The sequence below is a fragment of the Ranitomeya imitator genome, chromosome 1, assembly GCF_032444005.1.
Source record: "Ranitomeya imitator isolate aRanImi1 chromosome 1, aRanImi1.pri, whole genome shotgun sequence".
NCBI classification, from domain to species: Eukaryota; Metazoa; Chordata; class Amphibia; order Anura; family Dendrobatidae; genus Ranitomeya; species Ranitomeya imitator.
Window position 1 is genome coordinate 1,025,238,147 of NC_091282.1, and position 144,179 is coordinate 1,025,382,325.

Genomic DNA, 144,179 nt, shown 5'->3' on the forward strand with positions numbered 1-144,179 from the left:
TGCCATGTAAACGAACCACATGCTGGAAGAACAATGGCACCAAATCAGAGGAGGAAGGCAATTTAGGCAAGGGTACCAAATGGACCATCTTAGAGAAGCGATCACACACTACCCAAATGACTGACATTTTTTGAGAGACGGGAAGATCTGAAATAAAATCCATCAAAATATGTGTCCAAGGCCTCTTCGGGACCGGCAAGGGCAAAAGCAACCCACTGGCACGAGAACAGCAGGGCTTAGCCCGAGCACAAATCCGACAGGACTGCACAAAAGAACGCACATCCCGCGACAGAGATGGCCACCAAAAGGATCTAGCCACTAACTCTCTGGTACCAAAGATTCCAGGATGACCAGCCAACACCGAACAATGAACCTCAGAGATAACTTTATTCGCCCACCTATCGGGGACAAACAGTTTCTCCGCGGGGCAACGCTCAGGTTTATTAGCCTGAAATTTTTGCAGCACCCGCCGCAAATCAGGGGAGATGGCAGACACAATTACTCCTTCTTTGAGAACACCCTCCGGCTCAGATAAACCCGGAGAGTCGGGCATAAAACTCCTAGACAGGGCATCCGCCTTCACATTTTTAGAGTCCGGAAGGTACGAAACCACAAAGTTAAAACGGGAGAAAAACAACGACCTACGAGCCTGTCTAGGATTCAATCAATGGCAGACTCGAGATAAGTCAAGTTCTTGTGATCAGTCAAGACCACGCGATGCTTAGCTCCTTCAAGCCAATGACGCCACTCCTCGAATGCCCACTTCATGGCCAGCAACTCTCGATTGCCAACATCATAATTTCGCTCAGCAGGTGAAAACTTCCTGGAAAAGAAGGCGCATGGTTTCATCACCGAGCAATCAGAACTTCTCTGCGACAAAACAGCCCCCGCTCCAATTTCAGAAGCATCAACCTCGACCTGGAATGGAAGCGAAACATCTGGTTGACACAACACAGGGGCAGAAGAAAAACGACGCTTCAACTCTTGAAAAGCTTCCACGGCAGCAGAAGACCAATTGACCACATCAGCACCCTTCTTGGTCAAATCGGTCAATGGTTTAGCAATACTAGAAAAATTGCAGATGAAGCGACGATAAAAATTAGCAAAGCCCAGGAACTTTTGCAGACTCTTCAAAGATGTCGGCTGAGTCCAATCATGGATGGCCTGAACCTTAACAGGGTCCATCTCGATAGTAGAAGGGGAAAAAATGAACCCCAAAAATGAAATCTTCTGAACACCAAAGAGACACTTTGATCCCTTCACAAACAAAGAATTAGCACGCAGGACCTTGAACACCATTCTGACCTGCTTCACATGAGACTCCCAATCATCCGAGAAGACCAAAATATCATCCAAGTATACAATCAGAAATTTATCCAGGTACTCTCGGAAGATGTCATACATAAAGGACTGAAACACTGATGGAGCATTGGCAAGTCCGAATGGCATTACTAGGTACTCAAAATGACCCTCGGACGTATTAAATGCAGTTTTCCATTCATCGCCTCGCTTAATACGCACAAGATTATACGCACCACGAAGATCTATCTTAGTGAACCAACTAGCCCCCTTAATCCGAGCAAACAAATCAGATAACAGCGGCAAGGGGTATTGAAATTTGACTGTGATCTTATTAAGAAGGCGGTAGTCTATACAAGGTCTCAGCGAACCATCCTTCTTGGCCACAAAAAAGAACCCCGCTCCTAATGGCGATGATGACGGGCGAATATGCCCCTTCTCCAAGGACTACTTCACGTAACTCCGCATAGCGGCGTGCTCAGGCACAGACAAATTAAACAGTCGACCCTTTGGAAATGTACTACCAGGAATCAACTCGATAGCACAATCACAATCCCTATGCGGAGGTAGGGCATTGGACTTGGGCTCATCAAATACATCCCGGTAATCAGACAAAAACTCTGGGACCTCAGAAGGGGTGGATGACGAAATAGGCAGGAATGGGACATTACCATGTACCCCCTGACAACCCCAGCTGGACACAGACATGGATTTCAAATCCAATACTCGATTATGGACTTGTAGCAACCCCAACACGACCACATCATGCAGATTATGCAACACCAGAAAGCGAATATCCTCCTGATGCGCAGGAGCCATGCACATGGTCAGCTGGGTCCAGTATTGAGGCTTATTCTTGGCCAAAGGCGTGGCATCAATTCCTCTCAATGGAATAGGACACTGCAAGGGCTCCAAGAAAAACCCACAACGTCTAGCATACTCCAAGTCCATCAAATTCAGGGCAGCGCCTGAATCCACAAATGCCATGACAGAGTAAGATGACAAAGAGCAGATCAAAGTAACGGACAAAAGAAATTTTGACTGTACAGTACCAATGATGGCAGACCTAGCGAACCGCTTAGTGCGCCTAGGACAATCAGAGATAGCATGAGTGGAATCACCACAGTAAAAACACAGCCCATTCTGACGTCTGTGTTCTTGCCGTTCAGCTCTGGTCAAGGTCCTATCGCACTGCATAGGCTCAGGTTTATGCTCAGATAATACCGCCAAATGGTGCACAGATTTACGCTCACGCAAGCGTCGACCGATCGGAATGGCCAAAAACATAGACTCATTCAGACCAGCAGGCATAGGAAATCCCACCATGACATATTTAAGGGCTTCAGAGAGACCTTTTCTGAAAATTGCTGCCAGCGCACCGTCATTCCATTGAGTGAGCACGGACCACTTTCTAAATTTCTGACAGTAAATCTCTATCTCATCCTGACCCTGACACAGAGCCAGCAAATTTTTCTCTGCCTGATCCACTGAATTAGGTTCATCATACAGCAATCCGAGTGCTTGAAAAAACGCATCAATATTACATAATGCAGGATCTTCTGGCGCCAGGGAAAATGCCCAGTCTTGAGGGTCGCCACGTAATAAAGAAATAATGATCTTTACTTGTTGTACTGGGTCACCAGAGGAGTGAGGTTTCAAAGCCAGAAACAGTTTGCAATTATTCTTGAAACTCAAAAACTTAGTTCTATCTCCAGAAAACAAATCAGGAATAGGAATTTTAGGTTCTAACATAGATTTCTGAACCACTAAATTTTGAATGTCTTGTACATTTAGAGCGAGATTATCCATCAAAGAGGACAGACCCTGAATGTCCATCACCACACCTGTGTCCTGAACCACCCAAATGTCTAGGGGGAAAAAAAGGCAGAACACAGTGCAAAGGAAGAAAAAAAAAATGGTCTCAGAACTTCTTCTTTCCCTCTATTGAGAAGCATTAGTACTTTGAGGCCTCAAGTACTGTCATGATCTGGTGATTCAGAATCACAATGAACATTGAAGTTCAGAGCACACACAGTGACCTGGCAATAACCCAAAAACATAGGACGAGCTCTGAGACGTGGGAACTCTGATGACCGCAATCCCTACTCCTATCGTACCACACTAAAGGCAGCCGTGGAGCGCTCCTATCCAAGGCCTAGGCGCCTCGAGCACGGCCTGAGAAACTAGCTAGCCTAAGAGAGGAAAATAAGCCTACCTTGCCTCAGAGAAATTCCCCAAAGGAAAAGGCAGCCCCCCACATATAATGACTGTGAGTGAGATGAAAAGACAAACGTAGAGATGAAATAGATTTAGCAAAGTGAGGCTCAACTTTCTGAACAGACCGAGTATAGGAAAGGTAACTTTGCAGTCAACACAAAACCCTACAAACAACCATGCAGAGGGGGCAAAAAGTCCCTCCGTACCGACTAATGGTACGGAGGTACACCCTCTGCGTCCCAGAGCTTCCAGCAAGCCACAAAAACCAATTAAGCAAGCTGGACAGGAAAAACAGCAAACAAAAAATAACAAAAGCCAAACTTAGCTTATGCAGAGCAGCAGGCCACAGGAACGATCCAGAAGGAAGCTAGACCCACACTAGAACATTGACTGGAGGCCAGGATCAGAGCACCAGGTGGAGTTAAATAGAACAGCACTTAATGACTTCACCACATCACCTGAGGAAGGAAACTCAGAAGCCGCAGTACCACTCTCCTCCACCAACGGAAGCTCACAGATAGAATCAGCCAAAGTACCACTTGTGAGCACAGGAGGGAGCCCTGCCACAGAATTCACAACAGGGGGCGTGGCCAAGGTCCGGATTCAGCGACGCTGGCGGTTTCTGCCGTAATGGACCTGGGCGGATCGCTGGAGTAAAGGGGGGCATGGTGGCGCCGACAACAAGGTCCCAGCCTGATCAGCGTGCTTTCCAGATGATGCATGCGCAGTACAGCTGGGACCTGCAATCACCAAAATCTGCAGCAGCTGGGCTCGGAAGGAGGGGACGTGTCAGATGTTTTGAAGCCAGGTGAGGCAGACTATTTAGACACGGACAGCTGACAGCACACTTGACCCCATAAACATGGAGGGTGCTAATCTAATCGTTCAGATGTCCAGTCCTCAAAGCTCGTCCCAGAACATGACAAGGAAGCGCCCAGGCATGTGGCGGCAGCAACTAAACGCAAGACTAATAGATGCCCTTTATGCGCAAGCAGACTCTCAGATGGACAACTTAAAAAAACTGTGTGACGGCTGTATGGTGGGACTACTTAAAGACCTTTTTTAGATAGCATCAAAGCTATGATCAAAGAGGAAGACTATGGTATCGTCTCTGATGCCGGCGGAATCCCCCCGTCCTAAAAAACCCAGGTGGGAGCAGGATATTAGCTCAGAAGGAGAGGTTTCGACTTACTCTATATCGGATTCTGCAGAAGCTGAATGTTCTTCAGCTTTGCTCCCAGAAGAGAGGAAGAGGTATCTATTCTCTTCTGAAAACACAGACATACTCCTACAGGCTGTCAGAAACACCATGAAGGTGGAGAAAGCCACAGAGCCTCTGACGGTTCAAGACAAAATGTTTGACGGGCTTAGAGCTCACAGGAACAGGGTGTTTCCAGTAAATCACCATATAACAGAAATTATTCTGGAAGAATGGGAGGACGTCGGAAGGAAACTCATAGTCCCAAAAGATTTTATACACCGACTCCCTTTTGATCCAGATGAAACCAAAGTATGAAAATCTGTGCCTCAGGTAGATATCCCAGTGGCTAAGGTCTCAAAAAAGACTGCCATACCCTTTGAAGATTCGTCTGCTCTCAAAGACCCTATGGACAAAAGATCAGAAGATCTCCTCAAGAAGGCCTGGGAGGCATCATCAGCCATCATGAAAGCTAACATTGCGGCAACCTCAGTGGCCAGATCAATGTCCTTATGGGTAGAAAAACTAGAAGACCAGATTAACATTAAGACTTCTAGAGAAGAGATCCTAAAATCATTACCATAGTTGAAGATGGCGATTGGATTTTTTGGCCGTCGCCTTGGCAGAATCAGTTCGTTTTGCAGCAAGAAACAATGCTTTATCCAACGTGACAAGACGGGCTCTTTGGCTTAGGTCATGGTCTGGGGATACACAATTGAAGAACAAAGTCTGTTCAATACCCTTCTCTGGCCTTCATGTATTCGGTCCAGTATTAGATGAGCTACATGAAAAAGCAGCAGACAAAAATGACTTTCCTGAAGAGAAACCAAAAAACACGCCTCCCTTTCATAGGACGCGTTACCATCCCAGACAGGACTATTGAGGGAAAGGTGGAAGGTGGAGCTTCCCAAAAGGTGGTAGAGCTACCTTCCACGATCAGAAATCAAGATCCAACAAACAATGACGCCAGAGCAGTGGGTGGAAGACTCCAATACTATTTTCAGGGCTGGCAAGAGATCACTCAGAATTTGTGGATCTTAAGTGCAATAAAACGGGTACAGAATAGAATTCAGCCACTTACCCCCCAAGAGATTTTGTCTAACTCAGACAGCTCACCAGAGACTTCTAAAGGATATACAGGACCTTCTCCAGTCAGAAGCCATTATCCCGGTACCCCACTCTCAAAGATTCAGGGGACACTATTCAAGCCTGTTCTCTATAAAGAAACCAGGTGGAGAATATCGTACGATCATAAACCTGAAACCACTAAACCAGTGGGTAAAATACAAACAGTTCAAGGTGGAGTCCCTCAAATCTGTAATACCTCTAATCAGGGAAAACTCAGTAATGAGCACACTAGACCTAAAAAGTGCTTACTACCAGGTCCCCATCTACGCCTCCCATCAACAATATCTCAGATTTGCTACAAAAAACCGAGATCACATACAACACTTCCAGTTCAGGTGTCTACCTTTCGGGCTCTCGTCCGCTCCCAGGATCTTCACCAAACTTATAGCAAAAGTGATGGCCTTTCTGAGAGAAAAATAAATACTCATCGTTCCTTATCTGGATGACATTCTGCTTATAGCAGACTCCTCGCAACAAATGGAAGATCATTTAATGACAACCGTGTAGTGTATATGGACTTTTCAAAAGCTTTTGATGCGGTGTCACACAAAAGGTTGATACATAAAATGAGAATAATGGGGATAGGGGAAAATATGTGTAAGTGGGTTGAGAGCTGGCTCAGGGATAGGAAACAAAGAGTGATTATTAATGGAGCACACTCGAACTGGGTAGCGGTTAGCAGTGGGGTACCACAGGGGTCAGTATTGGGCCCTTTTCTTTTTAACATATTTATTAATGACCTTGTAGGGGGCATTCAGATTAGAATTTCAATATTTGCAGATGACACTAACCTCTGCAAGGTAATCAATACAGGCGAGGACAATTTTATATTACAGGATGATTTATGTAAACTAGAAGCTTGGGCTGATAAATGGCAAATGAGCTTTAATGGGGATAAATGTAAGGTCATGCACTTGGGTAGAAGTAGAGTTGAGCGACCTTGAGCTTTTTAGAGTCGAGCCGGGTTTCGCGAAACCCGACTATCTCAAAAGTCGAGTCGAGTTGAATCGGCCGATTATCGCGAAAAGTCGGGGATCGACCGAAACACGAAACCCAATGCAAGTCAATGGGGGAGCATAGTCGGCAGTGTGTAGAGGCCAGGAAAACATGTACAGAGCCCATTGTATTGGCAAAAACATCCATTCTTGCAACTGAAGCTTGTCAATCTAAATTTACCTTATAATTATAGTAAGGCATTGGAAATTGGGGGTCATTTGGCTAAAGTTGTGGGGGGTAGGGCTGGTTCAAGTAATTAGTGGGCCCAGGAAATCTGGACCACGTCACGGCAGTGGAGCAGGGAGAGGTAGGTATTTCAACTTTGCAAGTGCTGTGATCCTGAGCAAGCAGGGGGGCCCACTCGTTGGCATTGGCACTGGCACAGGGCCCCTCAAAGTACAGCGGTGTGTTTGCATGGCGGGGGCGCCTCCCACCGGCAGCAACACTTTTGCGTACTATGAGGGGCCCTGTGCCAGTGACGTCGCCAACGAGTATTCCTCCCCCTACCTGATGAAGGAACCTGCATCTTCATCTGCACCTTCCTCTTTGTCCTCGTGTAAGGTGGTATGGTATGCGGGAAGGGGGACCTGACTTTCAGCAGGGTCACAATCTTGCAGTGTAGCGTGCACGGGGAATGTTGCGTTATGGGTCAATGTACCAGCAGACTCATCTATCACTGGCTGGGAAATGGGCAGGATGAGGGGGAAACAGATATGGGCACAAAGAATAAAGTGGCCTAAATGCAGTTCAAAATTGGTAACAGGACTAACCAGGGGGCATTGCTTTGTTCAGTGGAGGACAACTGGAATGAGAGGCTGACACAGAGAGTAGGGCCAAATCAGTAAGTATTCTAAATGCAGTTCCAAATTGGCAACAGTAGTAAACCGGTGGCACAGCTTTGTTCACTGTAGGAGAACAGCAAGGAGCGGCAGACACAGATAGAAGGCCCCAACCCAATTTGTAGGCCTAATGCAGTGTTGTTTTCAACAACTACTAAACGAGAGTCGGAAGATCGAAGCAATGGCGAGGAAACCTGGAGTGTAACACACCGTCTCTACACCCCATACCCAATTTGTAGGCCTAATGCAGTGTAGTTTTCAACAACTACTAAACGAGAGTCGGAAGATCGAAGCAATGGCGAGGAAACCTGGGGAACACCTTGGAGTTGAACACACCGTCTCTACACCCCAGACTCAACTAGTATGCCTAATGCAGTGTTGTTTCAACAACTACTAAACACGAGCATGAAGATTGAATCAATGGAGAGGAAACCTGGAGAACACCTTGGAGCGGCAGAGACCGTTAGTAGGCCCTACCGAAGTAGAAGCCCCAATGCAGTTTTCCAATTCCTAGAGGCTGAAAACCAGACTATTGAAGCTCAGATTTTTTCAAAGGAGGACAGCTGAATTGAGTGGCGCAGACAGATACAGTTATTAGGCTTTAACCCAAAAATGTGGCTCAATGCAGTTAAAAAAAGTTTACAGGGGTACACAGGCAGCATTGGTCTGTTCAGTGGAGGACTATTAAAATTATGGACCGTTGACAGACATTGTACGCCTACTATTAAAAAAAGGATGCTCTATGCAATTAAAAATAAGTTCCAGGGGTACACGGGCAGCAGTGGTCTGGTCAGTGGAGGCCTAGTGGAAGGAGTGACCGCAGACAGGCATCGAAGGCCTAACATAATAACAGATGGCTGTAGGCAATTTTAAATTGGTTCCAGGGGAACACGGGCAGCAGTGGCCTGGCCAGTGTAGTAGTAGTAGAAAGAACGGACCGCAGACAGGCTTCAAAAGGCCTAACATAAAAAAATTGGGCTGTAGGCACTTTAAAATTGGTTTCAGGGGTACACGGGCAGCAGTGGTCTGGTCAGTGGAGGACTGGTGGAAGGAGGGACCGCAGACAGGCTTCGAAGGCCTAACATAATAAATTTGGGCTGTAGGCAATGTAAAATTGGTTCCAGGGGTACACGGGCTGCAGTGGTCTGGTCAGTGGAGGACTGGTGGAAGGAGGGACCGCAGACAGGCTTCGAAGGCCTAACATAATAAAATTGGGCTGTAGGCAATTTTAAATTGGTTCCAGGGGTACACGGGCAGCAGTGCTCTGGTCAGCGGAGGGAAATTTGAATTAGGGACTGCAGACATACTTTGTAGGCTGTCCCCTGTGGACCATGCATCCAACACATTAACCCAGTTCGACGTAATGGACACGTAACTTTTTGTGGAAATGCCTACTGGTCCATGTGTCTCTTGTCAGGTGCACCTTTCTACTGTTTTATTGCCTGAGTGCTATGACAATGCAGACTTTTTGATGCCGGTGGAGGGCTGGGATGGCTTTTCTCGCAAAAGAAGTGTCGACTGGGTAGCTTGAACCGTGGTACAGAGTAGTTCATCTTTTTTTGATAAATATAAAACAAAGAAAAAAAGTAGGCTCCATGCACTTTTAGCTGGGTTCCAGGGGTACACGGCCAGCATTGGTCTGGTCAGTGGAGGCCTAGTGGAAGGAGGGACCGCAGACAGGCTTCGAAGGCCTAACATAAAAAAAATTGGGCTGTAGGAACTTTAAAATTGTTTCCAGGGGTACAAGGGCAGCAGTGGTCTGGTCAGTGGAGGCCTAGTGGAAGGAGGGACCGCAGACAGGCTTCGAAGGCCTAACATAATAAAATTGGGCTGTAGGCAATTATAAATTGGTTCCAGGGGTACACGGGCAGCAGTGGTCTGGTCAGTGGAGGCCTAGTGGAAGGAGTGACCGCAGACAGGCATCGAAGGCCTAACATAATAACAGATGGCTGTAGGCAATTTTAAATTGGTTCCAGGGGAACACGGGCAGCAGTGGCCTGGTCAGTGTAGTAGTAGTAGAAAGAACGGACCGCAGACAGGCTTCAAAGGCCTAACATAAAAAAATTGGGCTGTAGGAACTTTAAAATTGTTTCCAGGGGTACACGGGCAGCAGTGGCCTGGTCAGCGTAGGCTGATTGTAATGAGTGTCTGCCAGTTAGTAGTCCAAAACAATACATAAATGTGAATGTCTCACATTAAAATCCAGCGAAAACACTAAAGGGTGCAATCTTTAGGTACAGGGGTGGGATCCTCTGCGTTGTTTCTGACCTACTAATTTGGCGCCAAGTATTTACTTGGGTAAATAGAGGACACTGCCCCTGACTATGTTAAGTACCATTATACATGTAAACACAATGGTATTGTCAGTGGCAGGAATGGAAGGATGTCAGCGCATAGTCTAAACATTGGTGGAAGTGTGAGAGATAATTGTAGAAGTGGCAGAGCAATGTTTGACCTGGGGGTGGTTGAACTCTCTTGTGGACGGCGGTACAGGCCCAGGGCCCCTCATGTTACAACAGTGTGTCTGACGTTGGGTGCGCACCACCACCGCCAGAGACAGTTTATTGTACTATGAGGGACCCAGTGGCAGTGCTGTCGACCAAAAGCGGGCACACCCACCTCTTCAGACAAACAGCACTCTCACGGGTGCTTGCGCCAAATCGCGATACCACGGCCCCGTGTGGGGAGTTTGGCCATTTAGGGAGGTGTAAACATGTCGTATGCTGGACAATCAGCTGCTGCAAATTAAGACATTTGAAAAGTCATTCACAGTAGTCCACAGGCAAGAGCTTTTCATAGGAAAGCTAGGTGTCGCCCGGGCAAGGTGGGGCAAAAGAATTCGAAATCCAGTTGCGGTTCATTTTAATGAATGTTAGATCATCAACATTTTGTGTAGCCAGACGAGTCCTTTTTTCGGTTAATATTGAACCTGCAGCACTGAATACTCTTTCTGATAGGACACTAGCTGCCGGGCAAGCAAGCTCCTGCAATGCATATTCAGCCAATTCTGGCCAGGTGTCTAATTTGGATGCCCAGTAATCAAATGGGAATGACGGTTGAGGGAGAACATCAATAAGGGATGAAAAATAGTTTGTAACCATACTGGACAAATGTTGTCTCCTGTCACTTTGAATTGATGCAGCAGTACCTGTCCTGTCTGCGGTCATAGCAAAATCACTCCACAACCTGGTCAGAAAACCCCTCTGTCCAACGCCACTTCTGATGTGTGCACCCCTAACACTCCTGGTCTGCTGCCCCCTGGAGCTCGTGTGAGAACGATCACGGGCGCTGTGTGCTGGGAATGCCTGAAGCAAACGGTCAACAAGAGTTGATTGTTTTGTTGCTAATATTAGTTCCAAGTTCTCATGTGGCATAATATTTTGCAATTTGACTTTATAGCGAGGATCAAGGAGGCAGGCCAACCAGTAATCGTCATCATTCATCATTTTAGTAATGCGTGTGTCCCTTTTGAGGATACGCAAGGCATAATCCGCCATGTGGGCCAAAGTTCCAGTTGTCAAATCTGCGGTTGTGCTTGGTTGAGGGGCAGTTGCAGGCAAATCTACGTCACTTGTGTCCCTCAAAAAACCAGAACCCGGCCTTGCCACGCCACCAATTTCCAGTGCCCCCGGAAAAGCTTCCTCATTAAAAATATACTCATCCCCATCATCCTCCTCGTCCTCCACCTCCTCTTCGCCCGCTACCTCGTCCTGTACACTGCCCTGACCAGACAATGGCTGACTGTCATCAAGGCTTTCCTCTTCCTCTGGTGCAGACGCCTGATCCTTTATGTGCGTCAAACTTTGCATCAGCAGACGCATTAGGGGGATGCTCATGCTTATTATGGCGTTGTCTGCACTAACCAGCCGTGTGCATTCCTCAAAACACTGAAGGACTTGACACATGTCTTGTATCTTCGACCACTGCACACCCGACAACTCCATGTCTGCCATCCTACTGCCTGCCCGTGTATGTGTATCCTCCCACAAAAACATTACAGCCTGCCTCTGTTCGCACAGTCTCTGAAGCATGTGCAGTGTTGAGTTCCACCTTGTTGCAAAGTCTATGATTAGGCGATGCTGGGGAAGGTTCAAAGACCGCTGATAGGTCTGCATAAGGCTGGAGTGTACAGGCGAACGGCGGATATGTGAGCAAAGTCCACACACTTTGAGGAGCAGGTCGGAGAAACCAGGATAAGTTTTCAATAAGCACTGCACCACCAGGTTTAAGGTGTGAGCCAGGCAAGGAATGTGTTTCAGTTGGGAAAGGGAGATGGCAGCCATGAAATTCCTTCCATTATCACTCACTACCTTGCCTGCCTCAAGATCTACTGTGCCCAGCCACGACTGCGTTTCTTGCTGCAAGAACTCGGACAGAACTTCCGCGGTGTGTCTGTTGTCACCCAAACACTTCATAGCCAATACAGCCTGCTGACGCTTGCCAGTAGCTGCCCCATAATGGGACAACTGGTTTGCAACAGTGACAGCTGACGATGGAGTGGTTTGACGACTGCGGTCAGTGGAAGAGCTCTCGCTTCTGCAGGAGGACGAGGAGGAGGAGGAGGGGGTGCGAACGCCTACAGCCAACTGTTTCCTAGACCGTGGGCTAGGCACAACTGTCCCGAAATTGATGTCCCCTGTGGACCCTGCATCCACCACATTCACCCAGTGTGCCGTGATGGACACGTAACGTCCCTGGCCATGCCTACTGGTCCATGCATCTGTAGTCAGGTGCACCTTTGTACTCACAGATTGCCTGAGTGCATGGACGATGCGCTGTTTAACATGCTGGTGCAGGGCTGGGATGGCTTTTCTGGAAAAAAAGTGTCGACTGGGTAGCTCGTAGCGTGGTTCAGCGTACTCCATCAGGGCTTTGAAAGCTTCGCTTTCAACTAACCGGTAGGGCATCATCTCTAACGAGATTAGTCTAGCTATGTGGGCGTTCAAACCCTGTGTACGCGGAAGCGAGGATAAGTACTTCCTTTTTCTAACTAGAGTCTCATGTATGGTGAGCTGGACTGGAGAGCTGGAGATCGTGAAACTAGCGGGTGTGCCGGTGGACATGGCAGACTGAGAGACGGTTGGAGACGGTATTGTTTCCGCCGGTGCCCTAGATGCAGTATTTCCTCCAACGAAACTGGTGATTCCCTGACCCTGACTGCTTTGGGCTGGCAAAGAAACCTGCACAGATACTGCCGGTGGTGAAGAAAATGGTGGCCTTACAGTGACGGAAGAGATGTTGCGTTGCTGAGTAGCTTCATTGGCCGAGTGTGCTACAACCTTAAGGGACGTTTGGTAGTTAGTCCAGGCTTGCAAATGCATGGTGGTTAAATGTCTATGCATGCAACTTGTATTGAGACTTTTCAGATTCTGACCTCTGCTTAAGCTAGTTGAACATTTTTGACAGATGACTTTGCGCTGATCAATTGGATGTTGTTTAAAAAAATGCCAGACTGCACTCTTCCTAGCATCGGATCCCTTTTCAGGAATTGCAGACTGAGCTTTAACCGGATGGACACGCTGTCCTCCAACAGTTCTTTGCTTTGCCACGCGTTTTGGGCCAGATACGGGCCCGGCAGATGGAACCTGTTGCGATGTTGATGCCTGCTGCGGCCCCTCCTCCTCCGCTTCAGAACTACTGCCGCCTGCACCCTGTTCCCCCAATGGCTGCCAATCGGGGTCAACAACTGGGTCATCTATAACCTCCTCTTCTAGCTCGTGTGCAACTTCGTCTGTGTCACCGTGTAGTTCGGTGGTATAGCGTTCGTGACGGGGCAACATAGTCTCATCAGGGTCTGATTCTGGATCAGTACCCTGAGAGGGCAATGTTGTGGTCTGAGTCAAAGGACCAGCATAGTAGTCTGGCTGTGGCTGTGCATCAGTGCACTCCATGTCAGAATCTACTTGTAATGGGCATGGCCTGTTAACTGTTTCACTTTCTAAGCCAGGGATGGTATGTGTAAAGAGCTCCATGGAGTAACCCGTTGTGTCGCCTGCTGCATCCTTCTCTCTTGTTGTTGTTTTTGCTGAAGAGGACAAGGAAGCGACTTGTCCCTGACCGTGAACATCCACTAACGACGCGCTGCTTTTAGATTTGCCAGTTTCAGAAGAGGAGGCAAAAGAGCTAGAGGCTGAGTCAGCAAGGTAAGCCAAAACTTGCTGTTGCTGCTCCGGCTTTAAAAGCGGTTTTCCCACTCCCAGAAAAGGGAGCGTTCGAGGCCTTGTGTAGCCAGACGACGAACCTGGCTCCACAGCTCCAGACTTAGGTGGAATAATTTTTTTCCCACGACCACCTGATGCTCCACTACCACTACCATCATTACTAGCTGACAATGAACGCCCACGGCCACGACCTCTTCCACCAGACTTCCTCATTGTTTTAAAAACTTAACCAAAGTAACTTTATTTGTTGGTGTCAAACAACTTACACGGTGAGCTATAACTTCAGTATGGGCAGCACGGTGGCGAAGTGATTAACACTGCAGCCTTGCAGCGCTGGGGTCCTGGGTTCTAATCCCACCCACGACAACATCTGCAAAGAGTTTGTATGTTCTCTCCGTGTTTGCGTGGGTTTCCTCCGGGCACTCCGGTTTCCTCCCACATTCCGAAGACATACTGATAGGGATTCTAGATTGTGAGCCCCATCGGGGACAGCGATGATAATGTGTGTAAAGCGCTGCGGAATATGTTAGCGCTATATAAAAATAAAGATTAATTAATTAATTGATTTCGATATCCCTTTACAGGTTGCTGAAACCGCAAGGAAAATCAGGCACAATGTTACACACTCTGTTTTCTGTGGCACAAAATCAGAGAGATGCCACACACGCAGGACTGTCACTCAAGCACAAATGTCAATATTAATCTCCCACTGTTTTTTTTTTTTTTTTTTTTAAGGAAACTTTAGAAACAAAATTAAATAAAATGATTTTTTCAGGGAGAATTTAGAAACCCCCAAAAAAAGAAAATAGCCTTTCTATGGCCCAGTGCCCACTATTTGAGAGAGAGAGAGAGATGGCACACCCAGGAGTCAGGAGTGGCACACAAGCAAGAAAGGGCAATATTAATCTCCCACTGATTTTTTTTTTCAGGGAGACTTTAGAAACAAAATTAAATAAAATGATTTATTCAGGAAGAATTTAGAAACAAAATAAAATAAAATGATTTTTTCAGGGAGAATTTAGAAACCCCCCAAAAAAAGAAAATAGCCTTTCTACGGCCCAGTGCCCACTATTTGAGAGAGAGAGATGGCACACCCAGGAGTCACGAGTGGCACACAAGCAGAAAGGGCAATATTAAAGGGAACCTGTCACCTGAATTTGGCGGGACCAGTTTTGGGTCATATGGGCGGAGTTTTCAGGTGTTTGATTCACCCTTTCCTTACCCGCTGGCTGCATGCTGGCCGGAATATTGGATTGAAGTTCATTCTCTGTCCTCCGTAGTACACGCCTGCACAAGGCAAGATTACCTTGCACAGGCGTGTACTACGGAGGACAGAGAATGAACTTCAATCCAATATTGCAGCCAGCGGGTAAGGAAAGGGTGAATCAAACACCTGAAAACTCCGCCCATATGACCCAAAACTGGTCCCGCCAAATTCAGGTGACAGGTTCCCTTTAATCTCCCACTGACTTTTTTTTTTCAGGGAGACTTTAGAAACAAAATAAAATAAAATAAAATGATTTTTTCAGGTAGAATTTAGAAACCAAATCAACCAAAAAAATAAAATAGGCTTTCTATGGCCCACTGAGTGAGAGATGGCACACACAGGAGTCAGGAGTGGCACACAAGCCCAGAGGCCAATATTTATCTCCCACTGATTGATTTATTGATTTTTTCAGGTAGAATTTAGAAACCAAATCAACCAAAAAAATAAAATAGGCTTTCTATGGCCCACTGAGTGAGAGATGGCACACACAGGAGTCAGGAGTGGCACACAAGCCCAGAGGCCAATATTTATCTTCCACTGATTGATTTATTGATTTTTTCAGGTAGAATTTAGAAACCAAATCAACAAAAAAAAAATAGCCTTTCTATGGCCCAGTGACTGCCCACTAGTTGAGAGAGAGAGATGGCACACCCAGGAGTCAGGAGTGGCACACAAGCAGAAAGGGCAATATTAATCTCCCACTGATTTTTTTTATTTTTTCTGGGAGTATTTAGAAACCCAATAAAAAAAAATTAATAGGCTTTCTATGGCCCACTATTTGAGAGAGAGATGGCACACTCAGGACTGGCACACAAGCCCAAAGGCCAATATTAATCTCCCACTGTATTTTTTTTATCAGGCAGAATTTATAAACCCCACAAAAAAATACAGAAAAATGAAAAGGCTTTCTATGGCCCACTATGTGAGAGAGATGGCACACACAGGGATGGCACTCTAGCAGAAATGCCAAATTGCCAATCTTAATCTCCCACCAAAAAAAAAAAAAAAAAACAGGGACTGTCCTACAATTACTATCTCCCTGCCTGCAGTAATCTCAGCCAGGTATGGCAGGCAGCTACTATCTCCCTGCCTGCAGTAATCTCAGCCAGGTATGGCAGGCAGCAATAAGGAGTGGACTGATGCACAAATGAAATAAAAAGTGTGGACAAACAAAAGAGATAGCTGTGCAGAAAGGAAGGAACAAGAGGATTTGTGCTTTGAAAAAAGCAGTTGGTTTGCACAGCGGCGTACACACACCAATGCAGCTATCAGGGAGCCTTCTAGGGCAGCCCAATGAGCTACAGCGCTGAGAAAAAAAATGTAGCCTCCACTGTCCCTGCAAACCGAAGATGGTGTTAGACAGTGGAAATCGCTACAGCACAAGCGGTTTTGTGGTTAATGGACCCTGCCTAACGCTATCCCTGCTTCTGACGAAGCGGCAGCAACCTCTCCCTATGCTCAGATCAGCAGCAGTAAGATGGCGGTCGGCGGGAACGCCTCTTTATAGCCCCTGTGACGCCGCAGACAGCAAGCCAATCACTGCAATGCCCTTCTCTAAGATGGTGGGGACCAGTACCTATGTCTTCACGCTGCCCACACTCTGCGTTCACCTTCATTGGCTGAGAAATGGCGCTTTTCGCGTCATTGAAACGCGACTTTGGCGCAAAAGTCGCGTACCGCATGGCCGACCCCACACAGGGGTCGGGTGGGGTTTCATGAAACCCGACTTTGCCAAAAGTCGGCGACTTTTGAAAATGAACGACCCGTTTCGCTCAACCCTAGGTAGAAGTAATAAGATGTATAATTATGTGCTTAATTCTAAAACTCTGGGCAAAACAGTCAATGAAAAAGACCTGGGTGTATGGGTGGATCACAAACTCATATTCAGTGGCCAGTGTCAGGCAGATGCTACAAAGGCAAATAAAATAATGGGATGCATTAAAAGAGGCATAGATGCTCATGAGGAGAACATAATTTTACCTCTATACAAGTCACTAGTTCGACCACACTTAGAATACTGTGCACAGTTCTGGTCTCCGGTGTATAAGAAAGACATAGCTGAACTGGAGCGACATAGCTGAACCACAGCAACAATGGCCGCCACACAGCAGCAACACCAAAATGAAAGGAGCACTTAAACTCACCTTCCTCTAGCTCTTCAGTGAGAGCCAAAATGGGCTAGACCCCTAACTTTGCAGTCTCCTGCTAATTAAAATCACCTGAGCCAAATGGGAAGAGTGCTGGTCCAAGAAGAAGACTTTTTTTTTTTTTTTTTTTTCTTTTTTGCAAAGCATGTGCTAGTCTTCTTCTTGGACCAGCACTCCTCCCATTTGGCTCAGGTGATTTTGATTAGCAGGAGACTGCAAAGTAAGGGGTCTAGCCCATTTTGGCTCTCACTGAAGAGCTGGAGGAAGGTGAGTTTAAGTGCTCCTTTCATTTTGGTGTTGGTGCTGTGTGGCGGCCATTGTTGCTGTGGCTTTGTGCTGGTGGGGCGGCGCGGTCTGGGGTCGCGGGGACTCAGTCTTGCAGCATGGTGGTGTGGGGCAACAGGCCGTCCGCCCTGCTGGTGCATGGCCGCTGTGGCGGTGGGCGCCGCACGGCTCCGCTCCGTTAGGGCGTTAGGACCCACTACGAGGTTTGCCGTGACGGGGCAATGGGCTTCATACAGTCTGATCAGAATGTTAAACTGAAAACCTCATATTCAGTTATATTAATTTTTGCTTAGCGGCTTTAGATCAACGTATGATTTTGGGATGTGCGGTTCATGCTCTTTTTTTTTTTCTTTTTTGCAAAGCATGTGCTAGTCTTCTTCTTGGACCAGCACTCCTCCCATTTGGCTCAGGTGATTTTGATTAGCAGGAGACTGCAAAGTAAGGGGTCTAGCCCATTTTGGCTCTCACTGAAGAGCTGGAGGAAGGTGAGTTTAAGTGCTCCTTTCATTTTGGTGTTGGTGCTGTGTGGCGGCCATTGTTGCTGTGGCTTTGTGCTGGTGGGGCGGCGCGGTCTGGGGTCGCGGGGACTCAGTCTTGCAGCATGGTGGTGTGGGGCAACAGGCCGTCCGCCCTGCTGGTGCATGGCCGCTGTGGCGGTGGGCGCCGCACGGCTCCGCTCCGTTAGGGCGTTAGGACCCACTACGAGGTTTGCCGTGACGGGGCAGTGGGCTTCATACAGTCTGATCAGAATGTTAAACTGAAAACCTCATATTCAGTTATATTAATTTTTGCTTAGCGGCTTTAGATCAACGTATGATTTTGGGATGTGCGGTTCATGCTCTTTTTTTTTTTCTTTTTTGCAAAGCATTTATGGAGCAGTGTACGGGGCATATGCATGGGAGCAGCAAATTACAGAATGGTGGCGCAGGATGGGAGCACATGACAGAATGGGGGTGCAGGATGGGAGCAGCACATGACAGGATGGGGGCGCAGGATGGGTGCAGCACATGTCAGAATGGAGGCGCAGGATGGGTGCAGCACATGTCAGAATGGGGGCGCAGGATGGAGCAGCACATGACAGGATGGGGAGCAGGATGGGAGCAGCACATGACAGAATGGGGGCGCAGGATGGGTGCAGCACATGTCAGAATGGGGGCGCAGGATGGGAGCAGCGCATGTCAGAATGGAGGTGCAGGATGGCAGCAGCACATGACAGAACAGGGGTGCAGGATGGGAGCAGCACATGACAGAATGGGGGCGCAGGATGGCAGCAGCACATGACAGAACGGGGGTGCAGGATGAGAGCAGCACATGACAGGATGGGGGCGCAGGATGGAGCAGCACATGACAGGATGGAGACCATATACCAATATAAATGCTCGCCACCTGGGCGTAGAACGGGTTCAATAGCTAGTAGTATATAACACGGCCTCCCCCATAGAATATAATATACCTCCCATAGTATATATCAAAGCCCGCATATAATATAGCACAACTTGCATAGTATATAGCACAGCCCGTGTAGTAGTATACAGCACAGCGCGGGTAGTAGTATACACAACACAGCCCACACAGTGATATATACACAGCACAGCCCACACAGTGGTATATACACAGCACAGCCCACACAGTGGTATATACACAGCACAGCCCACACAGTGATATTTACATAGCACAGCCCACACAGTGATATTTACACAGCACAGCCCACACAGTGGTATATACACAGCACAGCCCACACAGTGGTATATACACAGCACAGCCCACACAGTGGTATATACACAGCACAGCCCACACAGTGGTATATACACAGCACAGCCTACACAGTGGTATATACACAGCCCACACAGTGGTATATACACAGCACAGCCCACACAGTGGTATATACACAGCACAGCCCACACAGTGGTATATACACAGCCCACACAGTGGTATATACACAGCACAGCCCACACAGTGGTATATACACAGCCCACACAGTGGTATATACAGCGCAACCCACATCTCATCCCCCCGATAATGGCTCCACACTCTCCTCACCTTTCCTCTTGCCCGCGCTGCTCCTGTCTCGGTGGCGGCAGTCTGCCCGGGACACAGCAGGTCTGTGATGATATGACGTCATCACGCACCCGCAGTGTCAGGGGCAGAGCGGGGAATGATGGGAGAGGGAGCGTCAGCAGACGCTCTCTCCTCCATCATTGCATTGAACTATGCCGGCGTCATAGACGCCGGTATAGTTGAATGCGGCGGCGGCACTGGCGGAAGGAGAGGGAAAGAGTGCAGCGGCCCACTACTGGCACCGGCCCTTCTGGCATTTGCCAGAAGTGCCCGATGGCCAGTCCGGCCCTGGTCACCACCCACACGCTTCCCTCCTCCTGAACTGCAGCGTTTCTTGGACCCACATCCGCAGCAAAACTGCAGATATTTTTTACATCTCAATGAAAGTCTAAGGCCGGAGTCACACTACAGCGAGATACAGCCGAGTCTCGCAGGTTAAATACAAGCTCTGGCACCGGCACTCCGGAGCGGAGCGTGCGGCTCCATGTATTGCTGTGCGGCTGCACGCTCCGCTCCAGAGTGCTGGTGCCAGAGCTTGGTTTTAACCTGTGAGACTCGGCCGTATCTCGCTGTGTGTGATCCCGGCCTAAGGGTGCAGAAACGATGCAGTTCGGCACAAAAGAAGTGACATGCTGCGGAGAAAAAAAAAAGCTGCGTTTCGGTGCGGCCTTTTACGCAGCATGTGCACAACAAGTCTGCGGCTCCCATAGACTTACATTGGTTGTGCACTACACTGTGGATTTGCTGCAATTCTGTGCGGCAAAAAACGCTGCGGATCTGCAATCAAATCCACAACGTGTGCACACAGTCTTAGCATTTAGTGAACCTAGCAAAAAGGCCAAGCAAAAAACAAGTGTAGGATTGCACTTTTTTTGCAATTTCATCGCACTTTGAATTTTTTTCACATTTTCTGTTACACGACGACATGGTAAAACCAATGGTGTCGTTCAAAAGTAGAACTTGTCTCGCAAAAGATAAGCCCTCACATGGCCATATTGACGGAAACATTATGGCTCTGGAAAGAAGGGGAGCGATAAACGAAAAAAGCTCCAGGGGTGAAGGGGTTTAGAAACATGGATATGGACATATCTATGGAAATATATAGATATATCTGTATGTATCTATCTATCCCATATCTATCTATCTATCTATCATCTATCTATCCCACATCTATCTATCTATCTATCTATCTATCTATCTATCTATCTATCTATCTGTTTATCTATCTATCTATCTGTTTATCTATCTATCTATCTATCTATCTATCTATCTATCTATCTATCTATCTATCTATCTATCTATCTATCTGTTTATCTATCTATCTATCTGTTTATCTATCTATCTATCTATCTATCTATCTATCTATCTATCTATCTATCTATCTATCCCATATATCTATCTATCTATCTATCTATCTATCTATCTATCTATCTATCTATCTATCTATCTATCTATCTATCTATCTATCTATCTATCTATCTCTATCTATCTATCTATCTATCTATCTAGTATCTATCTATCTAGTATCTATCTATCTATCCCATATATCTCTATCTATCTATCTATCTATCTATCTAGTATCTATCTATCTATCTAGTATCTATCTATCTATCTAGTATCTATCTATTTATCTATCTATGTGTAATGGAGTGTGGGTTGGTCAAATGTAAAAGAGGAGTTGGACAGAAATGACACCACAAATCTTTTTGAAGAGAGAGGAGGGAGAGGAGGGAGGGGTTTGGGTGTGTTTTTGGAGTGGGTGTGCTAGGTTCGGGCTTAGTGGCAGTGCAAAGCATCATGGAATTTGTAGTATTAGGGCACAATAAGGAAGTTGTCGATTAACCCCATGAGAGCTGAATCCAGCACTGAAGATGTGCTGCTACAGCATGATAACAGCTAATATTGCTAAAATAAACACAGTAGATGTTTTCAGTGGCACATAATAGCAAGATTTATGAAAAAAAAACAAAAAAACTTTATAGTGGTGGACAACTTCTTTAAACCCCCACTGTGGGAGGAAATAAACTATAAGCATCCCGGCCGTGTTTGGGTGTCATCATTCTGTATAGAGAGCAATGCCTGTAACAGCGACTGACAGCCGCTCAGCTTTGGGGTCGGCTGTCAGTCAGTCCCAGGGGTTAGGCTACCGCTGCTGCTATCTTTGCAAAATGAACCCGAATGCTGCAAGGAATAAAGGTGATTAGCTTCTTCGGGGCTAGGGTGGGGCTAGTTGCCAGCACGTACTCATAGCATATTTGCAGGTTAATGGTGTCTCTTCACATGACTGGTTACCTTTTTAAGAGGTTTGAAGGAGTCGGCTTCAGAGACCCAATCTCCTACACTCCTGTCCTCCAACCCCTTACCCCTGCAGTGTGATAGCTGGGTACTGATGGGTTGTCGTGGCAACCAGGAACCAACCGCCATTCACTGTAGACTACAATAATATAGAAAAAGCAATTAAGTGATTGCAGTTTACTTAAAAATAAAAAGTCTACCGGTAGACATGGAAATTTTGCCACCCTTTTCCCTCATTAAAAGTATTAAACGTATACATTTCATATTGAGGCATCCATAATTCTGTTCAAAATATAAAGGTATTAATGCTGACAGTAAACTGTAAAGCAGAGCATAGCCACAGAAATGCAGTTTTTGTTTTTTGGTCTCTGCACCTCCACAAATACAACAAAAAGTGCTCAAAACATTTCATTAGATGAATTCCGAACTGAATCAATAAAAATGTCAGTTCGCAAAACTGCAGTTGACAGAAAAATAATGTTGCGGAAGTCAATTGTTGTCATTTTATTTTATTCATTTTTTGCTTGTACTGCAGTTTTTGTGCGATGCGATCACAATTGGAATATTGTGGTGTCATTCACAACCATACCTGTTGCCCATGAATTGGGTAGCGCATATCCGCTGTCAGCTTCCCTTTAAAGCACCACTCCAGCAGTCGTGGGTTTTTTAATATTTCAGCACTGGAGTGTTTCTAATATTGGGTCACTCCCGTAATCTTATACTTGCCCACTGCAGTCTTCCCCTTCTGTCGATGCTGTTCCGGTCCTGCGGATCCTTCTTGTGACCGCAGCTACTTGCTGACCGGAAGTCAGAAGTAACAGTCACAAGCTTTCAATGCAAGCCAGAGTAAGAAGGAGGCTCTCATAGACTGACATTGAAAAGTGACTTCTGGCTCAGTCCAGCACCTCACAAACTGCTCAACACATTTCAGAGCGGGGGTGATAGGAGGTAAAGGTGGCTGTTGGTAATTATCAGACCAGGGGCAGGAAACTTGGAAGCAGCACTTCAGCACTGCAATAAAAATAACTTACTGAAGTGGTGCTAGAACTCTGTGCGTTAAAGGGGTTTTTCCACAAACAAAAGTTCATTTTAATCAATAGATATTGGAATAACGGATTCCACAACTGGATGTGTTTTAAATAAAATGTTCCCGTGCTGAGAATCTTATAAATGTGCCCCTGCTGAGCAGGTTCAGGAACAAGGTGTGGTCATACCACAGCTCCTGGGCTGTCTACAGACATTAGTATAGTGGATTGCAAATGATTCTTTATTTGAAGTCAAACATTGTTTAAAAACAGGCAAGGAAATGTTTTACCTCTCAGAATCCGCTGTGATCCCCTTCTGTAATGTCTGTATCCTCTTTTGCTTCCTCCCCTGCCCAGGAGTTGTGATCAGACCATGTTCCTGCACAACAGGGGCACATTTATAAGAAAAAAGAGAGGCGACACTAGTGCCACACACGGACGCTGTAATCAAATGAGGAGCAAATAATCAATTTTACCATACCAAGGGTATATATATACATATATGAGTAACATATATAAAAATAAGGTGGTTACTCTGCATACGAACAAATAGGAGGCTGTTATATCAATAAGTAGCTGGGCATAAGAGTAATCACACATGAAAAAAGCTCCCAGATAATGTACTGGTACAGGAAGGTTCTAAAATATAAATATAAATGCAATAAAGTGCCTAATGCAATCCATCCATAGCAAGGTACCCCATATAGCTTTACTAACAATAGTGCATAATCTCAAGTATCCTGGGAAATCCCATATGCGTACATAAGTTATAACTAAGCTGTACCTACATAATAGGAAATGAGAAGCAGATATGGAAGATGAAAGATGAACCAACCTGCTGCCGTGCGTGGAAGGAGGGGCCCCGACGCGCGTTTCGCAAGTGTTGCTTCCTCGGGGGGCGCTCTTCCTCCTTCCACGCACGGCAGCAGGTTGGTTCGTCTTTCATCTTCCCTATCTGCTTCTCATTTGCTATTATGTAGGTACAGCTTAGTTATAACTTATGTACACATATGGGATTTCCCAGGATACTTGAGATTATGCACTATTGTTAGTAAAGCTATATGGGGTACCTTGCTATGGATGGATTGCATTAGGCACTTTATTGCATTTATATTTATATTTTAGAACCTTCCTGTACCAGTACATTATCTGGGAGCTTTTTTCATGTGTGGTTACTCTTATGCCCAGCTTATTGATATAACAGCCTCCTATTTGTTCGTATGCAGAGTAACCACCTTATTTTTATATATGTTACTCATATATGTATATATATACCCTTGGTATGGTAAAATTGATTATTTGCTCCTCATTTGATTACAGCGTCCATGTGTGGCACTAGTGTCGCCTCTCTTCTTTCTTATTGTGTCTTTTTACCCTGGTTCTTACTTGTTGTACTCATGTATTTTTTATGTAGTCTTTTCAATAAAATTGTCTATTTTTAGCTCAAGTGTCCATCTTTTTTTGGTTTTCTATTATATATATTATGGCGGAGCATTTACCTTTGGTGCCCTCTTTATAGGTTTACCGCACATTTATAAGATTCTCAGCACGGGAACATTTTATTTAAACAAAATTGTGGAAATTATTATTTTAAGATGCATTTTTTTACAATGAACTTTTGTCTGTGGGAAAACCCCTTTAAGTGGATGAGAAAGGGCCATTTTTAAGCTCCGTTCTATCTAGAAAATCATGGAGGATCACATCTACTAATGACACACAGTAATATATCAAATGGTGAAAATTGAGTCAGGGGTAGTAACATTTAGTTAGATACAAACCAGTAGCTCACAAACTTTCCCTATATTACCTACTACTGTGTAATCCGCTAAAAAAAAAAAAAATATATATATATATATATATATATGTAATATTTATTTATATATTCTTCATATGTTAAACAGGAAGGCTGGTGGATCAAAATCTAAATAAGCTTGGGAAGGATGAAATGCTTCAGATGATCCGACATGGTGCTACCCACGTGTTTGCCTCAAAGGACAGTGAAATCACAGATGAAGATATTGATGCCATCCTAGAAAGGGGTGAAAGAAAGGTACGTGTGCCTTCACTGTGGACATTTCTTAAAAGTATTTTAATTTCTTTAGTGTTCTAATGCCTGTTTTTAATTTGAACATTCCCAACCTAGACTGCAGAGCTGAAGGAGAAGTTATCAAACATGGGTGAAAGCTCACTGAGAAATTTCAGTATGGACACAGATTCCAGTGTATACAACTTTGAAGGAGAAGATTACAGAGAGAAGCAGAAGGTGTTATTCTTTTTCTTATTTTGTGTATCTATGTGAACACTTAATTTTGTACACATTAAATGGTCTGGCAACTTAGGTTTTAAATTCAAACCCCATACTCAACATATTTTCTGAAAGTCGTCATCTGGTGCATTTACTATACGAAACTCCGCACTTTATACCCACTGGTGCCTTAATGCAATTTTTCATGAAGATTTTTAATTCCAAAAATGCATGACTCAATATTGGTTGCTAAAAGTGTGTGACAAACAGAAGACTAGATACACCGCAGCCCCTCAAAAGTAAAGTTTTAAGATGCAGAGCTTATACATGGCATTTAGGGTCATGTCTCCCTTGAAGGACCACAAATATGGTTTTACTATAAAAATGTTCAAAAAATAACATTTATCACTTCTTTTTTCCTAGATGGCATTTACAGAATGGATCGAACCTCCAAAACGTGAAAGAAAAGCCAACTATGCTGTGGACGCCTATTTTAGGGAAGCGCTTCGTGTCAGCGAGCCAAAAATACCAAAAGTGAGTAGGAATAGTTGGTGTTTTTCTCTTTTTGCGGAAAAATATCCTGATTAATTTTTTTATGGATTTTGTTTATCATTTTTAGGCTCCAAGGCCCCCAAAGCAGCCCAATGTTCAGGACTTCCAGTTTTTTCCTCCACGATTGTTTGAATTGCTGGAAAAAGAAACTCTGTATTATAGGAAAACCATTGGGTATAAGGTACCACTTTATATATTTACACTTTGTGTTTTGGTGAAAAATTAAATGTAAGTTCTTTGTAATATTGTGTTGTGCTTACTCAGGTACCTCGCAATCCAGATTTGCCCAATGCAGCCCAGGTACAAAAGGAGGAACAGTTAAAAATTGATGAAGCAGAGCAACTTAACGATGAAGAGCTAGACGAAAAGGAAAAGTTGCTAACACAGGTGTGAGGAAGTGATGGTCACCTATGCAAAATGGATGATTACTGCATGTGCCATATGCACTGTTGCCTTTTAATGGATGCAAACAGTTTCATTGCTGTATAACAGACCTGTGGTGCTTTTTGTTTTTTATTTCAGGGTTTCACTAACTGGAACAAAAGAGATTTCAATCAATTTATCAAAGCCAATGAAAAATGGGGAAGGGATGACATTGAAAATATTGCCTGTGAAGTGGAAGGGAAGATTCCAGATGATGTAATGGAGTATTCAGGTAAATATTCCTTCTCCTCGTATTTTAGGCGGAGGAGATAAATGTTATAGCCAAAGCTCATTTCCCCAAAAGTGGACCTGTTGTTTGGATATTCTGTCCTATTTAGGGGCAGCAAAGTATGACCAATCTACTGCACTAAAATGACATTCCTCTTTGGCCTGTAGCCAGAAGTCTGAATTATTGTCAGATCATCCCATTAGTTTTTAGTATGTAATATTGGGTTACTTCTCTTCTTGCTACCCTTCTTTCCCTCAACAATATTTGACATCTGCAATTTATATAGAATCCACTGCAACAGTCATTAAAGAGTGGGTTGAGGGGAAGCTTGTCTCCTTCTTAAAAGGGGTTATCCAGGGTAAACCTGCATTTCTGCATATAGTCTGACTTCAGTTTGCGAAGTCCAGACTGTGTAATATGCATTCTGTAAAGATTTTGCACAGTCGCTAGCATGTATGGTCACGCAATGTGCCTACTGGTGGTCACGTGTCGACTTATAGCTCTTCCTACTTCTCTCAATGTTCTCTTGAGAAGCCGGAAATCTTTCTTGCCAGCATATGACCCCCAGTATGCATTTCTAATAAGAATAGTAATGTGGTGACTGCTCGAGCAGACACGAATAGAGTCCTGCTTAGATTCTTTAGGGACATTTTCTTCTACATCCTTTTGTGAATTGTTGATTAAAATTCTCCTTAAGTCACTGTATTTGATTCAATTATCAATTGTATAAAACCAAATGAACATTTCCTCCCGTTTCTTTTTCATATCTACGTTTTCAAGTCCAAATGATGGATAGACCTGGCGACAATTTGATGCTGTAAATTTTCGAGTGTGGTTCTTGTCCACCAAACTTTCATCTTTTTGTGACATATCTTTATATTTCTGCATACTCTCTCTCTGTGATTCTGTAAAGATTAATTTAAAAACAACGGGGAACTCTGCTTAAATAAGTCATTAGCTTTACTTCGCAAGGACGTTTCCCTGGCATTGAGGTCCATAATATCTCAAAGTCTGCAAAAATACCGTGAAAATCATGAATATCCACAAAAGAATGAGCACAGGTAAACAGGAAAAATACAGAGAATCAACTATAGATATATTAAATACCAACACAAAGACAAAGTAGGTGCAACTAAATCTCATAAAATATACATCTTTATTTATACAGTACAGACCAAACGTTTGGACACACCTTCTCATTTAAAGATTTTTCTGTATTTTCATGACTATGCAAATTGTACATTCACACTGAAGGCATCAAAACTATGAATTAACACATGTGAAAATATATACTTAACAAAAAAGTGTGAAACAACTGAAAATGTCTTATATTCTAGGTTCTTCAACGTAGCCACCTTTTGCTTTGATGACTGCTTTGCACACTCTTGGCATTCTCTTGATGAGCTTCAAAAAGGTAGTCATCGGGAATGGTCTTCCAACAATCTTGAAGGAGTTCCCAGAGATTCTTAGCACTTGTTGGCCCTTTAGTCTTCATTCTGCGGACCAGCTCACCCCAAACCATCTCGATTGGGTTTAGGTCTGGTGACTGTGGAGGCCAGGTCATCTGGCGTAGCACCCCATCACTCTTTCTTGTTGAAATAGCCCTTACACAGCCTGGAGGTGTGTTTGGGGCCATTGTCCTGTTGAAAAATAAATGATGGTCCAACTAAATGCAAACCGCATGTAATAGCATGCCACTGCAAGATGCTCTGGTAGCCATGCTGGTTCAGTATGCCTTCAATTTGGAATAAATCCCCAACAGTGTCACCAGCAAAGCACCATCACACCTCCTCCTCCATGCTTCACAGTGGGAACCAGGTATGTAGAGTCCATCCGTTCGCCTTTTCTGCGTTGCACAAAGACACGGTGGTTGGAACCAAAGATCTAAAATGTGGACTCATCAGACCAAAGCACAGATTTCCACTGGTCTAATGTCCATTCCGTGTGTTCTTTAGCCCAAACAAGTCTCTTCTGCTTGTTGCCTGTCCTTAGCAGTGGTTTCTTTATAACTATTTTACCATGAAGGCCTGCTGCACAAAGTCTCCTCTTAACAGTTGTTGTAGAGATATGTCTGCTACTAATCTGAGCTGCTGTTAACCTGCGATTTCTGAGGATGGTTCCTTGGATAAACTTATCCTCAGAAGCAGAGGTGACTCTTGGTCTTCCTTTCCTGGGGCGGTCCTCATGTGAGACAGTTTCTTTGTAGCGGTTGGTGGTTTTTGCCACTGCACTTGGGGACACTTTCAAAATTTGCCCAATTTTTCGAACTGACTGACCTTCATTTCTTAAAGTAATGATGGCCACTTGTTTTTCTTTACTTAGCTGCTTTTTTCTTACCCTAATACAAATTCTAACAGTCTATTCAGTAGGACTATCAGCTGTGTATCCACCAGACTTCTGCACAACAGATCTGATTGTCCCAACCCCATTTATAAGGCAAGAAATTCCACTTATTAAACTTGACAGGGCACACCTGTGAATTGAAAAACATTCCTGGTGACTACCTCTTGAAGCTCATCAAGAGAATGCCAAGAGTGTGCAAAGCAGTCATCAAAGCAAAAGGTGGCTACTTTGAAGAACCTAGAATATAGGAAATAATTTCAGTTGTTTCACACTTTTTTGTTAAGTATATAATTCCACATGTGTTAATTCATAGTTTTGATGCCTTCAGTGTGAATGTACAATTTTCATAGTCATGAAAATACAGAAAATTCTTTAAATGATAAGGTATGTCCAAACTTTTGGTCTGTACTGTATATAGGTAAAATTTAGTATCAAATGCAAAAAAATACATAGTATTCCCTACAAAAGGACCAATATACATATTGTATATAGAAGTAGACCAATTATACTATATGGTACTAGATTCCCAAATCTATAGGCTATGTACCTAGACCTTAAAAAAAGATAAGTGTCTACCTATTTAGGAGGACTCTACTTACATCTGATGATGTGTCAAGAGGGGAGTATGTGTGCCTTGATACTAAAGTGTGTATGAATTTATATATGTATACAGTTGTGGCTAGAGTTGAGCGACCTTGACCTTTTTAGAGCCGAGCCAGGTTTCGTGAAACCCGACTATCTCAAAAGTCGAGTCGAGTGGAATCGGCCGATTATCGCGAAAAGTCGGGGATCGACCGAAACACGAAACCCAATGCAAGTCAATGGGGGAGCATAGTCGGCAGTGTGTAGAGGCCAGGAAAACATGTACAGAGGCCATTGTATTGGCAAAAACATCCATTCTTGCTACTGAAGCTTGTCAATCTAAATTTACCTTATAATAATAGTAAGGCATTGGAAATTGGGGGTCATTTGGCTAAAGTTGTGGGGGGTAGGGCTGGTTCAAGTAATTAGTGGGCCCAGGAAATCTGGACCACGTCACAGCAGTGGAGCAGGGAGAGGTAGGTATTTCAACTTTGCAAGTGCTGTGATCCTGAGCAAGCAGGGGGGCCCACTCGTTGGCATTGGCACTGGCACAGGGCCCCTCAAAGTACAGCGGTGTGTTTGCACAGCGGGGGCGCCTCCCACCGGCAGCAACACTTTTGCGTACTATGAGAGGCCCTGTGCCAGTGACGTTGCCAACTAGTATTCCTCCCCCCACCTGATGAAGGAACCTGCACTTTCATCTGCACCTTCCTCTTTGTCCCCGTGTAAGGTGGTATGGTATGCGGGAAGGGGGACCTGACTTTCAGCAGGGTCACAATCTTGCAGTGTAGCGTGCACGGGAAATGTTGCGTTATGGGTCAATGTACCAGCAGACTCATCTATCACTGGCTGGGCAATGGGCAGGATGAGGAGGAAACACAGATATGGGCCCAAAGAATAAAGTGGGCTAAATGCAGTTCAAAATTGGTAACACAGGACTAACCAGGGGGCATTGCAGTGGATGAAAACTGGAATGAGAGGCTGACACAGAGAGTAGGCCCAAATCAGTAAGTAGTCGAAATGCAGTTCAAAATTGGCAACAGTAGTAAACAGGCAGCACAGCTTTGTTCAGTGGAGGAGAACAGCAAGGAGTGGCAGACACCGATAGTAGGCCCCAACCCAACTAGTAGGCCAAATGCAGTCTAACATTAACAACTACTTAACGAGAGCCTGAAAATGGAATTTCAGGACAGGAAACCAGGAGAACAGCAAGGAGCGGCAGACACTGTTAGTAGGCCCCAAACCAACTAGTACGCCAAATGCAGTTGTTCCATTTAACCACTATTTAACAAGAGCCTGAAGATAGAAGCTCAGGAAAGGCAACCTGGAGAACACCTTGGAGCGGAAGACACCGTCTCTACACCCCATACCCAATTTGTAGGCCTAATGCAGTGTAGTTTCAAACAACTACTAAACGAGAGTCGGAAGACCGAAGCAATGGCGAGGAAACCTGGGGAACACCTTGGAGTGGAACACACCGTCTCTACACCCCATACCCAATTTGTAGGCCTAATGCAGTGTAGTTTTCACCAACTACTAAACGAGAGTAGGAAGATCGAAGCAATGTGGACGAAACCTGGGGAACACCTTGGAGTGTAACACACCGTCTCTCTACACCCCATACCAAATTTGTAGGCCTAATGCAGTGTAGTTTGCAACACCTACTAAACGAAAGTAGGAAGATCAAAGCAATGTGGACGAAACCTGGGGCACACCTTGGGGCGGCAGACACCGTTAGTAGGCCCTACCAAAGTTGTAGCCCCAATGCAGTTTTAAAATTCATAGAGGCTGAAAACAAGACTATTGACGCTCTGCTTTTTTCAAAAGAATACAGCTGTATTGAGTGGCGCAGACAGACACAGGTAGTAGGCCTTAAACCAAAAATGTGGCTCACTGCAGTTTCAAAAAGGTTACAGGGGTACACAGGCAGCATTGCTCTGGACAGTGGAGGACATTTTCAATAGTGGACCGCAGACAGACTTTGTACGCCTACTATTAAAAAAAGGATGCTCTATGCAATTAAAAATAGGTTCCAGGGGTCCACGGGCAGCAGTGGTGTGGTGAGTGGAGGAGTAGTAGAAAGAACGGGCCGCAGACAGGCTTCGAAGACCTAACATAAAAAAATTGGGCTTGCTGTAGGCAATTTTAAATAGGTTCCAGGGGTACACGGGCAGCAGTGGTCTGGTCAGTGGAGGCCTAGTGGAAGGAGTGACCGCAGACAGGCATCGAAGGCCTAACATAATAACATATGGCTGTAGGCAATTTTAAATTGGTTCCAGGGGAACACGGGCAGCAGTGGCCTGGTCAGTGTAGTAGTAGTAGAAAGAACGGACCGCAGACAGGCTTCGAAGGCCTAATATAAAAAAATTGGGCTGGCTGTAGGCAATTTTAAATTGGTTCCAGGGGTACACGGGCAGCAGTGGTCTGGTCAGTGGAGGCCTAATGGAAGGAGTGACCGCAGACAGGCATCAAAGGGCTAACATAATAACATATGGCTGTAGGCAATTTTAAATTGGTTCCAGTGGTACACGGGCAGAAGTGGTCTGGTCAGTGGAGGCCTAGTGGAAGGAGTGACCGCAGACAGGCATCAAAGGCCTAACATAATAACATATGGCTTTCTATGGCCCACGGAGTGAGAGATGGCACACACAGGAGTCAGGAGTGGCACACAAGCCCAGAGGCCAATATTTATCTCCCACTGATTGATTTATTGATTTTTTCAGGTAGAATTTAGAAACCAAATCAACAAAAAAAAAAAAATAGGCTTTCTATGGCCCACGGAGTGAGAGATGGCACACACAGGAGTCAGGAGTGGCACACAAGCCCAGAGGCCAATGTTTATCTCCCACTGATTGATTTATTGATTTTTTCAGGTAGAGTTTAGAAACCAAATCAACAAAAAAAAAAGGCTTTCTATGGCCCACTGAGTGAGAGATGGCACACACAGGAGTCAGGAGTGGCACACAAGCCCAGAGGCCAATATTCATCTCCCACTGATTGATTTATTGATTTTTTCAGGTAGAATTTAGAAACCAAATCAACAAAAAAAATAGACTTTCTATGGTCCAGTGACTGCCCACTAGTTGAGAGAGAGAGATGGCACACCCAGGAGTCAGGAGTGGCACACAAGCAGAAAGGGCAATATTAATCTCCCACTGATTTTTTTTTATTTTTTCTGGGAGTATTTAGAAACCCAATAAAAAAAAAATTAATAGGCTTTCTATGGCCCACTATTTGAGAACGAGATGGCACACTCAGGACTGGCACACAAGCCCAAAGGCCAATATTAATCTCCCACTGTATTTTTTTTTATCAGGGAGAATTTATAAACCCCACAAAAAAAATACAGAAAAATGAAAAGGCTTTCTATGGCCCACTATGTGAGAGAGATGGCACACACAGGGATGGCACTCTAGCAGAAATGCCAAATTGCCAATCTTAATCTCCCACAAAAAAAATACAGAAAAATGAAAAGGCTTTCTATGGCCCACTATGTGAGAGAGATGGCACACACAGGGATGGCACTCTAGCAGAAATGCCAAATTGCCAATCTTAATCTCCCACAAAAAAAAAACAGAAAAATGAAAAGGCTTTCTATGGCCCACTATGTGAGAGAGATGGCACACACAGGGATGGCACTCTAGCAGAAATGCCAAATTGCCAATCTTAATCTCCCACCAAAAAAACAAAAAAAACCAAACAAAAAAACAGGGACTGTCCTACAATTACTATCTCCCTGCCTGCAGTAATCTCAGCCAGGTATGGCAGGCAGCAATAAGGAGTGGACTGATGCACAAATGAAATAAAAAGTGTGGACAAACAAAAAAGATAGCTGTGCAGAAAGGAAGGAACAAGAGGATTTGTGCTTTGAAAAAAGCAGTTGGTTTGCACAGCGGCGTACACACAGCAATGCAGCTATCAGGGAGCCTTCTAGGGCAGCCCAATGAGCTACAGCGCTGAGAAAAAAAAAAATGTAGCCTCCACTGTCCCTGCAAACCGAAGGTGGTGTTGGACAGTGGAAATCGCTACAGCACAAGCGGTTTGGTGGTTAATGGACCCTGCCTAACGCTATCCCTGCTTCTGACGAAGCGGCAGCAACCTCTCCCTAAGCTCAGATCAGCAGCAGTAAGATGGCGGTCGGCGGGAACGCCTCTTTATAGCCCCTGTGACGCCACAGACAGCAAGCCAATCACTGCAATGCCCTTCTTTAAGATGGTGGGGACCAGGACCTATGTCATCACGCTGCCCACACTCTGCGTTCACCTTCATTGGCTGAGAAATGGCGTTTTTCGCGTCATTGAAACGCGACTTTGGCGCGAAAGTCGCGTACCGCATGGCCGACCCCACACAGGGGTCGGGTCGGGTTTCATGAAACCCGACTTTGCCAAAAGTCGGCGACTTTTGAAAATGAATGACCCGTTTCGCTCAACCCTAGTTGTGGCCAAACGTATTGACACCCCTGCTATTCTGTCAGATAATACTCAGTTTCTTACTGAAAATGATTGCAATCACAAATTCTTTGGTATTATTATCTTCATTTAATTTGTCTTAAATGAAAAAACACAAAAAAGAATGAAGCAAAAAGCAAAACATTGATCATTTTACACAAAACTCCAAAAATGGGCTAGACAAAAGTATTGGCACCCTCAGCCTAATACTTGATTGCACAAACTTTAGCCAAAATAACTGCGACCAACCGCTTCCGGTAACCATCAATGAGTTTCTTACAATGCTCTGCTGGAATTTTAGACCATTCTTGTTTGGCAAACTGCTCCAGGTCCCTGATATTTGAAGGGTACCTTCTCCAAACTGCCATTTTTAGATCTCTCTACATGTGTTCTATGGGATTCAGGTCTGGACTCATTGCTGGCCACCTTAGAAGTCTCCAGTGCTTTCTCTCAAACCATTTTCTAGTGCTTTTTGAAGTGTGTTTTGGGTCATTGTCCTGTTGGAAGACCCATGACCTCTGAGGGAGACCCAGCTTTCTCACACTGGGCCCTACATTATGCTGCAAAATTTGTTGGTAGTCTTCAGACTTCATAATGCCATGCACACAGTCAAGCAGTCCAGTGCCAGAGGCAACAAAGCAACCCCAAATCATCAGGGAACCTGCGCCATGTTTGACTGTAGGGACCGTGTTCTTTACTTTGAATGCCTCTTTTTTTTCTCCTGTAAACTCTATGTTGATGCCTTTGCCCAAAAAGCTCTACTTTTGTCTCATCTGACCAGAGAACATTCTTCCAAAACGTTTTAGGCTTTTTCAGGTAAGTTTTGGCAAACTCCAGCCTGGCATTTTTATGTCTTGGGGTAAGAAGTGGGGTCTTCCTGGGTCTCCTACCCATGGGCGGACATACCGCCGGTTCAACCTGTGCAACTGCACCGGGGCCCAGAGCGGGAGGGGGCTCCGACGGACATACAAAGCAATGAGGTGAATGACAGCCGGCGGCAGGATTACTGCTAACAGGAGAAGCAGGGGGCCCGCTCTGCTGGACACGTGATATGACGGTCAAAAGGGGCCCCCTTCCTGACCTCACCTGTTTGCATACATTACGCTGCTGTCCGGCTGTCACTGGTGCAGTGTGGTGAAAGCCCGGGGCGGCAGACGCTGGAAGAGAGGAGTGAGGGAGTCACTGAAGCTGCGTCTCTGCTTGTGGCTCCCTGCTGTTCAGGTTCACATTCTTCCCAGAGCCCCAGTGATCGGCAGGACTGGGATACACGTGAAAATAGGGGGAGGGGGAATTACTACTCTAGGTAGAAGGCCTGGCCCGCCGGGAGTCTGCAGGGATGAGAGCTGACAGTCTAGACAGGCTCCATGTCTCCCCTGCTCATTTCCTGTGTTCTGGGCCTGACCAGCCCCCTGCAACTGCACTCTCTGTAGGTACTGTACATATTCCATGTGATGGATGTTGACCTGTCTAGTGTGTGTTTGTGTATACTGCTGTTTGTATATATAGCTAGTGTGTGCGTGTGTACTGCTGTGTGTGTATATATGCTAGTGTGTGTGTATTGCTCTATGTATATATATATATATATATATATATATATATATATAGCTAGTGTGTGTACTGCTCTGTGTATATATATTGCTAGTGTATGTGTGTACTGCTGTGCGTATATATAGCTAGTGTGTCTGTATTGCTGTATGTGTATATATATATATTGCTAGTGTGTGTATATATTGCTAGTGTGTGTATACTGCTGTGTATGTATGTATGTATGTGTATATATATATATATATATATATATATATAGTGTGTGTCTATACTGCTCTGTGTATATACGGCTAGTGTGTATACTGCTGTGTGTGTGTGTATAGGGCTAGTACAGTATGTGTGTATACTGCTGTGTGTGTATATAGGGTTAGTATGTGTGTATACTGCTGTGTGTGTATATATTGCTAGTGTGTGTATACTGCTGTTTGTGTATGTATGTGTGTGTGTATATATATATATATATATATATATATATATATTTTGCTAGTGTGTGTCTATACTGCTCTGTGTATATACTGCTAGTGTGTATACTGCTGTGTGTGTGTTTATAGGGCTAGTATGTGTGTATACTGCTGTGTGTGTGTAAAAGTATTTTTATGAATATTACCAGTTGTGGTCGTTCTTTGTGGTTCTCACATCCCCAGTTTGTTGTCTTCTTAACGACTTGGTTTATTATGTATCCGATATTGACGCAATAGTTTGATTCTGTTTTGAGTATTGTTGCGTAATGTTGCTATATAATACCTTTCTTTTTGTACTATAGTGCTGTGTGTATACTGCTGTGTGTGTGTATATAGGGCTAGTATGTGTGTATACTGCTGTGTGTGTGTGTATACTGATATGTGTGTGTATACTGCTGTGTGTGTATATAGGGCTAGTATGTGTATACTGCTGTGTGTGTGTATAGGGCTAGTATGTGTGTATACTGCTGTGTGTGTGTATACTGCTATGTGTGTATATAGGGCTAGTATGTGTGTATACTGCTTTGTGTATGCAGGGCTAGTATGTATGTGTATACTGCTGTGTGTGTATATAGGGCTAGTGTGTGTGTATACTGCTGTGTGTGTATACTGCTATGTGTGTATATAGGGCTAGTGTGTGTATTTTCTGCTGTGTGTATACTGCTGTGTGTATAGGGCTAGTATGAGTGTGTATACTGCTGTGTATACACATATGTTATTATAGGTATTTTATATACAGTGTACATGCATGAGGGGGGCCCCGAATGTATTTCCTGCACAGGGGCCCATTGCTGCTTGTGTCTGCCCCTGCTCCTACCATACAGTCCCTTTTCATTCAGACGCCGACAGATAGTACGGGTTGACACTGCTGTACCCTCGGACTGTAGGGCAGCTTGAACTTGTTTGGATGTTAGTCGAGGTTCTTTATCCAACATCCGCACAATCTTGCGTTGAAATCTCTTGTCAATTTTTCTTTTCCGTCCACATCTAGGGAGGTTAGCCACAGTGCCATGGCCTTTAAACTACTTGATGACACTGCGCACGGTAGACACAGGAGCATTCAGGTCTTTGGAGATGGACTTGTAGCCTTGAGATTGCTCATGCTTCCTCACAATTTGGTTTCTCAAGTCCTCAGACAGTTCTTTGGTCTTCTTTCTTTTCTCCATGCTCAATGTGGTACACACAAGGACACAGGACAGAGGTTGAGTCAACTTTAATCCATGTCAACTGGCTGCAAGTGTGATTCAGTTATTGCCAACACCTGTTAGGTGCCACAAGTAAGTTACAGGTGCTGTTAATTACACAAATTAGAGAAGCATCACATGATTTTTCGAACAGTGCCAATACTTTTGTCCACCCCCTTTTTTATGTTTGGTGTGGAATTATATCCAATTTGGCTTTAGGACAATTATTTTTGTGTTTTTTCATTTAAGACAAATTCAATGAAGATAATAATAACAAAGAATTTGTGTTTGCAATCATTTTCAGGAAGAAACTGAATATTAACTGGCAGAATTGCAGTGGTGTCAATACTTTTGGCCACAACTGTATATATGTGTATATATATGTGTGTGTCTATATATATATATATGTGTGTGTGTGTATATATATATATATATATATATATTATATTTTGTCTACGGTCCACTTCCGTCTCTTTGACACAGAAATCCCGCGTCGCAAATTGGTCGCGCCCAGCCTGCCACAACCAGCGACAGGCACAGTCCGGCCGTGAATTTGCCCCTCCCTACTCCCCTCCAGTCAGTGCCCACATAGCGTTTTAGCAGTCTGTTATAACGCTATCGTGGTGTAACGCAGTCCGTTAACGCTGCCATTAACCCTGTAAGTGTGACCAACTTTTTACTATTGATGCTGCCTATCCAGCATCAATAGTAAAAACATATAGTGTTAAAAATAATAATTAAAAAAATCATTATATTCTCACCTTCCGGCCTCCGCGGCAGCCTTTCCCGCTCTTCGCAACTCTCCGGTCCCAAGAATACATTGCGGCAACGACCCGTGATGACGTAGCAGTCTCGCGAGACCGCTACATCATCACGAGTTATTGCCGCAAGGCATTACTGAGAAAGGAGCACCGCTAAATGCATGGGCTGGATCCAGGGGCCGCCGGAAGGTGAGTGTATAACTTTTTTATTGTAATTCTTTTTTAACAGAGATATGGTGCCCACATTGCTATGTACTACGTGGGCTGTGTTACATACTACGTGGGCTGTGTTACATACTGCGTGGGCTGTGTTACATACTGCGTGGGCTGTGTTACATACTGCGTGGGCTGTGTTACATACTACGTGGGCTGTGCTATGTACTGCGTGGGCTGTCATATGCTACTTGAGCTGTGAGACTCTTTCGCCCGGGGCCCTCAAAAACCTGCAGCTGGCCCTGGCTTCACTGATTGTTCCCGGCTGGCCACAACCAATCAGCGACAGGCGCAGTCCAGCCGCCAATTACCTCGGGATTTGAACCATTCTTCACTAATCGGTCACCCCTGGCTGGCCGAATCCTGTGTATTCATTGCATTATTCTGAAATCTTCATAGATAAACTACATATATATTCTAGAATACCCGATGCGTTAGAATCGGGCCACAGTCTAGTTTATTAATAAATATGGATATTTTCTGAGACTTAGTTGCAGCTACTTTGACCTTGTGTTGGTATATAATCTATGCAGATGTTGCCTTACTGGGCAGAACACAGATTCTATGCAGATGGTAGCTGTTTGGCTAATGCCATAACAATGTTGACGTTTGGCACAATTACTCTGCCTATTTAACCCCTTAACGACCCCCAATATGCCTTGTAACTGTGGCAGTTAAAGGGCCTTATTCCTCAGCGCCGTTTTTTAACAGCACTGATAAATAAGGATATAGCGCCCCCAAGCATCGGAAAATCTCTGGGGTCTCGGCTACCGGAGATTCATGATTTGGGTTGTCTTTTTATCGTCCCCAGTCTCGTGATCGCCGTTATTTACCTAATAATGTTCATTGCAAAAAAAAGGGGCCAATTTCCCATTCATTTCTCTCTTCTTTGATATGATCTAGCACCTCTGCCATCCCCGGACCCTCCTGCTACTTCCCCACCCACCCATGTTGTCTTCCTGGAAGAAAATTGCGTTGCATGTGCAGTGTGCCCGCCGAGTTCTGCTGGCTGGTACACAGCAACCATAAAAGATTTTTTTCTATTTGTTCATATTGAACCCAAAAAAATAGTAAATCAACCCCCCCGCCCCACATTGTCACCCTCTTAAGTTAAAATAATTTTAAAAAAAAGTATTTTTGTTTAATTCTTTTCAGTTGGGGTTAGAGCTAGGGTTAGGGTTGTGTTGAGGTTGTGGTTTGGGTTATGGTTGTGGTTTAGGGTTGGGATAAGGGTTAGGGATGTGTTGGGTTAAGGTTGGGGTTAGGACTGTGTTCGGGTTGGAGTTAGAATTGGGGAGTTTCCACTGTTTAGGTACATCAGGGGGTCTCCAAACGCAACATGGTGCCCGCCATTAATTCCAGACAATTTTGCATTCAAAAAGTCAAACGGTGCTCCCTCCCTTCTTGAGTGAGGCTGTGCATCAAAAACAGTGGCTTTCCCCTACATATGGGGTATCTGTGTACTCAGAAGAAATTGCACAACAAATTTCGTGGTCCACTTTCTCCTGCTACCCTTGTGAAAATAAAAGTTTGGGTCTAAATTTCAGGCGCTTCAGTTCTCGTGAAGCACATGAAGGGTTAATAAACTTGTTGAATGTGGTTTTGAGCACCTTGAGGGGTGCAGTTTTTAGAAAGGTGTTACTTTTGGATATTTTCTGTCATCTTGACTCCTCAAGCTTACATTAAATATGAGGTGGTCCCTATAAAAAAATGGTTTTGTAAATTTTGATGAAAAAATGACAAATCGCTGGTCAACTTTTGACCCTTGTGATGTCCTAAGAAAAAAAAATTGTTTCCAAAATTGTGCTGATGTAAAGTTGACATGTGGGAAATGTTTTTTATTAACTATTTTGTGACACGACTCTCTGATTTATGGGCACAAAAATTAAGTTTGAAAATTGCTACATTTTGCCAAATTTCAGTTTTTTATTAATAAACGCAAGTCCTATAGAAAAAATTTAGCCACTAACATGAAGTACAATGTCACAAAAAATCAGAATCTGTGGACTCCGTTGAAGCGTTCCAGAGTTATAACCTCATAAAGTGAGAATGGTCAGAAATGTAAAAATTGGCTCGATCACTAAAGGGTTAAGGGGTGATGGTTCACATACTCCACCTATGGATGGGGTAAAGCATAAGCATATCTAATATATAAAGCTGAATGTGTGTGTGTATGTGTGTGTGTGTGTATGTATGTATGTATGTATGTCCGGGATTGGCATCTGCACCGTCGCAGCTACAGCCACAAAATTTTGCACAGTCACACGTCTGGACCCCGAGAGCGTCATAGGCTATGTTGTGAGGTGAAATTTTAACCCCGCGCGTTCCAATTCACCAAACAATTTTGCCCTTATCTACATAATGGGGAAAAAAGTGAAAGGAAAAGTGTTGGAGGCGTCGCAGCTACAGACACAAAATTTTGCACAGTCACACGCCTGGACCCTGAGAGCGTCATAGGCTATGTTGTGAGGCAAAATTTTAACCCCGCGCGTTCCAATTCACCAAACAATTTGGCCCCTATCTACATACAGGGGAAAAAGGCAGCTGCCAGATGTGAACAAAGGGGACTTAAAGAACAAGAGCGATGGCACCAAAGAGTATATACCGTACAGATGCTAAGGTGGGGCCCCGACATGGGATACTCACCACACACGGGGATATGAACACACACACAAAATGCGCCACACACTACCAAGTGCTTGAACACATATACCACCCTCAGCACATATTTCACCACACATACACCAATCTCGCCACATAAAAGTTGAAACACAAAAGTCGCCGCTCAAAACTCACCACACGCCAAATTCGCCACATGCAAAACTAGGCTCACGCAAAACTCGCTACACGTGCAAAACTCACCTCAAGGAAAACTCGTCACACGCAAAACTTGCACACGCGGAAAAATTGCCACATGCACAAAAGTTGCAACACATGCAAAAGTTGCCTCACACAAAACTTACACATACTCAAAACGCACCACACATAAAACTCGACACGCAAAACACACTAACCTGTCACATGCAACTCGACACAAAAAGTTGCTACACGCATGTCGCCACACAAAACTCATCTCACAAAAGTCGCTACATGCATGTCGCCACACGCAACTCAACACAAACAAATTGACACATGAAACTCGCCCTAAAACACACAGAAGTCTGGTATTATCCTTCAAAAATAAAAATCTGATTAATAAGCAGACAAACTACAAGAGCAACAAATGTACCATATAGGAAATACGGCAGCTGTCAGTCACATGACCTGTCTATTATGTGTATGTGTGAGCTAATATATATACTGTCGGGGGGAGGGCTTCCTGTTGTCTGGGGATTTATCAGGCTGCTAATAGCAACCAACACAGCTCAGCTTCTACTTTGCTACAGTTAATTAATCTGAGCTCTGATTGGTTAATATAGGCAGGACATTCTCAGTATAACAAAGCTTGTGTGAGGTAATAGCATGTTAGGGTGTGTTGGTGGAAAGGCTGATGTCAGTCACATTACCTCTATGTGAGAGTATATAGAAACTGCCAGTTGCAGACTATTTTTACCACAATTGTGTGTATGTGTGAGCTAATATATACTGCCAGGGGGAGGGCTTCCTGTTGGCTGGCGTTTATCAGTCTGCCAATAACAACCAATCACAGCTCAGCTTCTACTTTGCTACATTAATCATGACCTGTCTATTATGTGTATGTGTGAGCTAATATATATACTGTCGGGGGGAGGGCTTCCTGTTGTCTGGGGATTTATCAGGCTGCTAATAGCAACCAACACAGCTCAGCTTCTACTTTGCTACAGTTAATTAATCTGAGCTCTGATTGGTTAATATTTGCAGGACATTCTCAGTATAACAAAGCTTGTGTGAGGTAATAGCATGTTGTTAGGGTGTGTTGGTGGAAAGGCTGATGTCAGTCACATTACCTCTATGTGAGAGGATATAGAAACTGCCAGTTACAGACTATTTTTACCACAAAAATGCCTCATAAGAAAAGGAATTCCATGGCATGAATGTCAGCTGATGCGAAAAGAAAAGCTGCATTACGAGCCAATGAAAAATGTGAAGACCGAGAAACAAGGAAAATCACATCTTGAAATGCAAACACCTCTTCCACCAATTTATTGTTGACATGTATGCAAAGATTGAGAGTGAACGTCTTTTATATATCCGACTAAATCAAAAGAAGCTCAGGACAGAGGAATATATTCACCTTAGAGATGCTGTTGCAAATGATGCTGATCCAAAAGAGTTGGGGAAAATGGTTATTCTTCCATCAACTGTCACTGGAAGCCCACGACACATGCATGAATACACACAGGATGCAATGACTTATGTGAGAAAGTATGGCCGTCCAGATCTTTTCATCACCTTTACTTGCAATCCTGCCTGGGAGGAAATTGGAGGGCACCTGTTGCCGGGCCAAAAATCAGTGAATCGCCATGACCTTATTGCTCGGGTTTTCAAACAGAAACTTTCAAAAATGACTAATCTCATCACAAAATCACATATTTATGGTGAGACGCAGTGCTGGATGTATTCAGTTGAATGGCAAAAAAGAGGCCTTCCTCACGCCCATATCTTGATCTGGCTGAAGCAAAAAATACAGCCTACCGAAATTGACAATATCATCAGTGCCGAATTGCCAGACCTTCGGATTGACCCATTGCTGTTTGACACCATCACAAAAAACATGATCCATGGTCCGTGTGGGAGTCTCAACAAAAATTCTCCCTGTATGATTGATGGCAGGTGTTCAAAGCATTACCCACGATCCCTGGTTCAAGAAACCCAAACAGGACAAGATGGATATCCAGTCTACCGAAGAAGAAAGCCAGGGCATGGTGGTTTCACAGCAAAGCTCAAAATGCGTGTTGGATCATCACTCCAAGAGATAGAAATTGACAACAGGTGGGTAGTGCCTTACAACCCTTTGCTCTCAAAAATCTTCCAGGCCCACATAAATGTCGAATCTTGCCACTCTGTGAAATCTATCAAGTATATCTGCAAATATGTCCACAAAGGAAGTGATCAAGCAGTTTTTGAACTCCAGAAAAATGGACCTATTATTGATGAAGTGGAGGCATTCCAGATGGGCAGGTACATAAGCAGCAATGAAGCTGTTTGGAGAATACTAGGCTTCTCCATTCATGAGCGCTACCCACCAGTTGTGCATCTGAGTGTGCACTTGGAAAATGGACAGAGAATTTATTTTAACCCAGCAAACTTGCAGCAGCAGCTCCTAACACCACCTAAGACCACCCTATTGGCATTTTTTGAGCTGTGTCAACAAGACCCTTTTGCAAAAACAATTCTCTACTGTGATTTACCAAAGTACTACACTTGGAATGCCTCCAGAAAAACACTGGAACGGAGGAAACGGGGCCTTGATATTGAAGGCTATCCAGGGGTGAAAGCAACTGATACGCTTGGTCGCGTCTACACTGTTCATCCGTCAAATGCAGAGTGCTTCTACCTGCGCATGTTACTTCATGTTGTCAAAGGCCCTACATCATTTTCTGACTTGAAGACCGTCGGAGGCCATGTGTGTGAAACATTCAGGGAAGCTTGCCAAAGAAAAGGACTTCTGGAAAATGATGGACACTGGGACATGACCCTCAGTGAAGCTGCAGCCACACAAACCCCAAAGCGACTAAGACACCTCTTTGCTATTATTCTAACAACATGTAGCATTTCAAATCCTCTTGAGATTTGGACAAAGTTCAAAACTGATCTCAGTGAGGACATCCTCATGCAGATTAGAAGGGAAAATCCTCAACAACTCATCAACTTCACTGAGGAAATGTTCAATGAAACTTTAATGCTCCTTGAAGACCAGTGCATAGCAATGTCAGGAAAAGCCTTACAGTTGCTTGGTTTGCCTGCACCAATAAGAAATCCTGAAGGCATCCAAATGTGTAGGGAGATTTTCATAGAAACAAACTACAATATTGATGAACTGACAGCATGTGTGTCTCAGAACGAGCCAATATTGGTACCAGATCAAAGGGACGCCTATAACTATATTTTAAGTTTCAGTGAAACCAACAAAGGTGGGATTGTCTTCCTCGATGCTCCAGGTGGAACAGGAAAGACATTTGTAATCAACTTGCTCCTGGCAAAATTTCGACAACAAAAAAAGATTGCACTTGCAGTGGCATCTTCTGGAATTGCAGCTACGCTTTTAAACGGTGGCAGGACAGCACATTCGACATTCAAACTACCACTTAACCTGTCTCATAGTGACAGCCCCGTGTGTAATATTGCCAAGGGATCAGGACTGGCCAAATTGCTTCAAAAATGCAGTGCTATCATTTGGGATGAATGCACTATGTCACACAAAAGGGCTCTGGAAGCAGTGGACAGACTTCTGCAAGACCTGCGTAGCAACAAATATATCATGGGAGGAGTAGTTGTTGTTTTGGCAGGTGACTTCCGCCAAACACTCCCTGTTATTCCAAGATCAACCCCTGCAGACGAACTAAATGCCTGTCTGAAAGCATCGTACCTTTGGAGAAAAGTAAAGAAAATGTCACTGAACACAAACATGAGGGTCTACATGACAGGCGATGTTTCTGCTGGACTGTTTTCGAGCCAGCTGTTGACTATTGGAGATGGCAAGGCACCAGTAAACTCAACCACTGGACAGATTACCTTCCCAAGCAACTTTTGTTGCATTGTGACTTCCATTGAGGAGTTGAAAGCAAAGGTTTTTCCAAACATTCAACTCCATTTCAAAAATTCTGGCTGGCTGTGTGAAAGGGCTATTTTAGCTCCCAAAAATGACAGCGTCAACAAGATCAATCTTCAAATTCTAAATCTCCTTCCAGGTGTGTGCACAACCTACAAGTCAGTAGATACAGTAATAGACCCTGCTCAAGCATTATTTTATCCAATTGAGTTCCTCAATTCCTTGGAGCCACAAGGACTTCCTCCTCACAACCTCTTTCTAAAACCTGGAGCACCTATTCTGTTATTGAGAAATTTGGATCCACCAAAGCTGTGTAATGGAACAAGACTCTTGATTAAGAACCTGTTTCCACATGTAATTGAGGCAACCATTTTGACAGGATGTGCCACAGGAGAAGATGTTTTCATTCCAACAATTCCTCTCATTCCATCTGATTTGCCTTTTGATTTTAAACGCCTCCAGTTTCCTGTTCGACTGGCATTTGCTATGTCCATCAACAAGGCTCAGGGACAGTCCTTGAAAGTAGTTGGAATCGATTTACAGTCTCCATGCTTTTCTCATGGTCAACTTTATGTGGCCTGTTCAAGAGTTGGAACAGCCAAAAATCTGTTTGTCTTTGCACCTGAAGGAAAAACTAAGAATGTTGTTTATCAAAAGGCTCTCGAATAAGTTGTAGAAGATTACTTCATATTACTTGGCCAATTTAGTTAAATCTGTGTGGAATATCTCTGGTGCTGAAATATATGTTGTAAAATGCTTATATTATCTTAGTTTTTGCCTTTTAATAATTACATTTCTATCTATTTGTTTTGTGGTTTTTGTGTGCAGAATAAATTTTTGTTAACACATTCTATTTTGCTTACAGCAGTTATTAACCCGGGCGAAGCCGGGTAGTACAGCTAGTCTATTATATAAAGCTGAATGTGTGTGTGTATGTATGTATGTATGTATGTATGTCCGGGATTGGCATCTGCACCGTCGCAGCTACAGCCACAAAATTTTGCACAGTCACACGTCTGGACCCCGAGAGCGTCATAGGCTATATTGTGAGGTGAAATTTTAACCCCGCGCGTTCCAATTCACCAAACAATTTTGCCCCTATCTACATAATGGGGAAAAAAGTGAAAGGAAAAGTGTTGGAGGCGTCGAAGCTACAGCCACAAAATTTTGCACAGTCACACGTCCGGACCCCGAGAGCGTCATAGGCTATATTGTGAGGTGAAATTTTAACCCCGCGCGTTCCAATTCACCAAACAATTTTGCCCCTATCTACATAATGGGGAAAAAAGTGAAAGGAAAAGTGTTGGAGGCAAATTGACAGCTGCCAGATGTGAACAAGGGGGACGTAAAGAGTGAGAGCGATGGCGCCAAAGAGTATATACCGTACAGTTGCTAAGGTGGGGCCCCGACATGGGATACTCACCACCCACGGGGATATGAACACACACACAAAATGCGCCACACACTACCACGTGCTTGAACACATATCACCCTCAGCACACATTTCACCACACATTCTCCAACCTCGCCACATAAAAGTCGAAACACAAAAGTCGCCGCTCAAAACTCGCCACGCGCAGAACTCGCCACATGCAAAAACTAGGCTCTTGCAAAACTCGCCACAAGTGCAAAACTCACCTCATGGAAAACTCGCCACACGCAAAACTTGCACACGCGGAAAAATTGCCACATGCACAAAAGTTGCAACACATGCAAAATTTGCCTCACACAAAACTTGCACATACTCAAAAGGCACCACACAAAACTCGCCACGCGCAAAACTCGCCATGCGCAAAACTTGCTGCACACAAGTTGCTACACTAACCTGTCACATGCAACTCGACACACAAAAAGTTGCTACGCACATGTTGCCACACAAAACTCATCTCACAAAAGTCGCTACATGCATGTCGCCACACGCAACTCAACACACACAACTTGACAAACGAAACTCGCCCTAAAACACACACAAGTCTGGTCTTATCCTTCAAAAATAAAAATCTGATTAATAAGCAGACAAACTACAACAAATGTACCATATAGGAAATACGGCAGCTGTCAGTCACATGACCTGTCTATTATGTGTATGTGTGAGCTAATACAGTATATACTGCCAGGGGGAGGGCTTCCTGTTGGCTGGGGATTTATCAGGCTGCCAATTTAGCTTACAAATACTGAGGTAAAAATACTGAGCAAATAACGTGTGAACGAGGCCTAATACAGGAGGAGATGACACACAGGTATATACTATATACAGGGGAGATGACACACAGATATATACGATATACAGGAGAGATGATACACAGGTATATACTATATAGAGGAGGAGATGACATACAGGTACATATATATACAGGAGGAGATGACATACAGGTATATACTATATACAGGAGGAGATGACACACAGGTATATACTATATAAAGGAGCAGATGACCTACAGGTATATACTATATACAGGAGGAGATGACATACAGGTATATGCTATATATAGAAGATGACATGCAGGTATATACTATATGCAGGAGGAGATGACACACAGATATATACTATATACAGGGGAGATGACACACAGCAGGTATATAATATATACAGGGGAGATGACATACAGGTATATACTATATACAGGAGATGACATACAGATGTATACTATATATAAGGGAGATGACAAACATGTATATACTGAGGTGATGAGGTGAAAATGAGAGGTGTGAGGTGAAAATGAAAAGGTGTGAGTGCAAAATGAGAGGAGTGAGGAAAAATAATGGAGTGATCAGAAAATGACAGATGTGAGGTTGAAATGACAAGTGTTAGGGGGGAATGAGAGGAGTGAGGGAGAAAATGAAAGATGTGAGGGAGAAAATGAGAGATGTGAGGGGGAAAATGAAAGATGTGATTGGGAAAATGAGAGGCGTGATGGGAAAATAAGAGAAGTGAGGTGCTGTAACTAACCACAGATATTTACTATGCCCAGGCAACGCCGGGCTCTTCAGCTAGTCTATTATATAAAGCTGAATGTGTGTGTGTATGTGTGTGTGTGTGTGTGTGTATGTATGTATGTATGTATGTCCGGGATTGACATCTGCACCGTCGCAGCTACAGCCACAAAATTTTGCACAGTCACACGTCTGGACCCCGAGAGCGTCATAGGCTATGTTGTGAGGCGAAATTTTAACCCCGCGCGTTCCAATTCACCAAACAATTTTGCCCCTATCTACATAATGGGGGAAAAAAGTGAAAGGAAAAGTGTTGGAGGCGTCGTAGCTACAGCCACAAAATTTTGCACAGTCACACGTCTGGACCCCGAGAGCGTCATAGGCTATGTTGTGAGGCGAAATTTAAACCCCGCGCGTTCCAATTCACCAAACAATTTTGCCCCTATCTACATAATAGGGGAAAAGAGAAAGGAAAAGTGTTGGAGGCGTCGTAGCTACAGCCACAAAATTTTGCACAGTCACACATCTGGACCCTGAGAGCGTCATAGGCTATGTTGTGAGGTGAAATTTTAACCCCGTGCTTTCCAATTCACCAAACAATTTTGCCCCTGTCTACATAATAGGGAAAAAGAGAAAGGAAAAGTGTTGGAGGCGTCACAGCTACAGCCACAAAATTTTGCACAGTCACACGTCTGGACCCCGAGAGCGTCATAGGCTATGTTGTGAGGTGAAATTTTAACCCCGCGCTTTCCAATTCACCAAACAATTTTGCCCCTATCTACATAATGGGAAAAAATCAAAGGAAAAGTGTAGGAGGCAAATTGACAGCTGCCAGATGTGAACAAGGGGGACTTAAAGAATGAGAGCGATGGCGCCAAAGTATATACCGTTCAGTTGCTAAGGTGGGGCCCCGACATGGGATACTCACCACACACGGGGATATGAAAACACACAAAATGCGCCACACACTACCACGTGCTTGAATACATATTACCCTCAGCACACATTTCACCACAAATACACCAACCTCGCCACATAAAAGTTGAAACACAAAAGTCGCCGCTCAAAACTCGCCACGCGCAGAACTCACCACATGCAAAAACTAGGCTCTTGCAAAACTCGCCACAAGTGCAAAACTCACCTCATGGAAAACTCGCCACACGCAAAACTTGCACACGCGGAAAAATTGCCACATGTACAAAAGTTGCAACACATGCAAAAGTTGCCTCACACAAAACTTGCACATACTCAAAAGGCACCACACATAAAACTCGCCACGCGCAAAACTCGCCATGCGCAAAACTTGCTGCACACAACTTGCTACACTAACCTGTCACATGCAACTCGACACACAAAAAGTTGCTACATGCATGTTGCCACACAAAACTCATCTCACAAAAGTCGCTACATACATGTCGCCACACGCAACTCAACACACACAACTTGACAAACGAAACTTGCCCTAAAACACACACAAGTCTGGTATTATCCTTCAAAAATAAAAATCTGATTAATAAGCAGTCAAACTACAAGAGCAACAAATGTACCATATAGGAAATACGGCAGCTGTCAGTCACATGACCTGTCTATTATGTGTATTGTGAACTAATATATACTGCCAGGGGGAGGGCTTCCTGTTGGCTGGGGATTTATCAGGCTGCCAAATTAGCTTACAAATACTGAGGTAAAAATACTGAGCAAATAACATGTGAATGAGGTCTAATACAGGAGGAGATGACACACAGGTATATACTATATACAGGGGAGATGACACACAGATATATACTATATACAGGAGAGATGACACACAGGTATATACTATATAGAGGAGGAGATGACATACAGGTACATACTATATACAGGATGAGATGACATACAGGTATATACTATATACAGGAGGAGATGACACACAGGTATATACTATATACAGGAGCAGATGACCTACAGGTATATACTATATACAGGAGGAGATGACATACAGGTATATGCTATATATAGAAGATGACATACAGGTATATACTATATACAGGAGGAGATTACACACAGATATATACTATATACAGGGGAGATGACACACAGGTATATACTATATACAGGAGGAGATGACATACAGGTATATACTATATATAGAAGGAGATGACATACAGGTATATACTATATACAGGGGAGATGACACACAGCAGGTATATACTATATACAGGGGAGATTACATACAGGTATATACTATATACAGGACATGACATACAGGTGTATACTATATATAAGGGAGATGACAAACATGTATATACTGAGGTGAAAATGAGAGGTGCGAGGTGAAAATGAAAAGGTGTGAGTGCAAAATGAGAGGAGTGAGGGAAAATAGTGGAGTGATCGGAACATGACAGATGTGAGGTCAAAATGACAAGTGTTAGGGGGGAATGAGAGGAGTGAGGGAGAAAATGAGAGGTGTGAGGGAGAAAATGAGAGATGTGAGGGGGAAAATGAAAGATGTGATTGGGAAAATGAGAGGTGTGATGGGAAAATAAGAGAAGTGAGGTGCTATAGCTAATCACAGATATTTACTATGCCCAGGCAACGCCGGGCTCTTCAGCTAGTTGTCATATATAGATCTAGTACTACAACTGACGGTAGCTGCCTGGATAATAAACCCATCCTCGAAATAGTATAGGCAATCACAAATTTAGGAAGAATGATAACAATACATTTATTTATTTGTGCTGAGGTGTAGGAGTGGGCAAGGAGCTAAGCTAAGGGAAATGAATGTCAGAAGGGGTGACATTGCAGGGAGCAAAAAACCCAAGGTAATGCTTAACCCGCAGAAAAGGTCTGTTAGTAAATATGGCCATGTCATTAATCTTTGCAGTCAGTCAGCTCATTTGAGGAGTGGGGCATTGCAAAGGAAGGTGTCACGAAATGTAGAGCCAGTGTGAGACGAGGAAAAAACGGTTGTCTCAGGAAGTCACTAGAACATGGCACTAGTGATAAGCGAACGTGCTCGCCACTACTTGGTACTCACCCGAGTATCACTATATTCTGTGTACTCGGCGAGCACTGAGTATTTACGGGATTATTCAGCAGGAGCTCGGGTCTCCTTCTTTTAATTTTGGCGCTTTTGAGAGCGCCAATCACCATGCAGGGATTGTCTGCCATGCACTGTAATACCGCAGCCATCTTTGTTGTGGTATTACAGTGATTGGCTGGCCACACAGTGTCATCAGGTCTATAAGAGTATGTGTCCACGTTCAGGAGACGCTGCATAGAGCCGCATCGTCAAACACGCAGTGTCCAGATGTTACAGCATAGTGGAGGGAATTTCATGAAATCCAGTCTCCACTATGCGGTAAAACACGCAGGCGGCAGACCCGCGTAAACGGACATGCGGTGCGTCTTTTCAGAACGCATGTTTTTACAGTGCGGCGACAATCCGTCACCACACCGTAAATTTCCCATAGATAATCATCTAATGATTAGTGAAATGCGTAGAAACTGCGTTAATGCAGCTTACTACGCTTGTCACATGCCGGCTTACCTGTCCCGCTGCCGGAAACCCCGCGTCCACTGCAGTTCTCGCGGTAAGATAAATTCTCGCGATAACTTAGCTTACCGCGAGAACTGCTGTGCACATGATCGGGGGTTATCTCCGGTCACACTAGGCTGGTTCTCACGGTCACCTGACCATGAGTGCTAGAATGTAGGTGATTGCTGGAGAATTATCTCCGGCGATCATCTACAAGCTCTGCTATGTCTGGATGTCAGGCATCCAGATGTAGCAGAGCTGGACTCGTCGTGGGACACTCGTTATGGGATATCTGCGGACAGGGAGTATGAATTTGGTTTGCTTTCTTTTACTTTTTTGCAGGACGAGGGTCTTCAAGAGGATTGAGCGTAGAATAAAGATATGGTCAAAAAGTGTGTGTAATCATTTCATTAAAATACTTTTTTCTAGTGTCTGTGTTTTATTTACACATTACTAGGATTAATAATGGATAGGCTTCTTATTGACGCCTCCCCATTATTAACCGGGCTTAATGTCACCTAATGTGTCATTAACCCCTGATTACCCCATATCCCACTGCTACTCGGGAGTGGGAAGAGAGAGGCTAAGCGCTGGAATTGGCGCATCTTATAGATTCGAAATTTCTGGGGTGGCTGGGGGCTGGTATTTGTAGCCGGGGGGGGGGGGGGGGGTTGGGTGACAGGGCAATATCTGTGGTCCCTCTCTAGGCTATGAATATCAGCCTGCAGATGTCTGCTATAAATTATAGGGGGACCCAACATAATTTTTTTGGGGGGGTCCCCCTATTTTTATAGCCAGTAAAGGCTGCACAGACAGCTGCAGGCTGATGTTCATAGCCTGGGAAGCTCCATGGGTATTAACCCCTTCCCAGGGTACAAATATCAGTCCCCCAGTCGCTGGCTTTTCCTCTCTGGCACAGGAAATTGCCCGGGAGCCCACACCACTTTTTTTAAATTTTTTTTTAAATTAAACCTTGCATTTAAGGCCGGGGTAAATACCCGACACTGCCGCGGGCACTCAGGACCGGCGCGTTCAGCTGCATAGAAATACATGCAGCCGCACACTCCGGTCCTGAGTGCCCTCGGCAGTGCCTCATCTGAGTTTCTCGCTTGTGTGATCCATCTATCGTATCTATCGTGTCTATCAATCAACTGTTTATTATCTATCGATATATCTATATTTAGATATATTAATAGATACGATAGATGGATGCAATAGATAGATGGATACAATTGATAGATATCTATCATATCCATCTATCTATCTATTATCTATCTATCTATCAATATATCTCGATATATCTATATATAGATATATTTATAGATAGATATATCGGTAGATAATAGATATATCAATATAGATACCACAGATAAATACGATAGATAGATCCATAGATAGATATGATCGATAGATAGACAGATATGATAGATATGTATCGTATCTATCTATTGTATCCATCTAACGTATCTGTGTGTGTATATTCTTCAATGGAGTATGTAAATGAAGAGGTTGGAAGAAATAACATCACAATTCTTTTTTTTTTTTTGTATATCTTTATTGAGCTTACAAAAACACACACAATTACGCATGAAAAAAACACGTGAAAAATGCATGAAAAACGCAGGTGATCTGCCAGTGACCTCAGGTGCAGATTTTACCTGTGTCAAATCCTGATGCAATCCTGAACGTGGAAACATACCGCTAAGTGCACACGTTCAAGATTTCTTGCAGAAATTTCCTGAGCAAAACCAGACATTTTCTGCAAGAAATCCACAAGCGTTTTTCTCGTGGTTTTGACGTGTTTTTTTCCGGAGCTTCCCAATGCATTAAATAGCGGGAAAAACGCAAAAAATCTGCTAAATTAATGAACATGATGTGTTTTTTTTTGCGGAAAAAAACGCATCATGTGCACAAAAATTGCAGAATGCATTCTAAATTATGGGATGCATAATGTATGCGTTTTTATGCATTTTTATAGCGAAAAAACGCGAAAAATTTGCAACGTGTGCACACAGCCTAAGGGTCTGTTTCCACGATCAGGAAACGCTGCGTATCTGACGCTGCATAGAGCCGCAGCGTCAGACACGCAGCGTCCAGATGTTACAGCATAGTGGAGGGGATTTAATGAAATCCCGTCTCCACTATGCGTGGTAACATGCACGCGGCGGCCCTGCGACTCCGGACACGCTGCGCGTCTTTTCTGATCGCAGCATGTCCGTATATCTTGCGGCGACGCTGCGTCGCCGCAAGATATAGCATGGGGCCCTATGGTGGGGAGCGATGATGCCGGATGTGTGCTGTGAACACATCCGGCATCATCGCGTCTCAGAAAGGGGGCGGGGCTACCGCAGAGCGGCTAAACCGCTCCGGCGATACCGCCGGCCATCCTGATCGTGGAAACATACCCTAAGAGACCTGGCGCCGCCCTGCTCGTCGCATTCTGCTCCAGACTTAGGGAGAGCTGCTGCTGAAATAGGGTCAGATTCTTACATTTATTAGTGTGGGTCTACTAGTGTTCAATCCACAAATCCTGATAAACCAAGAGTCCCTATTAGGGCTAATTCGGGGGTACATAGATTGCAGCGCTAGGTAGGCAGGGGAGTTTATGTTCACATATCCATATCAGTGCAAGGCATGAAGGCACTGTATGTGAGTATATAGATTTCACTGCATACCTCAAAAAGCTTGATTCCTGTCTCCTGCTGCGTATTTTATATATACGTAGCCGCAGGTATCCGTGGCAGTTTTTTTGTTGTTGTTGCAGCAGCAGCTTATACCTGCTAAATTTATTAGAAAGCAATCCATAGCCCCCCCTCCCCCCCCCCCCTTTTTTTTTTCTACATTTATTTGCTTGGTCACGCTGCAGACTACATCCAGGTTATTGCAATACAAGAGCGAGAAAATCTAACATTTTAATTTTTTTTTTTTGCCCCAGGCTTCAGATGTGAGTGCGCAGAAAAATCTGGGCTTTTTTTGGTACTACTATTTTTTGGAGTGTCTTACAACATTTTTGGACACCATTTTGCTGCCCCAAAAATATTTTGCTACAGTTGTTATATTTTATCACTGCGATTTGTAGGCCACACGCATCGCATATCATTGCACTAAATATTTTACAATTTTAGTACTCCAATTTTTTTTAGTCTCATAGCCTAATTATTGACACAATTTTGGTTGGCCCCCAAAAAATCATGGCCACATTTTGATCAGTCTGTTATCTCCGTCAGATGCCCGATGTATCTGTGGTGTCAAAATCCTCACTTTGCAGGCATACATTGTATTTTTTTTGTCTGCTAGCCTTGGTCTACTCAGTATTTAGTGGTTTAATTTTATTAACACAGTCTGTTATCTCCGACAGACGCCCGATGTATCTGTGGTCTCCAAATACTTGCTTTTCAGGCATACTGATCACATAAGTTTTCTCAAAATTAATCCATTTGTATTGAACTTTTAAAATATTTCAGTAGTCCATTTAAAATGGGCAAGGGATTGGATTGTGGACGTGATGATGATGGTGCATGCAGAGGACGAGGTCGTGGCCAAACTGAAAGTGGACCACAATAAAGACCCATATCTTCTCGCTCGATCTTCCTGTCCCAGTTTCCAGGGGACCACAGTACACCACTATTGAAGCCAGAGCAGTGTGAAATGGTTGTTGGTTTGCTAGCGGATAATGCTTCCAGTCACTTAGCCACCACCATATCTTCCACACAGTGAAGTCTGAGTAGCCGTAAGTGTGTACTGCATATTACTCAACCTGATCCTCCTTCCTCCCACCATGCCCAAGTGCCGTTTGACAACTGATCCCACACTTGGACACTCCGAAGAGCTGTTCAGTTTTCCCTTTAAAGATTCTGTACTCTTGGCTGGTCAACTTGAAGTGGGGACAGATGAGATCGCATGTAGCGATGCCCAAAGATTTGAACAGCCACGGTCACATGAAGGCGATGGTGGAAAAGTGTTACAAGAGGTGGACGATGATGAGACACAATTGCCAGAAAGTCAGGAGGAAAAGCAGGGTGTGGATGTGGAAGACGAGGTGGTGGATGACATAGTAACTGACCCAACCTGGCAGGAGGACATGCAGAGCGAGGACGGCAGCACACATGGGGAAGGAGGCATAGCACCCCAACAGGCAGGAAGAAGTGTGGTGGCCGCAGACAGAAGGCATGCATCCGTTCCTCGTAACACCAACATGACGGAAGTTGCCATTCCAACTGTTAGAGCTTCCCGAGTCTGGTTATTTTTTTAAGACTCTGCCGATAACCCAAACAGGCCTTTTGGAGCACCTGTCATGCCCGCATCAGCAGGGGTAGCAAAACTACCAGCATGACCACCACCAGCATGATCAGGCACATGGCAGCAAAGCACCCAACTTTGTGGGCCAAACCCCAGGCTCCAGGAACACTGCAGGGTGACACGACTGCTTCTTCCACTGTATGGCGTAGAAGCCAATCCCCAGTCCACGGTGCATGCAAAGATACCTTGTGTCATGCACCTGTTGTTGCCCACAGTCAACCAGCACCATCATCAAGCCCGTCCACGTCCTTGTCCCAGAGCAGCCTTCAGTTGTCTACCCCAGTCATTGGAATGCAAGCGGAAATACCCAGCCAACGCCCCACAGTTCACAGTACTAAATTCTAACATTTCTCGTCTGCTTGCACTCGAAATGTTGCCTTTTCGGCTCATTGAGACGGAAGCTTTCCACAACATGATGGCGGTGGCTGTCCCAAGAACTCGGTCACCTGTCGCCACTATTTCTCCTGGTGTGCCGTAACAGCATTACACCAGCATGTGTCCCACAACATTACCTGTGCCCTCAACAATGCTGTTACTGGGAAAGTCCACCTAACCACGGACACGAGGACAAGTGCTTGTGGGCAGGGACAGTACATCTCACTGACATCACACTGGGTTAACAGTGGACGCCAGGACCCAGTCGGACATTTCGATGGAAAACATCCTCCCGACGCTGAGGATTGCGGGCCCTACATCAATCAGGGTTGCCCCCACAGTCCACAGCTTCAGCACCTCCTCCTCAGCCTCCATCTGTGAAATGAGCACATCAGTCAGAAGCTAGAAGCACTGCCTCAGCCAAGCGACAACAGGCTGTGCTGAAGCTAATCTGCTTAGGTGACAAACCGCACAATGCTGAAGAGTTGTGGACAGCATTGAAAAAGCAGTCAGATTTTTGGATGACACGGCTGAACCTACAGCCAGGCATGGTCGTGTGTGACAATGGCCAGAACCTGGTGGAGGCTCTGAAGCAAGGTGAACTCACACATGAACCTTGCCTGGCCCATGTGCTTAACTTCGTTGTTCAACGTTTTCTCAAAAGCTACACGGAGCTTCCAGATCTGCTAGTGAAAGTACGCCACCTGTCTACCTATTTTAGAAAGCCAGTTACAGCTTCAGCCGCCCTTGCTGTGCTTCAGCAGCGTTTGAATCTTCCGACTCACCGACTGGTGTGTGATGTCCTCATACGTTGGAACTCTACACTGCATATGATGGAAAGGATTTGTGAGCAGAAGAGGGCAGTTGTTGACTACCAGCATCAACAAGGCCGTTATTCATTTCAGAATCCACACATAAGACCTCAGGAGTGGACATGGATGTCACACATATATACCATCCTCAAAAACTTTAATGATTGCACCAAGATGGTGAGCGGCGATGACGCCGTAATTAGCATCATCATTCCGCTTCTCTGCATTCTGAAAACCTCTCTTCTCACAATTAAATAGGATGCATTGCAGGCGGAGCACAAGGACATGGATCAAGGAACCATACAGGGTGATTACACTCAGCCCAGCCTCATGTCATCTCAACGTGGATTGGTGGAAGTGGAGGAAGAACAGGAGCTACTTTCACGGTACTACAAGCACAACTGTCATACCGTCTGTTCAGCGTAGATGGCCTGAGGACAGGGAGGAGGACAGCATGGTCAGTCATCCTGTTGGTGAGGACACAGTAGTCTTGCATGTTAGCAGTCTGGTACGCATGGCTGACTTTATGTTGCGCTGCGTTTCCCGTGACCATCGCATTTTTTAAAGTTTTCGGTGACAATCATTACTGGTTGTAATAATAAAACTCAGGGGCGTAGCAAGAGCTTTTCCCGCCCGGGGCTGCTCCCGAGTTTGGCTTCCCCCCCCCCCCTCGGCTCAATACACACAAAGGTTCCAAAAATAGGACAACACGCATGATCGGGACTGCAAAAAAAAAAACAAGTTCTGCTTACCTGACCGCGCTCCTGCTCTCTCCACGCAGCTGAAGCGTGCACTCGCCGGCGACTGACAATGACGTCAGCATTGCCCCAGTGTCTCCAGCAATCATCTGCCCCAGTGTGTCCTCCAGCATTGCCCCCAGTGTGTCCAGCAATCTGCCCCAGTGTCTCCAGCATTGCCCCAGTGTCTCCAGCAATCTGCCCCAGTGTCTCCAGCAATCTGCCCCAGTGTCTTCAGCATTGCCCCCAGACAGTGTGTCCAGCAATCTGCCCCAGTGTGTCCAGCATTGCCCCAGTGTGTCCTCCAACATTGCCCCCAGTGTGTCCAGCAATCTGCCCCAGTGTCTCCAGCATTGCCCCAGTGTGTCCACCGTTAGCTTATCAAAAAACAAACAAACAAACAGAGTCTCCTCACCTGACCAGCGCTCCATGCGGCGAGCTCCCTCCAGCAGCGCACACTCGCCGGCGACTGACAATGACATCAGAAGCCGGCAACGTGTGCGCTGCGGCCGACTTCAGCTGCCAGCCTCCAAATGGCTGGTGGCTGTTGTTAACTATTGACGTGCGGGCGCGGGCCCGCACGTCAATAGCGTTAAACAGCTGCAGCGCCAGCCGCGGTTTTAGAGGGCCCCGGGCGAAAGAGTCTCAGTGGGCCCCCCCTTTAACACATAGCACGATTCATGATGCAGATACAGCAGAGAAATATAGCATAGCCACATAGCATATAACACAGCCCACGTAGCACATAACACAGCCCACGTAGCATATAGCACAGCCACGTAGTGTATAACACAGCCCACGCAGTATATAACACAGCCCACATAGCGTATAGCACAGCCAAGTAGTATATAACACAGCCACGTAGTATATTGCACAGCCCACATAGCATATTGCCCAGCCACGTAGTATATTGCCCAGCCACGTAGTATATTGCACAGCCACGTAGTATATTGCCCAGTCACATAGTATATTTCCCAGCCACGTAGTATATTGCCCAGCCACGTAGTATATTGCCCAGTGACGGAGTATACAGCACTGAGTCACGTAGTATACAGACTTAAAATAAAAAATAAACATATACTCACCCTCCGATGAAGTTCTGGCCCTGTACCGCACGAGGCAGCTTCTGGTCCCAGGGTTGGTATGAGTGCAGGACCTGTAATGACGTTGCGGTCACATGACCGTGACGTCATGGCAGGTCCTTCTCACATACCATCCTTGGCACCGGAAGCTGCCACTTGCATGGAGCGGGCACTGGAGCGTGGCGAGGAGCGGGAAAGGCGATGGAGGGTGAGTATAGCAGGTTTTTTGGTTTTTTATTATTTTTAACATGACATATTTTTACTATTGATGCTGCATAGGCAGCATCAATAGTAAATAGTTGGGGACACACAGGGTTAATAGCAGCGGTAACGGAGTGCGTTACACCGCGGCCCGTTACTGCTGCTATTAACCCTGTGTGAGTGGTGACTGGAGGGGATTATGGAGTGGGCACTGATTGTGGGGAGGAAGGAGCGGGCGCCGGACACTGACTGCAGCGGAGGGACTAATCGGACTGTGCCTGTCACTGATTGGTCACGGCAGCCATGACAGGCAGCTGCCGAGACCAATCAGCGACGACAGACAGAGGCTGCGACCAATGAATATCCGTGAAAGACAGAAGGACAGACAGAAAGACGGAAGTGTGACCCTTAGACAATGATGTAATATATATATATATATATATATACATATATATACAGTGGGGCAAAAAAGTATTTAGTCAGTCAGCAATAGTGCAAGTTCCACCACTTAAAAAGATGAGAGGCGTCTGTAATTTACATCATAGGTAGACCTCAACTATGGGAGACAAACTGAGAAAAAAAATCCAGAAAATCACATTGTCTGTTTTTTTAACATTTTATTTGCATATTATGGTGAAAAATAAGTATTTGGTCAGAAACAAACAATCAAGATTTCTGGCTCTCACAGACCTGTAACTTCTTCTTTAAGAGTCTCCTCTTTCCTCCACTCATTACCTGTAGTAATGGCACCTGTTTAAACTTGTTATTAGTATAAAAAGACACCTGTGCACACCCTCAAACAGTCTGACTCCAAACTCCACTATGGTGAAGACCAAAGAGCTGTCAAAGGACACCAGAAACAAAATTGTAGCCCTGCACCAGGCTGGGAAGACTGAATCTGCAATAGCCAACCAGCTTGGAGTGAAGAAATCAACAGTGGGAGCAATAATTAGAAAATGGAAGACATACAAGACTACTGATAATCTCCCTCGATCTGGGGCTCCATGCAAAATCCCACCCCGTGGGGTCAGAATGATCACAAGAACGGTGAGCAAAAATCCCAGAACCACGCGGGGGGACCTAGTGAATGAACTGCAGAGAGCTGGGACCAATGTAACAAGGCCTACCATAAGTAACACACTACGCCACCATGGATTCAGATCCTGCAGTGCCAGACGTGTCCCACTGCTTAAGCCAGTACATGTCCGGGCCCGTCTGAAGTTTGCTAGAGAGCATTTGGATGATCCAGAGGAGTTTTGGGAGAATGTCCTATGGTCTGATGAAACCAAACTGGAACTGTTTGGTAGAAACACAACTTGTCGTGTTTGGAGGAAAAAGAATACTGAGTTGCATCCATCAAACACCATACCTACTGTAAAGCATGGTGGTGGAAACATCATGCTTTGGGGCTGTTTCTCTGCAAAGGGGCCAGGACGACTGATCCGGGTACATGAAAGAATGAATGGGGCCATGTATCGTGAGATTTTGAGTGCAAACCTCCTTTCCTCAGCAAGGGCATTGAAGATGAAACGTGGCTGGGTCTTTCAACATGACAATGATCCAAAGCACACCGCCAGGGCAACGAAGGAGTGGCTTCGTAAGAAGCATTTCAAGGTCCTGGAGTGGCCTAGCCAGTCTCCAGATCTCAACCCTATAGAAAACCTTTGGAGGGAGTTGAAAGTCTATGTTGCCAAGCGAAAAGCCAAAAACATCACTGCTCTAGAGGAGATCTGCATGGAGGAATGGGCCAACATACCAACAACAGTGTATGGCAACCTTGTGAAGACTTACAGAAAATGTTTGACCTCTGTCATTGCCAACAAAGGATATATTACAAAGTATTGAGATGAAATTTTGTTTCTGACCAAATACTTATTTTCCACCATAATATGCAAATAAAATGTTAAAAAAACAGACAATGTGATTTTCTGGATTTTTTTTTCTCAGTTTGTCTCCCATAGTTGAGGTCTACCTATGATGTAAATTACAGACGCCTCTCATCTTTTTAAGTGGTGGAACTTACACTATTGCTGACTGACTAAATACTTTTTTGCCCCACTGTATATATACTTCTCACCTGTGTCTTGCCTCTCTGTTGTGTTTTCGGTCTCTCACATCTTTTCTGTCTCCCGTTCTGATTTTTGTATTTCCTTAATCCTTCTTCTCCCTGCTTGTCTGTGGCTCCACCCCCGACATTTAGCCCCTCCCCTCCATGGCTCTTCACAGTGTGAGAGCTGTGACGCTGCTGGAGGGGAGGGATCGGATGCTTCTGCTTCTGACTGCAGGTGCGGGGGTGAGTTACAGCGTGTGTGACTGTGTGCCCCTGCTACACTGCAGCCAGCAACTCTGCACGGCTGCGCAGGGAGGAAGGAGCAGAGAATGAGTGCGCGCAGCCACGCTGATACCCGCCCCCCCCCCCCCCCCCCCCCGCACCCCCCTTCCTACGCCACTGATAAAACTTGGCACTCAATTTAATAGATCTTTGTTCAGAAAATTTTATTTTGCAGTCTGTATAAATGTTTCGGTCTGTCATGGACCTTCGGCAGTCTGCTATTTGAGATCAACAAAGAAAAAATAAAATGAAAAATCAATAAATAAAAATTAATAAAGAAAAAATAAAATACATGTCCATTTATAATACAGCACACAGTGGAACTAAATGAAGAACGAGCAACATAATCACCAATGTGTGATAATAAATATATACAATTAGTGATGAGCGAGTGTACTCGTTGCTCGGGTTTTCCTGAGCTCGCTCGGGTGATCTCCAAGTATTTGTTAGTGTTCGGAGATTTAGTTTTTATCGCTGCAGCTGAATGATTTACAGCTACTAGCCAGGCTGAGTACATGTGGGGGTTGCCTGGTTGCTAGGGAATCCCCACATGTAATCAAGCTGGCTAATAGCTGTAAATCATTCAGCCGTGGCGATGAAAACTAAATCTCCGAGCAGTCACAAATACTTGGAGACCACCCGAGCGTGCTCGCTCATCACTATATACAATACCATAAAAGTACAATAGACAATTCAATTATACCAAATAATCGTGAGTGAGAAACAGGGAGGTTCAGGGATGAGGGTACCTACCCGACTGCTGCAGAAGAAGAGGAAATGGTTTAACGGAACCAAATTTGGAATTCTTGTGATAAAATGAGATGAAATAAACAGACCCTAAAGATAATAAGGTTTTTTGTAAGAATTAATTGAAGAATAATGAAATTATTATATAAATATTAAAGACCGCTTGTAGCAAAGTAAATCGAAAAAATGAACTAAACATCGTCCACCTTCAAAGAGCTATAAAGAAGTACTATATGAAGTGAAGAAGTGGCATGGAGTAATCCAGTGGAATATTTGTTTTATCGGGTTATGTATCTACTTAGATAGAGGGGAGGGCATGATCGGAAAACAAACAGGTTAATAATAGTGATGAGCGAGTGTACTCGTTGCTCGGGTTTTCTCGAGCACGTCGGGTGGTCTCCAAGTATTTGTAACTGCTCGGAGATTTATTTTTTGTTGACCCAGCTGCATGATTTTCAGCTGCTAGTCAGCCTGAGTACATGTGGGGGTTGCCTGGTTGTTTGAGAATCCTCACACGTATTCAAGGTGGTACATCCCTGGCATACCAACTAACCACCAATGGTAAGCTTTAACTCTTTATGGGACCTTCTCCCCTTTTGCCCCCTTTCCTTTCTGTAATCTTATACATCTCCCCAACAGCTCTACTTGGGACGTTACTTCCTGTATATCACTATATAGGTAGATTTTTACTATTCCTCCCCCTATACTATGAACTTCAGTTATTAACCTCTTTGTTTTCCGATCATGCCCTCCCCTCTATCTAAATAGCTACATAACCCGATCCAACAAATATTCCACTGGATTACTCCATGCCACTTCTTCTCCTGGCACAGGTACTCCTCCCTGACTTATTTATTTCTCCACAAATTAATTCATATTTTACAAGCCAATCACACTGCCCTATGTGTATCTATATAAATCATGGGTACCATACTCCATATAGTACTTCTTTATAGCTCTATGAAGGTGGACTATGTTTAGTTCATTTTTTCTCTGCTACAAGTGGTCTTTAATATTTATATAATAATTTCATTATTCGTCAATTAATTCTTACAAAAAACCTTATTATCTTTTGGGTCTGTTTATTTCATCTCATTTTATCACAGGAATTCCAAATTTGGTTCCATTAAACCATTTCCTCTTCTTCTGCAGCAGTCGGGTAGGTACCCTCATCCCTGAACCTCCCTGTCTCTCACTGACGATTATTTGGTATAATTGAATTGTCTACAGTATTGTACTAATATGGTATTCTATATATTTATTATTACACAATGGTGATTGTTATTCGTTCTTCATTTAGTTCCACTGCATGCTGTATTATACATGGACATGTATTTTATTTTTTCTTTATTGATCTCACATAGGAGACTGATGAAGGTCCATGACAGACCGAAACGTTTATACAGACTGCAAAATAAAATTTTCTGAACAAAGATCTATTAATTTGAGTGCCAAGTTTTATTATTACTATTTGTGGTTTAGGTAACCTACTTGAGCACCTTCACAGTAATGCCTCGGAATATTCTATAAGTCATTACTGGTTAGTGACACTTCTAGACCCACGCTACAAGGAGAACTTTCAATCTCTTCTTCCAGAGGCAGACAAGTGTACTAAGGTGATGCTGTACCAGAGGGCCCTTGTAGCGGAGTTACTAAAAAATTTCCCATTTGAGAACGCAGGCAGCGGACATCAGAGTTTGTTGTGCAACCAAGGAGTTGATGCCCATAAATTTTTTTTTTAAAATGTTCCCCCCATGGGGAAATGTTTGTCAGCCCATGCACTTAGTGTATGGGCATTACAAGTCTAGGAGACCTGCACCTTTTTAATGGGACAGTTTTTTTTATGAAGCCCTCCTCCATGTTTCTTCCCAGGGGGATTGTGTTGCGTGCAAATTTGGGTCAAGGCGGCCCTTGCATTCAATGCATAAGGAAACACTATGGCAGGACCATATGAAGAATGTGAAGTGGATTTTCCTGTGGCCATCCAGTACCTGGGTTCAAAGGATTCTTGGGGTGCATAAGACTTGATAGCAGGGCAGGCCTTGCATTCAATGCAACATTTTTTCCGGAGGTCCTCCTGTACCTCTCGTGAAAGGGGTATTGGGGTGTGTTGTAATTCTTGGCAGCCCAGCCACTCACTGCATGGGCAATAACAGCATAGGAGACCCACTGTTTAATAATGGCCCTTTAAGAATATTAATGCCGCCTGATGCCCCTCTAAAAATAGGCTTTGTGAATTTAAGAGTCCCTCCTTCAGAAATTAAACAAGATGGGTCTGCTTATGTGTCACACACCGCATGGCCAGCTAGGGTTGTTAAATGTTACAATGACATTTCCCAGTGAATGCATTTGTATTGGTTGAAAGCAATGTGAAAGTTGAAAAACGCATCAAAAGTGCAGCGTGTGAACATGGCCAAAGTGGTGGAGGAATATTTTGGTCTGGGGTTAAATATTTTACCTTATATACAAGTCATTACCCTGGAAAGGATGTGCCTTAACATATTTCCCAGCAAAATCCAATTTGGTTACTTTTTTGTATGTTTTTTGGTGCAGCTGTAAAAATGGCGTGAAACTCTGACAACATTTCTTACAGCTGTGACCTAGGAGTCAGGAATGCTTCCAGGGGCGATCTCCATGATGTTCCTGTGTCATTTGAGCAGTTTTTCCATCATTTTCAGATGTTTTTAGATCTTTAAAGGACCCCCGGGGGGATTGCGGTAAAAATACTCGGGTCTCCCATAGACTTACATTGGGCTCGTTTTTCTGGCCGAGTACCCGAGTATTCCAATCTGCTTGACCCGAGCAACAAGCACCAGAGAATTTTAGTGCTCGCTCATCACTACATGGCACCTATCTCCTATTGTTGTGGCCTAGACCATGGAAAGCTGGGGTCTTGATTTGAGTGGCTGGCCAGGATGGGACGCTCACAGACTTGTTTCAGAGCCAGAATGAAGGAGCAGATGTCAGAAGTAGCGATATTAGGGTCCTGTAGATCCTGGGAGGCGAACGAGGCGCCCCTAGAGGAGAGGTGAAGCCACAGTCTTCAGAGAAGGGAGTCAATATGGCCACTAGGACGTGTTTATCAGAGACATTGCTAGTGACAAGCAGCTTGGTGAGGGAGGGAAGTAAGGTCCTATAAACCCGCTATAGAAGGGCGGGAAGGAGAGAGGGATAGGCTCTGATTTATGGCTGCTCTGTTTCGCTTTGTCTTATTGACAGAGTGAGGAACAGTTTGATAATTCAGCACTGGTTTCTCTTCTCATTTAGGTATAAACAGGGAGGTTAAATCTTCTGTTTCCCAGCTGGGGGATAAGAAACTAAAAGAATAAAAGCAGGGAAGCCCTGCAAGAACAGGAAGGTTTGCCTCCTCCAAATACTATGCAAAACCTGATTCAGCTCCGTGCGTGCAGGAGAAGAGGTGAATAACTGGCAGGAGGAGCAAACATTTAAAGGGGTTGTACTATCTCCAAGATCCTATCCCAGTATTTATACGTGTAATAATAATATTAGCACATGCCTCCAAATAGAAATGTAGTATAGTTCTTCTGATAAGCTGTCACTTACCCCATGTTCAAGGCATTGCATTAGCTTAGTATCCATGGTTACGACAACTAACAACTTGCTGTCAGAGTGTGAGTGTTCATAACCATGGAAACCTACTGAATGTCCTGCGCCTGGGATAAGCGACATTACGAATCAGAAGAACTATACTACATTAATAATTACAGCTACTACATTGAGATAGGATCAAGAGAATGCAAAGAGTGTGCAAAGCAGTCATCAAAGCAAAAGGTGGCTACTTTGAAGAACCTAGAATATAAGACATATTTTCAGTTGTTTCACACTTTTTTGTTAAGTATATAATTCCACATGTGTTAATTCATAGTTTTGATGCCTTCAGTGTGAATGTACAATTTTCATAGTCATGAAAATACAGAAAAATCTTTAAATGAGAAGGTGTGTCCAAACTTTTGCTCTGTACTGTATGTAAATTAAATTATAGTTGTTTTTAAGAGTTTTCATGTTTGTACAAATGTCCAAAACCATTACATACCATTGCATTTATTTTACATGTACTTAACAGGAAAAAGAATATTTACATTTTACTTCTTTTTTTTCTAGTGTTATGCATTGCACAACCACACTACTGTATATAGTAATGGTGATGAAAATTGCATTGAAAAGACGTCTTCTAAAAGTAGGATCTTCTCAAAGAAGATGGCTAGTATGGTGGAATTAAAAATATATATATAATATAGATATAGATATATAATATCAATTTTGAAATTTCGCATTACTGTCAGACTTTAGTGAGCACGATTATTTCTAACAGGTCACATATGTAAAGTATTTGCATTGATTTTGTGCACACTCCTAAATATTGTTTAAAGGGAACCTGTCACCCCTCCAAATCGTGGCTGAGATAAGCCCACCGGCATCAGGGCCTTATTTACAGCATTCTGGAATGCTATAGATAAGCCCCCGATGTATCCTGAAAGATGAGAAAAAGATGTTAGATTATACTCAGGGGCGTTCCTGCTGGTGGTCCATTCCGATGCCTCCCATCTTCATCACATGACGTCCTCTTCTGGTCTTCACACTGCGGCTCCAGAGCAGGCGTACTTTGTTGAGGGCAGAGCAAAGTACTGCAGTGTGCAGGTGCTGGGCCTCTCTGACCTTTCCGGCGCCTGCGCACTGCAGTACTTTGCTCTGCCCTCAACAGGGCAGACAAAGTACGCCTGTGCTGGAGCCGCAGCGTGAAGACCAGAAGAGGACGTCATCGTAAGAAGATGGGAGGCGCCGGACCCCGACCAACAGCGGGAACGCCCCTGGGTGAGTATAATCTAACATCTTTTTCTCATCTTTTAGAAAACATCGTGGCTTATCTACAGCATTCCAGAATGCTGTAGATAAGCCCCTGATGCCGGTGGGCTTAAGTCACCCGCTATTTTGGGGGTGACAGGTTCCCTTTAAGAAATAATCAAATGCTGCAGATTTATTGCAGAAATTTCCTATTCGCCTGAATGGGAATGGAAGACTCACATCCTACAGAAACATCCCATTCAGATATATGTAATGGATTATCAGTAAAGATCTGCTTGTGAACATTGCCTTATCCATCTTGATACTTTCAACCACTTCCTATTTAAAATAAATTGATATACTCAGTGTTTATAGGGGAAGGCAGGGTAGTATATTAAGAAATCCTGTGCTTTGTCTTAGACGAGTGTATAAATTGGACACGGGCTATCTGATTTTTTAGCACATTGACCTATGTTTAGGGCTGCCACCAGGAATTTCAGGGGCCCATACTGGCAAAATTTTCTGACTCTGCACAGGCTCCACCCCAGCTGTGCCTCCACTCCTCGAACTGCCATTACCAGTTCCCATCGAACGTCATTTCGTATATATAGCCATCAGTAGGGTTGAGCGAAACGGGTCGAACATTTTCAAAAGTCGCCGACTTTTGGCTAAGTCGGGGTTTCATGAAACCCGATCCGACCCCTGTGCGGGGTCGGCCATGCGGTACGCGACTTTCGCGCCAAAGTCGCGTTTCAATGACGCGAAAAGCGCCATTTTTCAGCCAATGAAGGTAAACGCAGAGTGTGGGCAGCGTGATGACATAGGTCCTGGTCCCCACCATCTTAGAGAAGGGCATTGCAGTGATTGGCTTGCTGTCTGCTGCGTCACAGGGGCTATAAAGGGGCGTTCCCGCCGACCGCCATCTTACTGCTGCTGATCTGAGCTTAGGGAGAGGTTGCTGCCGCTTCTTCAGAAGCAGGGATAGCGTTAGGCAGGGTCCATTAACCACAAAACCGCTTGTGCTGCAGCGATTTGCACTGTCCAACACCACCCTCGGTGTGCAGGGACAGTGGAAGTTATTATTTTTTTTTTTTCCCCTCAGCGCTGTAGCTCATTGGGCTGCCCTAGAAGACTCCCTGATAGCTGCATTGCTGTGTGTACGCCGCTGTGCAAACCAACTGCTTTTTTCAAAGCACAAATCCTCTTGTTCCTTCCTTTCTGCACAGCTATCTTTTTTGTTTGTCCACACTTTTTATTTCATTTGTGCATCAGTCCACTCCTTATTGCTGCCTGCCATACCTGGCTGAGATTACTGCAGGCAGGGAGATAGTAGCTGCCTGCCATACCTGGCTGAGATTACTGCAGGCAGGGAGATAGTAATTGTAGGACATTCCCTTTTTTTTTTTTTTTTGGTGGGAGATTAAGATTGGCAATTTGGCATTTCTGCTAGAGTGCCATCCCTGTGTGTGCCATCTCTCTCACATAGTGGGCCATAGAAAGCCTTTTCATTTTTCTGTATTTTTTTTTGTGGGGTGTATAAATTCTCCCTGATAAAAATACAGTGGGAGATTAATATTGGCCTTTGGGCTTGTGTGCCAGTCCTGAGTGTGCCATCTCTCTCACAAATAGTGGGCCATAGAAAGCCTATTTAATTTTTTTTTTGGTTTTATAAATTCTCCCTGAAAAAAAGGGAGATTAATATTGGCCTCTGGGCTTGTGTGCCAGTTGTGAGCGTGCCATCTGTGCCAGTCCTGAGCGTGCCATCTCTCTCACAAATAGTGGGCCATAGAAAGCCTATTTAATATTTTTTTTGGTTTTATAAATTTTCCCTGAAAAAAGGGAGATTAATATTGGCCTCTGGGCTTGTGTGCCAGTTGTGAGCGTGCCATCTGTGCCAGTCCTGAGCGTGCCATCTCTCTCACAAATAGTGGGCCATAGAAAGCCTATTTAATTTTTTTTTGGGTTTTATAAATTCTCCCTGAAAAAAAGGGAGATTAATATTGGCCTCTGGGCTTGTGTGCCAGTTGTGAGCGTGCCATCTGTGCCAGTCCTGAGCGTGCCATCTCTCTCACAAATAGTGGGCCATAGAAAGCCTATTTAAATATTTTTTTGGTTTTATAAATTCTCCCAGAAAAAAAGGGAGATTAATATTGGCCTCTGGGCTTCTGTGCCAGTCCTGAGCGTGCCATCTGTGCCAGTCCTGAGCGTCCCATCTCTCTCACAAATAGTGGGCCATAGAAAGCCTATTTTTTTTTTTTTTGGGTTTTAGAAATTCTCCCTGACAAAAAAAGGGAGATTAATATTGCCCTTTGGGCTTGTGTGCCAGTACTAAGCGTGCCATCTCTCTCTCTCTCTCTCAGTCAGTGGGCCATAGAACGCCTATTTTTGGTTTTATTTGTTTTCTAAATTCTCCCTGAAAAAATCATTTTATTTTATTTGGTTTCTAAATTCTTCCTGATAAAATCATATTTTTTTTATTATTTTTTTTTCTAAAGTCTCCCTGAAAAAAACAAAACAAAAAAAAAAACAAACAAAAAAAACAGTGGGGGATTAATATTGGCCTTTCTGCTTGTGTGCCAGTCTTGACTCCTGTGTGCGTCATCTCTCACTCAGTGGGCCATAGAACGCCTATTTTTTGTTTTATTAGTTTTATAAATTCTCCCTGAAAAAATCATTTTATTTTATTTGGTTTCTAAATTCTTCCTGATAAAATCATATTTTTTTTATTATTTTTTTTTCTAAAGTCTCCCTGAAAAAAAAACAAAAAAAAAAAAAAAACAAACCAAAAAAAAAAATGGGAGATTAATATTGGCCTTTCTGCTTGTGTGCCAGTCTTGACTCCTGGGTGTGCCATCTCTCTCTCTCTCTCTCTCTCTCTCTCTCCAATTGTGGTCCATAGAAAGCCTAAATTTTTTTTTTCCTTGATTTGGGTTCCAAAATCTACCAGAGAAAATAACTCCATCAATCATTGGTAGAAAAATATTGGCCTCTGGGCTTGTGTGCCACTCCTGATTCCTGTGTGCGTCATCTCTCACTCAGTGGCCCATAGAAAGCATATAGTTTGTTACATTTGTTTTCTAAATTCTCCCTGCAAAAATCTATTTTTTTTTTTTTTTTGGGTTTCTAAAGTGTTCCTGAAAAAAATAAAAATAAAAAAAAAATAATAGTGTGACATTAATATTAACATTTGTGCTTCAGTGACAGTCCTGCGTGTGGGGCATCTCTCTAATTTGCAGCCACCAAAAACAGAGTGTGTAACATTGGGCCTGATTTTCGCTGTGGTCTCACCAACCTGTAAAGGGGTAGCTAAATCATACTGAAGTTATAGCTCACCGTGTAAGTTGTGTGACTGCAACAAATAACGTTAGTTTGGTTACGTTTTTAAAACAATGAGGAAGTCTAGTGGAAGAGGTCGTGGCCGGGGGCGTTCATTGTCAGCTGGTAATGAGGGTAGTGGTAGTGGTGGAGCATCAGGTGGTCGTGGGGAAAAAAATATTGCACCTAAGTCTGGAGCTGTGGAGCCAGGTTCGTCGTCCGGCTACACAAGGCCTCGAACGCTCCCTTTTCTGGGATTAGGAAAACCGCTTTTAAAGCCGGAGCAGCAAGAGCAAGTTTTGGCTTATCTTGCTGACTCAGCCTCTAGCTCTTTTGCCTCCTCTCGTGAAACTGGTAAAAGTAAAAGCAGCGCGTCGTTAGTGGATGTTCACGGTCAGGGACAAGTCACTTCCTTGTCCTCTTCAGCAAAAACAACAACAGAGAAGAATGCAGCAGGCGACACAACGGGTTACTCCATGGAGCTCTTTACACATACCGTCCCTGGCTTAGAAAGTGAAGCAGTTAACAGTCCATGCCCATTACAAGTTGAATCTGACATGGAGTGCACTGACGCACAGCCACAGCCAGACTACTATGCTGGTCCTTTGACTCAGACCACAACATTGCCCTCGCAGGGTGCTGATGAAGAATCAGACCCTGATGAGACTATGTTGCCCCATCACGAACGCTATACCACCGAACGACACGGTGACACAGACGAAGTTGCGCAGGAGGTACAAGAAGAGTTATTAGATGACCCAGTTCTTGACCCCGATTGGCAGCCATTGGGGGAACAGGGTGCAGGCGGCAGCAGTTCTGAAGCAGAGGAGGAGGAGGGGCCGCAGCAGGCATCAACATCGCCACAGGTTCCATCTGCCGGGCCCGTATCTTGCCCAAAACGCGTGGCAAAGCCAAAACCTGGTGGAGGACAGCGTGGCCATCCGGTTAAAGCTCAGTCTGCAATGCCTGAAAAGGTATCCGATGCTAGAAAGAGTGCAGTCTGGCATTTTTTTAAACAACATCCAATTGATCAGCGCAAAGTCATCTGTCAAAAATGTTCTACTTCCTTAAGCAGAGGTCAGAATCTGAAAAGTCTCAATACTAGTTGCATGCATAGACATTTAACCACCATGCATTTGAAAGCTTGGACTAACTACCAAACGTCCCTTAAGGTTGTTGCACCCTCGGCCAATGAAGCTAGTCATCAACGCAACATCCCTTCCGGCAGTGTAGGACCACCATTTAGCGCACCACCTGCTGTATCTGTGCAGGTATCTTTGCCAGGCCAAAGCAGTCAGGGTCAGGGAATCACCAGTTTCGTAGTAGGAAACACTGCATCTAGGGCACCGGCGGCAACAATACCATCTCCCACCGTCTCTCAGTCTGCCATGCCCACCGGCACCCCCGCTAGTTCCACGATCTCCAGCTCTCCAGTCCAGCTCACCCTACATGAGACTATGGTTAGAAAAAGGAAATACTTAGCCTCGCATCCGCGTACACAGGGTTTGAACGCCCACATAGCTAGACTAATCTCGTTAGAGATGATGCCCTACCGGTTAGTTGAAAGCGAAGCTTTCAAAGACCTGATGGACTACGCTGTACCACGCTACGAGCTACCCAGTCGACACTTTTTTTCCAGAAAAGCCATCCCAGCCCTCCACCAGCATGTTAAAGAGCGCATCGTCCATGCACTCAGGCAATCTGTGAGCACAAAGGTGCACCTGACAACAGATGCATGGACCAGTAGGCATGGCCAGGGACGTTACGTGTCCATCACGGCACACTGGGTAAATGTGGTGGATTCAGGGTCCACAGGGGACAGCAAGTTTGGGACAGTTCTGCCTAGCCCACGGTCTAGTAAACAGTTGGCTGTAGCCGTTCGCACCCCCTCCTCCTCCTCCTCGTCCTCCTGCAGAAGCAAGAGCTCGTCCACAGACCGCAGTCGCACAAACACTCCATCCGCACCTGCCACTGTTGCACACCAGGTCTCCCATTATGGGGCAGCTACTGGCAAACGTCAGCAGGCTGTATTGGCTATGAAGTGTTTGGGCGACAATAGACACACCGCGGAAGTTCTGTCCGAGTTCTTGCAGCAAGAAACGCAGTCGTGGCTGGGCACTGTAGATCTTGAGGCAGGCAAGGTAGTGAGTGATAACGGAAGGAATTTCATGGCTGCCATCTCCCTTTCCCAACTGAAACACATTCCTTGCCTGGCTCACACATTAAACCTGGTGGTGCAGTGCTTCCTGAAAAGTTATCCGGGGTTATCCGACCTGCTCCTCAAAGTGCGTGGACTTTGCGCACATATCCGCCGTTCGCCCGTACACTCCAGCCGTATGCAGACCTATCAGCGTTCTTTGAACCTTCCCCAGCATCGCCTAATCATAGACGTTGCAACAAGGTGGAACTCAACACTGCACATGCTTCAGAGACTGTGCGAACAGAGGCGGGCTGTTATGTTTTTGTGGGAGGATACACATACACGGGCAGGCAGTAGGATGGCAGACATGGAGTTGTCAGGTGTGCAGTGGTCGAAGATTCAAGACATGTGTCAAGTCCTTCAGTGTTTTGAGGAATGCACACGGCTGGTTAGTGCAGACAACGCCATAATAAGCATGAGCATCCCCCTAAGGCGTCTGCTGATGCAAAGTTTGACGCACATAAAGGATCAGGCGTCTGCACCAGAGGAAGAGGAAAGCCTTGATGACAGTCAGCGATTGTCTGGTCAGGGCAGTGTACATGACGAGGTACCGGGCGAAGAGGAGGTGGAGGATGAGGAGGATGATGGGGATGAGTATATTTTTAATGAGGAAGCTTTCCCGGGGGCACGGGAAATTGGTGGCGTGGCAAGGCCGGGTTCTGTTTTTTTGAGGGACACAAGTGACGTAGATTTGCCTGCAACTGCCCCTCAACCAAGCACAACCGCAGATTTGACAACGGGAACTTTGGCCCACATGGCGGATTATGCCTTGCGTATCCTCAAAAGGGACACACGCATTACAAAAATGATGAACGATGACGATTACTGGTTGGCCTGCCTCCTTGATCCTCGCTATAAAGGCAAATTGCAAAATATTATGCCACATGAGAACTTGGAACTAATATTAGCAACAAAACAATCAACTCTTGTTGACCGTTTGCTTCTGGCATTCCCTGCACACAGCGCCCGTGATCGTTCTCACACGAGCTCCAGGGGCCAGCAGACCAGAGGTGTTAGAGGGGCAGAAATCAGAAGTGGCGTTGGCCAGAGGGGTTTTCTGACCAGGTTGTGGAGTGATTTTTCTATGACCGCAGACAGGACAGGTACTGCAGCATCAATTCAAAGTGACAGGAGACAACATTTGTCCAGTATGGTTACAAACTATTTTTCATCCCTTATCGACGTTCTCCCTCAACCGTCATTCCCATTTGATTACTGGGCATCCAAATTAGACACCTGGCCAGAATTGGCAGAATATGCATTGCAGGAGCTTGCTTGCCCGGCAGCTAGTGTCCTATCAGAAAGAGTATTCAGTGCTGCAGGTTCAATACTAACAGAAAAAAGGACTCGTCTGGCTACCCAAAATGTAGATGATCTAACCTTCATTAAAATGAACCACAACTGGATTTCAAAATCTTTTGCCCCACCCTGCCCGGCTGACACCTAGCTTTCCTATGAAAAGGTCTTGCCTGTGGACTATTCTGAATGACTTTTCCAATCTCGTAATTTTCTTCACCTGATTGTCCAGCATACGACATGTTTCCACCTCACAAAATGGCCAAACTCCCCACACGGGGCCGTGGTATCGCCACTTTGCGCTTGGACCCTTGAGAGTGCTGTTTGTCTGAAGAGGTGGGTGTGGCCGCTTTTGGTCGACGGCACTGCCACTGGGTCCCTCATAGTACAATAAAGTGTCTCTGGCGGTGGTGGTGCGCACCCAACGTCAGACACACCGTTGTAATATGAGGGGCCCTGTGCCTGTACCGCCGGCCACAAGACAGTTCCCCCCCCCAGCTCAAACAGTGCTCTACCACTAGCAAAATTATCTCTCACAGCTTCACCAATGTGTAGTCTAGGCGCTGACATCCTTCAATGACTGGCACTGACAATACCATTGTTTTGACATTTTTGTTATGTTAGGCCTTCGAAGCCTGTCTGCGGTCCCTTCTTTCTACAACTACTACACTGACCAGGCCACTGCTGGCCGTGTTACCCTGGAACCAATTTAAAAGTGCCTACAGTCAGCCCAATTTTGTTATGTTAGGCCTTCGAAGCCTGTCTGCCGTCACTCCTTCCACTAGACTTCCACTGACCATACACTGCTGCCCATGTACCCCTGGAACCAATTTAAAAGTGCCTACAGCCAGCCCAATTTTGTTATGTTAGGCCTTCGAAGCCTGTCTGCGGTCACTCCTTCCACTAGACTTCCACTGACCAGACCACTGCTGCCCGTGTACCCCTGGAACCAATTTAAAAGTGCCTACAGCCAGCCCAAGTTTGTTATGTTAGGCCTTCGAAGCCTGTCTGCCGTCACTCCTTCCACTAGACTTCCACTGACCATACACTGCTGCCCATGTACCCCTGGAACCAATTTAAAAGTGCCTACAGCCAGCCCAATTTTGTTATGTTAGGCCTTCGAAGCCTGTCTGCCGTCACTCCTTCCACTAGACTTCCACTGACCATACACTGCTGCCCATGTACCCCTGGAACCAATTTAAAAGTGCCTACAGCCAGCCCAATTTTGTTATGTTAGGCCTTCGAAGCCTGTCTGCGGTCACTCCTTCCACTAGACTTCCACTGACCAGACCACTGCTGCCCGTGTACCCCTGGAACCAATTTAAAAGTGCCTACAGCCAGCCCAAGTTTGTTATGTTAGGCCTTCGAAGCCTGTCTGCCGTCACTCCTTCCACTAGACTTCCACTGACCATACACTGCTGCCCATGTACCCCTGGAACCAATTTAAAAGTGCCTACAGCCAGCCCAATTTTGTTATGTTAGGCCTTCGAAGCCTGTCTGCCGTCACTCCTTCCACTAGACTTCCACTGACCATACACTGCTGCCCATGTACCCCTGGAACCAATTTAAAAGTGCCTACAGCCAGCCCAATTTTGTTATGTTAGGCCTTCGAAGCCTGTCTGCGGTCACTCCTTCCACTAGACTTCCACTGACCAGACCACTGCTGCCCGTGTACCCCTGGAACCAATTTAAAAGTGCCTACAGCCAGCCCAAGTTTGTTATGTTAGGCCTTCGAAGCCTGTCTGCCGTCACTCCTTCCACTAGACTTCCACTGACCATACACTGCTGCCCATGTACCCCTGGAACCAATTTAAAAGTGCCTACAGCCAGCCCAATTTTGTTATGTTAGGCCTTCGAAGCCTGTCTGCCGTCACTCCTTCCACTAGACTTCCACTGACCATACATTGCTGCCCATGTACCCCTGGAACCAATTTAAAAGTGCCTACAGCCAGCCCAATTTTGTTATGTTAGGCCTTCGAAGCCTGTCTGCTGTCACTCCTTCCACTAGACTTCCACTGACCAGACCACTGCTGCCCGTGTACCCCTGGAACCAATTTAAAAGTGCCTACAGCCAGCCCAAGTTTGTTATGTTAGGCCTTCGAAGCCTGTCTGCCGTCACTCCTTCCACTAGACTTCCACTGACCATACACTGCTGCCCATGTACCCCTGGAACCAATTTAAAAGTGCCTACAGCCAGCCCAATTTTGTTATGTTAGGCCTTCGAAGCCTGTCTGCCGTCACTCCTTCCACTAGACTTCCACTGACCATACACTGCTGCCCATGTACCCCTGGAACCAATTTAAAAGTGCCTACAGCCAGCCCAATTTTGTTATGTTAGGCCTTCGAAGCCTGTCTGCGGTCACTCCTTCCACTAGACTTCCACTGACCAGACCACTGCTGCCCGTGTACCCCTGGAACCAATTTAAAAGTGCCTACAGCCAGCCCAAGTTTGTTATGTTAGGCCTTCGAAGCCTGTCTGCCGTCACTCCTTCCACTAGACTTCCACTGACCATACACTGCTGCCCATGTACCCCTGGAACCAATTTAAAAGTGCCTACAGCCAGCCCAATTTTGTTATGTTAGGCCTTCGAAGCCTGTCTGCCGTCACTCCTTCCACTAGACTTCCACTGACCATACACTGCTGCCCATGTACCCCTGGAACCAATTTAAAAGTGCCTACAGCCAGCCCAATTTTGTTATGTTAGGCCTTCGAAGCCTGTCTGCGGTCACTCCTTCCACTAGACTTCCACTGACCAGACCACTGCTGCCCGTGTACCCCTGGAACCAATTTAAAAGTGCCTACAGCCAGCCCAAGTTTGTTATGTTAGGCCTTCGAAGCCTGTCTGCCGTCACTCCTTCCACTAGACTTCCACTGACCATACACTGCTGCCCATGTACCCCTGGAACCAATTTAAAAGTGCCTACAGCCAGCCCAATTTTGTTATGTTAGGCCTTCGAAGCCTGTCTGCCGTCACTCCTTCCACTAGACTTCCACTGACCATACACTGCTGCCCATGTACCCCTGGAACCAATTTAAAAGTGCCTACAGCCAGCCCAATTTTGTTATGTTAGGCCTTCGAAGCCTGTCTGCGGTCACTCCTTCCACTAGACTTCCACTGACCAGACCACTGCTGCCCGTGTACCCCTGGAACCAATTTAAAAGTGCCTACAGCCAGCCCAAGTTTGTTATGTTAGGCCTTCGAAGCCTGTCTGCCGTCACTCCTTCCACTAGACTTCCACTGACCATACACTGCTGCCCATGTACCCCTGGAACAAATTTAAAAGTGCCTACAGCCAGCCCAAGTTTGTTATGTTAGGCCTTCGAAGCCTGTCTGCGTCCCGTTCTTTCAACTACAACTACACTGACCAGGCCACTGATGGCCGTGTTCCCCTGGAACCAATTTTAACTTGCCTACAGCCAGCCCTATGTTATTATGTTAGGCCTTCGAAGCCTGTCTGCGTCCCGTTCTTTCAACTACAACTACACTGACCAGGCCACTGATGGCCGTGTTCCCCTGGAACCAATTTTAACTTGCCTACAGCCAGCCCAATGTTAGGCCTTTGATGCCTGTCTGCCGTCACTCCTTCCACTAGGCCTCCACTGACCTGTCTATTGCTGCCCGTGTACCCCTTGAACCAACATCATTAAATATAAAAAAAATTAATTTGATTATAAAAAATAAGATCGTGTTGAGATCTCAAATGCAGACATTTTAACAATAAAAACAAACACACAACAAAAATCTGGAACTGTTCTAAAAAGGTCCAACAGCTACAATTACTTTCTCCTGCAAGAAGTTAACTGAAAGTTTTTTGGAGTTGTTAACACAGATATGGCATCCACCGAGTGTTGTCCTGTCGCGTCTCCTTTAAATTATTTCCAATAAGATGTTAAACTATTAATTTAATAAAATCAATAATTAAAAAAATAATTGAGTAAGTCAAAAGCACATTGCAAATAAACATTAATTACAAATCAAGAAGCATGGCGCGTCCGAGGGTGAGTAGATACCTAATAAGAATATAATCACCCTCGGACGCGCAATGCTTATTTCCAACATCCTTCCTTCCTAAGAATCAGCCCTTCCATGGTGTAGAGAGAGGTTGTGTTACACTCCAAGGTGTTCCCCAGGTTGCCTTTCCTGAGCTTCGATCTTCCGGCTCTCGTTTAGTAGCTGTTGGAAACTACGCTGCATTAGGCCTACTAATTGTGTATGGGTGAAACAGTGGCGCATCTGCGGTCCCTCCTTCCACTAGGCCTCCACTGACCTGTCTACTGCGGCCCGTGTACCCCTTGAACCAACCTAATAAAATATTTAAAAAATTAATTTGATTATAAAAAATAAGATCGTGTTGAGATTTCAAATGCAGACATTTTAACAATAAAAACAAACACACAACAAATATCTGGAACTGTACTACAAAGGTCCAACAGCTACAATTTCTTTCTCCTGCAAGAAGTTAACTGAAAGTTTTTTGGAGTTGTTAACACAGATATGGCATCCACCGAGTGTTGTCCTGTCGCGTCTCCTTTAAATTATTTCCAATAAGATGTTAAACTATTAATTTAATAAAATCAATAATTAAAAAAATAATTGAGTAAGTCAAAAGCACATTGCAAATAAACATTAATTACAAATCAAGAAGCATGGCGCGTCCGAGGGTGAGTAGATACCGAATAAGAATATAATCACCCTCGGACGCGCAATGCTTATTTACAACAGCCTTCCTTCCTAAGAATCAGCCCTTTCGTGGTGTAGAGAGAGGTTGTGTTACACTCCAAGGTGTTCCCCGGGTTGCCTTTCATGAGCTTCGATCTTCCGGCTCTCGTTTAGTAGTTGGTGGAAACTACGCTGCATTAGGCCTACAAATTTGGTATGGGGTGTAGAGACAGGTTGTGTTACACTCCAAGGTTTTCACCAGGTTGCCTTTCCTGAGCTTCGATCTTCATGCTCTCGTTTAGTAGTTGTAGAAAAGTACGCTGCATTAGGCCTACAAAATGGGTATGGGGTGGAGAGAGATGGTGTGTTACACTCCAAGGTGTTCCCCAGGTTGCCTTTCCTGAGCTTCGATCTTCATGCTCTCGTTTAGTAGGTGTCGGAAAGTAGGCTGCATTAGGCCTAAAAAATGGGGAATGGGGTGGAGAGAGATGGTGTGTTACACTCCAAGGTGTTCCCCAGGTTTCCTTGCCATTGCTTCGGTCTTCCGACTCTTGTTTAGTAGTTGTAGAAAAGTACACTGCATTAGGCCTAAAAAATGGGTATGGGGTGGAGAGAGATGGTGTGTTACACTCCAAGGTGTTCCCCAGGTTGCCTTTCCTGAGCTTCGATCTTCATGCTCTCGTTTAGTAGGTGTCGGAAAGTAGGCTGCATTAGGCCTACAAATTGGGTATGGGGTGGAGAGAGATGGTGTGTTACACTCCAAGGTGTTCCCCAGGTTTCCTTGCCATTGCTTCGGTCTTCCGACTCTCGTTTAGTAGTTGTAGAAAAGTACACAGCATTAGGCCTACAAAATGGGTATGGGGTGGAGAGAGATGGTGTGTTACACTCCAAGGTGTTCCCCAGGTTGCCTTTCCTGAGCTTCTATCTTCAGGCTCTCATTAAATTGTGGTTAAATGGAACAACTGCATTTGGCGTACTAGTTGGTTTGGGGCCTACTATCGGTGTCTGCCACTCCTTGCTGTTCTCCTGGTTTCCTGTCCTGAAATTCCATTTTCAGCCTCTCGTTAAGTAGTTGTTAATGTTAGACTGCATTTGGCCTACTAGTTGGGTTGGGGCCTACTATCGGTGTCTGCCACTCCTTGCTGTTCTCCTCCACTGAACAAAGCTGTGCCGCCTGTTTACTACGGTTGCCAATTTTGAACTGCATTTCGACTACTTACTGATTTGGCCCTACTCTCTGTGTCAGCCTCTCATTCCAGTTGTCCTCCACTGCAATGCCCCCTGATTATTCCTGTGTTACCAATTTTGAACTGCATTTAGCCCACTTTCTTCTTTGGGCCTATATCTGTGTTGCCACTTCATCGTGCCCATTGCCCAGCCAGTGATAGATGAGTCTGCTGGTACATTGACCCATAACGCAACATTCCCCGTGCACGCTACACAACAACATTGTGACCCTGCTGAAAGTCAGGTTGCTCTTCCCGCATACCATACCACCTTACACGGGGACAAAGAGGAAGGTGCAGATGAAAGTGCAGGTTCCTTCATCAGGTGGGGGGAGGAATACTAGTTGGCGACGTCACTGGCACAGGGCCTCTCATAGTACGCAAAAGTGTTGCTGCCGGTGGGAGGCGCCCCCGCCGTGCAAACACACCGCTGTACTTTGAGGGGCCCTGTGCCAGTGCCAATGCCAACGAGTGGGCCCCCCCTGCTTGCTCAGGTTCACAGCACTTGCAAAGTTGAAATACTTACCTCTCCCTGCTCCACTGCCGTGACGTGGTCCAGATTTCCTGGGCCCACTAATTACTTGAACCAGCCCTACCCCCCACAACTTTAGCCAAATGACCCCCAATTTCAAATGCCTTCCAATTATTATAAGGTAAATTACGCTTGACAAGCTTCATTAAGAAGAATGGATGGTTTTGACATTAAAATGGGCACTCTAGGTGTTTTCCTGGCCCCCACTCACTGCCGACTATGCTGCCCCATTGACTTGCATTGGGTTTCGTGTTTCGGTCGATCCCGACTTTACGTCATAATCGGCCGATTTCACTCGACCCGACTTTGGACATAGTCGGGTTTCGCAAAACCCGGCTCGACTCTAAAAAGGTCAAGGTCGCTCAACTCTAGCCATCAGTTTTTGTTTTGGCACAAAAGATTTTTTAAGCCTACAACAACGACAAGGTAGAGACTTCTGGCAGGGCCCAACTCTACTCTAACCTATTAAACACTTCTTCAAATATCTAATACTCTTTTTTTAGGTACAGTATGTTTTTATTTATTTTTCTTTAAGGGAATGAGTCACGTACATTTTGTAAATGAATTGAAACAAGATGGTGATCATTTTTTTATAATCTGTATATTTCTGATTGCAGGTTATTGTATGCTGTTTTCTAAACATTTATGGAAGCGGTTCTCAACTGTCTGGAGATATGGACATTGGACATATGCATGTATATATGTCACAAGATATTATAGGGGAATCTATTTATCACCCTCTATAATTTGTAAAGCGCTGCGGAATATGTTGGCGCTATATAAATAAAAATTATTATTATTATTATTATCACCTAGGAAGAGTTTTCTATACATGTTCTTATGTTCAATGACATGTCACTATGCAGGAAGAGGGAAGAGGTGAGCTGTGACACTACCATCTATGAATGGTGGATTCTGTTATCTCTTTGTAATCCTGGTTGTTATGATAATCATGTGACTGCTTAAAAGGGATCTCTAATTGATGCGCCTTTTCTGGGCAGCTGCAGGTTGCTGTTTTTAGACTGGGGGCAATATCCATGGCCCTTTACCAGCCTGAGAATACCAGCCCCCAGCTGTGAGCTTTAGCAAGGCTGGTTGTCAAAAATGGGGTGGACCCAACACCGTTTTTTTTTATTTTATTTTAATTATTTCTTTAAATAATAAAAAAAGAGCATGGGGACCCCTCCATTCTTGATAACGTACCAAGCTGATAGCTGGGGGTTGCAGCCCCCAGCTGTGAGTTTTGCCTGGTTGGTTCAAGAAAGTAGGGAGCAACCCATGATTTTCATTAATTTATTTCATTAGATTGTAGGCGGTGGCTGAGGGATACCCCAATCATCCGCTCCTGCTGTCACTGTAATTAGCGGCAGCAGGTGTCGGATGATGGGGATAAGAGTCCCAAAAGCCCCCACCTGCTGTCATCACTTGGACTTTATAATAACTCTCATCATTCTCCTCTGCTCAGGCTGATCGCCAAAAGAGCAGGGCAGAATGATGAGAGCCGGCTTCAGCACCAGCCACCGGGGAACAGCGTTTACTGTAGCGCTTCTTCCCCAGTGGACGTCCGTGTGGTACTGATGCGGCACATGGGCAACACATGGTTGCCACATGTGTGGCGCAAGTATTACACACACGGACACGGGTATCTCCGGTACCGTTTTTTTCAGTTACTAGAAATAAACGGCGTGTGAAAACGGCCTTAGAGGAAAAGGAGTCACTGGTTACAAATGCCTATAACAGGTGTTTTTGCACTTCCATTTACCAGCAGTGCATCTACTGGACCCTTTATGATGCAGCGTTCATCTTAGGCCTCTTTCACACTTCCGGTTTTTACAATCAGTCACAATCCGTCAAAATATTGAAAAGACGTATCCTGTGCAGATTGTAAAAAAACGGATGCACTGGATCCATTTTTTTGACGGATCCGTAGCGTTTTCCAAGCGATCTGTAGCATCGCTTGGAAAACTGATTAACAGGTTGGTCACACTTGTCAAACATAGTGTTTGACAAGTGTGACCAACTTTTTACTATTGATGCTGCCTATGCAGGATCAATAGTGAAAAGATATAATGTTCAAATAATGTAAAAAATTAAAATTCTTGATATTCTCACCTTCCGGCGTCCCTTGCAGCCTTCCCGATGCATAGGCAGCATCAATAGTAAAAAGAGAGAGAGAGCGAGTGACAATTTCCCTGACTGGAAATTCTTCCACGCATGCTCCGTTTCAAAAGACGGAACCCGTCACTGGATTCCTGCTTTTGACACACCACGACGGATCCTGCGTCCATAGGCTTCCATTATAGCCAATGACGGTCAGCGCAGAATCCGTCGCTGGGCGATTTTCTGACGTGCACAAAAAACGTTCCTCTGTGCGTTGTCTCTGCCCCACGGACAGCGATTTTATGACGGATCCAGTGCACAACGGATGAAACGGAAGGCCATCCATCACAATCCGTCGCTAATGAAAGTCTATGAAAAAAAACAGATCCAGCAGAAACATTTGCTGGATCCGTTTTTTTCACAAAACGACGCATTGTGAGCCTTGGGCTTCTTTCACACTTCTGTCGGTACGGGCCCGTCACGAAGCGTCGGCGCGACGTACCGACGGAACTGTTTGCTTTTATACTTCTGTCTGCGTTGCCGAGCAGGAAAGATCATGAGAGTGATATTTCCTGCTGAGCATGCGCAGTCTGAAACACTGGCTGCGACGTACAGAAAAACGTTCCCTTGAACGTTTTTCTGTGACGACGGGCCGCCAAAACCCAACGCATCCAGTGCACGACCGGCGCAACGTGTGGCCATACGTCGCGATCCGTCAGCAATACAAGTCTATGGGAAAATGCAGGATCCTGCATTTTCAAAAATCGACGGATTGTGATGTAAGCAGAAAGACGGAAGTGTGAAAGAGGCCTTAGGCTGCTTTCACGCATCAATTTTTTGTCATCAGACACAATCTGTCGATTGTGAAAAACTGATGCAACGGATCCGTTTTTTTTTTTTTGCTGGATCCGACTAACTGATCCAGCTAGTTGGATCCTAAAAAAAATCAGAGCATGGTCAGTTAAAAAAAAGTGACTGATCTGCTGCATAGGCTGCCATTCTAGCAAACGACGGACGGCGACGAATCCGTCACTGTCTGTTTTTTAGACGGATGCAAAAAATGTTACTATGTCCGTTTTCGACGGATCCGGCGAACGACGGATGAAATGTGAGGCCATCCGTCGCAATCCTTTGCTAATACAAGTCTATGAGAAAAAAACGAATCCGGTGGCAACATTCGGATCCGTTTTTTTCAAAATTCACCGGATTGTGACTGATGGCAAAAAAGTGATGTGTGAAAGCAGCCTTAATTCTTCCTAAAGTCATGGGGGTGTAATCCAGTATGGTGGTAATGGTTGTATTAATCACCTATGACCCAGGGCAGTGTCTGTCTCACAGTATATTCCTCATAGCTCATGTCATTACTTTCTTGAACATGTAGAATTGAAAATACATGTACGTGGACATGCAGTAATAAAAAAAAAAAAATCCGGCCTCCTTCCACCCCTTAATAGCCGGCCAACTCACACCTTCTTCCTCATAGCCCATGTCATTGCTGTCATGAACATGAGGAATTTTAATCACCGGTATATATAAAAATTGTAATAGGTATTAAAGAAAAAAAAAATACAGCCTCCTTCCACCCCTTAATAGCCGGCCAACTCACACCTTCTTCCTCATAGCCCATGTCATTGCTGTCATGAACATCAGGAATTTCAATCACCGATATATATAAAAATTGTAATAGGTATTAAAGAAAATAAAAATACGGCCTCCTTCCACCCCTTAATAGCCGGCCAACTCAAGTATAAGCCGATCCGAGTATAAGCCGAGGCACCTAATTTTGCCACGGAAAACTGGGTACGCTTATTGACTAGAGTATAAGCCGGGATGTATTGTCCCCTCATCCCTGTCCTGCTCTGTGTGACTCCCCCTGTCCTGTCCTGCTCTGTGTGACTTCCCCCGTCATACTCGCCCTCCTCGCGCCATCACTGCACATCCCTACATCTCCGTTGTCCAGGTGTGGCAGCTCTTCCTGTGCTGAGTGATCACATGGTACCACTCATTAAGATAATAAATATGCGCTTCACGCCTATGGGAGTGGAGATGCATGCATATTTATTACCTTAATGAGCGGTACCATGTGACCGCTCAGCACAGGAAGCGCTGCTCCATCGGGACAACAGAGAAGCAGGGACGTTCAGCGATGGCGCAAAGAGGGTGAGTATGATGTCACAGCCGCTGGCTCCTGCTGTTGCTCTGCCACTCCCCTCCCCTGCTGGCTTTCTGGACAATGGCTTGTGTATAAGCTGAAGGGGGCGTTTTCAGTACAAAACAATGTGCTGCAAATCTCGGTTTATACATGAGTATATAAGGTACCTGTATATTTAAAAATTGCCACAGGCATTAAAAAAAAAAAAAAATCCGGCCTCCTTCCGCCCCTTAATAGCCGGCCAACTCACACCTTCTTCCTCGTAACCCATGTCATTGCTGTCATGAATATGAGGAATTGCAATTACCTGTATATTTAAAAATTGTCACAGACATTAAAAAAAAAAACAGGTCTGCTTCCACCCCTTAATAGCCAGCCTACTCACACCTTATTCCTCATAGCCCATGTCATTGCTGTCATGAATATGAGGAATTTCAATCACCATATATACTCAAGTATAAGCTGATCCGAGTATAAGCCGAGGCATCTAATTTTGCCACAGAAAACTGAGTACGCTTATAGACTCGAGTATAATACGGGTATGTATTGTCCCCTCATCCCTATCCTGCGCTGTGTGGCTCCCTCTATCCTGTTCTGCTCTGTGTGGCTCCCCATGTTGTATACATGGCTCCCCCGGTCCCCTCGTATGCATGGCTACACCCTGTCCCATCCTGTATGCATGGCTGGGCTCCCCCAACGTCCCATCTTGTATGCATGGCTCGGTTCGGCTCCCCCCGTTCTCCCCTGTCCTCCCTCATCCTCTCCCTTCATACTCATCCTCCTCGCTGCATGTCTCTGTATCTCCATTGTCCAGGTGTGGCAGCTCTTCCTGTGCTGAGTGGTCATGTGGTACCGCTCATTAAGGTAATGAATATGTGCTCCACGCCCATGGGAGTGGAGACTCATGCATATTCATTACCTTAATGAGTGGTACCACATGACTGCTCAGCACAAGAAGCGCTGCCGCACCTGGACAATTGAAATACAGGGACGTGCAGCGACAGCGCGAGGAGGGTGAGTATGATGTCACAGCCACCGGCTCCTGACGCTGCTCCACCGCTCCCCTCCCCTTCCCCTGCTTGCTTTTTGGGCAATGACTTGTGTATAAGCCGAGGGGTTGTTTTCAGCACCCAAAAAAATGCTGCAAACCTCAGCTTATACACGAGTATATACAGTACCTGTATATTTAAAAATTGTCACAGGCATTTAAAAAAAAAAAAATCCGGCCTCCTTCCGCCCCTTAATAGCCGGCCAACTCACACCTTATTCCTCATTGCCCATGTCATTGCTGTCATGAATATGAGGAATTTCAATTACCGCATATACTCAAGTATAAGCCGATCCGAGTATAAGCAGAGGCGCCTAATTTTGCCACGGAAAACTGGGTACACTTATTGACTAGAGTATAAGCCGGGTATGTATTGTCCCCTCATCCCTGTCCTGCTCTGTGTGACTCCCCCAGTCCTGTCCTGCTCTGTGTGACTCCCCTGTTGTATACATGGCTCCCCCATCCCATCTTGTATGCATGGCTCAGCTCCCCCCGTCCCATCCTTGTATGCATAGCTCGGCTCCCCCCGTCCCATCCTTGTATGAATGGCTGGGCTCCCCTTTCCTTGTATGCTTTGCTCGGCTCGACTCCCCCCGTCCTCCCCGTCATACTCGCCCTCCTCGAGCCATCACTGCACATCCCTGCATCTCCATTGTCCAGGTGTGGCAGCTCTTCCTGTGCTGAGTGGTCACATGGTACCACTCATTAAGATAATGAATATGCGCTTCACGCCTATGGGAGTGGAGACGCATGCATATTTATTACCTTAATGAGCGGTATCATGTGACCGCTCAGCACAGGAAGCGCTGCTGCATCGGGACAACGGAGAAGCAGGGACGTTCAGCGACGGCGCAAAGAGGGTGAGGATGATGTCACAGCCGCTGGCTCCTGCTGTTGCTCTGCCACTCCCCTCCCCTGCTGGCTTTCTGGACAATGGCTTGGGTATAAGCTGAAGGGGGCATTTTCAGTACAAAACAATGTGCTGCAAATCTCGGTTTATACATGAGTATATACAGTACCTGTATATTTAAAAATGGTCACAGGCATTTACAAAAAAAATCCGGCCTCCTTCCACCCCTTAATAGCCGGCCAACTCACACCTTATTCCTCATAGGCCATGTCATTGCTGTCATGAATATGAGGAAATTCAACTACCTGTATATTTAAAAATGGTCACAGGCATTTAAAAAAAAATCCGGCCTCCTTCCACCCCTTAACAGCCGGCCAACCACACCTTATTCCTCATAGGCCATGTCATTGCTGTCATGAATATGAGGAATTTCAATTACCTGTATATTTAAAAATTGTCACAGGTATTGAAAAAAACAACAACAAAAAACGGCCTCCTTCCACCTCTTAATAGCCGGCAAACTCGCGCCTTCTTCCTCATAGCCCATGTCATTGCTGTCATGAATATGAGGAATTTCAATTACCATATATACTCAAGTATAAGCTGATCCGAGTATAAGCCGAGGCACCTAATTTTGCCACAGAAAACTGGGTACGCTTATAGACTCGTGTATAATACGGGTATGTATTGTCCCCTCATCCCTATCCTGTGCTGTGTGGCTCCCTCTGTCCTGTTCTGCTCTGTGTGGCTCCCCCTGTTGTATACATGGCTCCCCCTGTCCCCTCGTATGCATGGCTACACCCTGTCCCATCCTGTATGCATGGCTGGGCTCCCCCAACGTCCCATCTTGTATGCATGGCTCGGTTCGGCTCCCCCCTGTCCTCCCTCGTCCTCTCCCTTCATACTCATCCTCCTCGCTGCATGTCTCTGTATCTCCATTGTCCAGGTGTGGCAACTCTTCCTGTGCTGAGTGGTCATGTGGTACCGCTCATTAAGGTAATGAATATGTGCTCCACGCCCATGGGATTGGAGACACGTGCATATTCATTACCTTAATGAACGGTACCACATGAATGCTCAGCACAAGAAGCGCAGCCGCACCTGGACAATGGAGACACAGGGACGTGCAGCGACGGTGCGAGGAGGGTGAGTATGATGTCACAGCCACCGCCTCCTGACGCTGCTCCACCACTCCCCTCCCCTTCCCCTGCTTGCTTTCTGGGCAATGACTTGTGTATAAGCCTAGGGGGGTGTTTTCAGCACCCAAAAAAATGCTGCAAATCTCAGCTTATACACGAGTATATACAGTACCTGTATATTTAAAAATTGTCACAGGCATTTAAAAAAAAAAATCCGGCCTCCTTCCGCCCCTTAATAGCCGGCCAACTCACACCTTCTTCCTCATAGCCCATGTCATTGCTGTCATGAACATGAGGAATTTCAATCACCGGTATATATAAAAATTGTAATAGGCATTAAAGAAAAAAAAAATACGGCCTCCTTCCACCCCTTAATAGCCGGCCAACTCTCACCTTATTCCTCATAGCCCATGTCATTGCTGTTATGAATATGAGGAATTTCAATTACCGCATATACTCAAGTATAAGCCGATCAGAGTATAAGCAGAGGCACCTAATTTTGCCACAGAAAACTGGGTACGCTTATAGACTCGAGTATAATACGGGTATGTATTGTCCACTCATCCCTGTCCTGCTCTGTGTGGCTCCCTCTGTCCTGTTCTGCTCTGTGTGGCTCCCCCTGTTGTATACATGGCTCCCCCGGTCCCCTCGTATGCATGGCTACACCCTGTCCCATCCTGTATGCATGGCTGGGCTCCCCCAACGTCCCATCTTGTATGCATGGCTCGGTTCGGCTCCCCCCGTTCTCCCCTGTCCTCCCTCGTCCTCTCCCTTCATACTCATCATCCTCGCTGCATGTCTATGTATCACCATTGTCTAGGTGTGGCAGCTCTTCCTCTGCTGAGTGGTCATGTGGTACAGCTCATTAAGGTAATGAATATGTGCTCCACTCCCATGGGAGTGGAGACTCGTGCATATTCATTACCTTAATGAGTGGTACCACATGACTGCTCAGCACAAGAAGCGCTGCCGCACCTGGACAATGGAGATACAGGGACGTGCAGCGACGGCGCGAGGAGGGTGAGTATGATGTCACAGCCACCGGCTCCTGACGCTGCTCCACCGCTCCCCTCCCCTTCCCCTGCTTGCTTTCTGGGCAATGACTTGTGTATAAGCCGAGGGGGTTGATTTCAGCACCCAAAAAAATGCTGAAAATCTCAGCTTATACACGAGTATATACAGTACCTGTATATTTAAAAATTGTCACAGGCATTAAAAAAAAAAAAATCCGGCCTCCTTCCGCCCCTTAATAGCCGGCCAACTCACACCTTCTTCCTCATAGCCCATGTCATTGCTGTCATGAACATGAGGAATTTCAATCACCGGTATATATAAAAATTGTAATAGGCATTAAAGAAAAAAAAAATACGGCCTCCTTCCACCCCTTAATAGCCGGCCAACTCACACCTTATTCCTCATAGCCCATGTCATTGCTGTCATGAATATGAGGAATTTTAATTACCGCATATACTCAAGTATAAGCCGATCCGAGTATAAGCAGAGGCACCTAATTTTGCCATGGAAAACTGGGTACGCTTATTGACTAGAGTATAAGCCGGGTATGTATTGTCCCCTCATCCCTGTCCTGCTCTGTGTGACTCCCCCCATCCTGTCCTGCTCTGTGTGACTCCCCCTGTTGTATACATGGCTCCCCCCATCCCATCTTGTATACATGGCTCAGCTCCCCCCGTCCCATCCTTGTATGCATAGCTCGGCTCCCCCCGTCCCATCCTAGTATGAATGGTGGGCTCCCCCTTCCTTGTATGCTTGGCTCGGCTCGACTCCCCCCGTCATACTCGCCCTCCTCGCGCCATCACTGCACATCCCTACATCTACGTTGTCCAGGTGTGGCAGCTCTTCCTGTGCGGAGTGGTCACATGGTACCACTCATTAAGATAATGAATATGCGCTTCACGCCTATGGGAGTGGAGACGCATGCATATTTATTACCTTAATGAGCGGTATCATGTGACCGCTCAGCACAGGAAGCGCTGCTGCATCGGGACAATGGAGAAGCAGGGAAGTTCAGCGACGGCGCAAAGAGGGTGAGTATGATGTCACAGCCGCTGGCTCCTGCTGTTGCTCTGCCACTCCCCTTCCCTGCTGGCTTTCTGGACAATGGCTTGTGTATAAGCTGAAGGGGGCGTTTTCAGTACAAAACAATGTGCTGCAAATCTCGGTTTATACATGAGTATATACGGTACCTGTATATTTAAAAATGGTCACAGGCATTTAAAAAAAAAATCCAGCCTCCTTCCACCCCTTAATAGCTGGCCAACTCACACCTTATTCCTCATAGGCCATGTCATTGCTGTCATGAATATGAGGAATTTCAATTACCTGTATATTTAAAAATTGTTACAGGCATTAAAAAAAAAAATCCGGGCTCCTTCCACCCCTTAATAACCGGCCACCTCACACCTTATTCCTCATAGCCCATGTCATTGCTGTCATGAATATGAGGAATTTCAATTACCATATATACTCAAGTTTAAGCCGATCCGAGTATAAGCTGAGGCACCTAATTTTGCCACAGAAAACTGGGTACGCTTTATTGACTCTAGTATAAGCAGGGTTTGTTTTGTCCCCTCATCCCTGTCCTACGCTGTGTGGCTCCCCCCATCCTGTCCTGCTCTGTGTGGCTCCCCCTGTTGCATACATGGCCCCCCAATCCCCTCATTGTAGGCATGGCTCCCCCTGTCCCATCTTGTATGCATGGCTCGGATCGGATCCCCCCGTTCTCCCCTGTCCTCCCTCGTCCTCTCCCTTCATACTCACCCTCCTCGCTGCATGTCTCTGTATCTCCATTGTCCACGTGTGGCAGCTCTTCCTGTGCTGAGCGGTCATGTGGTACCGCTCATTAAGGTAATGAGTATGCGCTCCACGCCCATGGGAGTGGAGACCCGTGCATATTCATTACCTTAATGAGCGGTAACACATGACTGCTCAGCACAAGAAGCGCTGCCGCACCTGGACAATGGAGATACAGGGACGTGCAGCGACGGCGCGAGGAGGGTGAGTATGATGTCACAGCCACCGGCTCCTGACGCTGCTCCACCGCTCCCCTCCCCTTCCCCTGCTTGCTTTCTGGGCAATGACTTGTGTATAAGCCGAGGGGGTTGATTTCAGCACCCAAAAAAATGCTGAAAATCTCAGCTTATACACGAGTATATACAGTACCTGTATATTTAAAAATTGTCACAGGCATTAAAAAAAAAAAAATCCGGCCTCCTTCCGCCCCTTAATAGCCGGCCAACTCACACCTTCTTCCTCATAGCCCATGTCATTGCTGTCATGAACATGAGGAATTTCAATCACCGGTATATATAAAAATTGTAATAGGCATTAAAGAAAAAAAAAATACGGCCTCCTTCCACACCTTAATAGCCGGCCAACTCACACCTTATTCCTCATAGCCCATGTCATTGCTGTCATGAATATGAGGAATATTAATTACCGCATATACTCAAGTATAAGCCGATCCGAGTATAAGCAGAGGCACCTAATTTTGCCACAGAAAACTGGGTACGCTTATTGACTAGAGTATAAGCCGGGTATGTATTGTCCCCTCATCCCTGTCCTGCTCTGTGTGACTCCCCCCATCCTGTCCTGCTCTGTGTGACTCCCCCTGTTGTATACATGGCTCCCCCCATCCCATCTTGTATACATGGCTCAGCTCCCCCCGTCCCATCCTTGTATGCATAGCTCGGCTCCCCCCGTCCCATCCTTGTATGAATGGCTGGGCTCCCCCTTCCTTGTATGCTTGGCTCGGCTCGACTCCCCCCGTCATACTCGCCCTCCTCGCGCCATCACTGCACATCCCTACATCTACGTTGTCCAGGTGTGGCAGCTCTTCCTGTGCGGAGTGGTCACATGGTACCACTCATTAAGATAATGAATATGCGCTTCACGCCTATGGGAGTGGAGACGCATGCATATTTATTACCTTAATGAGCGGTATCATGTGACCGCTCAGCACAGGAAGCGCTGCTGCATCGGGACAACGGAGAAGCAGGGACGTTCAGTGACGGCGCAAAGAGGGTGAGGATGATGTCACAGCCGCTGGCTCCTGCTGTTGCTCTGCCACTCCCCTCCCCTGCTGGCTTTCTGGACAATGGCTTGTGTATAAGCTGAAGGGGGCGTTTTCAGTACAAAACAATGTGCTGCAAATCTCGGTTTATACATGAGTATATACGGTACCTGTATATTTAAAAATGGTCACAGGCATTTCAAAAAAAAAATCCGGCCTCCTTCCACCCCTTAATAGCCGGCCAACTCACACCTTATTCCTCATAGCCCATGTCATTGCTGTCATGAATATGAGGAATTTCAATTACCATATATACTCAAGTATAAGCTGATCCGAGTATAAGCCGAGGCACCTAATTTTGCCACGGAAAACTGGGTACGCTTACAGACTCGAGTATAATACGTGTATGTATTGTCCCCTCATCCCTATCCTGCGCTGTGTGGCTCCCTCTGTCCTGTTCTGCTCTGTGTGGCTCCCCCTGTTGTATACATGGCTCCCCCGGTCCCCTCGTATGCATGGCTACACCTTGTCCCATCCTGTATGCATGGCTGGGCTCCCCCAACGTCCCATCTTGTATGCATGGCTCGGTTCGGCTCCCCCCTGTCCTCCCTCATCCTCTCCCTTCATACTCATCCTCCTCGCTGCATGTCTCTGTATCTCCATTGTCCAGGTGTGGCAGCTCTTCCTGTGCTGAGTGGTCATGTGGTACCGCTCATTAAGGTAATGAATATGTGCTCCACGCCCATGGGAGTGGAAACTCGTGCATATTCATTACCTTAATGAGCGGTACCACATGACTGCTCAGCACAAGAAGCGCTGCCGCACCTGGACAATGGAGATACAGGGACGTGCAGCGACGGTGCGAGAAGGGTGAGTATGATGTCACAGCCACCGGCTCCTGACGCTGCTCCACCGCTCCCCTCCCCTTCCCCTGCTTGCTTTCTGGGCAATGGCTTGTGTATAAGCCGAGGGGGTTGTTTTCAGCACCCAAAAAAATGCTGAAAATCTCAGCTTATACACGAGTATATACAGTACCTGTATATTTAAAAATTGTCACAGGAATTAAAAAAAAAAAAAATCCGGCCTCCTTCCGCCCCTTAATAGCCGGCCATCTCACACCTTCTTCCTCAGAGCCCATGTCATTGCTGTCATGAATATGAGGAATTTCAATTACCATATATACTCAAGTATAAGCTGATCTGAGTATAAGCCGAGGCACCAAATTTTGCCACTGAAAACTGGGTAAGCTTATAGACTCGAGTATAATACAGGTATATATTGTCCCCTCATCCCTGTCCTGCTCTGTGTGGCTCCCCCTGTCCTGTTCTGCTCTGTGTGGCTTCCCCTGTTGTATACCCTCACCAGCCTCTCATCTCCTCTCCTCAGCAGCCTCCTCTCACCAGCCTCTCATCTCCTCAGCAGTCTCCCCTCAGCAGCCTCTCATCTCCTTTCCAGCCCTCATCTCCTCTCCAGCCAATCATCTCCTCTCCAGCGTCATCTCCTCTCCAGCCTCTCATCTCCTCTCCATTCCAGCCTCTCATCTCCTCTCCATTCCAGCCTCTCATCTCATTTCCTTTCCAGCCTCTCATCTCATCTCCTTTCCAGCCTCTCATCTCATCTCCTTTCCAGCCTCTCATCTCCTCTCATTTCCAGCCTCTCATCTCCTTACCAGCCTCTCCTCTCCTTTCCAGCCTCTCATCTCATTTCCTTTCCAGCCTCTCATCTCCTCTCCTTACCAGCCTCTCATCTCCCCTCCTTTCCAGCCTCTCATCTCCTCTCCTTACCAACCTCTCCTTTCCAGCCTCTCATCTCCATTCCAGCCTCTCATCTCCTTACCAGCCTCTCATCTCCTCTCCTTACCAGCCTCTCATCTCCTCTCCTTACCAGCCTCTCATGTCCTCTCCTTACCAGCCTCTCATCTCCTCTCCTTACCAGCCTCTCATCTCCTCTCCTTACCAGCCTCTCATCTCCTCTCCTTACCAGCCTCTCATCTCCTCTCCAGCCTCTCATCTCCTCTCCAGCCTCTCATCTCCTCTCCAGCCTCTCATCTCGTCTCCTTACCAGCCTCTCATCTCGTCTCCTTTCCAGCCTCTCATCTCCTCTCGTTTCCAGCCTCTCATCTCCTCTCCTGAGCAGCCTCTCACATCCTCCCCTTAGCAGCCTCCCCTCTTCTGACTCACATCAGCAGCCTCTACTCTCCTCACCAGCCTCTCATCTCTTCCTCAGCAGCCTCCACTCACCAGCCTCTCATCTCCTCAGCAGCCTCCCCTCACCAGCCTCTCATCTGCTCCGCAGCCTCCCCTCACCAGCTTTTCATCTCCTCTCCTCAGCAGCCTCCCCTCAGCAGCCTCTCATCTCCTCAGCAGCCTCTCATCTCATCTCAACAGCCTCCCCTCACCAGCCTCTCATCTCCTCAGCAGCCTCCCCTCACCAGCCTCTCATCTCCTCAGCAGCCTCCCATCACCAGCCTCTCATCTCCTCTCCTCAGCAGCTCCCACTCACCAGCCTCTCCTCTCTTCAGCAACCTCCCCTCACCAGCCTCTCATATCCTCTCAGCAGCCTCACCGCACCAGCCTCTCATCTCTTCTCCTCAGCAGCCTCCCCTCACCAGCGTCTCATTTACTCTCCACAGCAGCCTCCCCTCACCAGCCTCTCATCTCCTCAGCAGCCTCCCCTCACCAGCCTCTCATCTCCTTTCCTCAGCAGCCTCCCCTCACCAGCCTCTCATCTCCTCTCCTCAGCAGCCTCCCCTCACCAGCCTCTCATCTCCTCAGCAGCCTCCCCTCACCAGCCTCTCATCTCCTTTCCAGCCCTCATCTCCTCTCCAGCCTCTCATCTCCTCTCCAGCCTCTCATCTCGTCTCCTTACCAGCCTCTCATCTCGTCTCCTTTCCAGCCTCTCATCTCCTCTCGTTTCCAGCCTCTCATCTCCTCTCCTGAGCAGCCTCTCACATCCTCCCCTTAGCAGCCTCCCCTCTTCTGACTCACATCAGCAGCCTCTACTCTCCTCACCAGCCTCTCATCTCTTCCTCAGCAGCCTCCACTCACCAGCCTCTCATCTCCTCAGCAGCCTCCCCTCACCAGCCTCTCATCTGCTCCGCAGCCTCCCCTCACCAGCTTTTCATCTCCTCTCCTCAGCAGCCTCCCCTCAGCAGCCTCTCATCTCCTCAGCAGCCTCTCATCTCATCTCAACAGCCTCCCCTCACCAGCCTCTCATCTCCTCAGCAGCCTCCCCTCACCAGCCTCTCATCTCCTCAGCAGCCTCCCATCACCAGCCTCTCATCTCCTCTCCTCAGCAGCTCCCACTCACCAGCCTCTCCTCTCTTCAGCAACCTCCCCTCACCAGCCTCTCATATCCTCTCAGCAGCCTCACCGCACCAGCCTCTCATCTCTTCTCCTCAGCAGCCTCCCCTCACCAGCGTCTCATTTACTCTCCACAGCAGCCTCCCCTCACCAGCCTCTCATCTCCTCAGCAGCCTCCCCTCACCAGCCTCTCATCTCCTTTCCTCAGCAGCCTCCTCTCACCAGCCTCTCATCTCCTCTCCTCAGCAGCCTCCCCTCACCAGCCTCTCATCTCCTCAGCAGCCTCCCCTCACCAGCCTCTCATCTCCTTTCCAGCCCTCATCTACTCTCCAGCCTCTCATCTCCTCTCCAGCCTCTCATCTCCTTTCCAGCCTCTCATCTCCTTTCCAGCCTCTCATCTCCTTTCCAGCCTCTCATCTCCTCTCCTTTCCAGCCTCTCATCTCATCTCCTTTCCAGCCTCTCATCTCATCTCCTTTCCAGCCTCTCATCTCCTTTCCAGCCTCTCATCTCCTCTCCTTACCAGCCTCTCATCTCCTCTCCTTACCAGCCTCTCATCTCCTCTCCTTACCAGCCTCATCTCCTCTCCTTACCAGCCTCATCTCCTCTCCTTACCAGCCTCTCATCTTCTCTCCAGCCTCTCATCTCTCCTTTCCAGCCTCTCATCTCCTCTCCTTTCCAGCCTATAATCTCCTCTCCTTTCCAGCCTATAATCTCCTCTCCTTTCCAGCCTCTCATCTCCTCTCCAGCCTCTCATCTCCAATCCAGCCTCTCATCTCCTCTCCAGCCTCTCATCTCCTCTCCAGCCTCTCATCTCCTCTCCAGCCTCTCATCTCTCCTTTCCAGCCTCTCATCTCTCCTTTCCAGCCTCTCATCTCCTTTCCAGCCTCTCATCCCCTCTCCAGCCTCTCATCTCCTCTCCAGCCTCTCATCTCCTCTCCAGCCTCTCATCTCCTCTCCTTTCCAGCCTCTCATCTCCTCTCCTTTCCAGCCTCTCATCTCCTCTCCTTTCCAGCACCTCATCTCCTCTCCTTTCCAGCCTCTCATCTCCTCTCCTTTCCAGCACCTCATCTCCTCTCCTCTCCAGCCTCTCATCTCCTCTTCAGCCTCTCATCTCATCTCCTTACCATCCTCTCTTCTCCTTACCAACCTATCATCTCCTCCCAAGCCTCTCATCTCCTCTCCAGCCTCTCATCTCCCTTCCAGCCTCTCATCTCCTCTCCAGCCTCTCATCTCCTCTCCAGTCTCTCATCTCCTCTCCAGGCTCTCATCTCCTCTTCAGCCTCTCATCTCCTTTCCAGCCTCTCATCTCCTTTCCAGCCTCTTATCTCCTCTCCAGCCTCTCATCTCTCCTTTCCAGCCTCTCATCTCCTTTCCAGCCTCTCATCTTCTCTCCTTTCCTGCCTCTCATCTCCCCAGCCTCTCATCTCCTCTCCTTACCAGCCTCTCATCTCCTCTCCTCAGCATCCTCCCCTCACCAGCCTCTCCTCTCCTCAGCAGCCTCCCCTCACCAGCCTCTCATCTCCTCTCCTCAGCAGCCTCTCATCTCAGCAGCTTCCCCTCACCAGCCTCTCATCTCCTCAGCAGCCTCCCCTTACCAGCATCTCATCTTCTCAGCAGCCTCCCATCACCAGCCTCTCATCTCCTCTCCTCAGCAGCCTCCCCTCACCAGCCTCTGATCTCCTCAGCAGCCTCCCCTCACCAGCCTCTGCTCTCCTCAGCAGCCTCCCCTCACCAGCCTCTCATACCCTCTCAGCAGCCTCCCCTCACTAGCCTCTCATCTCCTCTCAGCAGCCTCCCCTCACCAGCGTCTCATTTCCTCTCCTCAGCAGCCTTCCCTCACCAGCCTCTCATCTCCTCTCCTCAGCAGCCTCCCCTCACCAGCCTCTCATCTCCTCAGCAGCCTCCCCTCACCAGCCTCTCATCTCCCAGCAGCCTCCCCTCACCAGCCTCTCATCTCCTTTCCAGCCCTCATCTCCTTTCCAGCCTCTCATCTCCTCCTTTCCAGCCTCTCATCTCCTCTCCAGCCTCTCATCTCCTCTCCAGCCTCTTTTCTCCTTTCCAGCTTCTCATCTTCTTTCCAGCCTCTCATCTCCTCTCCTTTCCAGCCTCTCATCTCCTCTCCTTTCCAGCCTCTAATCTCATCTCCTTTCCAGCCTCTCATCTCATCTTCTTTCCAGCCTCTCATCTCATCTCCTTTCCCGCCTCTCATCTCCTCTCATTTCCAGCCTCTCATCTCCTTACCAGCCTCTCCTCTCCTCTCCTTACCAGTCTCTCATCTCCCCTCCTTTCCAGCCTCTCATCTCCTCTCCTTACCAACCTCTCCTTTCCAGCCTCCCATCTCCATTCCAGCCTCTCATCTCCTTACCAGCCTCTCATGTCCTCTCCTTACCAGCCTCTCATCTCCTCTCCTTACCAGCCTCTCATCTCTTCTCCTTACCAGCCTAATCTCCTCTCCAGCCTCTCATCTCATCTCCTTACCAGCCTCTCATCTCCTCAGCAGCCTCCTCTCACCAGCCTCTAATCTCCTCAGCAGTCTCACCTCACCAGCCTCTCATCTCCTTTCCAGCCCTCATCTCCTCTCCAGCCTCTCATCTCCTCCCCAGCCTCTAATCTCCTCTCCGTTCCAGCCTCTCATCTCCTCTCCAGCCTCTTTTCTCCTTTCCAGCCTCTCATCTCCTTTCCAGCCTCTCATCTCCTTTCCAGCCTCTCATCTCCTGTCCTTTCCAGCCTCTCATCTCCTCTCCTTTCTAGCCTCTCATCTCATCTCCTTTCCAGCCTCTCATCTCCTCTCCTTTCCAGCCTCTCATCTCCTCTCTTTACCAGCCTCTCATCTCTTCTCCTTACCAGCCTAATCTCTCCAGCCTCTCATCTCGTCTCCTTACCAGCCTCTCATCTCCTCTCCTCAGCAGCCTCCTCTCACCAGCCTCTCATCTCCTCAGCAGCCTCACCTCACCAGCCTCTCATCTCCTTTCCAGCCCTCATCTCCTCTCCAGCCTCTCATCTCCTCCCCAGCCTCTAATCTCCTCTCCTTTCCAGCCTCTCATCTCCTCTCCAGCCTCTTTTCTCCTTTCCAGCCTCTCATCTCCTTTCCAGCCTCTCATCTCCTTTCCAGCCTCTCATCTCCTTTCCAGCCTCTCATCTCCTTTCCAGCCTCTCATTTCCTGTCCTTTCCAGTCTCTCATCTCCTCTCCTTTCTAGCCTCTCATCTCATCTCCTTTCCAGCCTCTCATCTCATCTCCTTTCCAGCCTCTCATCTCATCTCCTTTCCAGCCTCTCATCTCATCTCCTTTCCAGCCTCTCATCTCCTTACCAGTTTCTCCTCTCCTTACCAGCCTCTCCTTTCCAGCCTCTCATCTCCTCTCCTTACCAGCCTCTCATCTCCCCTCCTTTCCAGCCTCTCATCTCCTCTCCTTACCAGCCTCTCATCTCCATTCCAGCCTCTCATGTCCTCTCCTTACCAGCCTCTCATCTCCTCTCCTTACCAGCCTCTCATCTCCTCTCCTTACCAGCCTCTCATCTCCTCTCCTTACCAGCCTCATCTCCTCTCCAGCCTCTCATCTCGTCTCCTTGCCAGCCTCTCATCTCCTCTCCTTTCCAGCCTCTCATCTCCTCTCCTTTCCAGCCTCTCATCTCCTCTCCTTTCCAGCCTATCATCTCCTTTCCAGCCTCTCATCTCCTCTCCAGCCTCTCATCTCCTCTCCAGCCTCTCATCTCCTCTCCTTACCAGCCTCTCATCTCCTCTCCTTTCCAGACTCTCATCTCTCCTTTCCAGCCTTTCATCTCCTCTCCAGCCTCTCATCTCCTCTCCAGCCTCTCATCTCCTCTCCTTACCAGCCTCTCATCTCCTCTCCTTACCAGCCTCTCATCTCCTCTCCTTTCCAGCCTCTCATCTCCTCTCCTTTCCAGCACCTCATCTCATTTCCAGCCTCTCATCTCCTCTCCTTTCCAGCCTCTCATCTCCTCTCCAGCCTCTCATCTCCTCTCCAGCCTCTCATCTCCTCTCCAGCCTCTCATCTCATCTCCTTACCAGCCTCTCTTCTCCTTACCAACCTATCATCTCCTCCCAAGCCTCTCATCTCCTTTCCAGCCTCTCATCTCCTCTCCAGCCTCTCATCTCCTCTCCAGTCTCTCATTTCCTCTCTAGTCTCTCATCTCCTCTCCAGCTTCTCATCTCCTCTCCAGCCTCTCATCTCCTTTCCAGCCTCTCATCTCCTCTCCAGCCTCTCATCTCTCCTTTCCAGCCTCTCATCTCCTTTCAGCCTCTCATCAACTCTCCTTTCCAGCCTCCCATCTCCTTACCAGCCTCTCATCTCCCCAGCCTCTCATCTCCTCTCCATGCTCTCATCTCCTCACCAGCCTCTCCTCTCCTTACCAGCCTCTCATCTCCCCTCCTTTCCAGCCTCTCATCTCCTCTCCTTACCAGCCTCTTCTCTCCTTACCAGCCTCTCCTCTCCTTACCAGCCTCTCCTCTCCTCACCAGCCTCTCCTCTCCTCACCAGCCTCTCCTCTCATCTCCTTTCCAGCCTCTCATCTCATCTCCTTTCCAGCATCTCATCTCATCTCCTTTCCAGCATCTCGTCTACTTTCCAGCATCTCATCTCCTTATCAGCCTCTCATCTCCTCCCAAGCCTCTCATCTCCTCTCCAGCCTCTCATCTCCTTTCCAGCCTCTCATCTCCTCGCCAGCCTCTCATCTCCTCTCCAGCCTTTCATCTCCTCTCCTTTCCAGCCTCTCATCTTCTCCTTTCCAGCCTCTCATCTCTTCTCCAGCCTCTCATCTCATCTCCTTACCAGCCTCTCCTCTTCTTACCAGCCTATCATCTCCTCTCCAGCCTCTCATCTCCTTTCCAGTCTCTCATCTCCTTTCCAGCCTCTCATCTCCTCTCCTTTCCAGCCTCTCATCTCGTCCTTTCCAGCCTCTCATCTCATCTCCTTTCCAGACTCTCATCTCCTTTCCAGCCTCTCATCTCATCTCCTTTCCAGCCTCTCATCTCATCTCCTTACCAGCCTCTCATCTCCTCTCCAGCCTCTCATCTCCTTTCCAGCCTCTCATCTCATCTCCTTACCAGCCTCTCCTCTCCTTACCAGCCTATCATCTCCTTTCCAGCATCTCATCTCCTCCTTTCCAGCCTCTCATCTCATCTCATCTCCTTTCCAGCCTCTCATCTACTTTCCAGCCTCTCCTCTCCTTACCAGCCTCTCATCTCCTCTCCTTACCAGCCTCTCATCTCCTCACCAGCCTCTCATCTCCTCTCCTTACCAGCCTCTCATCTCCTCTCCTTACCAGCCTCTCATCTCCTCTCCAGCCTCTCATCTCCTCTCCAGCCTCTCATCTCCTCTCCAGCCTTTCATTTCCTTTCCAGCCTCTCATCTCCTTTCCAGCCTCTCATCTCCTTTCCAGCCTCTCATCTCATCTCCTTTCCAGCCTCTCATCTCCTTTCCAGCCTCTCATCTCCTCTCCTTACCAGCCTCTCATCTCCCCTCCTTTCCAGCCTCTCATCTCCTCTCCTTACCAGCCTCTCATCTCATCTCCTTTCCAGCCTCTCATTTCCTCTCCTTACCAGCCTCTCATCTCCCCTCCTTTCCAGCCTCTCATCTCCTCTCCTTACCAGCCTCTCCTTTCCAGCCTCTCATCTCCATTCCAGCCTCTCATCTCCTCTCCAGCCTCTCATCTCCTTTCCAGCCTCTCATCTCCTCTCCAGCCTCTCATCTCCTCTCCAGCCTCTCATCTCCTCTCCAGCCTCTCATCTCATCTCCTTACCAGCCTCTCCTCTCCTTACCAGCCTATCATCTCCTTTCCAGCATCTCATCTCCTCCTTTCCAGCCTCTCATCTCATCTCCTTTCCAGCCTCTCATCTACTTTCCAGCCTTTCATCTCCTTTCCAGCCTCTCATCTCATCTCCTTTCCAGCCTCTCATCTCATCTCCTTACGAGCCTCTCATCTCCCCTCATTTCCAGCCTCTCATCTCCTCTCCTTACCAGCCTCTCCTTTCCAGCCTCTCATCTCCATTCCAGCCTCTCATCTCCTTTCCAGCCTCTCATCTCCTTACCAGCCTCTCATCTTCTCTCCTTACCAGCCTCTCATCTTCTCTCCTTACCAGCCTCTCATCTCCTCTCCTTACCAGCCTCTCATCTCCTTACCAGCCTCTCATCTTCTCTCCAGCCTCTCATCTCCTCTCCAGCCTCTCATCTCCTCTCCAGCCTCTCATCTCCTTTCCAGCCTCTCATCTCCTCTCCTTTCCAGCCTCTCATCTACTCTCCTTTTCAGGGGGTGGGAGGGGGGTGGGCACACGGAGACACGGTCTCGCAAAAAATCAATGACATCTGCACAGATGCATTAATTTAACTGTGTCTACGTGTGTCAGTGGCTCCGGTACGTGAGGAAACTGTCACCTCACGTACCGGAGACACTGACGTGTGAAACCGGCCTGAGGTGAAGTGCGGGTGTTTTTGCACTTCTACTTACCCAGCGTCTCCTGGCTCCTCCATCTTGCTGGGTCCATCTTCACTCCTGTCCTGTTGTTCTTCCAGGCTCAGGAGGACGCCATCTCTGATGACACATGAGCTGGTGTCTTATCGAGGGTTTTCTAGCTGATAAATGAAAACCCTCTAAATTTGGCCTGTTTGTCTGGGGGGATTGATGACATTGTGGCCTCTGCTGCTTCCAATTTGCCTAGATGGAACCTTTTGAGGCGGTGATGAGGTTTAGATGGCTGGATGAAACACAACAGAAGATTAGTACTTGAGGATGATGGCTTATCACGTTATATATAGTCACATAATCTTTACTTTTCATTTGTGTGTATTTTATTCCCAAGTAATCTTACATATTGGTTTTCTGGTCAATGTACTGCAGTCAGCACGAGAATCAATGCAGCAATTTACTATATTTGGTTTATTACCTAATCATGACAAGGTGAATGGCCTTTAGGCCGGCGTCACACTTGCGAGTTTTACGGACGTAAGAGCGCAGAAACTACGTCCGTAAAACTCGCATAACATACGGCACAATAATTCTCTATGCCCCTGCTTCTATCTGCCGTATTTTACTGATCAGTATTATATGGCTTTCTACGGCCGCAGTCACCGTATTGCGCAAATAAAACGCCAATGAAAGTCTATGGAAGCCCCAAAAATACGGATTACACACGGACCAGCAGTGTGACTTGCGAGGAATACGCAGCGCTGTTAGAGAGAAAAGCCGGTAAGTCAGTGCGGTGTACAGTAAAATCACACTGACAGCTTACAGTAGAATAGGTAGAATAAGGCTGCCGTCACACTAGCAGTATGTGGTCAGTATTTTACATCAGTATTTGTAAGCCAAAACCAGGAGTGGAACAATTAGAGGAAAAGTATAATAGAAAAATATGCACCACTTCTGCATCTATCACCCACTCCTGGTTTTGGCTTACAAATACTGATGTAAAATACTGACCAAATACTGCTAGTATGACGGCAGCCTAAATGTGTACACATAGATCTAGGGACAGCCAGCAGAGGGCGCCTCACCGCAAATGAAGGTAAATATAGGTCATTGACCTACTTTACCTTCATTCCACGGGGTTTTGCAGCCATGAGCAGCTGCATTAGCGGAGCTCGTGGCTGCAAAATGTTTTAACCCCTTCAGATGGATTTACATCGTTGGACGTTACAGATCTTCGGAAGGTATGGATATTGTTGGTTTATTATTTTTTTTAGTTACAGATCGAGGGTCTTCAGTGAGTGGATTGAGCGTAGAATAAATTATTACAACAACCTTTGTGATTTTTTCATTAAAATAATTTTTAATAATGTGTTTGTGTTTACAAGTATTGGATTAATAATGAATAGGTGTCATAATTGACGCCTCTCCATTATTAATTTGGCTTAATGTCACCTTACAATAGCAAGGTGGCATTAACCCTTCATTACCCCATATCCCACCGCTACACGGGAATGGGAAGAGAGTGGCCAAGTGCCAGAATAGGCGCATCTTCCAGATGTGCCTTTTCTGGGGTGGCTGGGGGCAGATGTTTTTAGCCGGGGGGGGGGGCAATAACCATGGACCCTCTCCAGGCTATTAATATCTGCCCTCAGTCACTGGCTTTACTACTCTGGCGGAGAAAATTGTGCGGGAGCCCATGCCAATTTTTTCCGCCATTTAACCCTTTAATTTAATAGCTAGAACGGCCAAATTTTGCATATACACACTACTAACATTAGTAGTGTGGAATGTGCAAAAAAAATGGTGATATGAGATGGTTTACTGTATGTAAACCATGTCTCATATCATGTCGGGTTTAGGAAGGAGAAAGCAAAAGCCGGTAATTGAATTACCGGCTTTCTGCTATATCGCGCTGTATGAAGTAATAATATATATACATATATGTGTCTACTGACATATATATATTAAAACCTACAAGAGAAAAAAGTAAATGAAAACCCTGATATAACTAAGTAAATAAAGCAAAAATGCATTTAAATAACACAGAGTTTTAGTAATACTGTTTTTTGATCAAAAATAGCACAAAAGCCATCCCACCTCATCACGGTAACTCTGATCGTGACAGTCCCGATCTGAGTTACCGTGACGAGGTGGGATGGCTTTTGTGCTATTTTTTGATCAAAAAACAATATTACTAAAAACTCTGTGTTATTTAAATGCATTTTTGCTCTTTTTACTTAGTTATATCAGGGTTTTCATTTACTTTTTTCTCTTGTAGGTTTTAATGTTTTGTGGCCATTTTGAACATGCGTTTTACCCCTGCATGTATACCAACTTAAGTTAAGCTCAATTTTGTGTTTTTTTTTGTTTTTTTTTCTGACATATATATATATATATATACATACAGTGGGGCAAAAAAGTATTTAGTCAGTCAGCAATAGTGCAAGTTCCACCACTTAAAAAGATGAGAGGCGTCTGTAATTTACATCATAGGTAGACCTCAACTATGGGAGACAAACTGAGAAAAAAAAATCCAGAAAATCACATTGTCTGTTTTTTTAACATTTTATTTGCATATTATGGTGGAAAATAAGTATTTGGTCAGAAACAAACAATCAAGATTTCTGGCTCTCACAGACCTGTAACTTCTTCTTTAAGAGTCTCCTCTTTCCTCCACTCATTACCTGTAGTAATGGCACCTGTTTAAACTTGTTATCAGTATAAAAAGACACCTGTGCACACCCTCAAACAGTCTAACACCAAACTCCACTATGGTGAAGACCAAAGAGCTGTCAAAGGACACCAGAAACAAAATTGTAGCCCTGCACCAGGCTAGGAAGACTGAATCTGCAATAGCCAACCAGCTTGGAGTGAAGAAATCAACGGTGGGAGCAATAATTAGAAAATGGAAGACATACAAGACCAGTGATAATCTCCCTCGATCTGGGGCTCCACGCAAAATCCCACCCTGTGGGGTCAGAATGATCACAAGAACGGTGAGCAAAAATCCCAGAACCACGCGGGGGGACCTAGTGAATGAACTGCAGAGAGCTGGGACCAATGTAACAAGGCCTACCATAAGTAACACACTACGCCACCATGGACTCAGATCCTGCAGTGCCAAACGTGTCCCCCTGCTTAAGCCAGTACATGTCCGGGCCCGTCTGAAGTTTGCTAGAGAGCATTTGGATGATCCAGAGGAGTTCGGGGAGAATGTCCTATGGTCTGATGAAACCAAACTGGAACTGTTTGGTAGAAACACAACTTGTCGTGTTTGGAGGAAAAAGAATACTGAGTTGCATCCATCAAACACCATACCTACTGTAAAGCATGGTGGCGGAAACATCATGCTTTGGGGCTGTTTCTCTGCAAAGGGGCCAGGACGACTGATCCGGGTACATGAAAGAATGAATGGGGCCATGTATCGTGAGATTTTGAGTGCAAACCTCCTTCCATCAGCAAGGGCATTGAAGATGAAACGTGGCTGGGTCTTTCAACATGACAATGATCCAAAGCACACCGCCAGGGCAACGAAGGAGTGGCTTCGTAAGAAGCATTTCAAGGTCCTGGAGTGGCCTAGCCAGTCTCCAGATCTCAACCCAATAGAAAACCTTTGGAGGGAGTTGAAAGTCCGTGTTGCCAAGCGAAAAGCCAAAAACATCACTGCTGTAGAGGAGATCTGCATGGAGGAATGGGCCAACATACCAACAACAGTGTGTGGCAACCTTGTGAAGACTTACAGAAAACGTTTGACTTCTGTCATTGCCAACAAAGGATATATTACAAAGTATTGAGATGAAACTTGGTTTCTGACCAAATACTTATTTTCCACCATAATATGCAAATAAAATGTTAAAAAAACAGACAATGTGATTTTCTGGATTTTTTTTTCTCAGTTTGTCTCCCATAGTTGAGGTCTACCTATAATGTAAATTACAGACGCCTCTCATCTTTTTAAGTGGTGGAACTTGCACTATTGCTGACTGACTAAATACTTTTTTGCCCCACTGTATATATACACACACAGTATATATATACAGTATATATGGTTTTTTTTTTTTTTTTTTTTACACATGGTTCCCTTGTATAGCCGTATGTCGGTTTTGCAAGCCTGCGATAAAAACACGCAGTACGGATGCCATACGGATTACATACGGAGGATGCCATGTGCAAAAAACGCTGACACACCCTGCCTAAGGAGGAGCTACGGACCACTATTTTGGGGACTTTTCAGCATATTACGGCCGTAATATACGGACCGTATTTTCATACGCTGTGTGTGATGCCGGCCTTAGAAAGATTTGGTGCTTGAATAGTTTTGAAAAGAGAAAAATAAATCTATCAATAGGATTTTGCTAGCTCATCTGAGAGCAGCCTGAGGTAGGTAAAGAGACCCTGAATCCAACGATGTATCACTCAGGCTATGTGCCCATGATCCGGAAGTAGCAGCATTTTGGATGGATGCAGCGTTTTTTCATTGCTCCTATAACGCTGCGTTCTATTGTAAATCTGCACGTGTTCACTGAACACATAGCGTCTCCGCCAGAGAAATTCACATGCTGCAGTCCTGAAAGACGCACAACATGTCAGTTTCGCGGGTGATACGCAGGTGAACATACACGCATTTCTAGAAATCCCATCCACTATGCTGTAACTTCTGGCCACTGCGGTTTTGATGCTGCACAAATAAACAGCATTAAAACTGCAGCAATTCCTGATCGTGGGCACATACCCTAAATTCTGAGCCAGCGTCATTAGATTTAGCAATGCAGCAGAGCTGAAAATCTGCCCCCAACCACACCAGGCTCTGTATGTACATAGTCTATTGACAGTGAGCTGCTTGTCACTAGAGGGGGTGGAGTAGGACTAGCAAGCATGTGCTGCTATGATCCAGGCAATGATAATCACCAGGTGATAAAACCTTCAGAGTAAGGTAACAGCACACAACCTGATATGTGACACATCGTTGACATCTGTGTTTAACCCCTTTCTCATGCTGTACTCAGATTGCATATAAAAAAACTTGGTGACAGAATCCCTTTAACCCCTTTCCGACTCCCCCTGTTTCCTTCAGGCTCCAGCGCTGAGCCAGCACTTTTCCGGGAACATGACAGATGTTTTGTTTTTTTTCTCCACCATTTAAATAAAAAAGAGCCATGTTTGGTGTCAGAGAACTCGTAATGACCTGGAGAATCATAATGACAGGTCAGTTTTAGCATTTTGTAAACATGGTAAGAAAAAAAAAAAAAAACACCTCACTTGAAATATTTTGGCCATTTTCTAGCATATGATATGTTAAAATCAATGGTGTCTTTCAAAAGTGTAACTTAAGAAGTATAAAACAAGTATAACACAAAATAAAGCCCTCACATGGCCATATTGACCTAAAAATAATAAAAAAAAAAAGTTATGGCTCTGGGAAGAAAGTGACCAAAAAGGAAAATGCAAAAATGGAAAATGGCCCAGGAGCTAAGGGGTTAAAAAGTCGTCAGCTGCGCCTTTCCTGGTAAGCCCCTCCTACTTCTTCCAATTTTTGGAAAATTAGCTAATGGTGGAAAAGAACAAAGTTTTGGCCACTGGGTAATTTTTTCAACACCATAAATTGATACATTCCCGCACTAAGTCAAAATGTCACCGGACCTGAATACAATGTCTGTCCATTTACTTACTCCAGGGATGTGTGGTGGGGGCACCTGAAGGGCTTCCACGGAGACCCAGTCAATATCCTGGAAAAAGGGATGAGCTCTGATGTTTCTGTGGACTCCTAAGCGCTTGGCGGGATCTTTCTGGAGGAGCTGGAAAGGAGAAATTTGCTTAATTGTCAGGATGCAATCAGAGCAAGTAAAAAATCTGATAACAGGACAATTTTACTGAACTCCTGTAGAGCAACATTAGATCTTAGGTCCATCTGACTGTAGACCACCAGTAGATCCATGACAGCAAGGCTCAGTGACTAAACACTTCTACCCAGCAAATCCAGTACTCCTACAGATCCTCAAATGGATTCTTTGCTGGTTAGAAAGGGAAGAATGAAGACCATTGCCCTATATCTGTACATTCACCATGGCAGTACATTACTAGTAGTAACTCCAATACCCAATAACAGCATCGTACTCACCTCTCTAATGAGGTCTTCAGCGTCGGAGGAAGATGGATCGAATAGTGCAGGATGGTAAGTGCACTCACCGGTGACCATTTCATTGATGATGAGGCCAAGCGCGTACCAGTCTACGCCGGCGCCATACTGCTCCCTAGCCAGCATCTGCCACAGAGGAGAGAACAGTTACTAAGTAGGTGACAAGTCAGCACATGAATGTCTCAGTCTTTGTGTTATATCTTTGTGTAATTCTGGGGAAATTGGCAAGGAATTTATATTCTCCGGGTCACTAAGTTACAAGGTCCGGCTTTCCTGGAAAGCTCCCAGGCTCGAGTTCATATGAGGACAACCAGCAGAGGGCACATCAACGCGAATGAAGGTAACTATAGGTCATTGACCTACATTACCTTCATTCCCCGGGGTTTACAGGCATGAGCACAGCTGCATTATAGCAGAGCTCCTGCCTGTAAAATATTTTAACCCCTTCAGATGGATTTACATCGTGGGACGTTACAGATCAACGGAAGGTATGTATATTGTTGGTTTATTATTTTTCCTTTGTTACAGAGCGAGGGTCTTCAGGTGGATTGAGAGAGCAATAAAATATTACAACAACCTGTGTGTTTATTTCATTAAAATACTTTGTAATAATGTGTGTGTTTTCATAACCCTTTCATACAATTGGATTAATAATGGATAGGTGTCATAATTGACGCCTCTCCATTATTAATCTGGCTTAAGGTCACCTTACATTAGCAAGGTGACATTAACCCTTCATTACCCCATATCCCACCGCTACACGGGAATGGGAAGAGAGTGGCCAAGTGCCAGAATAGGCGCATCTTCCAGGTGTGCCTTTTCTGGGGTGGTTGGGGGCAGATGTTTTTAGCCAGGGGGGGCCAATAACCATGGACCCTCTCCAGGCTATTAATATCTGTCCTCAGTCACTGGCTTTACTACTCTGGCGGAGAAAATTGTGCGGGAGCCCACGCCAATTTTTTCCGCCATTTAACCCTTTAATTTAATAGCTAGAGCGCCCAAATTTTGCACATACACACTAATAACATTAGTAGTGTGGAATATGCAAAAAGAATGGGGATATGAGATGGTTTACTGTATGTAACCATGTCTCATATCATGTCGGGTTTAGGAAGGAGATAGCAAAAGCCGGCATTTGAATTACCGGCTTTAAAGCTATCTAGCGCTGGATGAAATATTAATATATATATACATATATGTGTCTCAATGACATATATATATACACCTATTCTATGTGTCCACATTTATTCTACCTATTCTATTTTAAGCTGTCAGTGTGATTTTACTGTACACCGCACTGAATTGCCGGCTTTTCTATCTAACACCGCTGCGTATTTCTTGCCAGTCACACTGCTGGTCCGTGTGTAATCCGAATTTTTCTCGCCCCAATAGACTTTCATTGGCGAATTTTTTGCGCAATAACGTGACAAACGCAGCATGCTGCGATTTTCTACGGCCGTAGAAGACCGTATAATACGGATCAGTAAAATACGGCTGATAGGAGCTGGGGCATAGAGAAGCATTGTACCGTATACAATCCGTATTTTCAGCACCTCTCTTACGTCCGTAAAACACGCTAGTGTGAGGCCGGCCTTGAACAGAGGTGGCAATTCACCACTGCAGCCAATCAGTGGGTCATATGCCGTACAACAGGCATCACTGATCTGTGATGTGAGTCATGATACCAGCAATTCAGCACTGACTGGTTGGAGTGCTCACGTCCCACAAAGTCTGGGAGCGCTGCAAGAATGTTACCGCTGGATCGATTGGGATGAGAGTAAGTGAGTAGTGATGATTTTCTTATGTTACAATTTTGTCAGCCACTTCAACAATTTTTCTACAAGTTGGATGACTCCATTAATAACACTACACACAAAACAAATCATTTATACATTAGTCAGAAAGAGAGTTTTTTTCTCACCTCCGGAGCCATAAATTCCCTAGTTCCTACATATTTGGTGGCTGTGCGGTCTCCAAGCATGTTCTCCAGTGCGAGACCGAAATCTGTGATCTTAATATGCCCTGTGTCAGCCACCAGGATGTTCTCGGGCTTGAGATCTCTGTGGATAATGCCCTTCGAGTGCAGAAACTGGATGCCACACACGAGCTCCGCGGCATAGAATCTGTCAGAAAAGAAGATGAAAGAATGTAAGAATAACACAAGGAGTTTTTAGAAATTCACATGAGTCAGTAGACTGCTATCTCTTTAAGGTCCCTGCTTGGTGAGAACAGCCAGACACTTAACCTGTACATCCAGCAACATGAGTAGACCCTGGAGAGCCTGTTTGGTGGGCTCTCTATGCATGTGTTATGACTCTCACACAGTCGCGACACATGCAGGTGTGGAGCCGAACAGCTGATCAGCCGGAGCGCACCATGTATCCGGGTTCCCGCTGTAGCTTATTCAGTATGCGCTATAGCTTGCCGAATAAACAGGGACCAGAACATATTCGCTCATCTCTAAACATAAGTGCTAAAGCAACAACTTCAGAGAAGGTCACTGCCGATTTGGGACTTGCACCACCATCAAAAGACAGTGGGCGGGTAGGAAAGGATTGAAAATAATAATGTGTTGTTTCGTTATGGAAAAAAAATACATAAGTATTATAGGAAAAAATGTGAAGTATCATAACTTCATGATGGAGCTTTGAGAACTGTAGGTTATTATTTGCTATTTACTTTACCTAAGCTAAAATTTAAAACTATACCTTGCGCTGGGGATATCAAGCCGCCCTTTCATCTCCAGAAAGTCGAAGAAGTCTCCGCAGCTCATGAATTCCAGCCCAAGTAGCACAAGCATCTATAGAAGAAATAAAAGAGAGCGAAGACTTTTGCATTGATTCAAGACTGACATTTTTCACTCAGTTGTTGATGAGCAGGTGGAATGGAGTTCTCATTTGTTAAGAGACACATGTTCTTAATGAATCAGGCCAGTGTCTTCGTGTGCACCTCGCAACAAATCCCACTCCTGTAGACAACTGGAGTATGATTTGTGACGTAAGGGTTGCCACTACTTTTCATGAATTTGACGCCAACACCCCCTGTGATACATCAGCTTCGCCTACCTTAGTGGAGTTGGGCGAAAATGGCGTGAAAATGTCAAGAGATGCAACATTTCTGTGCAGACTTGCATTGCACAAAAATTGAAACTTGAATCCCTTTTATGTCAAAATTTTAACATAAGAGCTTTGATGAATCAGGGCCATAGTTACCAAACCGTCATAACATGTACATATTTAGTACACAGAAGAGATCAGTGTCTTCTCTACATCTTTAGACATTTTCTCATGATCATCACAAGTCTGCGTTGTCTTTCCCAAAACATTAAGCTTTTTTTTTGTTGGAGGAAATCGTAAAGAAGACTTTGTTATATAAAATGCATTTGTGATTATTTTATACGGTATACAACAGGAATGTTTGTGTTGCTTAGATGGACATTTAATAAGGGGAAATAAGACACTACTGTACCTTGGTCTGGAATGCAAAGTCTGCGTGGACAAGGAATGGGCTCCCAGATGCCAGCTGTAAGACTCGGCGCTCCACCATCACATAGTCCTCATCACCAGAAGCGAGCAGGGATCTCTTGCTGATGATCTTAACAGCATACTTCTGTTGGTTAGAAGTGTCCTCCGCCAGCACAACTTTTCCAAAACTTCCCTGCCCGAGCACATGATGGAATAATAATCTCTTTCTGATGTTATGTGAGATTGCGCTTCTAGGGCAGGTTGTCCGCACACTGCTGTCCTCTATCAGAGTGAAAAATAAGAGAGAGTGAGAAGACATTTACTGCACACTGTTTACACTGCATTGATAGAAAAAAGTCATAAACACCTACAAAGGAGTTAAATATGTCAGTAGGATCGTCCATCCTAATCTGTCTATAAGGGCATGTAGGTCATAGGAAACTGAATAAAATGATACCTTGATATCGGCGATCCAATGTCTTATTCTAGCGAAATCCTTGTTTTTCCTTATATGTAAATAAGTTTATGGGCTGGACACTGATCTGCATGATTATCTGCCTTCAGAGCTTAATTTCCATGAAGGGGGAGTTACCAGTATGATGTGTAATGGCCGCTCTCTACTCTCCTGATCTCACTGTAGAGCTGTGTGTGATTGTCACGACACAGCTGTTGGGTGACCCAGGACCAGGGGTTCCTTCCCTGTCCCTAACACTAGGGGGCGCCCTAGCTCGGCCTACGCCCCAGGATACTTTATAAGGTGAAGATGCCAGGGCCTGGACCCTTGCCTTATCTCCTGAGTTAGTCCTCCATCTGTTCTCTTCCTCCACACAGGGAAATGGGGTGCTACTGTGCACCACAGTACACCAACCCGACACACAAGGCAACACAAACAAGTGTTAACAGAAAACTCCAGATATACAAAATATTCACTCAAATAGAACAGAGGAATGCATCGAGGTGTGGAGGTAGGGGAATAAACCAAAATAGAGAAGGATAGGGAATTACCACACATACAATCCAAGCAACAGTCACTAATAACTCCTCCAACTCTTTTTCTCATATGACCTCCTCGCCCTCCATTAGCCATGCAGCCTATGCTTGCTCTGACAAGGATTTGTAACAGAGCCCAGCTTATAAAGGGGAAAGGAGTGGCTAACCAAGCTCAGCTGTGAGCACAGGGATTTCCAACATGGCCGATTAACCCCTGTTCTGCCAGAAGAAATAAACACATTTAAAATGAAGTGCTTCTCAGCGCCGGCATAGGGGCAATCAGACGCTGCGGTCTTCTGGCTCCACACTGTCACGGTAAGGGTTCACATTGCGTTAGTGGGTATCCACTGACGGAATCCGTTACATGGCGCAATTAACGCTATGTAACGGATCCGTTAGCGCACCCATTGAGCGCAATGTATAGAACGCATCGCTAACGTATGCCATTTTTGGCATGTGCTAGCGATGTCCCGTTATTTTCTGACGGACCGCGAACGCTGCTTGCAGCGTTCGCGGTCCGTTTCTCGCTAGCACAGATCGGGCATCTGCGGTAGCAGGATCGCTAAACGCAATCCTTTTTGGAACATTGCGTTAGCGCCTTCCATTAGCGTATGCGCTAATCGGATTGCACTAACGCAATGTGAACCTAGCCTTAACCCCGTGACAGTAATTATACCTGACACATCTGCAGGTTCTTCTCTTGCAATGCTGTTGCAATATAGCAGAGCTCAAGAGCTGCAAAAACGTGTTTGTAAGAAGACAAAGTTAGTTTCTCCTATTCTGGGTCAGGTACTCCTTTCACACTGGTAATTCCCCTTTTATGTAAAATAAGCTCTTGAGGTTGAGTTATTTACCAGGCAACATCCCCCCTCGTAGCCTGGAAGAAATACTTTTCATATAAGAAAAAAATTGAATTTCTCTTGAATAAGAAAGCGGATCACAGATAACAAGGTATCTTTTTTTTTAGCTTCCTTGAACCTGTATGCCAATATAGACGGCTTAGCAGAGTAGATCCTAATGACAGATTCCCTATGAAGAAAATCTGTCATGTGAAAAAACGTTGTTAGCCTGCAGATATGGGGTTAGGCTACTTTCACACTAGCGTCGTTTGGGATACGTCGCAATGCGTCGTTTTGGGGAAAAAACGCATCCTGCAAAGTTGTCTGCAGGATGTGTTTTTTCCCCATAGACTAACATTAGCGACGCATTGCCAAACGTCGCAACCGTCGAGTGACGATTACGTCGTGTTGTGGCGGACCTTCCGAACAAAAAAAGTTGCTTGCAACGTTTTTTTGAGCGTCGTGTCTGCCCTTTCTAACCGCGCATGCGCGGTCAGAACTCCGCCCCCACCTCCCCGCAACTCACAATGGGGCAGCGGATGTGTTGGAAAAATGCATCCGCTGCCCCTGTTGTGCGGCGCTTCCACAGTATGCGTCGGTACGTCGGCCCGACGCACTGCGACGGGCCGAATACGACGCTAGTGTGAGAGTAGCCTTAATCTGCAGGTTAATAGCATTGTGAACCTGCCCAACACCAGCGCTAAACTTCTGCTTTATTCATCTCAGTAGCGTGTGGTTTTCAGTCACGGAGGTGGCGCTGGTGCAGGTTCAGCCCCAGTACAGTGTATAGAGAGGCGGCGGTAATGGCGCCCCTGGCACTGACCGCGGGCCCATCATACTGTGTATAAGGGAGCTGCGGGCCCATCACACTGTGTATAAGGGAGCTGTGGGCCCATCACACTGTGTATAAGGGAGCTCCGGGCCCATCACACTGTGTATAAGGGAGCTGCGGGTCCATCACACTGTGTAAAAGGGAGCTGCGGGCCAATCACACTGTGTATAAGGGAGCTGTGGGCCCATCATACTGTGTATATGGGAGCTGCGGACCCATCATACTGTACATAGGGAACTGTGGGGGACATCATACTGTTTGACAGGAGCTGCAGGCCCATCATACTGTGTATAGGGAACTGTGAAGGCATATTGTGCATATGGGAGCGGTTGGCCCATTACACTGTATATAGGGGAGCTCTGGAGGGCATTATACTTTCTATAGTGGAGTTCTGTCCACATTATACTGGGTATAGGGGAGCATTGGGCTCATACTATCTATAGGGGAGCAGTGGGATCATACTGTGTAAAGGGGAGCAGTGGGAACATCATACGGTGTATAGGGGAGTTATAGAATCATCATGCTGTGTATAGGGAAGCTTTGAGCTCGCCATACTGTGTATAATGGAGCAGTACATGGGGGAACTTAGGGGACATTATTAAATGTTAAGTGGGCACTTAAGCATCATTGTTATAGGGGCACTCAGAGTATTGTGACCATCAAAGTTGCATATGGTCACAATATGGCGGTAAAGTCAATGTTCGTTTTTGTATATAGATTTACTTTCAATAACATAGTGCGGTCATATTCTGAGGTTCCACTAAAGTCAAAATTAGAGTGTGCAACCGTAGCTATAATCGGGGTTACCTGGTTAGGGGCTCACTCAGATGTTTCGCGCCCCCTAAGTTGAAACCCTAGCTACACCTCTGCTTAAAGGGAACTTGTTACATAAAAAAACTCTGTTAACCTGCATATATAGGGTTAATCAGCAAGTGAATAGCATTCTGAACCTGCTTGGCATTGGCACTTAGAACTATGTTGGTGGGATGAAATGAGCCTTATTGCTCCCAGTAGTGTTTGGGTTTCAGTCACAGGGGTGGTTCCCGCGCAGGTTCAGTCACCACTCTCTGTATAGAGCGCGGCAGTTGTAACAGTACGCAATCACTGACTGACAGTTGGCTCTAATGCAGAGCCTGGTGTCAGTCAGTCAGAGAGTCAGCTCTCTTATACACAGTGTGATGCGCCCGCAGCTCTCTTATGCACAGTATGATGGGCCCGCAGCTCTCTTATACACAGTGTGATGGATTCACAGCTCCATGTCATGATTTGGATGTCCCGGTCATTTACTCATCCTCCGGCGTATTCATTATTTTATGGCACTGCTGCAGTGCTGCTGCTCGAACTTGTGAGCGCAGTTTCTGACAGGCCAGAAGTTAGAAGTTATGTCACAAGCGCTCAATGTAAGAATATGAGGCTACGTGCACTTGTTGCGGATTTGTGTGCCGAATTACCGCGGATTTCCTGTGTTTTTTGTGCAGATTTCACATGCATTTTTACACCTGCGGATTCCTATACAGGAGCAGGTGTAAAACGTTGCGGAATCCACACAAAGAATTGACATGCTACTGAAAATACAACACAGCATTTCTGCGTGGTATTTTCCGCACCATGTGCACTGCGGATTTGGTTTTCCATAGGATTACATGGTACTGTAAACCAGACGGAAAACTGCTGCGAATCTGCAGCGGCCAATCCGCACCGTGTGCACATAGCCTGAGCGTGAGAAAGAGGCCAGAACGAGGCTCCCACAGACTCACATTGATTAGTGACCTCTGCGCTGCTCCATAAAACACTGGAGCCGCGGACAGGCCACAAACTGCAGGAGACGGAGCCGAGCGGAGACTAAAAGAGATGAAGACGCCAGAAGGTGAGTATCAGACAGGAGGCAGGGGACATGGATTTTCAGCACCGTTCCAGCAATGAAATAAAAAATAATGCTGGAGGGGTGCAGTAAATGTGATGCAGCTCTTGGTTACTGTAAGGGGGCTTCGTATACTAATACTCATAAAATACCCAGGTGGTACGTATCAAAAGCCCCCTAACCCCCCCTAACCCCAATCTCCAGCCTCCCCAGACAGCAAATATTACATGTGATGGAGTACATATAACAAAACATTATAATATTCAGCTCCCAGTGACCTCCCCCACTTCAGCCCCAATACCCCCATCATCTCACATCCACCCCTCAGTGCCCTGTCCCACCTCACCCATCTTCTGCCCTCACAACCCCCAGTGCCCTGTCTCCCCTCCCCCACAATACCCCCATGGTCTCACATTCACCCCCCAGTACCCTGTCCCCCCTCACTCACTTTCAGCCCCCACAATACCCCAATGGTCTCACAGTGACATATCTGAATTTAATAAATCTAATAAGTTCCATCCCCACTTACTGATAAAGTTTGCAGGCAGGACCAGGAAGTGTCTAGGTGAAATGCAAGGTGTGGGCACTAGGACCCAGCGTGCCTGAGCCAATCCCAGCGTGCACAGAGTGAAGAAAAGAAAAACTGCAGCCAGGAAAAGCTTCATCTTCAGGTCAGACGGGCGAAACCATTCACTGCAGCCGGCCACTGTGCTAGCAGCGTGCAGACATCAGAAGGGAGCAGACATTATACTGCTCTGCTCCTATGCGGTGTTCTGCCTCCTCACAGAAGGGGCCCTGGCTCCCGGTGGGCCCCTTCATGTGACAGGGCCCGGGGCGATGGCCCTCTCTGCCCCCCCAGTAGCTACGCTGCTGCCTTTAACCCCTTAGTGACCGAGCCAAATTTTTGAAATCTGACCAGTGTCACTTTATGTGGTAATAACTCTGCAACGCTTCAGCAAATCCCAGTGATTTTGAGATTGTTTTTTCGTGACACATTATACTTTATGATAATGGTAAATTTTGTTCAACATTTTTTGTGTTTATTTATAAAAAATATCAAAAATTTGATAAAAATGTTAAAAAATTAGCAATTTTCTAAATTTGAATGATTATCCCTTTAATCCAGATAGTCATACAACAGCAAACCATTAATAAATAACATTTCCCACATGTCTGCTTTACATCAGCACCATTTGTATAATGTTATTTTATTTTGTTAGCATTTTAGGAGGTTTAAAAATGTAGCAGCAATTTTTCATTTTTTCTGTTCAAATAATTTTTATTATAACTTTGAAATTTAATATTAGCATGTGGAAATAATCATATAGTCAGCTCGCAAGGGAATAAGGGTAAGGAGAGGGAGGGAGGTAGGGGAGATGGGTTTAGGGAATGGTAACGTGTGATCATACTTATTCAAATAATTTTATTATATCTTTGAAATTTAATATTAGCATGTGGAGTCAGCTCACAAGGGAATAGGGGAAGGAGAGGGAAGGAGGTGGGGGGGGGGGGTTGGGGAAAGGTAAGAACAACATTGTGGACACACTGTCCATTTTAAACAAAATTTGATAATGATTAACAATTTTAACAGATTAACATATAGTAACATATAATAGCATATAATAATAGCAAAGAGCATATAATAAGTCGTAATAACCTCACAGGTATGTAGAAGCCATCATCTTTCCTTTAATGCGATAGATTGGAGTTTACCTCAACCCATTTCTTCCATTTCCTATCATGTTTTGTATAGTAATTATTTACTATTGCGAAGTTTTCTTCGTATGTCTTGTGTAAGTTAATTTGGTCTATAATTTCAGTAAAAGCCGGTAAAGTCGGATTCTTCCAATGGAAAGCTATGATTTGTTTGACCACAAGGCAGATATGGATGATAAGAGATCTCACATTTGTGTCTATTTTTTCCCAGTTCAGGGACAACAAGGCCATTGCAGGGGTAATTATAATTTTACCTGTTAATAATTTGTTAATTAATTTTATGGCTTGCCTCCATAAGGGTTTTACCCGGGGGCATGACCAAAACACATGTAGCAAACTTCCACGCTCTCCACATTCTCTCCAGCATAATGGAGATCCTCCTGACGGCAGATGAGAAAGGCGAGCCGGAGTATAGTACCATCTTGTTATTATTTTATAATAGGCCTCTTTCAGTGTCATGCAGATGTTTGATGCATAAGTAAAATGGATTGCATTTTCCCACTGTTCTGGAGTGAACGTTACATTCAGATCCCCTTCCCATTTTATCATATGAGCTAACTTATTGAATTGTATGTCATTGTTAAACCACCGATATATTTGCTTGTTATTCCAAAATAAATTGTGTGTGGGATTTTTTAGTAAATTAATAGTTGCTTCAGATATTTTTGGTTTGTTTGTAATGAATTTTTGAACTTGGTCCTTTAGTACCATGTAAGGGAAAAAGGCTGAGGAGGGTATTTTAAATTTTTGTTTAATAGAGCTGAAGGTGAGAAATTTAACCCCATCATGAATATCATTTAATTTTTGAATCCCATTGTCTCTCCATATGGGGGAGGGATTAATATTTTGGGTAAGCATGATAATCTCTATAGGGGTATTTTGGAGGAGGATTTTCCTGTTGGAGCCTCTCTTTCGTTTGGACAATTTATTCCAAGCATATATAATGGGAGAAAAGATAGGGTGATGGGCGTAGGCCTTATAAGGTCTGTTGAGAATATGGTCAAAAACCAATTCTTTGGGAGATTTCCTATGGTTAAGTTCAATTTCAAGGTCAAGCCAATTCGGAGGATCTTCTTTCATGAACCAATACTGGCTTTGTTTTATTAAATTCGATAGATATAAAGCTGTAATGTTTGGTAAGCCTATGCCCCCAAATTCCTTGCATTTATATAGAATGTTTGTGGAAATGCGGGCCCTTTTTTTATTCCAAATAAACGTATTTATTGTTGATTGGAAGCTAGTCAGGTAGGAAGTGTTGATTTTTAGGGGAAGTGTTCTCAGTATATAAGAGATTTTTGGGACAATAAAAATTTTAGTTGCCAATACTCTGCCCCACCATGAGAGGTCTTTTGTACCGAGGAAACCCAGGTCTTTGTTTATATTTTCCAAGAGTTTGTTCAAGTTTTTCTTCATTAATGTGTCTAAGTTTTTTGAAATGATTATACCTAGATAGTCTAGGTCTCCTTCCGACCAACTGAATGAAACTATATCTTTTATTTTCTTTGTTTCTAATTCCGTCAAGTAAAATGGCAATATTTTGGATTTATTTTCGTTTATCTTAAAAAGGGTAATAGTTGAAAAAAATTGAAGGGTTTTTTGTAGCTCCGAAACTGATTCATAGGGGTCCGTCAGGGTAAACATCATGTCGTCGGCAAAGAGCCCTATCTTATAATGGCGTGTTCGCGTTTGTAGACCTTTTATGGAATTATTTTGCCTAATTGATTGCGCTAGTGGTTCCATTGATAAAATAAAAAGCAGCGGAGATAAAGGGCACCCTTGTCTTGTACCATTTGAAATGTTAAATGGTGTAGAGGAGTAGTTGTTTGCATAAATTTTGGCTGTTGGTTTTGAATAGAGTGCCATTACGCTGTTGATATATTTTTCATTAAACCCAAATTTTTGAAGTACTGATGTTAAATAAAGCCAGTTTAATCGGTCAAAAGCCTTTTCGGCGTCTAGAGTAATAATTACAGATGGCACTTTAGAGGAATGAATCAATTTAATTGAGTTGATAAGTCTTCTAGTACCATCTGACGCTTGACGACCTGTTATAAAACCCATTTGGTCCCCATGAACCAATAACGGCAAATAGGATTTGAGCCTATTTGCAATTAGCTTGGAGTAAATTTTCAGATCTGTATTGATTAAGGAAATTGGCCTGTAATTATTAACAAGGGTTAAGTCCGAATTGTGTTTGGGAATTAAAATAATTGTCGATTCTAACATTTCTGCTGGGAATTTACCTGAGGAACTAGCTATATTAAAAAGGTTTTGTAGATGTGGGGAGAGTAATTTGGTGAAGGTTTTATAATATTCGTTTCCAAAACCATCAGGGCCTGGCGATTTAAAGTCCTTGAGTTGAAGAATGGTTCTTTCTATTTCTTCTAGGGAAAAAGGGGAGGTTAGGTTTTCTAAATCATGAAGGGTCAATTTTGGAAGGCTAATTGAGGTCAAGAATTTTTCAATGTCAGAAACATTTGGAAGTGGGGTGGAGGGCTGGGAATGTAAATTATATAATTTGCTGTAATAATCTGCGAAGGAGTTGGCTATATCTTGGGGATGAGATACCATTGTACCATTTTTTGTTTGTATTTTGGTGATCCTGTTTGCTTGTCTTATTTTTTTCATTCTATTAATCATGTAACGCGTTGGCTTATTAATTGAGGAATATTGCTTCATTTTGGAAATTTTGACCATGGTGTGGAATGATGAAAATATGATTTTCTTAAGCTCCTGTCTGAGGTTCAGTAGCTCTATTTTAATTTGAGTAGACGGGGGGTTTAAACTTAGTTGTTCGTTTTCTTTGTCTTTTATTTTATTTTGAATGTCTTCAATCTGAAATCTAAGCAACCTTTTCCTTTTTGCAGAGATTTGGATCATGATACCCCTCATGACTGCCTTATGGGCACACCAATGGGTGAAAGGGGATGTTTCAGTAGGTGAATTCTCTGTGAAATAATTTGTTAGTGATTTTTCTAATATTGATCTATGGTCAGGGTGGTGTAGTAGGTTAGCGTCACATTTCCATAGTGAATTTTTATTAACAGAGTGGCCAATTTGGATTTCTGCTGAAACTGGGGAGTGGTCCGAGAATGTTTTCCTTTCGATTGTGATTCTATAGATTTTAGGGAGCGTAAAAATGTCCGATAAGATTAAATCAATTCGTGACGCTGATTGATGAGGGTCAGAGAAATGGGTGTATTCAATTGAAGTGGTGTTTAGACACCGAAAGATGTCAAATAATTCATTTTGGTGTATCCAATTGTCTAAAGTATGTGGTCGGTATCTATTTGGGGTGGAGGAATCCATATTTGCATTTGGTACCAAATTAAAGTCTCCCAACCAAATCATGGCACCTCTCTTGATTGACATTACTTTTTTATTTACTTTGTTCAGAAAACCTATTTGACCTGTGTTGGGGGCGTAAATATTGATGATTGTGCAAATCTGGTTATTCAAGGAACAAACAAGAATATGAAACCTCCCTTTAGCATCTTTGATCTCCTCTAGAAATTCAAATGAGATAGTTCCTTTAACGATTGTGACCACACCGGCTTTCTTTTTTGTGTTGTCCGACTTGTAAATATGTGGGAAATTTTTATGCGAAAATTTTGGGTTGTCTGAGTGTTTAAATTTGGATTCCTGTAAACAAATTATATCGGCATGGCTTTTGGATAGTTCTCTCCAAAGGGTGTGTCTTTTGTGTGGACTATTTAAGCCTCTAACATTGTAAGATAATATCTTTAAACTCATTGTGTAGCAGCAAACCTGTGAGGATTAAGAAATCAATATACGTTAAGTAAGAGTAAGAACAATAAACAATAAACTGTAATGTCCACTTGAAGTGGTCCACTACGGTGAACCTGACTTCACCTGTTGGGGGAAAAGTTCGTGTTACTAGCTCCCAAGCAACACCTTCTTGGTTGTTGAACTTATACCCATGTAACATTAACAAGAACGACCAAAATTAGGTATTAGCTTCTTATCGGGATAGTTTCCCATTTAAGTAAACAATAAACTTGAACAAAAACTCTTCATGTTTTACCATCAGAGTCAAGGCGATCTTTATGTCGTGGTTGAAGAGGAATACTGATGGAGTGCAAGAAGTCTCTGCCTTCTTCTGGAGAATTAAGAACGATAAAGTTGCCTTTGTAGTTGACTATTAACTTGAGTGGGAATCCCCACTTATAGGAGATTTCATTGTCCCTGAGAGGTATGGTAATGCTTTGAAAAGTTTTCCTCCCTTCAATCGTTTCTTTGGAGAGGTCAGCATATATTTTTAGTTTTTCAAATGGCTCAGGGAAATGTTTATTTTCTCTAAAGTAATTTTGGATTCTTTCTTTTGTTTTGAAGAAGTGCACTCTCATGAGTGTGTCTCTGGGTAGGTCTTTAGGGATGGTGGACGGTTTTCGCAGCCTATGTATTCTGTCAATTTCTAGCTCTTGCTCTGTTAGGGAGGGAATAATTTTCCTGAATAATTTTTTGGTAAATTCCTCCAGTTTGTTTGGGCCTATGGTCTCGGGGATGCCCCTAATTTTAATATTGTTTCTGCGATTTCGATCTTCTAAATCCGCTACTTTGAGCTTCAGCTTGTGCAACTCTTTTGTGATGTCTTTATTTATTTTAGAGGTTAGATCTGGCCTCTCTTCTATTTTTTTAATTCTGTCCTCAAACCCGTCCATCCTTTTGCTGAGGAGGGACAATGAGTCTTCTAGTAATTTATTTTGTTTATCAAATTTTTCATTCATACCATTTTCGAATTTGTCCATTTTCTCTGTCAATTTAGATATAAGAATCCCCACAGAATTCAGATCAAATCCCTGGGTATCGTCTATGTTTGGGTTACTTATTTTTTGCTTGGATTTAGCTGGACTCAAGTTAGGAGAGGTTTCTGAGACCTCGTCAGATGGGTCATGTGGAGTAGTGTATTTTTCGGCTATAACCTCTGGAATTTTCCTCTTTAAAGAGGTAGATGAATCCATCTCTATAATAGTAGTGGGGGAGGATTGTTTTACTTCATTTTGGTTAGAGAGTTTTTCGTGGTCTGAATCTTCCTCATCTTTTAGTGGGGACCTGGACCTATTGGGACTTGTTTTAGTTATCAAGTCTTTTGATGTGTTTCGCCCTACCCCTTTAAATTTTGGGGCTTTTTGAGAATTAGATAAGGCCATGTTTGAGAATTGGGGTTTGGCCGAGGATTTACTCATAATTTTCCCCGATCCGTGCTCTAGAATTCAGATAGTAGTAACTAAGACAGTCACAGAATAGGGTAGGAGGGTTGCCCACACTCTAAATCTCCCAGCAAAGTTGGAGTTATATAGAATGATTTATATGTTGTCGTGGAAGAATTTTATGGAGGATTAATCAGAATTCTCTTCTGGTAACTCTGAAGTAAGAGACAAAGGGTTGCTTATTAGAATGACCCTAAGAATATAATTTAGAAGAGAGAAGGTACTATATAGGCAGGCAGTAGTTATGACTATGCAGAGATGCAGAGGGGTGTGTAAACTAATACTATTCACCTGGGTTTGAGCCTACCAGAGAAATTAGGTTATAGCTCTTTTGCATTAAAAGCCCTTCAGGCTCCTAACTAGTCGTCAGCAGGATTAGTTGTGTTGTAGTCTCCTCTTCTTGCTAGTGGATCTGGCAGGGTCTTCAAAGCCAACGGCTGGAACTCACCGCCTCCAGAAATGGCGCTGAAGCAGTCCGGCCGGCTGTCTAAGTCCTCAGCTTGTGTTGCCGCGTTGTCGTCTTCCGGTGCAGGGACTTTCCCAGCCAGGAGCTGGAACTTACCGCCGATTAGATTTGCAGCTGATCGGGTCCAGCTTGGGTTGTCCAGCGCAGCTTTAACAGGAGTCGGTCGTGTGTGTCGCCTGGTCCGCCGCTGGCCACCAATAAAATGACGGCGTCTTCTGTTTTCTCCTATGATGCGAAGTCCAGGGGAGTGTTGGAGGTGGCGAGAAGCGCTGTCTGTCACTTCACCGGATCCTCCCTGAATCCTTAATTGTTCTTTTCTGCCTCCGCCTTTCAGACCGGGGAGGCTTGGTGCTGTATAGAGATGGGCAGGTAAATACTCCTATTGTGTCAGATTTTCTAAGATGGCGCCTGGAGAGCTGGTACTTCTCTAATTAGCCGGGCCGGTGTCAGGGTGAAGGTAATAAACTCTGTGACCCGTTAATTTTGAGGGTTCTTCTGTTGTCAGGTGGGTTGTCACAGTACTGGGTGGACAAGTTGAGGAATCACAGTCAATTTAACAGGGAGAAAACCAGCAGGAAAAACAGCTGAGGATTCCTGTCACAAAGATTGACAGGCCTCAAAATGCTGACAGGAATTTCTCTCAGAAGAGACAATTAAGTCACAAATTTAGGCTCTCTGTTATCCTTGAGAGATACTGGGAACATATCCTCGATTATTTTTACCAAAGGATGCTGTTTTTCCACGGTTTGAGTTGATTTCAGACGATGTCACTCAGGAGCTTAGGCACCGCACACCTTACACCATTGCTGCCTAGGCCACGCCCCCCAATTTTTCATTTTTTCAAAGAAATTTACAAAATTTATTTTTTTAGGGACTTATCCATGTTTGAAGTGACTTTAGGGGTCCCATATATTGGGAAACCCACAAACGTGATACCATTTTAAAAACAGCACCCCTAAACATATTGAAAACTGCTGTTAGGTAGTTTATTAACCCTTCAGGTGCTTTACAGGGATTAATGCAAAGTGGTATGACAGAAATGAAAATGTGTATTTTTACCACCTAAATGTTGCTAACTTCTAAACAGATTACTACAGCCGTCAGACCCTAAGGCCACTATTTGGTCATGAATTGCCATCGCAAACATCAGGACAACAAAATCATGATCTGAGGGCACCAATTGTGACAAAGAAGAAGCCCCCACACTCTGTTAACCATTTATAATGATGTAGTCACTATTGACAGCAGCATCTAAGGGGTTAAACAGATTTAGATGGTGCAAATACTGATCGTGGCTGATACAGCAAGTTGTCAGCTATAGTGCACAACCGACAGATGCTGGATTGTCATCTGTATGGGGAGGCTATTCTCTTATATCTCAGGTCAGTTAAAACAGAGGTCCCCAACTCCAGTCCTCAAGGCCCACCAACAGGTCATGTTTTCAGGATTTCCTTTGCATTGCACAGGTGATGCAATTATTACCTGGGCAAGACTAAGGAAATCCTGAAAACATGACATGTTGGTGGGCCTTGAGGACTGGAGTTGGGGACCCCTGAGTTAAAAGACGTATTGGCGGTCATTAAGGGGTTAAGCTATGGTAAACTACAAACAATAAACTGTCACTCACAAAATAACTACAAATCAAATTTTATTACAGCATTAATATTAAGTATTGAACAAAATCCCATTAAAGTATGTGGGGAGCATCACACAAAAGACATTTTATGGAAAGCGCATCACATATGGGTAAAATATAATGATCAGTGTTGTACAGTAAGTAAAGTGACGGTGAATTAGACACATGGTATTGATACAGGTAAAATAGTGGTATATAGATATAAAAACATGTAAATAATATGGCAAGATAAAATAGCATAACATTAACTCAATACAAACAACCAATGTAAAGTTACCAAGTGCATGAAGAGAGTCTGACCAGAAGACAGAACACCCCAGAACCCCAATGTACGTTTCGCCTTAGACTTCTCAAGGAGTACACACATATTTTAAAGACATTTTGTTGAATATAATGTAATAAAATTGAATTTGTAGTTATCTTTGACTATTTATTCTTTGTAGGTTTCCATTGTCAGTTTGCGGACTTTCCCAGGAGGAGTCCTATATGGAAGCTGTTTATGGCAGTCTGTGGTACAGACTTTCACATTACATTACAGTTTGAGGGTTCACGATGTAGAATAATCTTGGGAAAAGTCATTATGAGTAATAACATTATTGGGAAATTGCTATTGATGTAATTTAAGTTGTCATTCAGCAAATCATGGGGCAGATTTATTGCCCCATGTACAAAAGTGGATTTTAATTAATAGATAATGAAAAACTAAAGTAGTTCCACAAATGGATGTGTTTAAAAAAAGTGCTTTGATAAATTCATCCAGGTGCTTCTACTGTATCCTGTGTAACCAGCTAAGCGCGGCCATGTAGAGATGTACAGCTGATGGTCATACATTGTATTGATGCCACAGGAAGAGGCTGATATAGCTGCTTCATTGTGTGAGTTTACTCCTTGTCCTACACATTTGTTTCATGGAAGGAGCGAGTGTATCTGCTGCGTCACCGATCCTGTGAGCTCATCATGAGTCAAACCAGTGAAGTACGAGATCAATGGCCGGACACCTAATCTGAGCACACAGCTTATCATTACAGTGAACGCTGAGGCCTCACTCAGTCTTAGCATGAAGCAGAAAGTCAAAAGTCCAATGCAGTAGCATGTATGCTTGGTCCTTAGATGAAAGGAACAAGCAGGGAGAAGGCTAACGTCGTTCACTCTAGGGCGAAGCGACAGCTCAGCTTTTTTTGTAATGATAAGCAGTGTGCTCAGATTAGGTGTCTCGTACGTTCCAGGTTTGATTTGTGATGAGGTTACATAAACGGTTAAACAGCAGATACACTAAATAATTTGATAAAACAAAGGGACAGGGGCGTACATTGAAATCATGGGGTCCCATAGCAGATGTCTTAATTGCCCCCTCACCCCCCCCAAAAAAAGAACAGTAGGATCACAGAAGAGCTTCTCACAACTATGCAACCCTTAGGCTAGGTTCAGATTGCGTTAGTGCAATCCGTTTTGCGCCTAGCGCTAGCGGATTGCGCTAACGCAATGTGTTGTAAAGGGGTTGCGTTAAACGTCCCCGCTCTCACAGATCTCCAATCTGCGAGAGCGGGGAACGGACCGCGGGCGCGCCTCAGACGCTGCAAGCAGCGTCTGCGGCGCGCCACAAAACACCGGCACATCGCTAGCGCGTGCCAAAAATCGCACGCGCTAGTGATGCGCGTCCCCATTGCTGTTAATGGGCGCGCTAACGGACGCGTTGCATGGCGTTAATTTCGCCGTGCAACGCTGTCTGTTAGCGCGGTCCCATTAACGCAATGGGAACCTAGCCTTATACTGCGACGCAGCAGCGATCCTGACAACGATACGACCTGTCAGGGATCGCTGCTGCGTCGCTATGTGGTCACTGGTGAGATGTCAAACAGTGCGATCTCCCCGACGGCGCAGTAGCGATGCGGCGACCTGTACAACGATGTCACATGGCAGCTATTTCATGACGATTCAGACCTCAATGAGGGATTTCATGTCAACGAGGTCGTTGGTAAGGTGTCAAACACAGCGATGTGTGCTACCCAGCGGGACCTCAACGATCAAAAAATGGTCCAGGCCATTCCGACACGATCAGCGATCTCACAGCAGGGGCCTGGTCGCTGCTACGTGTCACACAAAGCGAGATCGCTACTGAGGTCGCTGTTGCGTCACAAAACTTGTGACTCAGCAGCGATCTCGCTAGCGATCTCGCTATGTGTGACGGGGGCTTTAGAGTTCCCATGCACTAAGATACCCTTTCCATGGCCACCATAAAGTATGATGCCAAAAATGATGCCCCCAAACACAGTAAGATACCCAAACAATGAATTCCTCCACATACACGGTATGATGAACCTACAACATCCCACCCCCACAAAGTGTGATACCCCCACAGTGGCCCCAACACATTGTATACTGGCCCTAGACAGCCCTTCTCTCAATCTTGTGCACTACATGCACTTTTTATTTTTTTCCCCATAGTTCTGTATTGGATATTATCTAATTATCTCATTGGATGATTTTGAATACACTAGGAGTGTAATAGTCACATTACACACTAAACTTTTGTTTCACTTTATCCACCATAATTTGATTCGCTTTTCTTAATCTGTATACTTGTCGTACACATTGTAATAATTTAATTGATCATGTCTCTTTTGAGATAAAGCTTTTCGGTATAAATTTTTTAGCCTATTTTTAGGTATTTTTATCACCTTTAGTAAATTAGTATTCATTCTCAGGATATCATAGAAACATTTCAAGGTATTTTGTCTGAATTGTTTTTTTTCTTCTCTGACTGAATTTGCCTTCACTTTGATCTTTATCACCTTATATAGGACAGAATGATGTAATGAAATGTTCACAGTAAAGGATGATATATTAATGGATTATTCATTATTATATCCTCAATATATCACAATTGTGTGTGAATGACCCGAAGTACTCTGTTTCTGTCACCCATAATCCTCCCTTACAGACACAAAAAGAGGACTTCAAAGATGCTCCAAAAATTAGAAAAAAGTCACAGAGAAAAAAGCAGATATGATTACCTGCTCAGGCCTCCAAAACAAATGCACTGGCAGGGCGGAGCGGACCCGATTAATGATGGCTGAAACACAAGTGCAACAATACCGATGAAACAACCACTTTCAATCCACACAGGCCACATACGGACTAGTATCTTTTATCTTTTTGTGCACTAAAATACCAAACAGCCAACACTGGATTGAAAGTGGTTGTTTCATCGGTATTGTTGCACCTGTGTTTCAGCCATCATTATTCGGGTCCGCTCCACCCTGCCAGTGCATTTGTTTTGGAGGCCTGAGCAGGTAATCATCTCTGCATTTTTCTCTGTGACTTTTTTCCATAATCCTCCCTTCTATAAAGGCTTCATGGATCTCATGTAGCGTTAAAGGGAACCTGTCACCACCAAAATCGAATGTGAGCTAAGCCCACCGGCATCAGTGGCTTTTCATTCTGCGATGCTGTAGATAAGCCCCCGATGTATCCTGAAAAATGAGAAAAAGAGGTTAGATTATACTCACCTGGGCCAATCCGATGGGCGTCGCGGTCCGGTCCGGGGCCTCTCTGACCTTTCCCTGCGCACTGCAGTACTTTGCTCTGCCCTCAACAGGGCAGACAAACTACGCCTGCGCCGGAGCCACAGCATGAAGACAAGAAGAGGACATCATCGTAAGAAGATGGGAGGCCCCGGACCGGACTGCGATGCCCATCGGACCGGACTGCAGCGGGACTGCCCCTGGGTGAGTATAATCTAACCTCTTTTTTTCATCTTTCAGGATACATTGGGGGCTTATTTACAGCATTCCAGAATACTGTAGATAAGCCCCTGATGCCGGTGGGCTTAGCTCACCTTCAATTTTGGGTGTGACAGGCTCCCTTTAATGATATTCAACACCGTTGTAAATGTACGTAGTACGGAGACTCAGCACCTGGGTGTAGCACAGTGGGCTTCCATTGATGGCCAAGCCCCATAGTTATCTTAGGGTACCGTCACACATAATGATATCGTTGCTTTTTGTGACGTAGCAGCAATATAGTTAACTAAATCGTTATGTGTGACAGCGACCAACGATCAGGCCCCTGCTGGGAGATCGTTGGTCGCTGGGGAAAGTCCAGCACTTTATTTTGTCGCTGGATCTCCCGCTGACATCGCTGAATCGGCGTGTGTGACGCCGATTCAGCGATGTCGTCACTGGTAACCAGGGTAAACATCGGGTTACTAAGTGCAGGGCCGCGCTTAGTAACCCGATGTTTACCCTGGTTACCGTTGTAAATGTAAAAAAACAAACACTACATACTTACATTCCCGGTGTCTGGTCAGGTCCTTCGCCTTCAGTTTCCCGCACTGACTGGTGAGCGCCGGCCAGCTGTAAAGCACAGCACAGCGGTGACGTCACCGCTGTGCTTTACGGCCGGCGCTCAGTCAGTGCTGGAAGCTGACGGAGAGGGACCTGACCAGACACCGGGAATGTAAGTATGTAGTGTTTGTTTTTTTACATTTACAACGGTAACCAGGGTAAACATCGGGTTACTAAGCGCGGCCCTGCGCTTAGTAACCCGATGTTTACCCTGGTTACCCGGGGACTTCAGGATCGTTGGTCGCTGGAGAGCTGTCTGTGTGACAGCTCTCCAGCGGCCAAACAGCGACGCTGCAGCGATCGACATCGTTGTCGGTATCGCTGCAGCGTCGCTTAGTGTGATGGTACCTTTATTGAAACAAATGACAATATATGCCCCACCCAGTGCTCTGAGGCGTCGAGCAGTGGATTATGGGCACCTGACATCAGACACCAGGCTAGGGATGCTTGCTTCCATGATGGCAGCATCATGTGGGCGTATATCACCTGAGGTAATTAGGACTATGTTTAAAGGGACACTGTCACCTGAATTTGGAGGGAACAATCTTCAGCCATGGAGGCGGGGTTTTGGGGTGTTTGATTCACCCTTTCCTTACCCGCCGGCTGCATGCTGGCTGCAATATTGGATTGAAGTTCATTCTCTGTCCTCCATAGTACACGCCTGCGCAAGGCAAGATTGCACCTTGTGCAGGCATGTACTACGGAGGACAGAGAATGAACTTTAATCCAATATTGCAGCCAGCATGCAGCCAGCGGGTAAGGAAAGGGTGAATCAAACACCCAAAAACCCCGCCTCCATGGCTGAAGATTGTTCCCTCCAAATTCAGGTGACAGTGTCCCTTTAAGATGGATAATCAGGGTCACGGAGCAAACTTCAGAAGAAGCAGAGGCGAAACGTGCATTAAGGGGGATTCACAGCGCGGTCAACCAGCATTGAACAGTAGTGATGGGCGAGTGTGCTCATTACTCGAGTTTTCTGATCATGCTCGGGTGTTCTCCGAGTATCTTGGGTGTGCTCGTAGATTATGTTTGTGTTCCTGCAGATGCATGATTTACGGCAGCTAGACAGCCTGAATACATGTGGAGATTCCCTAATAAACAGACAATCCCTGCATGTGTTCAGGTTGTCTAACAGCTGCGGGGACACATACATAATGTACGAGCACGCCCAAGATACTCAGAGAACACCCGAGCATGCTCGGAAAACTCCAGTAACGCCACACTCGCTCATCAGTATTGAACAGTGGTAATTATTCTGCCCAGCAGCCATATGTTTGATGTGCTATATGCCGTGCACTGTAAAAGCATCTTTATGTGCACTTTGCCCTTTATATAAGGAAAGGGGGAAAAATTCCTTTTCTTCTGATGCATTTTAGCTTTTGCATTGTGATTAACTAGTGAGTGACTAAATATTTAAAAGTGTCTGGCACGTCGTACATCTCATGTATATAGCGGTTCCTGTGAATTTAAATATTTAAAGGGGAATTGTTCCATGATAATAACAATTTTGCACTTTATCGCACACACCATTAGGTGGTAATGTGATGATTCCTTACGCTGCTTGTATCCAGCCAAGTGCATGTACTTAGCGCTCTAGGAAGCAAGGCAGTAATGGGGGAAAGTCTCTTCCTGATTTATTAGTAATTTGCATTTCTTGATGTACACTGCTAGGCATCGCCGTATACATACGGCCATTTATGCTCTGGGCATTGGATACAGTAGTCAGGAGATATTTCTTTGTGTGATATTTTATAACTGTATCTGTGGAAATAAAATCATGTCTTTTCCCCCCTGCTCATATTTTATGGCTGCACCATCTTGTACTACCTCACAACCCTTATGTTTTTAAAGTGTCATTTATGTGTAATAAAAAGAATTTTTGATTTTGAAAAAAAAAACAATTCCTTTTTTTATAGGATGATTCAGTAATGATTTTGGAGATACTGTATGAATTCAATTCGCCCAATTATCGGATATTCATTTATTTTAGGGGTTGGCGACTGGTTTGCTTTTGATGAGCTATTGATGGGGCTCTGACTCCCAGCACCACTACGATCATGTGGTACGTGAGTTACCACCAGCCAGATGTGCACAATGTACAGTGACTAATGGCTGCTGCGGGCTTCTGCCGATCAGCTCCTACTCACATCAATAGAAGCCTCTCTGCAGTTCCTGGCAGCAGCCACTAAACAATGGACGGCGCTGTGCTACTCTGCTCCATACACTACTTACATCCTGCCAATGGCGGAGTGGATAACAGATGATCAGTGGGGAGCGGGTGTCAGTCCCCACCTCACCTATATGGTATTGATGACCTATCCTATGTATGCTTATTATAAAGTGTGATCTTCTTGATAGACCTGTTGAACACTAAGCTACACTTCTGTAATTTATTTTCTGGTGAGGTCCCAAAAATGTCAATAACACAAAATAATTCAGGCCCATTTAGCCCAGGAAAATTCCCAATCCTCAATCAAAGTCATGAGAAAACCTGGACTGTGAATAGGCCTTACTACATTTTTATGAGGCATTAATCAGTTTTCATAACAAAGACATTATTTTTTTTATTCCGTACACTTTCCAACTGTACAAATGACACAAAGAGCTATACTCATACACTCTTTAAAGTTGATAGGCTACAGGGGTAACTTCACAACTACAGCATATGTGACCGCTGCAGCCAATCACTGGGCTCAGTGGTATTGTGATGACTACATCAACATAACCGCTGAACATCACCTAAGATTGCCAGCAGCCATATTGTGCACTGTTGTTGTGATGTTTCTGCTACAATCTGTCTGAAGCAGCCATGCACTGAATGAAGACATCATCCAGCTGCGCTGTCTCAGACAGAAAGCGCCGGGCAGGAAGCAGGACGCCGGGATGTGTTGTTATACGTGAGTGGCGCTGTGTGTCTGTTTGCGTGCGTGTGTGTATGTGATGCGGTGCGGTGCTTTGTGTGTGAGTGTGAGAGAGTGGTGCGGTGGTGGTAGGGCTTTACATGCGGGTAGTGTTAGCTGCAGCCTGTGACTAACGCTGCCCGCTATTAAAGTGAAATTGTATTCACTCCTCTCCACGCCCATGGTGGCGTTGAAAAGCGTGAATATTCATTTCTCTTTAGCAGCGGGGACAGGCGTGGCTTCCTCTCACCCACTGTTGGTCCACTGGGTGGGCCCCCTTGACTTGGGGCCCCATAGCCACTGGCTGGAGGCCCGTAGAGCAGTGAGGGCCTTAGGCGGCTCCTGACCAGTATGTCAGCAGGTGTCAGTGCCTGGAGCCACCGCAGAATCCTCCGGTTCTCCAGTGGGCCAGTATGACCCTGGAAGCTTCATTTATCATTTTTACAGCAGCCAAGCATTTGGAACAAAAAACCGAGCACCGCAGACACCCCATTGTACCAGCCTGACCCCACAGTAAGCTATATTTATCTATGAGACAAACCCCATTTTCCCCCCAAATCTGGGTGAAAAAAAGTATGTTTTATAGTCAGAAAGATATATTACAACTGTGTTATTTCAACTGTAATGTAATATTTAGCTAAATCACTGTCTCCTATGAAGCCGAGCCATTGCCTGGGTTTCACAGGGGTGCCCATATGGCAGCCATGGGACTTTGATCTGGCCTCTGATTACTAAGACAACTCATTAGCGCTCCACAACCACACTCTTAGGTGACCAATAGATGCCACTGTTACTGGAATAATACAACAATGTTATTAGTCTTGATATATGATAAAGTGTTTTCAAGTGCAATAGCAGTAGGGCTTAAACAAACTTTATTAAGTTGGAATCACCATAATTGTCATAACCCAGAAAATAAATACACAAGATCTCATCAGACAGATTTTACAATGCCTTACTGTGCAGCACATATAAGCAACCCACCCCCAAATTAGCGCGCCACGATTTCCACAGATATCAGTTTCAATACATTATTGACATAGAGATTAACATTATCTTGATATTTGTGACTTACATTGAAAAATAAATGGGGAAAATGTAAAACTAAAAAAAAAGCACAAATGGCCGGATTGCTACTTTTTTTGTATTTCTCTTAACAAGTTATTTAGATGTAAATGCAATCAATACATTACATATATTCCAAAATGGTAACTTAAAAATTACAATTTGTCTCAGAACAAATAAACATTTTATAACTGTGTCAATGGAGATATGTAAAAGTCATGCCTTATGATATTCTGCAATGAAAAAAAGAAACAAAAGAGAAAATAGAATTAGGGCCCAAAATAGTCTGGTCACCAACGAGTAAAGGAAAACCTCCACAATAGTTGATATGATTTGTTTTAAAAAGCACATGAAGTTACCAAACATATAAATGTATGTGTTAGTCTACCTGAGCCTCTCTGCTGGTCTTCGGTGCTCAGGATGCCTTTGGCTCTTTTGGGCAGTGGATCCTTTTCTCCTGAAGAGTTCAAGGTGTGTTTTCTCTTCTTGGCACTTTTTTTCCTCTCTCCATCCACTTGGTTCATCTTCAGATTGGAAGACATCTTCTCAGCTGATCTTGATGTTGTCCTCCTCTTCTTCCTCTTTTGGCTGCTGTTCTTCGATGTCTTCTTATCTTCATTTGATGAGACCAAAGTGGCATTTGTCCTCTTCTTTCCCTTCCTCTGTCGTCCTCTGTCTTCATTCATCTCCATCTCTTTGCTCAGTTCAGGGTTGGCAGACATCTCCTCCACCGTCGCAAGTCAACTCCAACTGTCACTCTCAACTGTCAACTTCCGTTCAAGTATAATATATACACTTGCCCTGGTCATGTGACCAGTAACTGACCAATAGCTTTCTTCAGTATATTCAATGGGCATATAGATCATCATGTTTATACATGGGTTGTATGGACTATGCTCCACTCCACTTTTTCACTTCTTCTTGTATCGTTGCTTCTTGTTCCATATAAATGGCAGTCATTTTTTAATCCACCTTTTACACCTGAGAAACTCTTACTAAGATTTGCTGTATCTCTCAGATGCTCCTTATTAAATTGCCCCATTTGTAGCATCAGGACATGATAAGAAAGTGGAAGTTTGTATTCTGTAAATGAGAAACACCTGGCACAATTCTAAATGCCGTATGGTAAACGCCATTGATCTCATTTCTTAGAGATGAAATTTGGGATTATAAGAAGTATTTTTACATAATAAAGCTGTGCATTATATAGACCTGTAAACCATTAGACGTTTTTAGAGTGGCTCCAAACCATTTTAGAAATGCACAGTAGCCCCAAGAGTTACATTTATAGTAGCATGCTGCCCGATTGTGTCCAGTAAGATATTGGATGTTCCATGGACACTAGACAAATCTCAGTGTCCGGCATGCTGGGGGTCCGGCACTTCCGTTATATTCAGCTTTCCTTTTTTATTGTAGAACAAAAATATGTAAATCACTATATACTGTAGATGTGAACAGAGCATAACAAGCAGTAAATGTCGCTCAAGCATGTTTGAGTCTGGATACCTACCATAAAGAATGGGGACATGGCTGCTTTGGGGACCATAGCGGAAATAGACTTCCTTTTCTTACCATAACACTATAGTTCGTAGATAAAGCCCACAATCAATGTGGACATATTTATGCAGAGACCATTATAAATACTTGTACAATTCATTTTCATTAATAGCAACTGCACTCCACCACAATAATATAATTCATTAAATGTGAAAAACAGCTTAGAAATATGTAATTATTCTGCACATTTTAGACATAAAACCGAATTGTGTTCATTAACCTGAAACAAGTTGTAATTCTCTATAATGGTATAGAGCAATGATTTATATATATGTTCATTTTCAATGAGGCATGCACAAGTTAATATTTAGGCTTTAAATTTCCAAAATCACATTGTTTTCTCATTATAGTGGACACATATATTTATTTTGTTGTGTCAGTATAACTCATGATTATATCTGACCCTTTTTGCACATATCACACCCAAAGGATATTCCTTCAGGTTGTATTTACCCTCAGATTGCATTTGGATCCGTCCTTCTGTAGTTTTACTGCTCTGCTCAATCATGCAGAGTGCAGCCTCTCTCAGCTGGGTTTCTTGTATCATAGCTCTGCTATTCCCCCAGCTCTGACAGAAGATAATCCTCGGCCATATGCATCAACAAAGTGGCATTTCCAGTTTAACATCACTGATTTGTCCACTTCAGGCTTTAAACACAGCTCAGCCCTGTTTTCCTCAGCTCTGCACTGCATAGTTGAGCTCTGCTGGAAACCAGACCACACAGTAATGATGTAAAAACACAAATGTAGATGGTAAAGGGTTAATTCAGCTGTGTACAGGGCCGTAAAGTGCACAGAAGAAAAGCAAGAATTGTACACTCAGATTAGGTTGATAATATGACAAATATCTGTGGTGGATACAGCTGAGCTGAGAATAACAGAGCGGATACATTTATCAGTCAGCCGGATTCAGCACAAATCTGAGGCCATGTTCACACGTTCCTGATTTCCCTGCTGTTTTTTCTGCACTAAAAACCGCATCTCTTGGCAGAAAACGCAGGTGCGTTTTTTGGTGCGTTTTTTGATGCGGTTTTTGATGCGGTTTTTAGTGCAGTTTCTGTGTGTTTTCTAGGAAGTTTTTTTAGGGTTAAAATGGCTGAAAATACCCTAACCCTACCCCTAACCCTAACCCTACCTTTAACCCTAACCCTACCCCTAACCCTACCCCTAACCCTAACCCTAACCCTACCCCTAACCCTACCCCTACCCCTACCCCTAACCCTAACCCTACCCCTACCCCTAACCCTACCCCTAACCCTAACCCTAACCCTACCCGTAACCCTAACCCTAGTTCTAACTGTAGTGGGGGAAAAAAAAATTCTTTTTACTTTTATTATTGTTACTACCTATGGGGGTGATAAAGGGGGGGGGGTGTTGTGAATTCTGTGGCAGAGCTCCCTCCTGTGGCCACAAGTGGTATTTCGGCTGGTTCTCTCTGTGAGCTTCCGTTGGTGGAAGGAAGTGGTACTGCGGCTTCTGAGTCTCCTTCCTCAGGTGATGTGGTGATGTCGTTAGAAGTTTCCTATTTAACTCCACCTAGTGCTTTAATCCTGGCCTCCTGACAATGTTCTAGTGTGGGTCTAGCTTCCTCCTGGATCGTTCCTGTGGCCTGCTGCTCTGCATAAGCTAAGTTGTGCTTGTGTTATTTTTTGGTTTGCTGTTTTTTCTGTCCAGCGTGCTCTTTTTGTTTTTGTTGCTTGCTGGAAGCTCTGGGACGCAGAGGGTGTACCTCCGTGCCATTAATTCGGTATGGAGGGTCTTTTTGCCCCCTCTGCGTGGTTGTTAGTAGGGTTTTGTGTTGACCGCAAAGTTACCTTTCCTATCTTCGGTCTATTCAGAATATCGGGCCTCACTTTGCTAAATCTGTTTCAGCTCTACGTTTGTCTTTTCATCTCACTCACAGTCATTCTATGTGGGGGCTGCCTTTTCCTTTGGGGAATTTCTTTGAGGCAAGTTAGGCTTGTTTTCCTCTTAGGCCTAGCTAGTTTCTCAGGCTGTGCCGAGTTGCATAGGTAGCGTTAGGCGCAATCCACGTCCGCCTTTAGTTGTGGTATGATAGTATAGGGATTGCGGTCAGCAGAGTTCCCACGTCTCAGAGCTCGTCCTATGTTTTGGGGTTATTGTCAGGTCACTATTTGTGCTCTGAACTTCAACATCCATTGTGGTTCTGAATTACCATTTCATGACAGTACAGGAGGCCAAAGTACTAATGATTCTCAATAGAGGGAAAAAAGAAGTTCTGAGACCATTTTTTTTTTCTCTGCACTGTGTTCTGCCTTTTTTTTTTTCCCCTAGACATTTGGGTGGTTCAGGACACAGGTGTTGCAATGGACATTAAAGGTCTGTCTTCATGTGTGGATAATCTCACTGCACGTATTCAAAAGATTCAAGACATTATTGATCAGAAATCTATGTTAGAACCGAGAATCCCTATTCCTGATTTGTTTTTTGGAGATAGAAATAAATTTCTGAGTTTCAAAAATAATTGTAAACTTTTTCTGGCTTTGAAACCTCGTTCTTCTGGTGATCCAGTTCAACAAGTTAGGATCGTTATTTCTTTTTTGCGTGGCGATCCTCAGGACTGGGCATTTTTTCCTTGTGGCAGGGGATCCTGCATTAAGTAATATCGATGCATTTTTCCTGGCGCTCGGATTGCTGTACGATGAGCCTAATTCTGTGGATCAGGCAGAGAAGAATTTGCTGGCTCTGTGCCAGGGTCAGGATGAAATAGAAGTATATTGTCAGAAATTTAGAAAGTGGTCCGTACTCACTCAATGGAATGAAGGTGCGCTTGCAGCGATTTTCAGGAGGGGTCTCTCTGAAGCCCTTAAGGATGTCATGGTGGGATTTCCCATGCCTGCTGGTCAGAATGAGTCTATGTCTTTGGCTATTCAGATCGGTCGACGCTTGCGCGAGCGTAAATCTGTGCACCATTTGGCGGTATTACCTGAGCTTAAACCTGAGCCTATGCAGTGCGATAGGACTTTGACTAGAGTGGAACGGCAAGAACACAGACGTCAAAATGGGCTGTGTTTCTACTGTGGTGATTCCACTCATGCTATCTCTGATTGTCCTAAACGCACTAGGCGGTTCGCTAGGTCTGCCACCATTGGTATGGTACAGTCAAAATTTCTTCTGTCTGTTACCTTGATCTGCTCTTTGTCATCGTATTCTGTCATGGCATTTGTGGACTCAGGCGCTGCCCTGAATTTGATGGACTTGGAGTATGCTAGGCGTTGTGGGTTTGTCTTGGAGCCCTTGCAATGTCCTATTCCACTGAGAGGAATTGATGCTACGCCTTTGGCCAAGAATAAGCCTCAGTAATGGACCCAGCTGACCATGTGCATGGCTCCTGCACATCAGGAGGTTATTCGCTTTCTGGTGTTGCATAATCTGCATGATGTGGTCTTTGTCCAGCTGGGGTTGTCAGGGGATACATGGTGATGTCCCATTTCTGAATATTTCATCATCCACCCCTTCTGAGGTTCCTGAGTTCTTGTCTGATTACCGGGATGTATTTGAGGAGCCCAAGTCCGATGCCCTACCTCCGCATAGGGATTGTGATTGTGCTATCAATTTGATTCCTGGTAGTAAATTCCCAAAAGGTCGACTGTTTAATTTATCTGTGCCTGAGCACGCCGCTATGCGGAGTTATGTGAAGGAGTCTTTGGAGAAGGGGCATATTCGCCCGTCATCGTCGCCATTGGGAGCAGGGTTCTTTTTTGTAGCCAAGAAGGATGGTTCACTAAGACCTTGTATAGATTATCGCCTTCTTAATAACATCACGGTTAAATTTCAGTACCCCTTGCCATTGTTATCTGATTTATTTGCTCGGATTAAGGGGGCTAGTTGGTTTACCAAGATAGATCTCCGTGGTGCGTATAATCTTGTGCGTATTAAGCGAGGCGATGAATGCAAAACTGCATTTAATACGCCCGAGGGTCATTTTGAGTACCTAGTCATGCCATTCGGACTTGCCAATGCTCCATCAGTGTTTCAGTCCTTTATGCATGACATCTTCCGAGAGTACCTGGATAAATTCCTGATTGTATACTTGGATGATATTTTGGTCTTCTCGGATGATTGGGAGTCTCATGTGAAGCAGGTCAGAATGGTGTTCCAGGTCCTGCGTGCTAATTCTTTGTTTGTGAAGGGATCAAAGTGTCTCTTCGGTGTTCAGAAGGTTTCATTTTTGGGGTTCATTTTTTCCCCTTCTACTATCGAGATGGACCCTGTTAAAGTCCAGGCCATCCATGATTGGACTCAGCCGACATCTCTGAAGAGTCTGCAAAAGTTCCTGGGCTTTGCTAATTTTTATCGTCGCTTCATCTGCAACTTTTCTAGTATTGCTAAACCATTGACCGATTTGACCAAGAAGGGTGCTGATGTGGTCAATTGGCCTTCTGCTGCCGTGGAAGCTTTTCAAGAGTTGAAGCGTCGTTTTTCTTCTGCCCCTGTGTTGTGTCAGCCAGATGTCTCGCTTCCGTTCCAGGTCGAGGTTGATGCTTCTGAAATTGGAGCGGGGGCTGTTTTGTCGCAGAGAAGTTCTGATTGCTCAGTGATGAAACCATGCGCCTTCTTTTCCAGGAAGTTTTCGCCTGCTGAGCGAAATTATGATGTTGGCAATCGAGAGTTGCTGGCCATGAAGTGGGCATTCGAGGAGTGGCGTCATTGGCTTGAAGGAGCTAAGCATCGCGTGGTGGTCTTGACTGATCACAAGAATCTGACTTATCTCGAGTCTGCCAAATGATTGAATCCTAGACAGGCTCGTTGGTCGTTGTTTTTCTCTCGTTTTAACTTTGTGGTTTCTTACCTTCCGGGCTCTAAAAATGTGAAGGCGGATGCCCTGTCTAGGAGTTTTGTGCCCGACTCTCCGGGTTTATCTGAGCCGGAGGGTGTTCTCAAAGAGGGAGTAATTGTGTCTGCCATCTCCCCTGATTTGCGACGGGTGCTGCAAAAATTTCAGGCTAATAAACCTGATCGTTGCCCAGCGGAGAAACTGTTTGTCCCTGATAGGTGGACGAATAAAGTTATCTCTGAGGTTCATTGTTCGGTGTTGGCTGGTCATCCTGGAATCTTTGGTACCAGAGAGTTAGTGGCTAGATCCTTTTGGTGGCCATCGCTGTCGTGGGATGTGCGTTCTTTTGTGCAGTCCTGTGGGATTTGTGCTCGGGCTAAGCCCTGCTGTTCTCGTGCCAGTGGGTTGCTTTTGCCCTTGCCGGTTCCGAAGAGGCCTTGGACACATATCTCGATGGATTTTATTTCAGATCTTCCCGTCTCTCAAAAAATGTCAGTCATTTGGGTTGTATGTGATCGCTTCTCTTAGGCTACGTTCACATTAGCGTTAAGCTAATGTGCGTCGCTGCTGCGTCGGCGATGCAGCAGCGACGCAGCGGCGACGCACGCGTCATGCGCCCCTATGTTTAACATGGGGGACGTATGCGTTTTTGTTTGTTGCGTTTTGCGACACTTGCGTCTTTTTTGCCGCAAGCGTCGGACCAAGAAAACGCAACAAAGTTGCATTTTTCTTGCGTCCGATTTTCGGCAAAAAACGACGCACGCGTCGCAAAACGCAGCGTTTTTGCGTGCGTTTTGCCGCGTTTTTGCGTGCGTTGTGCGTTGCGTCGCCGATGCAGCGGCGCACAACGTTAGTCTGAACGTAGCCTAAGATGGTCCATTTGGTACCCTTGCCTAAGTTGCCTTCCTCCTCTGATTTGGTGCCATTGTTCTTCAAGCATGTGGTTCGTTTGCATGGCATTCCAGAGAATATCGTTTCTGACAGAGGTTCCCAGTTTGTTTCGAGGTTTTGGAGAGCCTTTTGTGCTAGGATGGGCATTGACTTGTCTTTTTCCTCGGCTTTCCATCCTCAGACTAATGGCCAGACCGAACAAACCAATCAGACCTTGGAGACATATCTGAGATGCTTTGTTTCTGCTGATCAGGATGACTGGGTGTCTTTTTTGCCTTTGGCTGAGTTCGCCCTTAATAATCGGGCCAGTTCGGCTACCTTGGTTTCGCCGTTCTTCTGCAACTCTGGGTTCCATCCTCGGTTCTCGTCTGGGCAGGTTGAGTCTTCGGACTGTCCTGGTGTGGATACTGTGGTGGACAGGTTGCAGCAGATTTGGACTCATGTAATGGACAATTTGACCTTGTCCCAGGAGAAGGCTCAACGTTTTGCTAATCGCAGACGCTGTGTGGGTCCCTGACTTCATGTTGGGGATTTGGTTTGGTTGTCTTCTCGTCATATTCCTATGAAGGTTTCCTCTCCTAAATTTAAGCCTCGTTTCATTGGTCCGTATAGGATTTCTGAGGTTCTTAATCCTGTGTCTTTTCGTTTGACCCTTCCTGAGTCTTTTTCCATCCATAACGTGTTCCATAGGTCATTGTTGCGGAGATAGGTGGCACCTATGGTTCCATCGGTTGATCCTCCTGCCCCGGTTTTGGTGGAGGGGGAGTTGGAGTATATTGTGGAGAAGATTTTGGATTCTCGGGCTTCAAGGCGGAAACTCCAGTATCTGGTTAAGTGGAAGGGTTATGCTCAGGAAGATAATTCCTGGGTCTTTGCCTCTGATGTCCATGCTCCCGATCTGGTTCGTGCCTTTCATATGGCTCATCCTGGTCGTCCTGGGAGCTCTGGTGAGGGTTCGGTGACCCCTCCTCAAGGGGGGGTACTGTTGTGAATTCTGTGGCAGAGCTCCCTCCTGTGGCCACAAGTGGTATTCCGGCTGGTTCTCTCTGTGAGCTTCCGTTGGTGGAAGGAAGTGGTACTGCGGCTAATGAGTCTCCTTCCTCAGATGATGTGGTGATGTCGTTAGAAGTTTCCTATTTAACTCCACCTAGTGCTTTAATCCTGGCCTCCTGACAATGTTCTAGTGTGGGTCTAGCTTCCTCCTGGATCGTTCCTGTGGCCTGCTGCTCTGCATAAGCTAAGTTGTGCTTGTGTTATTTTTTGGTTTGCTGTTTTTTCTGTCCAGCGTGCTCTTTTTGTTTTTGTTGCTTGCTGGAAGCTCTGGGACGCAGAGGGTGTACCTCCGTGCCGTTAGTTCGGTACGGAGGGTCTTTTTGCCCCCTCTGCGTGGTTGTTAGTAGGGTTTTGTGTTGACCGCAAAGTTACCTTTCCTATCTTCGGTCTATTCAGAATATCGGGCCTCACTTTGCTAAATCTGTTTCATCTCTACGTTTGTCTTTTCATCTCACTCACAGTCATTCTATGTGGGGGCTGCCTTTTCCTTTGGGGAATTTCTTTGAGGCAAGTTAGGCTTGTTTTCCTCTTAGGCCTAGCTAGTTTCTCAGGCTGTGCCGAGTTGCATAGGTAGCGTTAGGCGCAATCCACGTCCGCCTTTAGTTGTGGTATGATAGTATAGGGATTGCGGTTAGCAGAGTTCCCACGTCTCAGAGCTCGTCCTATGTTTTGGGGATATTGTCAGGTCACTATTTGTGCTCTGAACTTCAACATCCATTGTGGTTCTGAATTACCATTTCATGACGGGGGGGCATTTACCTTTTTTTTATTTTGATCACTGTGAGGTTATCACAGTGATCAAAATGTGCCTGGAACGAATCTGCCGGCCGGCAGATTCGGCGGGCGCACTGCGCATGCGCCCGCCATTTTGGAAGATGGCGGCGCCCAGGGAGAAGACGGCCGGACGGACACCGGGAGGCCCTGTAAGTATAAGGGGGGGAGATTAGGGCCCGGGGGGGGCGTCGGAGCACGGGGTGGCATCGGAGCATGGGGGGGTGGGATTGGAGCACGGGGGGGGGCAGCCACACTGCAGCGGTTCTGCACCACAAACCGCAGAAAACCTGCAGATATTTTTTTCGTCTGCGGGTTTTACTGCGGGTTTGAACTCACAATGGAGGTCAATGGGTGCAGAACCGCTGCAGTTCCGCAAAAAGAAGTGACATGGTACTTCTTTTTTACCGCAGCTATTCAGCGCGGCTTTTTTTTGGATTTTCCGCAATGTGGGCACAGCAGTTCCTGTTTTCCATAGGGTACATTGTAATGTACCCTGCATGGAAAACAGCTGCGGACCCGCAGCGGGAAAATCGCGGCGGTTCAGCATTAAAAAAAGGATGGTGTGAACATGGCCTGAATAATCAACTCAGAGAAGTGCGGCTTGTCAGGAGCTCACAAGAGAAAGAGGAAGGAGTTGGCAGCTGCCATGGATTTTTATTTTTTAGGAGAGATATTAGTACATATCATGACAATCGGTGGACTCTGTAGATCTACCTTCATGTGTTGTTCCAGCGTTCCTGATAATAAATCTGCTGAATCATCCCTCGGCCTGTTGTCCCTTCTTGCTCTGCCGTACACCCCGTCACAATATTATATTGGGCTTAGTCAGTATATTAGTATTTTTATTAAGTATGCACTGCGATTTGTGAAAAATAATTTGACTGTGAGAACAACCTTTTAGTTCTGGTATGGGTTTTGCATCCAACATTTTTCTAAGGTAAAGGATCATGACTAGTGTTGAGCGATACCGTCCGATACTTGAAAGTATCGGTATCGGATAGTATCGGCCGATACCCGAAAAGTATCGGATATCGCCGATACCGATATCCGATACCAATACAAGTCAATGGGACACCAAGTATCGGAAGGTATCCTCATGGTTCCCAGGGTCTGAAGGAGAGGAAACTCTCCTTCAGGCCCTGGGATCCATATTAATGTGCAAAATAAAGAATTAAAATAAAAAATATTGATATATTCACCTCTCCGGCGGCCCCTGGACATCACGCGGCTAACCGGCAGGCTTCTTTGTTCAAAATGAGCGCGTTTAGGACCTGCGAATGACGTCACGGATTCTGATTGGTCGCGTGCCGCCCATGTGACCGCCACGCGACCAATCAGAAGCCGCGACGTCATTCCTCAGGTCCTAAACTCCTAGAATGAGGAATGACGTCGCGGCTTGTGATTGGTCGCGTGGCGGTCACATGAGCGGCACGCGACCAATCAGAATCCCCGACGTCATTCGCAGGTTCTAAACGCGCTCATTTTGAACAAAGAAGCCTGCCGGTTAGCCGCGTGATGTCCAGGGGCCGCCGGATAGGTAAATATATAATATTTTTTTATTTTAATTCTTTATTTTACACATCCCTATGGATCCGATACCGATACCCGATACCACAAAAGTATCGGATCTCGGTATCGGAATTCCGATACCGCAAGTATCGGCCGATACCCGATACTTGCGGTATCGGAATGCTCAACACTAATCATGACCAACTGCCATATGACAAATATACTTTAAAGAGGTTGTCCACTACATTCTACACTGTGTTCCAAATTATTATGCACAAAGAGTTTAGGGGTGATAAGGTTAGAATTTTTTGTTTGTCATTTAAACTCATTGATGGTGATGTGTGTCAAGGTTGTTTATATCACTGAAAGCAATTGCAGATACCTGTGCAAAGTAGTTTGGCAGGTGTGTCCAAATAAAGGCAAGACTACTTAAGAGGGCTGTTCCACATTATTAAGCAGCCTACATTTTTAGCCAAAATGGGAAAGAAAAAGGATGTGTCGGCTGCTGAGAAGCAACAAATTGTGGAGTATTTAGGTCAAGGCATGACTACAATCAACATTGCCAAGACACTTCATCGTGATCATTGCACAATCAAGAAGTATGTAGCTGGTTCCCAGCATACAGGTTTGCGTGCTGATAAGGAAAAATTGAAGACTCTTTCCAACAGGCAATTGCGTAAGGTTAAAAAAGCAGCTGCAAAAATACCTTATCATAGCAGCAGGCAAGTTTTTGAAGCTGCTGGTGCCTCCAATGTCCCCAGAACAACAAGATGCAGGGTCCTTCAGAGGTTTGCAGCTGTGCGTAAGCCATCCTGTCGACCACCTCTATCCACTGCACACAAGCAGAAATGGCTCCAGTGGGCCAAATGATACATGAAGACTGACTTCCAAACTGTTTTGTTCACTGATGAGTGCCGTGCAACGTGCGATGGTCCAGATGGATGGAGTGGAGGATGGCTGGTTGATGGACACCCCATGAAAACGCCAACAAGGAGGAGGTGGAGTAATGTTTTGGGCTGGAATCATAGGGAGAGAGATTGTCGGCCCCTTTATGATCCCTGAAGGGGTAAAGATGAACTCCATAATCTATGTGGAGTTTCTAAAACAACACTTCCTGCCATGGTTCAAGAGGAAGAACCGTGCTTTCCGCAGCAAGATCATTTTCATGCATGATAATGCACCGTCTCATGCTGCAAAAAACACATCTGCATCTCTGGCTGCTATGGGCATAAAAGAGGACAAACTTATGGTGTGGCCACCATATTCCCCTGACCTCAACCCCATTGATAACCTCTGGAGCATCATCAAAAGGAGTGTCTAGGATGGCGGGAGGCAGTTCACATCTAAGCAACAGCTCTGGGAGGGTATTCTGTCCACATGCAAAACAATTGAAGCAGAAACTATCCAAA

General features: G+C 45.3%; 1 protein-coding gene across 1 annotated transcript; it reads left to right on the top strand.

Moving 5' to 3' along the window:
- The first annotated feature begins 24,820 nt into the window (after window positions 1-24,820).
- On the top strand, window positions 24,821-64,957 carry LOC138655165 (SWI/SNF-related matrix-associated actin-dependent regulator of chromatin subfamily A member 5-like). Its single transcript, XM_069743572.1, has 7 exons — window positions 24,821-24,965; window positions 25,059-25,178; window positions 25,584-25,694; window positions 25,780-25,893; window positions 25,977-26,099; window positions 26,235-26,367; window positions 64,896-64,957. The coding sequence occupies exons 1-7, from the start codon at window positions 24,861-24,863 to the stop codon at window positions 64,955-64,957; spliced, it is 768 nt and encodes a 255-aa protein (XP_069599673.1). The 5' UTR covers window positions 24,821-24,860.
- The last annotated feature ends 79,222 nt before the right edge of the window (window positions 64,958-144,179 follow it).

Excerpts from the sequence above, each read along its gene's own strand:
- LOC138655165 (XM_069743572.1), top strand. The coding sequence starts at position 24,861 with ATGCTTCAGATGATCCGACATGGTGCTACCCACGTGTTTGCCTCAAAG. Across the intron at positions 25,179-25,583 it reads ATTACAGAGAGAAGCAGAAG|ATGGCATTTACAGAATGGAT; the intron begins GTGTTATTCTTT and ends CTTTTTTCCTAG. Across the intron at positions 26,368-64,895 it reads TGATGTAATGGAGTATTCAG|GTATAAACAGGGAGGTTAAA; the intron begins GTAAATATTCCT and ends CTTCTCATTTAG.